General features: G+C 45.0%; 1 protein-coding gene across 5 annotated transcripts; it reads right to left on the bottom strand.

Moving 5' to 3' along the window:
- Positions 1 to 25,129: 25,129 nt before the first annotated feature.
- On the bottom strand, positions 25,130 to 100,253 carry LOC144819832 (maestro heat-like repeat-containing protein family member 2A). 5 transcript variants are annotated; one of them, XM_078677560.1, is made up of 16 exons: positions 99,782 to 100,253; positions 85,892 to 85,984; positions 83,808 to 84,416; positions 83,101 to 83,162; positions 80,595 to 80,714; positions 78,129 to 78,236; positions 76,180 to 76,300; positions 70,275 to 70,315; positions 69,819 to 69,960; positions 58,694 to 58,746; positions 57,477 to 57,584; positions 44,657 to 44,776; positions 43,651 to 43,749; positions 28,734 to 28,817; positions 28,008 to 28,074; positions 25,130 to 25,624 (listed from the first exon to the last, which is right to left on the bottom strand). In XM_078677560.1, exons 3-15 carry the CDS (start codon positions 84,025 to 84,027, stop codon positions 28,009 to 28,011), a joined length of 1,344 nt encoding a protein of 447 aa, XP_078533686.1. In that variant the 5' UTR covers positions 84,028 to 84,416; positions 85,892 to 85,984; positions 99,782 to 100,253; the 3' UTR covers positions 25,130 to 25,624; position 28,008. The 5 variants fall into 5 exon arrangements, with proteins under 5 accessions (XP_078533686.1, XP_078533684.1, XP_078533689.1 ...); XM_078677558.1 differs by having other exon boundaries at positions 28,003 to 28,074; XM_078677563.1 differs by lacking the exon at positions 28,734 to 28,817.
- Positions 100,254 to 144,179: the final 43,926 nt, after the last annotated feature.

Consider the following 144,179-nt stretch of genomic DNA (forward strand, 5'->3'; position numbering starts at 1 on the left):
AAGAGAGAAAGAAAGAGAGAAAGACACACAGAGAGGGAGAGAGAGAGAGGATGAGAGAGAGAAAGAGAGAGAGAAAGAGGGAGAGTGAGAGAGAAAGAAAGAGAGAGAAAGAGAGAGCGAGAAAGAGAGGATGTGAGTGAGAGAAAGGGAGAGAAAGAGAGGGAGAGAGAAGAGGAGAGAGGGAGAGAGAAAGAGAGAACGAGAGAGAAAGAAAGAAAGAGACAGAGAAAGAGCAAGACAGTAAAAGAGAGAGAGAAAGAGAGAGAGAGACATGGAAAGAGAGAGAGAAAGAGAGAAAGACACACAGAGAGGTAGAGAGAGAGAGAGGATGAGAGAGAGAAAGAGAAAGAGAGAGGGAAAGAGGGAGAGTGAGAGAGAAAGAAAGAGAGAGAAAGAGAGAGCGAGAAAGAGAGGATGTGAGAGAGAGAAAGAAAGAGAGGGAGATAGAGAGAAAGAGAGAGAGAACAACGGAGAAAGAAAGAGATAAGCAGAGAAAGAGGAAGAACTTGAAAGAGAGAGAGAAAGAGATAAATAGAGCAAGAAAGGAGAGGAAGAGAGAGATAGATAGAGAGAAAGAGAGAGAAAGAGAGGGAGAGAGAGAACGAGAGAAAGAAAGAGGCCGGATCTCTGAAGGGCCAGATTCCTGAGTTGCCCCTACAGAACATACAGCTTTTTATTTTTAGCAAAATGCATATGAAAATTGTGCTGTAAAGGTCTCTTTTAGTTTAACCCCTCCTGACAACTCAAAATGGGTGTATTTGCCATCCTCTCCCTTCTTCCTGTTATTTTATATCTGTAAATGCTTCCTGATGAGGTTTAATTCCTGGGACAGGTGCCTTGTTGCCTACTTGTAACTATTCTCTGACCCTGCTTCAAGGGTCAGAGCTAGGGTGACCAACTGGCATTGGTGCAAATTCAGGACAGTGAGTGTAAAAATTCAGGACAAAGGGTCAAAATTCAGGACACAAATTCAGGACAGGTCAAAATTCAGGACAAAACTTCAGGACAATTGGATAAGTTTTACAGACACATCAGAGGTCGCGCAATAGTAGATAAGTAAGCCCAGCCATATCCAAACATATTCAACCATTTGCAAACATATCCATCATGTATCCTTCCACCTATCCTTTCACTCATCCATCCCTTCATCCATCCTTTATCCATCCATCCACCCTTTCACCCTAGCCATCTGTACACTCATCCATCCACTCTTCTACCCATCCATCCATTCACTCATCCATCCAGCCATTTACCCTTTCACCCATCCAGCCATCCTATCTCTTACTCATCCGTCCACCCAGTCACTCATCCTTCCACCCATCCACCCTTTCAGTCATCCATCATCCTCCCTTTCTGTCTCCATCATCCCCTTTAACTTAGCAATCTTTCCTTCCATCCACCCACCCATCCATCTACTCATCCACTCATGAATCCATCCATTGACCCTATCACTCATCCATCCTTTCTCTCATCCATGTATCCTTTCACTCCTTCACTCATCTATTCATCCTTTAGTCCATCTACCCTCCCTTTCACTCACTCATCCATCCTTACATCCACTCTTTCACTCATCTGTCCATCCATTCACCCTTGCACTTATCAATTAATCAATCCATCCATCATTTCACTCATCCATCCACCCACCCACTCACTCATCCACCTTTTCACTCATCCATCCTTTCACTCATCCATCCACCCTTTTACCCATCCAGCTACCCTTCCACCCATACATCCAGCTATTTACCTTTTCTCCCTTCCATCCTTCCACCACTCACTCATCAATCCATCCATCCTATTTTATTATCCTTCTATTCAATCTTTCATTCATCCACTCACCCTTTCACTAATTCATCCAGCCATCCACCCATCCCTTCACTTACTCACTCGCCCACCTTTTCATATTCGTTTTGAGCTGAGCCTTTTTGAGCTGCAGGAGCTATTCCTGGACTGGGATAGAAGCCACCCAGGGCAGAGACAGTATCCACCACAGGTGGGGAGGCGGGAAGAGGGGGAGGGACAGGAGCCATCACTGGGGGGAGGGGGGGCAGGAGGGGGAACAGGATCCACCAGGGTGGGCACAGGGGTGGGCATGCGGTATTCTAGTATCATCTTGGTCTCTTCTAGGGAGGGGTAGGGCTCCTCACCCCCTCCTGGCAAGACAACGAGGTCAGTCTCTCTTTCCAAAATGTTAGTTTTGCCATCCCCCACTGTGATGTACAGTATTTACAGGAGATACTCCAAGAGAACTGATTTAACTGATTGTCCTCTATACTTTGTTAATCAGTGTGGGTGCGATTGTGCCATTTCTTTATTTTATTACATTAAAGACTTCATGTTTGAAGAATCGAGGTTTGTTTACAATTTAGTGATAGTTTATTTATTTATTTTATTTATTTTTATTTAATGCATTTTTATAAAGCGCGGACTTTACCCGAAGGTGTCAGAGAACTGTTGCAGGAATAGAACAAACAAAAATAACCTGAACAGAGTGTACAAGCAAAAGTAAGAATAAATATGACACATTTTACAATGACTATAGACAGTAATCAAGCTCTGTGCTGTGAAGAGAACCACGTGCTGCCTCGGTGTAATACTTTGGGTGTGCTTGGTTGGAAGGATGTTGAATTGCTGTGTGTTTGTGTTGGAAGTGTTTTTGGTGTTGTGCCTAATGACCAAAGTGATACACTTATCTTGTCACCTGTAGCATCGTCTGCATGGAAGGGTGAGTGGTAGCACACCTGAGCATCATATTTGAGTCCGATTAGATGGCTGTGGGAGTGTCAAGGGAGAGTTTTGCTGACGTGCGTGACAGTGCGTTGCACTTCTCTGTCTTGCTGGTGTGACTTATTAGCTGGGGGTCGTGCAATGAACAAGCAGTATTCATCTCTTTGCCACCCAATCCCACCCACGATAGCCAATGAATGCTGGACACTTTTTATGTTTGCAGCTTCTAGTCCGAACTGTAAAAAAATGTTTTTAAAAAAAATCTGTCCTATTTGACTTTTCTCCAAACTTTGTTATGTTGTGACACCCAGAGGATGTGTGGAAACTTCCTCCTCCTTCCTCCGGTTGTAGGATGTTTGGGGCCCTGGGAAGAAAGGGAATGTGCAGAGACATGGCGCATTCAGGGCTGTTTGCATCTGAATAGATGCCCCCTGCTCCTGAAGCTGCAGCCCCTCCCTCTCGGTCACCTTCAAGCACCTCTTAACAGCTCATCCAGGGCTGGAGGTGTGAGGGGTGGGGGCTGCAGCTTCAAGAGCAGGGGCATCCATTCAGATGCAAACAGCCCTTAATGTGTCCTGTCAAGTCAAGAAGGGAGGTGAGTGGAAGCTGTGCCGGCGTTAGGGTGGTGCGACAAGGGCCCGGTTAAAATTACGGACAAATGGCGTCCGTTAAAGAATCCTTCACGGACAACGGACAGACGGCCGAAATTACGGACTGTCCGTGAAATTTACAGACGGTTGGTCACCCTAGTCAGAGCAGGGTCAGAGAATAGTTGCAAGTAGGCAACGAGGCGCCGGGAAGCACTTAGCAGCAGGTGCCCAAGTTGAAGTTAATTTCTTTGTAACCCTTTTGTAAAAGGTTACAAAGAAATTAGGTTCAACCTTTGCACCTGCTGCTGTAACCCTTCGTTGGCTGAAAATTCGTCCTCGTTGATTCGCGGATTTTACCGCGATTTCGCGAGATTCGCGGATCGCGAAATTGCCCGCGAAACGGATTTTACGCCCACCCTTACCACAGTTACTTGAGAACGAATAGATGGACTTAAAAGAGTACAAATAAGAATTGTACCCACCACTTATTCAATAGGGCTAATGCCCTAACTTTCATTTTAGAACTATGTTATACTTTTCTCAGAGGAGCGGCATAGATCAGTTCCATGAGTCTCAGCACACAGCGATTATTGCTTTCACAACTTTGTATTATTTGTTTGCTCTCAATTGTATGAACTGTTTAGATTTCTATGTTAGAACTAGGACTTTTCATGTGCACACACTGCTACTTTACCAGCCACGGCACAAGGACCAGCACACCAACCAGCCCTACCCCGAACACATCACAGACACCACCTGTACAAAACACCAACTCGCATGTGCCCTTCTCAACCCACGCTTACTATGCAAGCATTCTTTTGAATTATGGGACCTCATCGCCACCCTCACACTGGGCATCCATTATCCACAACAAAACCATACAGTGTACTAGCACCACCGACAACACCACCACTCCCATGGAACATCTCAATTTCATGCTCCACATGGATGACAAGACAACTATCAGAGGTACCCTCACATTCTGACCCATGGCCCTGCCTCCAGTTTCTGCAGCACCATCTCCGACTACAATGAACCCCTCTTCTTCGGCGACCTAAATTTCCACGACTCCAATGACAAAAACACTGCACCCCCCCGAAATATGAGCAGCCTCAGATTGACCCAGATTGTCCACCACCCTACACACACTGCTGGACACACACTGGACCCAATTTTCACCTTCAGCAACCGTATCAAATACAGCCATGTCATAGAATTCACATGGACCGCTCACTCCATCATCCACTTCAGCATCTCTAGCCCCCGCATCATCACCCCCAAGATGACCAACACCACCCACTGGAGGTAAAACAAAATCTCTGAGTCCCGCTGTGCAAATGCCCTCAACTCCTCCAAGCTTACTACCGACACCAACCTCGCACAGTGAGTGAAAAACTTTAATGCATGGATCACAAATTCCACAGACAGAATCCTCCCTCTCAAGAGAAACATCCAGGGAAAATCCTCCAAAAAGGCCAGATGGTACATCCAAGATGTCAGGACAGTGAAATGAGACAGCAAACAGTTGGAGAGAAGATGGTTCAAGGACACCTCGGACAGGGCAGCCTTCAAGCCCTCCCTCAACCTCTACCACCACCTGCTGGGGGCAACAAAGGAGACAGCTCTTGCCGCACACATGGAAACCAGCATCAACAACACCAAGGAATCTTTCAACATTATTAAGGAATTCTCTTACCTGTCTGCCAGCAAAAACAACATCACACCATCACAGGAGCTGTGCAACAACCTCGACCACTTCTTCATTGACAAGATCACAACCTTATACAGGAACTGCAAACCCCAACCCACACCTACGGACTTCTTTGACAAATACAACACCACCGCAACTGACACAAAACACACACTGACCATCTGGAATATCCTCTCAACCCATGACGCCACCTCCACCATGAAATTCATCCACTCAGGAGCTCCTACAGACCCATGCCTGCACCAAACCTTCAACCTCATAAACCAAAGGTTTAGCCAGGAACACACCATCTTACTCAACACCTCTATCACTTCGGCAACATTTCCCGACACCTGGAAACACGCAGATGTCAGACCACTACTCAAAAAACCCTCCACTGACCCCAGCAAACTCAAAAACCTCTGGACAATCTCTCCCATCCCATTCCCAGTGAAGGTACTGGAAAGGATTATCAACAATCCACTCTTGACACACCTGCTACTCGACTCCTCCCAATCTGGCTTCCCCAGCAATCACAGCACATTTGCAAGCACTGATGACATACGGACCCTCCTCAACTATGGAGAAACAGCAGCTTTGATCCTCCGCGCCCTCTCAGCAGCCTTCTACACCGTATCCCACCACACTCTGATCGAAAGGATCTAACATAGCGGCATCTAAGGGGACGCGCTCAGATGGATCATCTCCTTCTTCACAAAAAGAACCCAGAGGATCCACCTCTCACCTTTCACCTATGAACAATGTTTGCACCCCATATGTTTTAAAGGAAAAAGCACCCTCGCAGAGGCTATTTGAGATAACCAAGCAGCCACATTAAGATAACAAACATTGTGTTTTATTGAAAAACAAAAATGTGTTTTTCACAAAATTGGTTCGGTTTATTCCTTGATGTGTTTATCCCAAATTTGTTTTGGTTTATTGCTTGATTTGCATTACTTCTTTGTTGGTGTAAACAGCATGATTTATTTTCATTTTATTTTCATTAGCAGATCTATTTTTTCTGAGTTAGTTTAAGAATGATTACTTAAGTCACATGGTTCTCACACATTAGGACAGTTGCATGGCAGGTTTGAAAAGGTTGCACGTGCGGTGTTCACAATGGGGCTTTGGGGGGGTGGTGTCCAGTAGGGAGGCTCACACCCTTAGTTTTTTTTTGCCATGGGTGCAGCCCGGGCCAAATTTTGCTCTCTTTGGGCTGCATTTGGGCTTCGGGCTTGGGTTTTAGGCCAGACATATTAGGGGCTGTGTTACCATTTTGTAAGCTGACACTGCAGCCAGCAGTTAGGGACAGTTTTCGATCACAGTTTCCAAACGTTGAGATCTACCGTTTAGTTTTATGGTAGTGAGGCAGAGTGAAATCAAGAGTTTCTGGTAAGGTTGTATGAGCGTATGGGTCAAAAGTAGGGGCCCCAGGCAAACAGGAGGGGTATTCTGCGGGAACGAGTAGAGGAGGTTTTAGGCAGACGGTTTGGGGGGGCGGGTGTGTGAGGGGGCACTGACAGTTACCTGAAGAGCAGTACAGGTCCAGGGGGTATTAGCAGTTGTGCCCGGCCCAATGGGAGACAGGGACGGATAGGGATACTAAACCCTGCCTGCCGGACCTTGCCATTTCATTGTAGAATCAACGGGTGGGAGAGGCACACACCTCGGGTGAGCCAGATGCTGTTCCGTAGTACCAAGTGGAAGCGATGGCAGGGTCTTGGAAGGCCAGCCGGACCACGGCCAGGGACTACGGACTCAGTGATAAGTGGAGGTTTGATATGGTCACGTTGGGGTGACAGCCCGGTTGGGCCGATGCGGCCTCTAGCTCCGCGGTGACATGGTCAATGCAGGGACAGCAAGAGGTGGCAGAACGGCAGCGAAAGCTCCCGCCACATGTGGAGTACAATTTGGAGGAATTTATTCAGCGTATGCGACAGTGTGCAGAGGCACATTTGGGGGAGCAAATAGAGCAAGATGGGGTCTATGGGAAGAAATACCATTGGATTATGAAGAAGATAGCATAGAGGAGGGGGAGATAGTAGATGAAGAAAGAAGGGGACAAGTAATTTTGTGCCTAGTATGTTGCAGGACACAGAGCAGGAAGCGGTTGTCCCGGCCAAGCCTCATGCAACTCAACCCTCTGCAGGACTGGTTAGGCAGCGGGATCCAGTGAGGATGACAACCTTGAAGCCTGTTAAGAAAGTGGGGAAAAGGCTGGGCAGTTAGTCCAAGATGGAAGGTGTCCACGGGAACTGATGCATGAGGGGAGGACGGGGAGATCAATCTGCGCAAAGGACAATGTGTGCAGGACACAGGGGTAGGTACAGAAGGGCGGAAGACAGAGGGGGAGACATGGTCTAGTGGAAACACAAGGAAGGTAGGCGGGAAAGCTCAGACAGCAGTGACAGAGATGGATGACACAGGAGATGGCAAAACAGATGGAGGAAAAAGCCAAGCGATGGGGGCCAAAGAGAGCAAAGAGGTCTGATTGCCTAAAATCAACTAAACCAATGAAACCAATTAAACGTTTGGGAGCATACATCATGTTAGCCACAAAAGAAAATATTTGGAAGGGAGAATATGTGGATATGTTGAAGCTCCTGCTTAGGGAATTGCGGCCCAAAGAGAGATCGAAAGAGGACCATAGAAAACTGGACAGCAGTTTTTCTGATTTTCGCTAGTGTATATTGCGAGAAATACCCAGACAGGTGTGTGTCCTTGTTTAAATACATGGACGTGGTTAGGAAGGCACAGTTGACATACGGGGTTTTGCATGGTCGCACTACTACAAAGAGTTCCGAGCCAGACTAGTTTGGGATCCTGAGGCAAATTGGGAAGGTATTGTATCACCAGATGATGGGGGCAGTCAACTTTGGGAAGACAACGTATACGGCCAGTGGGCTACATTTAGTTTACCGCCCTTTACAAAATTGCCCCACCAGGGGAGGGGTAGGATACACACCGAAGGAGGTGGGGGGGTCCGGGAGTATGTTGGGATTACAATAAAGGAACCTGTACGCGGGTATATTATAGATTTCGTCATGAATGCTCAAAATGCGCAGGAAGGCACCCATCGGTGCAATGCTTCGGGGCAGAATTTGCAGGAAGGGGACAGCAAGGGGGGAAAGGTTTCCAACATCAGAATGCTTATAGTGGACAGCAGGGACAACAGGGGGCTGAGAGGCAGGGGAGGAAGAGGGGCGCAGGGTTACATGGGCAAATGCTCATACATCCATTAAGAATGACTGCGTGGATGCCTGGCTGACATTCTACCCACGGGAGCAGGATGCATAGTTACTGAGTAAGGGTTTCGGGGAAGGTTTTAAATTGGGGTATGAGGCCCCTCGGACAGCAAGATGGGCAGAGAATCTGAAGTCAGTGGTGGCTCATACATCAGTGGTTTGGGGAAAATTGAAAAAGGAAGTTAAAGCAGGGCGCATGGAGGGCTCATTCGCTGTTAGCCCGATAACGGATTTGATTATTTCTCCGGTGGTAGTGGTGCCAAAGAAAGAACCAGACTAGTATTAGTTGATTCAGAAATTGTCATGGCCACAGGGAGGGTTAGTGAATGATTTCATATCGAGGACCTGACATTAGTTTCCTATTCATCAGGGGACAAATCGAGGGACCTAGTGGACAACGTTGGCAGGGGTGCCTAGAAGGCAAAATGTGACATTAAGGCAGCCTTCCATCTGATGCCAGTATACCCACAGGATTTTAAGCTGCTGGGCATCCAAGTGGATGGGAACATCTTTGTGGATAAGGAGGTTCTCATGTGCTGTTAAATATCATGTGACTTGTTCGAGAAGTTTAGTTCCTTCTGGCAATGGGTCTTCCCTTGGAAAACGGGCAAAGAGACGGTGACACACTACCTTGATGACTTCTTCCTGGTGGGATGGCCTGGTTCGTTGGACTGTCGGCACCAGAGAAGACGCAGGGTCCAAGCACGGTGTTGTCATTTCTAGGTATTGAGTTGGATTCGGTGGCCATGGAAGCGAGGTTGCCAGCGGATAAGAAAATGCATGTGAGATTGTTTATTGATGACATGTTGGCCAAGAAAAAAGGGATGTTGAGGATGGTACAGGTGCTGCTAGGGCATCTGAACTTTGCATGCAGGGTAGTTAGGTCAGGAAGGGCATTTTGCAGGAGATTGAGCAGGTCATTAGCGGGACTCATGTTGCAACACCATCACATGTGACTGTCCGCAGGGACGAAAGAGGATTTACACATGTGAGGCAAGTTCTTAGAAGAATTCAATGGGATTCCCATGTCCGCACCAGAGGAGTGTGAATGGGACGTGCAGATATTTTCTGACGCTGTAAGAGCATGCCGGTTTGGGATGTACTGGCAGGACAGGTGGTGCCCAGAGGTACGCCCGCAACAATGGAAGAATGGGGACAGGAGTATTGCTTTCTTGGAGATGTTTCCTTTAGGCATAGCGGTCACAGTGTGGATGCAGAGCCTAGCGCATAGAAAGGTTATTTTCGGGGGGGTTAACATGGCAGTGGTGCAGGTGGTCAACAAGCAGTCAGCAAGAGATGAGCAGGTCCTGAAGTTGATGAGAGTATTCATTCTAAGTTGTCTGAAGTGTGATATACAGTTGCGGCCGAAGCACATCCCGGGAGTGGACAATGACATTGCAGATGCTTTGTCTCGTTCGCAGTGAGGGAGGTTCCATGGACTGGCTACGGAGAGGGAGTTTCAGAAGACGCTGGTGCCTGCGGGGATGTGGTCCGTAGGAGACAAAGGATGCTGCAACTGGTGGTAGGGTCATTAGGAGTTTCTATGAGACGAGCATATGGCCAGGATCTGGCAGGCCTTTATAACAGGAGTGGCAAGGAGGAGGACAGGGACTTGGTCCGGAGAGGAGGATGTCATACAGTTCATTATGTCTCTGATAGGGGTTTGGTGAAGTTCACTGTTGCTGCCAAGCTAGCGGGGATAGCACTCATGGACAAGTTGTGGTGGGGATATGCCCCTTCGTCAGGTGAATTAGGAAAGTGTATGCCGGAAGATTTGGCCAGGCAAGCAGGGAAAGGACAGTGGCCAGGATGCCGGTGTCAAAAGTATTATTAGGCAGGATGATAGAGGAGCTACCAAGGACATGCATTAGCTTACAGGAAGCAGATTTATTTGCTGCCTTAATGTAATGGCTGTATTTCAGAGCATTCAGAGTATCAAAGTTGTTGGGGAGGAAATGGATTGCAGGCCTTTATTGAGGGAAGTACACGGAGTGAAGCGGTCATGATCCTCCTCACGCACTCAAAGACGGACCAAAGGGGTGTGTAGAAGACAGTATTACTAGGGGCCAATGAAGAGGCTTTGATATATCCCGGTCGATGGGGGTACGTATTACAAACATGGACATGTGTCTTTTCAGGTGCAGAAGCAGGGCCAGAGTCGGAGGCGCTAGCCATTTGCATAGTCGGGCATTCATTAGTCAAGTTGGCAGAGAGACACTAGCTTCAAAAAGGGAAAGGTGTTAACTTAGGATTGGAACTTGCCTTGTTTAAAATAAGTTGGCATGGGAAAGGGGGTTTTCGCTGGCACAAGCTCAATCCCAGGTTGAATAAATTGATGCCTGAATGTTCTAATAATTAATTTTGGGGAGAATGATTTAGTGGTTTGCAAGGGTTTGGCCCTACTAAAGCAAATGAAAAGGGACTAGAGGGAGATTAGGCAGCAGTGGTAGGGATGCTTTGTCGTTTGGACTGAATTCATCCCTGGAAGACAATGGAGGGTGCCGCCATTGATAAAGCCAGGAGGAAGATAAAGAGGAACATAAGGGACTTCTTGCAATGGGTATTCCCTTGGAAAACGGGCAAAGAGACGGTGACACACTACCTTGATGACTTCTTCCTGGTGGGATGGCCTGGTTCGTTGGACTGTCGGCAACAGCTGGCATATTTCCAAGAGCTCAATGGGGCACTAGGTGTGCTCCTGGCACCAGAGAAAACGCAGGGTCCAAGCACGGTGTTGTCATTTCTAGGTATTGGGTTGGATTCTTTGGCCATGGAAGGGAGGTTGCTGGCGGATAAGAAAATGCATGTGAGATTGTTTATTGATGACATGTTGGCCAAGACAAAAGGGATGGTGAGGATGGTACAGGTGGTGCTAGGGCATCTGAACTTTGCATGCAGGGTATTTAGGTCAGGAAGGGCATTTTGCAGGAGATTGAGCAGGTCATTAGCGGGACTCATGTTGCAACACCATCACAAGTGACTGTCCGCAGGGACGAAAGAGGATTTACACATGTGAGGCAAGTTCTTAGAAGAATTCAATGGGATTCCCATGTCCGCACCAGAGGAGTGCGAATGGGACGTGCAGATATTTTCTGACGCTGTAAAAGCATGCTGTTTTGGGATGTACTGGCAGGGCAGGTGGTGCCCAGAGGTACGCCCGCAACAATGGAAGAATGGGGGCAGGAGTATTGCTTTCTTGGAGATGTTTCCTTTAGTCATAACGGTCACAGTGTGGATGCAGAGCCTAGCGCATAGAAAGGTCATTTTCGGGGTGGTTAACATGGCAGTGGTGCAGGTGGTCAACAAGCAGTCAGCAAGAGATGAGCATGTCCTGAAGTTGATGAGAGTATTCATTCTAAGTTGCCTGACGTGTGATATACAGTTGCGGCGGAAGCACATCCCGGGAGTGGACAATGACATTGCAGATGCTTTGTCTCGTTTGCAGTGGGGGAGGCTCCATGGACTGGCCAGGGAGAGGGAGTTTCAGAAGACACTGGTGCCTGCGGGGATGTGGTCCGTAGGAGACAAAGGATGCTGCAACTGGTGGTAGGGTCATTAGGAGTTTCTATGAGACGGGCATATGGCCAGGATCTGGCAGGCCTTTATAACAGGAGGGGCAAGGAGGAAGACAGGGACTTTGGCCGGAGAGGAGGATGTCATACAGTTCATTATGTCTCTGATAGGGGTTTGGTGAAGTTCACTGTTGCTGCCAAGCCTGCGGGGATAGCACTCATGGACAAGTTGTGGTGGGGATATGCCCCTTCGGCAGGTGAATTAGGAAAGTGTATGCTGGAAGGTTGGGCCAGGCAAGCAGGGAAAGGACAGCGGCCAGGATGCCGGTGTCAAAAGCATTACTAGCCAGGATGATAGAGGAGCTACCCAGGATATGCATTAGCTTACAGGAAGCAGATTTATTTGCTGCCTTAATGTAATGGCTGTATTTCAGAGCATTGAGAGTATCAGAGTTGTTGGGGAGGAAATGGATTGCAGGCCTTCATTGAGGGAAGTACACGGAGTGAAGCGGTCATGATCATCCTCACGCACTCGAAGACGGACCAAAGGAGTGTGTAGAAGACAGTATTACCAGGGGCCAATGAAGAGGCTTTGATATGTCCCGTTCGATGGGGGTACGTATTACAAACATGGACGTGTGTCTTTTCAGGTGCAGTAGCAGGGCCAGAGTCGGAAGCGCTAGCCATTTGCATAGTCGGGCATTCATTCGTAAAGTTGGCAGAGAGACACTAGCTTCAAAAAGGGAAAGGTGTTAACTTAGGATTGGAACCTGCCTTGTTTAAAATAAGTTGGCATGGAAAAGGGGTTTGCGCTGGCACAAGCTCAATCCCAGTTTGAATAAATTGATGCCCGAATGTTCTAATAATTAATTTCGGGGAGAATGATTTAGTGGTTTGCAATGGTTTGGCCCTACTAAAGCAAATGAAAAGGGACTTGAGGGAGATTAGGCAGCAGTGGTCGGGATGCTTTGTCGTTTGGACTGAATTCATCCCTGGAAGACAATGGAGGGTGCCGACATTGATGAAGCCAGGAGGAAGATAAACAGGGACATGAGGGTCTTTTGTGGTGAGACAGGTTTCGGTAGAGTGGAACAACCAGAACCAAGATATGCTGCAGTGTACTTTTTCAGGGTTGATGGCGTTCATTTGTCTCACTACGGGATGGAGATTTACCTGATATACAAATAAAGGAAGTTTTAGACAAAGCACTATACATACGAAGATACCCAAGAATAGCCTAGGTGATGGGGGGAGGGGGGGAGGGGGGGGGGTTGGCAGGAAAGTTATAGTGACGGTTTCTGAGTGGCGTCTGGTAGCTGGTTATGTACAGTTTTCCTGTTCACTTTATAGTTGGGAACAGGTTACTCCAGGAGCAGATAATAAGGGTAGGATAGGAGATACTTAGCTAGGTAGATATTTAGACAGGTAGAGAAGATGTTACAGGATTTAAAGGGTCACCAGTTATTGACTGAGTTGGGGTTGTTAAATAGTTGCAAAGAAAGGAGAAGGGCGGGGAAACTTTAGCGGTGGGGGTGGAGGATATGTAGATGAAAGATTTATAGCGGGGTTTAGTCTTGTGAGGCATAGGACAAGGTTATGTTTTTTGTAAGATTCACCTGTTTTCAATAAAGTGTCCTTTTTCACACATCTTGAGATTTGAATGTGGTCCATTCTGGGCATGTGGCCCAAAGGGGCTTTGGGGAGGCTCGCACCCCCAGGGTTTTTGGGCCATTGGTGCAGCCTGCGACAAATTGGTCTCTCTATGGGCTGCACTTGGGCTATGTGCTTGGGTGTTTTAGCTGGAAATTTTAGAGGCTGTGTTACCATTTTGTAAGGTGACATGGCAGCCGGCAGTTAGGGACAGTTTCCGATCCCCTCCTACCGACCCTTTAGAAGGTAAGATGGGGGGGTTATTTTGGTTATTATGGAATGGATGGCCGAATTTGTTGGGTACAGGTGCATCGGGGGAGTAAAAATGCATTGTAATTGGTTGTCACTTGAAGCAGGTTCATGGCGTCTGGAAGCTAGTTCTGTTCAATTTTAAGTTCACTTTATAGTTGGAAAAAAGTTTCTCCAGGAGCAGGTAATAAGAGTAGGATAGGAGATACTTAGTTAGGTAGATCTTTAGACAGGTAGAGAAGAGGTTACAGGGTTTAAAGGGACAACCGTTATTGACTGAGTTGGGGTTGCTAAATAGTTGCAAAGACAGGAGAAGGGAGTGGTAACCTTAGGGGTAGTCGAGGGGGATACGTAGATGAAGCATGTATAGAGAGGTTTAGTTTTGGGAGGCAAAGGCCAAGGTTATGTTTTTTGTAAGATGCACCTGTTTTCAATAAAGCAGCCTTTTTCACACAGCTTGACAGTTGACTGTGGTCCGTTCTGCGCTTGTGGCCCAAAGGTTATTCTTTCAATGCGTTACAGGCATGTACTATTTAAAAAGCGGCTCCACTGAAGGTTGTAAGGCTGAGTCAGAGATGACTAAAAACAACGTTCATAGAATTCTTGAGCTGGGTGTTTGGGTTAGGTTTTTTATAAATAGTGTTTGATTTTAACACAGGGTTTATTCACTTTTTGTTTCATTCACTTTTTGGTGCTTTATTCATTTTGCGGTGTAAAGGTACATATGCATATATGAACAACATGGGTCATTTTTCACTAATTTTCAATTTTAAGTAAGAGTCTAACAATTTATACATGGTTCCTGATGGGTTGTTCTAAATTTCCAGTTACCCCTGACGAAGGGCCTGTAGCCCAAAATGCAATGGGTGGACTTTAAATCTGGTTACTCAAATTGAAATGTGATACACGGAGCTGTTGGACAAAGCCCAGACGGGCATTCTTGGAGCATTGAACGATTTTAAATCACATTCTCTCTGTCTGAACTTTAAATTGAACACAGATAAAAATAGATGAAAAGGATTACTCATAAGATTACTGGATTTTTTACTGAGACGATTGATTGTCTGTATGCAGTGCAGCTGTAAACTGGTGCATGCCGATGCCCCAGGTACTCTTTGTAATGGAATTTGTGACTCCTGAAAATCTCATTGTACCCTGTAACCGTTATAGTCAATGAATTAATCGGGGTAGGAGTAACAAGTGAAGTAGGCCTGCTGCAGTCTAGTCTTAGTTCATGAATACATATGGTCTCAGCTGTCAGTAAACATTTATAACCTCTTGTAGAATGTTCTTGCTGACCACTAATTACTGTTGGTCTCTTGCTAGGTGAGAGGTGTATTCCACTAAAGCTGGTCATTGCTGACTGCTAGCATTAATAGACTCACCCACCCTGGCTCCATGATATGTGGTAACCCTCCCTGGTATTACTTTGTGAGCTCTGAATATGCTAAGAGAAGCTCTTTGCATTAGTAAGGATGATTTTGAGCAGGTGTAATAGCAAGTGATTTTTTTCATCAGGTGTTACTGTCAGCTTAAGCTACAGCTACTCATTAATGATAGATTTAACGAGTGAAGATGTCCCTATAATGAATGAGATCTCTTCTTCTGTCAGCAGGTTCTCTATTCCCTGTCAAGTAGATAGTAACCACAGGATGCATTTTCTGTGGTTTACCTACTTTGTAGCCAAGCGGAAGGCATCAGCTCCACGCACCAGTCAAGCAGCGCATCAGTTTCCCAGCCTCCCGAGCCCACCTCTCGCCGCACCCGCTTCGCGGGTGCCGCTTCGCCGGTGGGTGCTGGTAGAGGCACCTTCGTGTAGGATTGAGGCGAGGATACCGGCAGCAAGACTCCAAGGCGGTAAGGGGCGCGAGGGACCAGCGGGGCTGCGAGCGTGCGGGGACTTCATTTCCCAGAAGTCCCTGCAAGACCAAGGAAGAGCTTCCGGTCCGCTCTCCCTGCTGGCCCGCCCCCCGCCCACCTGAGCCAGCTAAAAGCGTCTCTCTCTCTCCACCTCGTGGGACATTTACCTACTTTGTAGCCAAGCGGAAGGCATCAGCTCCACGCACCAGTCAAGCAGCGCATCAGTTTCCCAGCCTCCCGAGCCCACCTCTCGCCGCACCCGCTTCGCGGGTGCCGCTTCGCCGGTGGGTGCTGGTAGAGGCACCTTCGTGTAGGATTGAGGCGAGGATACCGGCAGCAAGACTCCAAGGCGGTAAGGGGCGCGAGGGACCAGCGGGGCTGCGAGCGTGCGGGGACTTCATTTCCCAGAAGTCCCTGCAAGACCAAGGAAGAGCTTCCGGTCCGCTCTCCCTGCTGGCCCGCCCCCCGCCCACCTGAGCCAGCTAAAAGCGTCTCTCTCTCTCCACCTCGTGGGACATTTACCTACTTTGTAGCCAAGCGGAAGGCATCAGCTCCACGCACCAGTCAAGCAGCGCATCAGTTTCCCAGCCTCCCGAGCCCACCTCTCGCCGCACCCGCTTCGCGGGTGCCGCTTCGCCGGTGGGTGCTGGTAGAGGCACCTTCGTGTAGGATTGAGGCGAGGATACCGGCAGCAAGACTCCAAGGCGGTAAGGGGCGCGAGGGACCAGCGGGGCTGCGAGCGTGCGGGGACTTCATTTCCCAGAAGTCCCTGCAAGACCAAGGAAGAGCTTCCGGTCCGCTCTCCCTGCTGGCCCGCCCCCCGCCCACCTGAGCCAGCTAAAAGCGTCTCTCTCTCTCCACCTCGTGGGACATTTACCTACTTTGTAGCCAAGCGGAAGGCATCAGCTCCACGCACCAGTCAAGCAGCGCATCAGTTTCCCAGCCTCCCGAGCCCACCTCTCGCCGCACCCGCTTCGCGGGTGCCGCTTCGCCGGTGGGTGCTGGTAGAGGCACCTTCGTGTAGGATTGAGGCGAGGATACCGGCAGCAAGACTCCAAGGCGGTAAGGGGCGCGAGGGACCAGCGGGGCTGCGAGCGTGCGGGGACTTCATTTCCCAGAAGTCCCTGCAAGACCAAGGAAGAGCTTCCGGTCCGCTCTCCCTGCTGGCCCGCCCCCCGCCCACCTGAGCCAGCTAAAAGCGTCTCTCTCTCTCCACCTCGTGGGACATTTACCTACTTTGTAGCCAAGCGGAAGGCATCAGCTCCACGCACCAGTCAAGCAGCGCATCAGTTTCCCAGCCTCCCGAGCCCACCTCTCGCCGCACCCGCTTCGCGGGTGCCGCTTCGCCGGTGGGTGCTGGTAGAGGCACCTTCGTGTAGGATTGAGGCGAGGATACCGGCAGCAAGACTCCAAGGCGGTAAGGGGCGCGAGGGACCAGCGGGGCTGCGAGCGTGCGGGGACTTCATTTCCCAGAAGTCCCTGCAAGACCAAGGAAGAGCTTCCGGTCCGCTCTCCCTGCTGGCCCGCCCCCCGCCCTTTTGCACCTCCTACAAAACAACACTTCCCTCCCGCAGCGCGGGACGCAGCTCGGGCGAAGACAGGGCAAAGACAGGGCCGTTTGAGGCCGTTCGAGGACGGCAGAGGACGGCCCGGGCCCTGTCACCCTGCACCCCACGACAACCCCTCTGGGCCCCCTTGAATTATTTAACGTACATTATTGGGGATCAGGATGCGTCCCAAAACAAGAAGCACGTCCAAGAAAGCAACACTGGTGACGCAAGTGACCGGCCCTATAGACCTGTTTATATCCAGGGTAAATGACACCATTGACAAAAGCATCATCTTACTGGAGAAAAGAGTCTCTTTAGACCTCATACAGGCAAAACGATCTTCGCTCGGCTCAATTGCTACCGCAAATTCTCCTGTCCATCAGGGGGCAAACAATAATAATTGCTCCTTACCCCTGCCACTAACCATCGTTCCAATGGTGACTGTTCCAAACTCAGTAGACTTATCCGTAACCCAATCGGACTCCGATCAATCATATGTTGATCTCGACGCAACTCCTGATCTAGAAGCTTGCCAATCACCGGATGAGAAATTAGTCCAAAGTCCCATTTGTAATTCCTTACCACCTGAGCCAGAAACGTATGTAGAACCAACAAAAACAAAGGAAATCATCACTACTTTCTCAAAGGAAATGCCAATCATCAAGGGAAAATCAAAAATAAAGAACCATAATTTAATTACTCCTACCCCAAATCCCTCGGCAGGTATCCCCTGTTGGGTGGAAAACATGGTTATGGATCTAAAATCTGACCTTGAAGCTAAAATTACAGCACAGATCAAACCACTCATATCAAAGCTGGACAGACTTACGTCATTAATTAACACTAAATGCAGTTGTAAATTAAGTAGAAACGGTCCTGCCCCAACACAGGGAGCAAAGGAAACACCTCAAAAATCACCTAGCACCAAACAAATAACAGGTAAAACAGTTAATCCCAATATTTCACAAATTAAAAAAGCGGCAGAAACACTTCCTTTAGCAAAAAAAGGGAGCAATTTGGAAGTCTCCCAAAATACTCCGGAGGTGGTAGTTCTTCCTTCTGCCACACAAACAGGTTTAGTAGGTCAATTAAAAACAAATAATAGACAAGCAAAAGGGAATCTCACTATCCCACCAGAGACCCCCTCTCAGGAAAATCCATCAGATCTGAAGACAAAGCAACCTCGGCCCAAAATTATTAACTTACCCCCGGAAGCCTCTCCCCTCGTGGTGGTGCTAACAGCGGTGCCCCCACTGAAGGAGGGTACGAGAGAAACTTTTGCAGAGCTGAGGAACAAATGTGCCCAATGGCTCCAACTCCACAGACCATTACCCGCACATATTAGGGGTGACATCTTCTCTGTACGTAGAGGAGACTGGGTTGGTAGAACCCCGAAGGCAATAGCGGGGGATGTCATCAGTATCAAATTCAGGGAGATCGGGGCGTCAAATTATATCTGTAACTCGCCCAATAGAGGTCCTGCTACAAAAATAAATCCCCTTCCCTTGTCTTATTTTTTATCTTCACCTTCAAGGCAGAATTTTCCCTTTTATGCATATCCACCAAACCCCGGCCCTGCAAATCCCCCTGAAAATAACATATATCATCCCCAACACTACTTAGATAGGCCTAATTTCCCACAAAACTTACAACATTCAGTTTTTCAGTGGCAATCACCGGCCTTATTTTCCCAATTCGCACACCATGCAACCCAACACCCCATCAACCTACCACAATATTCACATCACACCTCCCAACAAGGGTGGCAACCTCACCAACCTCAGCAAACAACGCATTTTAGTATCCATCCTTGGCAACAGCCGCGGCAAGGATGGCTTCCCCCATTCAACCCACTAGGCCCAAATCATCATGGCAGAAATAGGGACGAATGGAGAGGCCAGGACCACCGGACAAAGTGCAACGATTCCACACGTTGGGATAGCTGGAATGGCCCCCAATTAGAAAATAGATACAGCCCCCTGGAATGTGTTGATTGACTACCACAATCACAACCTCAGGAAGACTCCCAACCTCAAACAGAAAGCCCGTTAGTCTCCCCAGTCTCAGAGACTCTACCAGTTCCTGAGATCCGAAATGAATTAAAAAGCACAAAAAGCTCAAGGGATAGCGTAATAATCCTGAGCTTGATCTCGTGGAACACTGCGGGATTAAAGACAAAAATAGAGGATGGGACAATCCTGTATCATACGCTTAATCACCAAGTACTATGCTTACAGGAGACATGGTCCCTACAAGAATACCACCTGCAAGGATTTAAAACGTACTCGTCCCTTGCGCAGTCGGGACATACAGGTAGACCAAAGGGAGGTCTCTGTATTTTTATAGCCAACACTATCCAAAACGTTAAAATAAAGGTTATCGAATTGGCACAAAATTTGCAGATCCTTGGTCTTTACTTCCAGAAAAGAGAGTCGATGATTATTATCAATTTTTATAACAATCTGGATGAATTGGACTTCGAGAAAGTCTTGGCCCACCTTCACGAGAAACTAATTAATTTAAGAATGAAACAAAGAGAAGGAGCCCCGGTAAACATATTATGGGCAGGCGATTTCAACCTACACGCCTGTACCAAACCAAAAAGAAAATGTCCCGGCATGGTGACGGAAGAAGGCCTCTTACTCACTCATTTTTCCCATAATAAAATGGGAAGGCAAATGAATGATCTCCTATCCGATCTGGATCTCCAGATAGCAAACACCTCGGATTATGGGGAAAACTCACTTGCACCTACCTACATTGGAAGAGGCTACCAAACTACGGTAGACTTTATAATTATATCAGCGTCCTTACAACTAAGAGTAAAGAACTTTGAAGTAATACCAAATTCCCAAAGCGACCATGCAATTCTAACTCTGGAAGTCTCATTAATTAACCAGAAATGTTCTCCTGAAATAATAGCTAACGCACTGACTCAGGAAGATATTAACATGGATAAAGTAAATGGGTATTCTATAAAATGGGAGAGGACAAATCCAGAGGAACTCACTAAAGAGCTAATAAGATTAGTCCATCCCCAAATTGAAATTTGTTTGGATACAGCCACCAACGATACGGATCTTTTAACCAACTTCGCCCAAATCATGGGAAAAATTAAGGTGTTATTAACAAAAAAACAAAAACCTACCTCATCCAAGCCTAATGGCTGGTTCAATCAAGAGTGCACCAAGGCTCATACAAATCTAAAGCAAGCCCTAAATAAAAAAGAAAGGGATCCTAGAACAATAGCCACTCTCAGAAGCGAATATCTAAAAATAAGAAAAAGGAGGAAAGAGGAACTGAAGCGAGAGCTGTGGAACGAACTTCACACCAGTGCCCAGGAAAAAAACTCTAAAGCTTTCTGGAAAATTATAAGAACTCCTTTTTTGGCAGACGACATTTGCCCAAAAATCGAAGCTGCCATAGACGCTGTAACTTGGGTGTCACATTTCACCAGCATCTTCCGAAAACCAACCCACGATCAAGACCTGGAAGAAGAGGAAAAAATACCCTCACCATACCCAATAGATATAAGCTTTGATATTCCCGAAATTCTCGTGGCACTGAACTCCACCAAAAAAGGGAAAGCTCCAGGGCCGGACGGTGTCCCGGCAGATCTTTTCAAACATCAAATAGATCTCTGGGCACCAATTTTAACAAGAGTCTGCACCGCTACAGCAAAAATAGGAATCTTGGAGTCTTGGACCAGGTCCATTATGGTGCCGATTTTTAAAAAAGGTAATCGCATGGACCCCGCCTGCTATCGCCCAATCTCCTTGTTGGACTCATTGGGAAAAATAGCAGGACGAGTGATTTTAGAAAGACTTCAGGACTGGGCAGAAGAAAGAGGTATCTTATCCGACCTTCAATTCGGATTTAGAAAAGGATTAGGTACCGTGGAACAAGCCCTAAATTTATCATTAATTTTTGGAAAATATGTGCATGCAAAGAAAGCAAAACTTTACATGACCTACGTAGATTTGTCGGCGGCGTTCGACTGCGTCGCCCATACAAAATTGTGGTCCCTCTTGGCACAGATGGGGGTTGATCCTCCACTCCTGAATTTTCTAAGGGAACTCTATTCCTATCCATCTGCAAGAGTTCGTTATGGAACAAAGGGAGAACTGACGGAGTCCTTCGCAGTAGAGCGTGGGGTCAGACAAGGCTGTGTCCTGGCACCCTTCCTTTTCTCCCTCTATACCAACAACTTGGAGGTTGAGCTACTAAAGGGTGCCCGTGATCTCCCCTTGGCAAAACATCGCCCGATCCCCGCCCTGCTGTATGCGGATGACGCCGTCCTTCTCGCACAAACTCCCCGTGAACTCCAAAGGTCCCTTAATAGTTATTCCCAGTTTATGAGAACTCTTGACCTCCACATAAATGTGAAAAAAACTTTTGTAATGAATGCTGGGGTTGGGAAAAAACACCAAAACTCTATTTACCTTGATAGCCAAAAAATTGACTCAACCAAAGAATACTCTTATCTGGGGGTCATGATAGACAATAAACTCTCCTGGAAACCAGCAATAGAAGCCAGAAGCCATTGTTTCAAAAGAGCACTAGCCGCTTTGGTATCGTTCTCTCAAAAACTAGGAAAACGTCCACCTAGAGAACTGATAACTATATATAAAGCCAAATGCCAATCCACAGCTTTATATGGTGCAGGACTATGGGGACATATGGACGTCACGTCTCTGCAAACTGCAGAAAATAAATTCTTTAGATTTATCCTATCCGCCCCCAAAACTTCCTCCACTTACGCCTGCCACTTGGAACTAGGGGCACCATATATTGAAGACCTTGCCAAGTTACAACCAATTTTACTTTGGCGACGTATCTGGACATCGGACAAAAACGCCCTCACAAAAATGATAGTGGCGGACGCAATGTCCCTGGATTATGTTTTGAGAATTAAATGGCTGGCCTACATTCGGACCTTTCTTCGAGATCTTGGAATGGAAAAATATTATTTTAATCCCGAAAAAATTGGAGAACTCGCAAAGGAGAATTTAAAACAGCGAGCGTTGGACCATCTGATCAAACTAAGACTTCAGGTCGAGGCCGGGAAACAATCGACGCAGCACGCCATGTTGGTTCAATCTACTCTTTCGATGCAGCCTTATTTAAATCTTGACATTGGTACCTTTGAACGATTCCTCCTGATAAGATTCAGACTGAACTTATTTCACAAACTGGTGGTTTTCCCAACACCAAACGTGTGGGACCTAAATTCACCTCCATGCCCATGTGATGGGATATCAGGTCAATCCACGCTTCATACAGTTCTGTTCTGTAAATTTTATCAGGAACACCGCAAACTCTGGCTACTGACCCTTTTAAAATCGTGGGGTCTCAGACAATGTAGAGTGGCCATGTTGAGCCTGCAGCTCTTGGATACTGAAGCCACATGTTACCATGTCCTTAATTTTTTGAAATGTATATACAGACATAGGAAAAACCTTTAAGAAAATATATCTGTACTGTATACACTAATGAAATTTCTTTCTGCAATCATTTTAAGTAACTGATAACTAGATCTCTTTGAAGATTTTTTAAATTGTATTGCTTTTATGGATTGTAATAATCCGAATAAAGTTTATTATTATTTTCTGTGGAATATTTACTTCATCAGCCACAATTTAGTAACATTCAGGTACTGGTTCTTATCTCAGGTTTCTTTTGTATCTGTTACACTTAAAAAGCCCTAAGGGATAAGGGGACTTGATTCTATGGAAGATTTATAAGTACACATGGGTCTTCCAAACACATTAGTATGTCACTCAAATTTGAAATTTGTAGCAACCAGTGAACTGGCCAATATAGGGTACCACTGGTTCATATCACTCCTTTGTAATGGCACACCTGGCTAGGTTTTGCTAGTTCCCAGAGCTGTAGGAATATGTGTGCCTTACTGCAGGTAAGGGAAAGCACACAGTCATCTCATACCCGTCCCCGAGGACCATACACATTAGAAGAAAGCCCATTTGTGAGCACACCTAACAGAGTAGTTGGAGGAACCATGATGTGCCTACCCCAATTGTGTCTACTCAATTCATTATACAGGCAATAGATAATTAATATAATGGGTTTTATTAAATCCTATCCTCTAGTATTATCTAAGTATTACAACAGTCATCTCAACAAGATCAGTACTAACAATGTCACAATAAATTTGGGATAAAAGAATAAAAATACTAAATATCATATTTTGTTAGTGAATTCAAGCCTACCATTGTTGTCAGATCAGCAAAGCTATGTAAAACCACCTGCACTCCTTTTTACGACCCAAGAATGGCCTCTACCTCATCAGATGGAATGTCCTTTGAACAAGTACTGCTCCCAGTTATCTAGAAAGCCTTTCTCCCTCTCCTTAGGAGAGAAAGGGTTATATTGTACTTTCACCTGGTTATGGCTGTTTCCTATTTGAACGGCATGAAAACCCATTGTTTGGTGAGTGAGCCTGGTAACCTGTTGTTGGGTGAAGCACTTTCTTTTCAGTTTTATATAGGGCACACTTAACCCACAGGTATCAGAGCTCCTCACATGAACACTAGTTGCATTACAGAGGGACACATTCATTTTTTAAGGCACAGGGAGATTAAGTGAATAAAAGTAGCACTATCATATTGTTATGACAATTTTCACACAATCAAATCTCCTTAAGCCTTCAAGACTTGTACCCCAAGAGTCAGTTAGTAAAGGCCTTTAGTGAGGCACTATACCATATGACATGAGTTTTCATGTATCAAGTAAAGACGAAGTAATAAGGGGCATCATGAGGAAAGAAATCCCTCCAGAGATTGCAGTATTAAGCCTGCCATAAAAAGTACCAAACCCTCATCCTGCTTATCTGATCCCATCCCTCCCACTTTTGCTAAACAACAAGCAAATTCTCTCTCACAAAGGACATTTTGAGACACACAGTGGCAGGGGTTTGTTTTCTAATTATCTCGTCTCTGACCTGTGACAGAGAAGTCATGTGACCCTGAGGTATATATCTTCCTTCTTAGAATGAGTCAGGAGTAGAAAAAATAATTTGGGGTAAAGGTCTCATGCAAGTTAGGGGCTTGTGCACAGATCCACTTTTTTTAGTTTTGTCCTTTATTTATTTCTTTAAGAAAGATGTATGTTTAAACAGTAAGATTCTTTTTGTCCGTTGAACACCCCAAATTACGATGATCGTTGAGAATAGCCAAAGAAGATTCCTAAATGTGATCAACATGGAATTTATTTTTATAGTGGTTTGTGTAAATGCGGTTCCCTAGATTCTTAATGGCTGGCATAAGCGTTTTCGTAAACAAGGGTCAAGTAGGAGGCCCGGCCAGAGTTTGCGGAGTGACCAAAAAACTCTCCAAGGAGTTCCGCAAGCGATGGAGTGAGGTAAGTTGCACTGCTGATTTTTAGCTCAAAAGGGTGCATCCTTCTGCCACTTGAGATGTTCAACTAGAGTGGCAGCTTCCTCAATGCAAGTGGCAGGTTTCTCAACATGAGCAGTAATGACCTACTGCGACCCCTCGCAATGAGAAATCTCGCCGGGAGATAGTCTAGTATTGGATTTTCCTCGCTCGCTCTTGCTAACTCAATATTGGCGAGCCATGAGAGAGGAAAGAATCTGCTGCACACCAATATGCTGAGTTTTTAGAAGCTCTGCGGTCCATGCGGTGTGCAGAGTTAGAAAAAGTCCACAAACTCCTCAATGGTAGCAGAGTTTACCGCCCAGGCCTACAAATTAGTCTAATGAACAGAATTGTTTTTTTCATATTTCTTCCCTTGCACAGATCTGAGCCAAGCGAACTAATAGACAAAGACCAGTGGGTCTCTGTGTTTCAAACTTTTGAATGTGATTGAAGAAGCATGTTCCATCCAAATCCTAAATTCTGCATAGAAAAACATTGCTGAGAGTGATTTTTCAAGAGTGACGCATTGTGATGCAACATGCCCCACACCTACTTAGTTTTGAAACTCTGTCTTGAAGGATTATGCCAGTCATGTAGCCAAGAATATATGAGAGTCATCATTAAAGACAAGCGTGATTTAATAAATAATGTACAATGTTCACATTCTGAGAGTTTGCACAAGAGAATTTGCAATACAAACATGTTAAACAGTAAGATTTACATTACAAATTGTAAGCAATTTAAAATTCACCATGGCTGTACAGTGACTATTGAACAACTGCTTAATATTGCTCAGGTTATTATGAACTAAAATGTCATGGATGATATTGGTGAATGATTTGATGTAGGAGCACCAGACCAGTGGGAAGTAGTACTTCGTTATCATTCGAAGTGATCCTCAGCCATACTCCTGAGATGCGGTTGTCGTCCTTCGCCAAATCACAAAAGTCAAATCTTCATGTTTCTCTATGGCTGGTGTAGCTTTACTGTTCAATGATTTCTAATGGGTCTCTGGATGTCCTCTGGTGGGATATTGTGTTTCAGCAATGAATGTTTATGAGAAATGGAGATGGTTAGGGATCCTCAACACATTTTGTCAGTGGTATCAGTCGCAGTGGTCGAATCAAAGGCCAAAGAAATGGTAAGTAGGTTGACACCTGAAAGTTGAAAGAGTGCAAGGTCAGATAGGTCAAGTAGGCAATTGCCCATCCTCACAGTCCAGCAAGCAATGGAGGCACCAGGAGCTCATAAAATAAATTTTGCTCTGTGTTCAACTTTGGCTTGCAAAGAATTTGAATAACGTTCACCAAGGTGACGGGGGAGTCAGCACTGAAGAGATTGTGACTCTTCAAACACGAAAAGAGGTAAGGCAGTTTATAAAAATGTGCTGCCATACAATATTGTACTCCAGCAGGTGCCCCTTGTCTTCTCCAGTGTCACACCCTATTGTTTTGGAATCATACAGATTATTTTTACCAATGTGAAACAGGCCTGATAAATGTCAGTCCTAGGGGTCGATTACGATCTCGGTCGAAACGGAAGCTTTCCGACCGAGATGGTTGGTTTCACTATTGACCCCCTAAATACAATTTCAGTTGTCGGAAATGAAACTGGCCAGTCATTCCAGTTGGCTTCCAACAGGCTCAAGGAGCCCGTCGGCGTGTCGGAGTCTGGCCCGTAATTCATATGGATGCATTTTTATACCTTCCATATTATGATTAGGTTTCCCTGATTTCCGCTTTGTCTGATTTTTAGAGATAAACACAGACAGAAAACACTGTCTCCCCTGTCTTTATTTATTTTTGAAAGTGGAAAAATACAGATAATTTAGCTTCTTTTGAGTGATTCATCATGCTGAGATTAATCACTTTCAGGCCAGTAGCTGTACATAATGACAGCAAGGGGAGCTACAAAACTCAATGATATGTCCTTAAATTACTGCATATCTCAACATGTATGTGTGTTGTTACACTATTTCTTTAATGTGAGTTTATTATGTTTATATTTTTTACTGTGTAATGTGCTAAAACCTGACAGGCATTTAAGTATGAGTCCACATTTATCTGTTAAATAAATGCAGAAAAACACGAGTTATCACCTCATCTATTTAAACAACACAAATTACATATGGATAAATACCAATAAGCTGGCCAAAAAAGAAATATGGACAAATACAGACGGAAATGTTCAAATAATAAATACCATAAAAACGTGAGACCTAATTATGATGCACGGTTTCCGTGGCAGACTTTCCATGCCGGCTTCCGACATGGAAAGCCTGTTGGAAAGCGTGTTTGGGGGTGCCTGCCACATGGTGCAGGGAGGAACACAGCCTCCCATTTCTCTATGGGAGCTTGTGCTACAGCTGATTTATAGCCACAACACATGCTCCCATAGGGAAATGTAAGTATGTGACCGCACCATGTGTGGTTGCATCATAATTAGGCGGTCATGACTGCCAACTAGAGGTCAGTCGGTCCATGTTTCCATGACAGTGTTGGGCGGGCTCATGGGGGCAGATAACGATGCTTACTCATGGGCCCCCCTTTGCATCTGTACCACATTTGCAGAATTATTTTGCTCTTCTGTGCAATCACAAAGCATCCATAGAGGAATTACAGCTAAGCTCTTGGTGGCTCTATTCTCACATGATGAATCTCTGAATTGGTAAAGTAGTTCTCTTCTAAAAGGTTTTACACCCAATCTTCCCCAAAATAGAGGTGTTTCTTTTATGATGATGAGTGCTTTGGACAACCCTACCCCGAAATCTCTCCTCCTCCAGCACCAATGGGATGTGATCGCTCAGTCTCGCTAGTTCCATTGTTGGTTACATATTTCCCTAGGCTCTTGAAAATCTATGTATTTCGTTCCTTTTCAACCCTCATAACTGTAATGTAATTTAAAACAGTAACCAAAGTCCTTATATTATAAGTGGCTCTGGAATTATGAGACTAAGAAGGGCCGATTGTACTCTTGAACGTCTAGTACAAGAATATCGTGACACAGTAATACTGTGGACAAAATATCGAGGGACAAAATATTAAAGGGTAAATGCACAAAGGGACATATACATTTGCCATTCTTAACTCCAAATAAATAAAGATATATGTATATGTATTTTGGTACACATATGTTGAATTAGGTACAGAAAATGTTTACATACTTACCTTTTGATATTTTATCGCTTGATTTTTTAATCAATGATATTAGTGTCCCACAATATTGTTATTCATGAGACACATAGGAAGGCCAAATTATGGAACACAGTGCAAATTATACAGCATAATGTAGTACATTCTGTGACAATACTATTTTGCTGTTTTATCAAATATTAATGCTGTTCTCGCAAAATGTTTTGCCTCTCTAGTACCAGTATAGCACATGGTGACAAACAGCTCTCTACAAATCCACCCTACATTTACATTACATTCCAGTGACCCCCATCGATAAGTGATGGTTTGTTGTGTGATCCTTTTAGTCTGATAGTACTCACACTTTCACTCACATTGACAGGAAAAAAGCATCAAAATCTTACCTCACCCTACTTAGAAAGTATGAACTCGCACAACCGGAGAGTGCTTTTCATCATTTTGATCATGTCGTCAAGCTGGTAGATAGAGAGAATGGAAACAAGAAGGCTATTTAGACATGACAACATGTATAACAGTTGACTTATTTTTCTCAAAAAACGCAAATTGTGGGCATTGCCAGTAAATGGTTGACCCCAAGGAATAGGAGCTTTTTTCTCCATTGATTAAAGCCAAGGCTAGCCAAATTCTTTGTCTAGTCTAGAAGTGAGGATAGAAAAAGCTACATTTGCTCCTATTGTGAAAGGGAATTTTTAGCCCATAGATCCTTGCTCGCCCACAAATTGGATCAACCCCAGTGTATTTTGTTTCGCAGAAGAGGTAAGTCTAGTAGTCAGAAGGGTAATTGTTTTAAATAATCTCTTTTTACTTCAGGAGATAAATTCCACCTCTGTACATTTACACTGTGCACTAAAACCAGCTTTGAAGTTAAGAAATCAGCTCTAGCTCTCTAAGGGTACCAGTGGATGAGAGACGGATTGAGTTGCTACACCATTCAATCCTTGTTAATAACGTAAAGAATTCCTTGTGTTTCTGAGAATGGAGTATAGTTTCCATGGGAAGTTATTTGTGTGATATCATGTGGATGTACTTTGTTTGTGAGGATGGTATGGAAGAAACAGAATTTGAGAGAGAAGGCACATGAACATGATGGTATTGTATTTTAAAGAAAACTCACTTGTTTCTCAGGTGAAAAGTTGGGGATGTGGAAGTCATCCCTGTATTCTGTTGGCGGTACTTCTTCAAGCAGATTGTCTGGATCCTGAAAATATAATAAAAAAGATCAGCATTACCAAGACCGTTGTAAACCAATGTAGACTGTCATGAGTCTTGAAGATGAAAGTCATGAAAGGCTGCACACCTCAAGCAAATAAAAAACATATGTACAAGAAACAGCATACTATGTTCACTCCTGTTTTGGCATTTCACATCCCAAGCACTTTGTACTCATCACCTAAAAGCAGAACATATGTGTGAGTGAAATATTGCTTTTGTGAGTAATGGATCAAAGATGCAGTAACAGTGAATAATAGTGATTTGGCAGTGTATACGTGTGCTGCTACCATAAGTGCTCACTCTGCTCTTTAACTAATAAATCTTGTATGGCTCTTTCTAAACAATACAGTTTCTACCTTATCTGATAAATACCATCCTGGCTCCCAAAGGGCTTGCCATACCATTGACAGATCACTCACCTCCACTACATTGTAAAGAAATCAAGAAAGAAATTACTGGGGGGCGTGGCCAAGCAGCCGAAGACGGTAGCTGCATTTTGAGCGAGCTACATGCCAGCTCCTAGAACCTTGCTGAATCCGAAACTTTGGGTGGAGGAGTTGGCCTAATGGCTAAGGCGCTCGACCTCGGACCTGGGGATCTGGGTTCGAGTCTCGGTACCGATGCCAAAACCTCCTGTGATTCTGGGCAAATCACTTAATCTCCCCGTGCCTAAAATGAATGTGTGTCCGTCCTCATGTAACGTAACTGGTGCTATGTAAAGCGCTCTGATACCTGATTCGGTTCGGGTCTAGTTTGCGCTATATAAAACTCTACAAAAAAAAAAAAGTGACCTATTTTCAGTTGCAGGCACCAGTGCAGTGGCCCTATAATCACCCCCTTTGGCCCACCCAAACCTATCCAGGGAGCCCTGGATGAGAGAGCCAATTTCTGCAATCGACGGCCTGGGTGTGCATACGGCCTACCTGTAGATGGGCCTGCCAGAGGCAAACACCACCTGGAGCTGTGAACCCACAGTGGCAAACCCTCTCTGCATCGACTCCTGGATCATGAGAGGGAGAGAAGACAGGCGAGTGGCTGAGGTGTGGCACATTGCTGCTTTCACTTCCAGGTGGTGGCCCGTAACAATGTAACGGGCACCTTAGAGTGGAGGAGATGGACTGGTCACCACACGTGGCTAGGACTGAAACTGCAGCCTGGTTAAGCCAACTATGGGGCAACCTTTTCTTGGATGCAAACATCCATGTGGTGCCCGCTACACTTGTCCCCTTTGGCCAACCTAAGCCCATGTAGGGAGTCGGGGAGGAGAGAAACTTATTAGGCAAACAACGACCTGCCGGGAGATGGACATGCCGCCAACAGACACAACCTGGAGCTGAAACCTCAATGCAGCGACTTACCTCTACCTCTGCATTGACTCTTGACTCGCAAGGGAGAGGATACAGCCACATGGGAGGGGAGTGGTAGGGACCACCTTTCATTTTAAGCACCCCCATGGGCTTGTGACAGCCCAGCTGATTTGGTGGCCCAGAGTAGAAAAGAGGGGGTGGGCAACAGGAGAGAAATTCCCCACAGAATACTTCAGAACCTGCATCATGGGTTGTGAGCTATCCTCCTACTTCATTCTGGAAAGGGCGCACAGGGCACTGGCCCTAAGGCCACAGCCAGGGAGACCGCCTAGAGGCATTACCATCAGTATACTGTACCTTATGGACAGACTATATCCTGCGGCAGGCACAACAACGTCCATTGCACCAACTCTATGGTTACGCTCTCCCCCGATTACGCAGGTAAAGTGCAGCCCCTTCGTACATCTTTCTTAGAGGTCAAGTGAAAAGTTCGGGCTAAGGACATTCAATATATGCTGATGTACCCTGCCAAACTGAAAGTAATGTATCAGTGGAGAACCATTTTGTTTAAGAGTCCGGAAGAGCTCTGGGACTGAGCGGCGGAGAGGAAATAACTGCCCATATCAACTAAGGAGCCAATGACAATTTGGGAGGCCGAAGGGGTCAACCATCCCACTCTAGGAGGAAACTCAGCAGACTGATAGGAGGCCAACTGTGGTCACAACTGGAGTACAGACATAGGGCATCCTCCTCAGAGAGCTCTGGTGATCATGGGGGAGGGGACGCTACCAGTGGATGATGAGATGTTATTCAGTGGTATAGAGTTGGGTCCCTTTCCTTCCTTACTTCCATGTAGGGCTACAAGTTTATTCTCATTCGCTGACAAAGAGGAGACACATTGCACCTGTAAAGAGGGGCTGTCTTGAGGCAAATCACTCCCTGCTACACAAGACTATGGTGATTACTTTATTTTGATAGAGTACTATGTTGTATTGTATGTTGTTCCTATTCAGGTTGCTTGTTTTTGGGGCGACAGATGCTTCCTCTTTAGAAGTGTTGATTAGAGGGTTGTTGGGGGAAAAGTTGGGTACTTTAGGGTTGAGTTAGGTCACAATACTACGTCTCATGCAAGACACATTGCACAGGCCCTAGTCAAACGGGCTCTTTTTAGGCTCTATTTATTTACAGCACTATTAGAAAGTAGACATTGCACTTACTGCTTTTTGTGCGTGACAGCCCGTCTCTAATATACGTCTGGGGTGGGTGACAGCTACACTTTGTGCATTCAAGCAAGACCGCCACAACACATAAAGGATAGATGGATCTGAGTACCCATCTAAATATATCTGCATTCTGATGGCCTTGCTTGGGCGAGGTGGAAGGGAGGGTCTAACACGTCACTTGAATAGGCAGTGTCCTGTCCTCACAAAAAGGACAGATTATCCCTGATGGACAGGACTGAGTTGAAAGGAGAACCTATGCACTTCAGAGGGCTGCTTTGAAGTCACACCCTCACATCAAAGGCACTTTTGGGTATAAGTACTGGGTCTTTGACCCCCACCCCGAAAATCAGACACTTCTAGATCTTGAACTGAATCTATCAGAAGGACTGTTGTGGTGCTCAAATGACAAATTTTTAGACTGCAAGCTTGAAAGGCCTGCTTCTATTTTGCGTTGCCCTGCTGTCTGCTGCTCTCGGACTCGGCTGAAGGAGAGCTTGACTCTGCCTTACCGCCAAGTGATCTCCAGGTGCTTGTGGCTTGCCTCCTGTTGCTTGAGACTCAGGGATATCAAAGCCCTTACCCCTGCTCCTGTGCCTGAACTTTCTGGAAGTGGTCCGGTTAGAGGCTACACACAGGTATCGAACGGGTGCCAGACGTTGCGGGCGGTGTGCCATTTTCGCCTCCACCCCCCTTCCGAAACCTATGGGGAGGGGATCTTTTATTTTTCAAACTATACAGGTTCCTCTGATTATGAGGTAATTTTCCCACAACTTGTTGGTTTGTTCATTTTGCACCTTTTTTTACATTGATTTTTAACTTTCACGTCGTCTGGTCAGGGTGGGCCTTAGCGTGCCCATACCGCCGAGGTACACTCCCCATGGTCCTGACGAATGCCCAGTAAATCACACATCAATGGCAGAAACATGTTGACCCCACTTTAAGTGGAAATAGCCAAACAATTAACTTGGTAGTTTCCTAAACACATTGCTTTTAATATGGCAGATTGGCCACAGAATAAAGTTTTTATGTGAGACACAATCTGGACATTTTTAAACCCTTTTCACATTTAAATAATCTTCACAACGGATGTATGACATTACAATGCATGCTTTTACCACGCATGCCTTTACAACGCAGTTTTTACAACGAAAACCTTTACAACGCATAGCGCTTTGGGGTGCTGAATAGTGAATAGTTTAATTTACTATTCCAACTCCAGTCCCCGTGGACACTAGGGAAGGTGTTGGATAGTAAATTAAACTTATTCCCTATCCTAGAGCGCCCCCCAGCGCAATGTGTTGTAATGGTTTGCGTTGTAAAATTTGCGTCGTAAAGGCACTGCGTGGTAAAAGTTGCATTGTAAAGGATGTTTCCCCTTCACAACTAACCAGCTCCGCAGTAATCCTGGCATTGTAGCACACCGGGGAGGTATTCGGCTTCTCCCGGTGGGCCCGATGATGAAGCATGTCACCAACCAGGGTGGTGAGTGAGGGCTTCCTATAGAAATCTAATAAGACTTGCATACTCATCTTCTCTCCTTTTGTGCTTCTATACATTTATTGATTTACACTCTTTCGTTGTTTGAAGCTTACTGGAAGTGGCCCAGATACTTGCAACATGGAATTTGGCGCATCTCCTGTCTGTTTGTAATAGAACCGGCGATCAACACTGTTGCTGGAGTTTAATTGCCACATCACATTTGAACCAGCACTTTGCCTCTAGAGATTAATGCATTGGACAGCGCATCTCCGCCACTGCAGCTTGGTGAAATCGAGGCATCCCCTCGACTGTGTGGCAGAATCTGGTGAGGCACATCCCTCAACACCTCTCGACTCAACCACCCATCTTCCGAACTGACACATCGCCATCACTACGTGGAACAGATCGACCCATCTCACTGTTTGTGACCAGGAAAGGTACTTTGATCACTTGGTCCTGCATGGGTCCTGTAGCTGGCCTGCCCTTCCATGCGGTCAGCCTGAACGTTGACTTTGACCCGGTCCAGCACAATGTAAAGTAACTTTTTTAATGCTACGTGCTTCTAAGCGCTTCACTGCATGTATTCCTTTAACATTTAATATCTCAACTTCTATAAATTGAATTTTTGTCATTTTGGTCTTGTTTTGTTTATAATAGTGTTAGTATTTCTAAACCTGTATGGAGTCTTTTTGTGGGGTATTCTTTCTGTTGCTGTGTGTTTGTGTGTTGCACAAACACTTTACACGTTGCCTCTTTATATAAGCCTCACTGCTCTGTGCCAAGCTACCAGAGGGTGAACACAGGTTATCTTTTAGTGTACCCTGACTAGGGTTACCGCTTCTGCTTGGACAGGCTGCATTCTTTTGCCAACCAGAAACCCAATTTCTAACACATGAGACCCATAGGAAAGCTGGGACAGGAATATGAGCCCGTTGACATGCAAAATTAAGGGAAATATGGTGTGATAGATCTCCCGCCGATCATGATGGAGTATAGAGCCAGTCAAGTCAAGAATAACTTTATTTCAGCTCAGAGAACCATGAAAAGATTTACAAATTAATATGATTAAAATACAATACATACACAATTCATCATAAAAAGGTAAAATCTCTGTACAGATTTTACTCCTAAGGCTATCTGATCGCAATGGAGTCTCTTACGCAATTAGCTACTGCAATACAGATTTCAGCCGTAGCCAAAGCCAAAGACGGTAATAGTTAAAACCATCAATACGAGCAAGAGTGAATATTTCTTAGTAATGGGAGCAGAAATCTAGTTCTCTCTGATTTATACAATGTGCAAAATAATACAAAGTCCATAGTTCTTTAAACTGACATTATCACATGGGCAGAGCATAACCTTGTTTGACCACCCTCCTTGGCGAGGAAATGCCGGCAACAATGTGCACAGTGCATAAACAGAACCTGGTTAGATAAAATCAGAACTGGAACTTAGTAGAAATAAATAGATACCATTGTGCAGGGGCAGGAAGCAAACAGGGGACTCCAATATTGTCATGTTGGTAACTAATAAGCCTATTACCCCTGGAACAGTATGCCTCCTTAAAAACTCCTTTGGCATTTAGGGGAATTCCTTCAGGGTTTTCAATAAAGTATTCCAGACCAATCTCATGGTAAATCCTCTCTAAATATTAAAACCATGGAACCTTTAAAACATTGTCTGATTTTTGGGAATCTTTAATAACATCACATGAAAATATTAAATCCTCAGAGGTCCCTATCTTGGCCTATAGAAGAAAAGGGGCACTGTCTATACGGTCTTCCATAAATTCTAGTTACGTTCTGTATGGCAAAAGAGGTAGGAACACTTTTTGGGAGCATCAGTAATCTTTTCATGAATTTATTTTCGATTCCTACAAACTGTTGGTTTTTAGCGTAGCCCCAAACCCCAGCTCCATACCTGGCAATAGAGAGACATTTGGCTATAAAGGATAATTAGTTTCTTCACAGGCTTGTGCCCCAATGTATGGTTTAAATCTTTTATTAATTTTCAAACAGGAAAAAGGACAAGACCCCCAGCTCCCTAGGGACAATGCAATAAAGACAAAAAGTTGTCCCCAATTTAGAAGCAAAACGGAATAGTGCATCCATCACCCTACTTGTCTGCTGTGCTCTTATGGTTAAAAGAGGTTCCCATCTCAACAGTTTGCTAAAAATATTGCCCAAGTATGAGAAGTTACTGACCTTTTCTGTGTAATGTGCTAAAACCTGACAGGCATTTAAGTATGTGTTTTTTCCCCTTTACTGCCATATCTTACTATGGCTGTGGTACCGGAGTGACGACTGGGGAGTAGGGTTACTAACGCTTTTTCCACACCCATACCTTCCAACATAGCCCATAATTTATCTCGGTTGACAGTGTCAAAAGCACCAGATAGGTCCATGAAGGCCAGATGGATAAAACTCTTCAAGGACCTTCTGTGCTTATTAATGATTAAAGATGAATTAAGATATTGTTCAGTTGTACCCCGCCCTCTCCTAAAACCATAATGAGTATTGGACTGAATCCAATTTTCTGATGCCCAATCTTTCAAGCGTGCAAGGAGGACTCTGCCCAAAACCTTATCTGTGGTATCTATCGACTAAATGGGCCTTTGGCATGCCAGGTCACGTTTTGCACCTTTCTTTAAAGATTGAGACCACTGTTGCTTCCTTCCATGATGAGGTTGTATAGCCCTCTTCAAAATGGTGGCATTACGACAGCTGTTGCATGTTTTGCCACACTACCTCCAGAAAATCCTTACCCATTGGTTTACAACCCTACAGTTCAACATCAATAGCTACAAGTAGGGAGGACCGGTGCCATGAATCTCTCATAAGGAGTGCATTCAATCCTTTGTGATGGCGGACTAGGGGCAGTAGACATCAGACTATAATACTGGGCAGCTCAGCTGCTGGCGGTTAATGACTGGATCTTTGGGGACCTGGGGGACCCAGCCACGAAACTTAAGCAGACTCCCTTTACCGGGTAAGCACCAGGGTTTTGGCTGTATGGGGAGTTTCTCCTGCCCACTATTCCAGCCATTTTAGCCGTTCCAGCCATTCCATTGATTAACTGGAGGTTGCCTACTAGGAAGAAGCTGTTGCGCATGGGTACATGCCCAACAGAAACGGTAGGGCAGCAGGGCACTGAGATAAGTTTGGGATCTGTAAATAGGGAGACATCTGGCAGACATACCATATGATGTTCTACGACCAACTTGAAGCTAAAGAGGATTTACAGAGATCCCAGTTGTTTATTTACCTACTGTGCGGACATGCACTGGTAAGGCACAGGGGCCACATAACAGCACTCACAAGAGTACAGTCCATTAGAAATCTGATTCATGATGTTAGCCATTGGTAGAAAAGGCAGATCTTGCTTATACAGAATTCTGGTGCTAAATGTCCCTGACCGGCTAAACAAATTGCAGGAAAGATATGAGTCAGACCTGCAGCCCTTGGATGATGACAAATGGATTAAGGTAAACAATGGCAGCCGAAAACGGGTAATATTGCCTCACCTGAGATTAGACCAGGTTAAAGAATATATTAAACCCCTGAAAGGCTATGAAGGATGGGGAGGGACAGCTGTCCTGAATATTTTCGTTATGGACAGGCCAGAAGCTCCTTCATGCATGTGGTGTGGAAATGCCAGGTGATTCAGGTGTACTGGATCCTGCTATACCCTAACCTACAAAGGGTATGCCGATTTCTGATAGAACACAATCCCATGTTGGCTATCATGGAAGTATTTCTGGGATGGGATGGGTAAGGGGACAAAAACTGATGATTGGGACCGGTTGTATTTTTGCTAAACGTCACAAAGCAGGCCATTGGAGATGCAGGCCCCCCACAATCTCAAAGTAGCCAAGAGGGATGGTATAACTGCTCTTTAGCTGCGGAAGCAGTGTACAGATCCAGAGGGCAACCAGAAAAGTATGATAGAATCTGGGGACAGTGGAAAGTACAGCACAAAACACCCAGAGCTGGCCACCATAGGAAGTTCTTGGTGGAAAGTGCACAGTTGTCCGTGGCACATATCCATCTATAGTGAACCGGATTGATAGCAGCAGACTTAACTGACGTCTACTTCATGGTATTCCAGAACTAAATGGGATGTTGTGCAAGGGAGGTATGGGATGGAGTGCTATGCAGTGATACAGTAGTGTGATCTTAAATGTGTTGAAAACTCAATAAAAAGAATTTTCAAAAAATAAAGAAATTACTATCCAGCTACAGGAAAACTCAACAAGAATTTCCTCTTGCGCAATAACTGCTCTTGAACCAGGGTGAAATTGCAGCAATGAAACTCATCCAATCTGTTCACTTCGCTGTCAAAGCTGACCCTGCAGTTGTGCCAGCTGGACTTTTCCCCAACTTTTAATATTATTGACTGAAGTCCTACAACCTATCATGAGATTTTCAGGCTGTCAGAAATCCCTCAATACGGTGAGCTGTATGGCTACCAGGTCAGTGGAGTACATGCTTCCACTGCCCTGCCCACATGGAGTTCATTATTTGATGGGCTGGCCCATCTATAAACACTCCAATATTTCTGAAGTTCAGATTATAGAAATATCTATGCATACATACATGCAATACCAGTGTAAAGTGTTAGAGTAACTAGCTAGAGCTGGGACTGCTGTTGTGACTGACATATTCTAAGACAGCTTTCTTCCCCCTTTTTTGGTGCTGTTGCATTTCTCTAAACTATTCATCTAATCTGAGCCTTTCATTGTCTTCCTTTTGTTAGCCACTAATCATCTTAATCACCATTGTCATGCCCCCAGCCAATGAGCAGAGACCTTCACATATATTAGCTTGCATGATTTTACAATAGGTCTCGAATTTGCACGGGTCAGAGCTATAGACGTAAATGACAATGTCTTTTACTTATGTTTTTTGGTTTGGAGTTTAGTGGATCTATGTGGTGTCCAGTGGAATTATGTCAGTTGTATTCAAGTTGTTAGTTTTGAAATTGTGTGGGGTGGAAGTGTGTGGTGTATTTGTGTAGTGGAATTGCGGTGCATTGTGAATAGACAGGGGTGAGAGCTGCACAAAATAGATAGAAATGGATGATAGAGAGGGATAGGTAGTTTGTGCAGGAAATGGTGGTTGAATTTGAGATAGAAGAGCAGAAAGAGTATGTGAGAAAGAAGGGGAGAGCAGGCCACAGATGCATAAAAGGGAGCACATGTGTATGCGGAAAACACCTGAAGAATAAGAGGAGAGTGTGGGTTTGAGGGACAGAAATTTGAGATAGAGGAGCAGAAAGTGTATGTGAGAAAGAAGGGGAGAGGAGGCCATAGATGCATAAAGTGGGGGCACATATGTATGTAGGAAAGTAAAACACTTAAAGAATAAGAGGAGAGTGTGGGTTTGAGGGACAGAAATTTGTGAAAAGGCATGGTATGGAAACTGTGCTTGAGAACTCAAGTGAACCGTATGAGAGAGGCAGGAAGAGTGCATGAGAGAGCGAGAGAGAGCAGTGAGAGAGAGTAAGAGAGAGAGAGATGGAGGTACAAGTGGAAGGGGCACCAATAATAGGGGGGAGGCGGGAGGTGGACCAGGGAAGAGCGTGAGGAGGTACAGGAAGGTAGCGGATGTGAGCAGGCAGTATAGAGAGAAGACAGGGAGCGTGAGGGAGGGATGGGAGAGATCAACGGTATTGTAAGATGAGAGGGGTACTGGGAGTCTGAGGGAGAGATGAGAGAGGCAGTGGGTGTGTAGGGAAGTGATGACAGGGTTGATGATAGTGCAAGGGAGTGAGTGATGTGTTAGATTGGAATTGTATGTTGTGGAATTGTATGGCATGGTGTGAAGCTGTGTAGAGGAAATATGTGGCATGGTGTGCTCTGGAATATGTGGATATAACTGAAGAGTGATGATGGTGGCAGCAAATGGGAAGCCCATGGGCAGGCTAAAGCCCATCCAGTAGATGCAGCATGTCTCGGTTTGAGACAGCCCATATGCTCCGTCTAGAGCTGAGGCCTAAAAAACATGACTTTATCCAGCTGCGTGGTTTACCATCAGAGAGATACCAATTAGCGCTGCAATGCTTTGCCTGTACACGCGCATATGTGTTCTCTTCCGTGTTCTCAGAGTGAGACAGAGAGCAAGATTGAATGAGCAAGCAGACATTGTAGTTTATGAATTGGTGGTAGCAGCATTCCTGACAAACAAAATGGCTGTGTGTGTTTTGACCACGGTGTGGGGGCAGTTGACAGATTTGTACATGCAGAAAATATGGGTGTCACTAAATGTTCAATATGTCATCCTGCCCTTGGAAGAATGCCCACGAAGGTAATCCTAGAATAATCACATGTACATGCAATTAAGGTATAATCAATATAATAACAGAAACATATGTAAGAGGTTTCATTAGATCAGATAATGAGTGTAAAATGACTTTGACACTTACCAAAATGTTTATTGTGTAGTACCTTACTGTTTGCCACTCATTTCCATACACATACTAACCGTTTGACCTACATTTACTTTCTGAGAAAAATAGGCAATGCTCATGTTTTATTGACCAGACAGTGCACGGAGTGGGAGGCCACTTCAGTGCGGGCCACACTTTGCAGGAAAAGGCCCTACCTGCAGAGCCCAGGTGGGCGGTGGAAAGGGACAATTAAATGCTCACACTTTCAATTCCACTGCAGTGTGAGGGGCGCAAGGCCACAGGAGTTATAATCATAGAATAATGACCAAGACTAGCCTCAAAAGAATTGAAACAAAGATTCCAAAAATTTGCGGGAGCCCTGGCTGCCAGGGTGTGTTATACAAATTTCCAACATGATACGACTAATGCTGAATTACCATAAACATAAAAGTCTACCAAGTTGGCAGCTCATCATGCTCAGAAAGAAAAAAAATTAAATGTAGCAAGTTACTGTTTGTAGCATGCTTCATTAAATGCAGGGTTTCAAGTGGTATGAAAAACCTGGTGGGTCCCTCAAAGGGGCGTGGCAAGAAGATTACGGATGTGGCTTAAAACATGTAAGCTAAAAATATTTGCTTCTGTAAAGTCTGCCTCCCCACGAGTATTTTGGAGCTGCTGTCATTGCACCCAGATATATATTACAGCAAGTTACATGGCTGATACAACAAGCCCAGGTTGTCAGCTTTGTCAATGGTGTGTATTTACATTGGCAATATCTGAGGGTGAACATTTCCATGCCCTTTTCAAATAATTTGTTTCCTTTTAAGTCTTTTCTCTCTCAATGGGGGCTGGTTATCAAAGGGAGGATTTGAAAAGGTTAGTTTAAATAGGCCATCTTCTGTTTTTCCTGAGTTTAACGCAGGATATCCAAGTAAAGCCCTTGACTTTCTCTCAAAACTTTTTTTCCTGCACAACCTATTTTTAACAACCTTGGTGTTTAACAAAATATATGCTTCAATACCTCGATTACACACTCAAAGCATTTCTTCCTGCAGAACAGTTGTCATGTAAAAATATATGGTTTACATGTAAAGCCCTTTAGTGCCCTAGGGCCAAGTTTACACTATATAAATTGCCAGAAAAAAAAAGAAAGAAAAAGCATAACGTGACCTTGTGGCCTGGCTAGTCATATGTCCTTTTGTGCAACAACAGCATGTAAGCATAATCGTTGCCTTAATTGCAGAAGTATACAAGCACATGAAGGGCAGAAACCTTACCTAGTAGAGGACAATGACAGTTAATGTCATTTGTAGTGAACACTGTAATAATGTACTCTGCATTATATTGCTGTTCTGCAGAGTATGTTGCAATGGTAAAAGACCCATGCTTCCCTGTAGCAAGGAACTTCCCTTAAGCAGCGGTGTCAGAGCAGTCATTCCAGCAAAAAAGAGGAATCAGACAAAACGGAGGTTTCTGTCTGGAGGGTGCGGGCAAAAATGGAGACCCCGTTAAGGACCCGTCCCAGCACTTTCTTTTTAGAACTGCTGGTGCACCAGCAAGACCCAGCCCACTTAAAGCCCTCGGCCTATGTGATATCTATTTGTGCCTGGGTTGTTAAAAACATTATCTGCAAGACGTGCGGCAATGCTATGAAACTACAAAAAATGCAGTTACATGAGCTATAAATGAAAATGAAATGAAAACATACATTATTTTTATTACGGTGTTCAGGCTGTTAAACATGAACATGTGCACAGAGTCAGAAGGAGGAGAGCAGAAAGAAAGTATACGAGTAAACAGAATGTTTCTGCTGGGTGAGAACGAAACCTGCAGAGAAGACTGCAGCCCTATGCAGCGTGTACCCCATGTTTTCACATCTTGCTTGGTTCCATCTATGATCTTACTGCCAGGTCCTAAAGGCAGGCTTGCTTCCAATGTGATCTGACTGAGCACTCCTATTTGATTTTCACAACTTAGAAGCGATGTTTTAGCCAACACAGCATTGGGCATTGTCAGAATTATGCTCTCACTACAGAAAAACAGCTTTTTACACGACAGGCATTGTGCTGTTGAAATTCCAATTTCTTTGCGATACCCCTTAGATCAATGAAGCAGCGGCCATAAAGGGGCACCTGCTGAACAACGGAAACACCACAAACGTAAAACAAACCTGAGCCAATAATGTGTTGAGATAAAAGCACAAGATAACAAAAAAAAAACAAGCATTTCCAAGATCAACGAGAGAGTGCGCCTGTAACCACTGTGCACAGTAGTTCTAACCAATGGAAAAAGTATTCCCAAAATGAGTACCTGGTTCTTTCAGGGGGGGTTCAATACAGGAAGAGGCATGATGTATTCATGCCACGGACGAATGGAGTGACGATTGGGGCAGCTAAAGGGAAGCCTATGGGCAGGCTGGTTAGAGCAGCACACACGCGCTGTCTAGAGCAAAGACCTATGAAGTAACCACTTTTGTAAGTTAGGAGCTTTGCCAGAAAGCGGATCTTTAACCTGTTGGAAAAAGTAATTTCATCCATCTAGTGACGACTTCATGCATCTTCTGGGCACTGCTAAACTTCAAACGAAAACCTAAATTTCAGATATCGATCCATCACACTAAATATCATTTATAAACTTATACAGCTTATTTTTATTTCATTTAAAGGGTGCAGATCATAGGTTTCATGCCTTAGCAAACACATTTTTTGTCATAGCTATTGGCGCATTTATTGGAGTGCAGCTTCCACTTGCCCTGGTACGCAATGTACTGTGAAATAAGTGAGGGATGTGTATTGGCTGTTGTTTATGATAAAGTTTAAACACAATTCTTTTTCTGTGCTAGACAATTGTGGTGGCGCAGGCAAAATACATTATTCACTCAAAGTTGAATTATGGTGTCAAAGAATTTTTGGGCAGCACTACCTCATGCACCTGTCTGCTCAAAAGACACTTGTCCCCTGCCAGTGGTATTTAGGTTAAAATTTAGAAATTAAATATTTAGGAAAAAAATACAAAAAGAAAAGTGAGAAACTGATATTTCAAATGTTAATGCTGTATAAGTATCTGAAAATGATTTTATAGGATTTTATTCTTGTTGTAAGGTACACAAATCCAAAATCCTATGCCTAACCATAATGCTATCACTATGACTTGCCCATTACTATTATGTACTATAACCGAAACCCAAACCCCCTAACACTAGCAGGATAATATACCCACCACTTTTCATAGACCTGAACCTAGTTCATTCCAGCAAAGTATGCTGAACAAAATTCTTTACCCTAACCCTGTATCATGCCCATACTTCATCTCTAGCCATAAAGTTATCCCTAAGACTAACATTAAACAAGAACTGTTCTGTAACTGGCACAATATACGCAACCTGAAGTCAATCTCTATCCTTTATGCTTACATTAACTCTACATCTAACTTTAATGTGTACCATTACCCTTACCCTAACTCTTATTCACACACACACACACACACACACAACCTCAAAGGCGGCAGGAATGCCAAGAAGAAAATGCCCTGCAAAACCAATGATACAGTGAATATTGCCTTACCCGGCTGCCTAAATCAACCCTGGCCTCAGTGTCACCCAGCCCCCAAATACAATGATCCTCCCTGGCCTTGTCCTAGGCATAGGGGATATGTGTGGTTCTCTGCCCCTACAACGCAATCACACTGCCTTACCCATGCGTCAGGGTGGGTTGTTCACGTTGGCCTCATGAAGGCTCATCCTCAGACAGGAGAGGTAGTCCTGTAACACAACACACAAGTGCTGGTGCCGGTTGCCTCCTGGCCCGGGCCAGTCACCATTTCAGTAGGAATTTAGAACACAGTGATGCTGTGTGCTATAGAATATGGACTCAGCCGTATACCTTTCCTCAATGTAACTGTATTCTGTAGATACAGAGCCCAGCCTTTACCCAGGCCTGTTGTTTGATATCGCGTACCACTCCCCCCTTGAGTCCAGGGCCTGGTCTTAGACCCGGTCTTGTATTGAACACCCACATTCCTAAATGTAAGTTGTCTTGGAGGGTGGCATTTCCGTTGGTGCTCTATTACTTCTGAAGTCATGTGTAAATCAACGGAGAAAGTAAAGGTTGAATGACTTGTTTTTATGGTAAATTTAAGAGATTGTTGCATTTGGTATCATAATCCCCTTCAAAATTAATTTTCTAAACAAATTTCTAAATTTCTTCAACAAATGTTATATACACATGAGGAATGGAAGCTTCACTGGCCATTTATTTGATACAGTTTTGTTTTCGGAATTGTAGACTGCCTACGTCTTTAGACATATTTTAGCTTTTCTTTCTCGTAAACTTTTATCGAATTGTAAAATGCATTTAATACATGTGAACCGCCACTGCTGAGGAAAGTTTAAAATATGAGACAGAAAGAGATGCATGGTTCTTACCAGCTCAATATCAGAAAGACAACCCTTGTACGCTTCAAGTACCTGCCGGCATGCGAAAGGATGAACCTTGGCACATGTTTGGAAACCAATTACTATGCCCTGCAAATAGGGAAAGACAACTCACAGCCTTAGGGAGACAATAGACATTAACCAAACACAGACATTTAGTACAAGAGATTTCATATTAGAAAGAAAGGATAAAGCTGGTTCTTGATTTCACATTCAGTGTTTACAGCTGGTATTGGTGAATGATTGTCAACTAGTAAAGCAAATATATTCAGTGGCCTGAAAGCATGATTTAAGGATACCTTCATACAGCTATGCTGGAGGGCCTTTACCATGCTAGTTAAAAAGCATCTTTGGACAATAAGATGAGAGTTTTGTCACTATTTGTTTTTTGTCACTTTGTTCTCTCTGGTGTTTCACATAAAGGAACTGCAAGGACAGTTCAATACGCAAGCCTTCTTTACGACAAAGGAGTGCGATTTTTTTAGAAGGGGTGCTTATCCTTTCTTCCTCATGTCTACTGTTGTCTAATTTGAAGGCCTTTCTGAGAGAGTCATTTCAAAGCCTTCACATAGCTTTATGTCTTTCACCGCTTTATCACTGGCTTCTATCAAGAGAGATCACCTAAAGAGGCTCCTAACTATCCCTGATGAAATGCATTATTAGTCACTTGAAAAAGGAGCTCTACATTTAGATTCTGCTAACTTAGTCCTCATCTATTCTGTAGAGAGGTTTCACTCTAATATAATTTGGCTATGCACGGAGTACAAAATCACACTTTTGGGTGAGAGGAAGTACTGAGTGAGGAATGTTTTACCGGTCAACAATAATTTACCATCAAGCTCTATGAATGAAGTTACAAACCTACACAATGCACATCCGTATGCTTCACAGTCCCATATGACTACTTTCTCAACTTGTTTTTGTTGTGGTCGTACAGGGTGAAATACCCTAGGGAAATAAATCTATGATAATTGTAAGAAATGCACTTGATACTTACTGCATGGTGAGGAGTAGCGATGAACCTAGTAGATTCGAACATGCTTCGAAGGAAGGGTAAGATCAGTGCAGTATCATCACAGCTGGCCATGCACTTACCAAGGCACTGGAAAATAAAACCCTAATATGGGAGTGAATTAAAGACAGTCTGAGTTAAGAATAAACAGCATCTCCTGCTCACTCTATGAAAGTCTTACTTATATTGGAGTATTCATCTTTGATTCACTCTACACACATATTTGTCTCCCACTTTCAAATAGCACTTAATAAGTTGAGTGAAATGTTTGTTATCTTATGTATAGTATAGCTATATTTTCTGGACATTGTAGAGATTTGTATATGGCCCTGAATATGACTCAAAACAAGGAAGTGAGGGGTAATGTGAGCCAATGAAGATCCTGTACCTAGGCTCTGAAAGTGCTAATGCAGAAACCAGTGGAAATACTGCTCCTTTTAGAAAGCAAAGTAGAAAGAAAGGTGGACAAAGAAAGGGGAATCCTAAGGATTTTTTCTTGGTGCCTTCACAAATCCATGAGCATGTAATGTCTCATCATCAAGAGTGTTCTTCATAGGGCTGGCAATGCAATGCCCTATGGGCCCCACGAAGGGTCGCTTTAGCAGAGATCTTTTTATTTTTGCCATCTGATGAAAGTGCCAGTGTGAGGACGTTTTGAATGTGTGAGGTTGAGTGAATATGTATAGTGAAATGAAGAGAGAGTAAAAAGAGGTATTCAACTGGACTTTAAACTGATGGTTTCCTTGGCAGGTTTAAAAAAAAAACATAATTTGGTGCGGGCGACTACAGGGAGGTAATGTATCCAAGAGGCCTAAATCTGTGAATGTGGTCAGGTCAACGTGTTTCTTGCCTGTTGGCCCAAAAAGTATCTGTACCACTTCTTCGGGACCTAAAAAAGGGAGAGCTAACCCTACCGCACATCAAAGATGTGATATAAAGTGTAGGTAATCCCCTAAAAGAAAATACCTTTGTTCAAAAAGTTTAAAATTGATTGTCCAACTTAGAAAAAAATGAGAAAATGAAGAAAACACACAGTAAACAAATGTTTTGCATGTATGGGCCAATGTGTCTCCAGGATCGCTTTTCCGGGACACTGTATGTGCATGCTATTGTTATGGCTGATCAGTCGCCACAATGTGAAGGAAGTAACAAACACACTAGTACATGCAATATAACAGAACAGGCAAGAGGACATACAGGTATCAGGCAACATAAAACCAATCCTTGTTGATGTTACACAGTGTATCACAAGTTGTCCTCAGGAGTGAGTGAAGGGTCTTACCCTTTGGATCAGTGACCCATAGGTCAAAAGCAGAGTGTAGCACTCAGCTGCTAACTGTGGAAAGAACAATGATAGTCAACATAAAGAAACAGCAAGTCAAGGGGACACAAATTGCCTTGGGGTGAGAAAAAAAGGAAAAAAGAGAGTTTTCAAGGGATGCAACCATATTCATGTGGTTTCTGTGCAGAGAACGCAGGAGACCTACCATCATCTGTTCATCTGGATTGAGACTGAGCAGGGGAGAAGACCCGTCTTTTAAGGTGCAGGTAATTGTAGTGATTGTCCTTGGGTGGGGTGCATGTCCTAGGGTGGGGTGCATGCGACCGTGGGAAGGAGTGATGATGCACTGGGCCCCTTGAGATTGCAGAGCCATGATTCGCTTTTAAGTGTACCCAGAAACTGAAGGACCTCCTGGCAAACACCAGACCTCATATTCAACAGTCCCACATGCAGAACACCTTGTAGGCCTTACCACCTGTCACAGGGCACTATCCCTGTGGGTCCTAAGGGGTATGCCCACTGACTAAACATTCCTAAGAGGTCAGGTTGGGTCCCCAATTCGCCTGGAAACAGAAAATTCACAGTAACTGCAGTACAAAAAACTGTGTTTACCCGACCATCTGCCTTTGTGGCCTTCATTACGCGGGAATGACCACGAGCGCTATCGAACCAAGAATAATGGAGCACTGGAGCAACATATGCTGCAGACACAGTACTACAAAAATGTGCCATCACTTTTCCAACTCCAACCACTCTCCAGATGACCTCCGGCAGATAATTTTGGAAGCTATTAATTCATGGAGCCCTTTAAACCTTTTCAGAATGGAGCAAGGGTGGATTTTATGCCTCTCCACCAACAGGAAAGATGAAATCCTCTAGTGCGAGGTGTAATTCAGTCCCCTGTGAAATCAGATACTCTCTTACTATGGCTGGATTGACATTTTCTTCATACATAGGACCTGATATACCATATCACCATTGACATCATGTCACACATGGAATGCCCGGCCATGGAGTCCCAGACACCACACTAAGCAGTGCTTATGATAAGCATTTTGCAACTTAGCATTGGTCTCTTCTTCAGTAACACAAATGATTCTGTTGATACCAATGAGGTGGTACCCTCCAATAAGAAACCATTTAACTGTCTTAGTCTACTGTTTGAGATGAACAAGTTACTTACCTTCAGTAACGCTTTTTCTGGTGGATACAGTATATCCCTGTGGATTCCTCACCTTGTGAATATCCCCCTGCGTCAGCAACGTTCGGAAAATTCTTTGTAGCTCGCCGGCGTGGACGACGTCACAGGAACACACGACATCGCGCGCGGCTCCGCTGACGTCACCGACTCCGTAATCGGCCTACGCCAGCGTGAAGACATCAGTTCCGCCATTTTTTCCGTGCCTTCGAGGCACACGGATGGACCAACAACAATAGATATATACACAATATACACAGTACAAACTAGTCAAGTTAACACACATAGTGTGAATATAACATAGTAAATCATGTACAAGAACACACTTCCTTTGAGGATAACATGTATACATTAAAAAACATTACCAGAAATTCAGGTATAGAAGAGTGGACAACGGGGAGGCGGGTGGGCATGTGAGGAATCCATAGGCAGATACTGTATCCACCAGAAAAAGCGTTACCGAAGGTAAGTAACTTGTTCTTCTGATGGATACATCTGCCAGTGGATTCCTCACCTTGTGAATAGATTCCCACAGCAGTCCCCACTCCCGGAGGAGGGTGTCCACTACTCTATACCAGAAAGTCCTAAAGGACAGAACGCGCAAAGTGGCCGTCCCTCCTCACTTCGGTATCCAAGCAGTAATGCTTCGCGAAAGTGTGGAGGGAGGCCCAAGTTGCCTCTCTACAAATGTTCTCTACAGGAACACCCCTAGACAAAGCAGACGTTGATGACTTTGCTCTAGTAGAGTGAGCTCTTATACCCTCTGGAGGTTCCTTACCAGCCAGGGCATAGCAGATCTTGATGCATAGAATAATCCATCTCGAAAGTATGCGCTTGTGCACAGCTCTTCCTTTTCTACAGCCAGCAAATCCAACAAACAACTGGCCATCCACTCGATAGTCCTTTGTCTTATCAAGATAAAAGCTCACCGCCCTCTTAGGGTCCAGACGGTGAATCCGTTCATCCTCCTTGGAAGGGTGAGGGGGAGGATAGAAGGTAGGAAGGGTAATTGACTGTCCTAGATGCAAGGGAGTTACCGCCTTAGGCAGAAAAGCAACCCTGATCCTAAGAACCATTCGTTCAGCGTGAATGGTCAAGAATGGGGGCTTCGAACTAAAAGCTTGAAGCTCACTTACCCTCCTTGCCGAGGTAATAGCAACCAGGAAGACCGTCTTAAAAGACAAAAGTTTCAAGGGACACTTGTGCAAAGGTTCGAAAGGAGAACCCAGTAAGCACCAGATTCAAGTCCCATTGAGGTACAATAAAGGGAGTAGGAGGAAATGTATTCGTAAGGCCCTTTAGAAATCTTAAAACGACAGGAGACTTAAATAAGGACGGCTGATCCGGCAGGCAGAGAAATGCCGACAAAGCCGAAAGATAACCTTTGACTGTAGCAACAGCAAACCCTTGCTGCGCTAAAGAAAGAGCAAATTGAAGTATAGCTGATAAACGAGCCCTCAAAGGATCAATGGATTTCTCCCCACACCAGGAAACAAATCGAGACCACCTATAAGAATAGATAGACTTGGTGGAGTCACGTCTGGCCGATAGAATGACATCCACCACATCATGTGGACGAGAAAAGGAATTCAGGTTGCCCCGTTCAATCTCCAGGCATGAAGGTGTAAGGTCTGGAGGTGGGGGTGTAGAACCTGCCCCTCCGTCTGAGAGAGGAGATCTGCCCTGAGAGGGAGACGGAGCGGCGGGCACGAGGAGAGGTGGAGAAGATCTGTGTACCACACCCTTCTTGGCCAATCCAGGGCGATCAATATGACTTGGGCCCGGTCTTGGCGAATCTTTCTCAGAACCCAAGGAATCAAGGGTTTGGGAGGAAACGCGTAAAGGAGTTGTGAGCCCCAACACAACTGAAACGCGTCCCCCCAAGCTCCCTGCATCGGATACTAGAGACTGCAGAATGACGGGCAGTGAGCATTCTCGTGAGTGGCGAACAGGTCCACCTGAGGAGTTCCCCTCGTCCGAAAGACGTGACAAACTACCTCTGGATGAAGCCTCCACTCGTGGTCGGCCAAGAACTGCCGACTGAGACTGTCTGCACGCATGTTCAGAACTCTGGCCAGATGGTTTGCCATCAGACAAATCTGATAATCCTGAACCCAGGACCAGAGACGCAGAGCCTCTCTGCAGAGACACTGCGACCCCACTCCTCCCTGTTTGTTGACATACCACATCGCGGTGGTGTTGTCCATCAGGACTTGAACCGACCACCCGCGAAGGGAAGGGAGAAAGGCCTTGAGTGCTAGACGTATCGCCCGCAACTCAAGAAGGTTGATATGAAGCAACCTTTCCTGTGGAGACCAAAGACCCTTGATCTCCAGATCCCCCAGATGAGCACCCCATCGTAGAGTGGATGCATCCGTTATCACCGTGGCAACCGATGGAGGTAGAAGGAAAGGCTTTCCTTGAGACAGATTGCCTTCCACGCTCCACCAAGATACATCCGCTCCAGCTTCTCTGGAGATCCTCACAGACTCCCTGAGATCTCCATTGTGTTGATACCACTACCTGCGGAGACACCACTGGAGTGCCCTCATGTGCCAGCGTGCATGGTTGACCAACAGAATGCAGGAAGGCATCAGACCGAGCAGGCGAAGGACCTTCAACTGGAACGACCGCTCGATTGTGAAATAAAGGAATCGTTCCCTGTATGTCGAGAATCCTTTGAGGTGGAGGGAATGCTCGACATACAGTTGTGTCCAGTACCGCACCTATGAACAGGTTACGCTGGGAGGGCACCAGGTGAGATTTGGGTACATTTATTGAAAAACCCAACCTGTACAACAACTGAGTTGTGACTTGCAGATGATGGAGCACTGTCTCTGGAGATTCTGCTTTGAGCAACCAATCGTCCAGATACGGGAATACAGGTATCCCCGGCCTTCTGAGATGTGCTGCCACCACAGCCATCACCTTGGTGAAAACTCGAGGTGCAGTAGTAAGACCAAACAGAAGGACCGCAAACTGGTAATGTTGCGATCCCACCGTGAAACAGAGATACTTTCTGTGCGACTTCAGGATAGGAATATGGAAATAAGCATCCTGCAAGTCGATCGACACCATTCAGTCCTCTTCCAGCAGCGCCTGAAGAACCGGAACAAGGGTGAGCATCTTGAACTTCTCCTGTTTCAGGTAAAGGTTCAAGATCCTAAGATCCAAGATTGGACGAAGTCTGCCACCATGCTTGGGAATCAGGAAATACCGGGAGTAGCATCCCTGACCCCTTTCCTGCTCCGGAACCACCTCTATCGCACCCTTTCGTAACAGTGACAGGACTTCCTCCTGCAGGAGAAGTAGGTGGTCCTCAGAGCAAAATCCTTGGCAAGGAGGGTAATCTGGAGGAAATTCCCGAAAGGGAAGAGCATACCCATTCTCTACAAGATTGAGAACCCAAAGATCTGATGTAACCGATTCCGAATCCCATAGAAAATGGGTAAGCAGACCCCCTACAAGACCCGCATGATCCGGAATGCCGGATCTAGGGCTGCTTTGCTGATGGTGAAGGGGGTTGGGAAGAAGAGGAGGAGGTTTGACGTCCTCGAGGACGAGCTCTTTGTTTGCCCCTGTGGGATTTATATAGTGGATTTTGCTTTTGCTGCTGCTGTTGAGTTTGACGGTAGGGACGAAAGGACGAACGTCCAAAACCTCTATACCTCTTAGTCGCAGAGCCTCTGGACTGCAGCCCCAAAGATCTGGCAGTAGCCCTACTGTCCTTAAATCTTTCCAAAGCTGCATCAGATTTTTTGCCAAATAGTCCAGCACCATCAAAAGGCAAATCCAACAAGGCTGCCTGAATGTCCGCAGAAAAGTCAGATGACTTCAGCCAGGCAGCCCTTCTAGTGGCAACAGAAGTTCCCATAATGCGAGCAACTGAATCAGCAGTGTCAAGACCACTTTGAATCACTTGACGTGCAGCCGCCTGTGTATCGGCCAACACCTCATTAAAATCCTTCCTGCTGTCCTCAGGAATATTAGGAGCCAACTGCCGTACAGAGTCCATCAGGGCATGTATATATCTCCCCAAGAGACATGTGGCATTGGTCGATTTTAGAGCCATACTTGCCGAAGAGAAAATCTTCTTCGCAGTCTGATCCTGTTTCTTGGACTCCTTATCCCCAGGCACTTGAGGGAAAGTACCAACAGTCTTCTTCGAACAGGATGCCTGTATAACCAGACTTTCAGGCAAAGGATGTGAGGATAGAAACTCAGGATCACCAGGTGCTACCCTATACCTCCTTGCAACACCCTTAGCCACTGCAGGAGCTGTAAGAGGCCTGTTCCAAACCTCCAATATAGGCTCAGTCAAAGCCTCATTAAAAGGAAGCAATGGTTCCACAACTGAAGATGGGGAATGGAGGACCTAAGTCAAAAGATTAGACTTGTATTCAGCTGCAAAGTCAAATTTAAAAGATCCGCAGCTTTTTTGATGACCACATGGTATGGTGCAACGTCCTTTGAAGGGGCATCAGATACAGAGGACAGCTCCCATTCAGGGGAAACCTCCAAACCACTAGCATCCATCAAATCATCAAAATAGTCCTCCTGAAGCTCACCTTCTTCCACCTCAGCATCAGCCGCTCTAAATCTTTGCTCCTCTATAAGGCGCTGAGCTTCTCGCCTCGATTACTCCTTCAAGAGTCGCGCCGTCGGATCCGTGACCGACTCCGATGGAGCCGGTGCCGGCGTCGAGATCGGATCCGGAAGCCCAGGTCGCTGCTCACGAGGTCGAGTCAGAGCCGTCGACGATGGAATCGGCGTCGACGACCTCGGAGGCGCCGAGAAATGCCAAGGCGGAGCCGGCGCCGGCATAAATGGCATAAAAGGAGCTGGAAAAAACACAGTAGATGGACCGAATGTAGAACAATGTCATACATTCACCCCAGTACAAGGATCTGGGCCTAAATCCATCGTTTTTTTGCACTCCACACCACCCTGGGTTAGACACTGGCTATATGCAAATCAGCTCTGACCCTGTGCCTCATGGGAACAGTCCAGTCCGAACTACCAAGCCATGTCTTTCCCAGACCGGAATCAAGCATCCAAGGACCGGTTTCTGGCTATCAGCCTTCATTCAGCCTGGATAGCTTGACTCCAGTGGTGTGGAGAGCCTGGGACTCACGTCTGAGCGTACCCAGCCCACTCGGGGTGAAAATTGCAAAAAACACAGTAGATGGACCGAATGTAGAACAATGTCATACATTCACCCCAGTACAAGGATCTGGGCCTAAATCCATCGTTTTTTTGCACTCCACACCACCCTGGGTTAGACACTGGCTATATGCAAATCAGCTCTGACCCTGTGCCTCATGGGAACAGTCCAGTCCGAACTACCAAGCCATGTCTTTCCCAGACCGGAATCAAGCATCCAAGGACTGGTTTCTGGCTATCAGCCTTCATTCAGCCTGGATAGCTTGACTCCAGTGGTGTGGAGAGCCTGGGACTCACGTCTGAGCGTACCCAGCCCACTCGGGGTGAAAATTGCAAAAAACACAGCAGATGAACCGAATGTAGAACAATGTCATACATTCACCCCAGTACAAGGATCTGGGCCTAAATCCATCGTTTTTTTGCACTCCACACCACCCTGGGTTAGACACTGGCTATATGCAAATCAGCTCTGACCCTGTGCCTCATGGGAACAGTCCAGTCCGAACTACCAAGCCATGTCTTTCCCAGACCGGAATCAAGCATCCAAGGACCGGTTTCTGGCTATCAGCCTTCATTCAGCCTGGATAGCTTGACTCCAGTGGTGTGGAGAGCCTGGGACTCACGTCTGAGCGTACCCAGCCCACTCGGGGTGAAAATTGCAAAAAACACAGTAGATGGACCGAATGTAGAACAATGTCATACATTCAACCCAGTACAAGGATCTGGGCCTAAATCCATCGTTTTTTTGCACTCCACACCACCCTGGGTTAGACACTGGCTATATGCAAATCAGCTCTGACCCTGTGCCTCATGGGAACAGTCCAGTCCGAACTACCAAGCCATGTCTTTCCCAGACCGGAATCAAGCATCCAAGGACCGGTTTCTGGCTATCAGCCTTCATTCAGCCTGGATAGCTTGACTCCAGTGGTGTGGAGAGCCTGGGACTCACGTCTGAGCGTACCCAGCCCACTCGGGGTGAAAATTGCAAAAAACACAGTAGATGGACCGAATGTAGAACAATGTCATACATTCACCCCAGTACAAGGATCTGGGCCTAAATCCATCGTTTTTTTGCACTCCACACCACCCTGGGTTAGACACTGGCTATATGCAAATCAGCTCTGACCCTGTGCCTCATGGGAACAGTCCAGTCCGAACTACCAAGCCATGTCTTTCCCAGACCGGAATCAAGCATCCAAGGACCGGTTTCTGGCTATCAGCCTTCATTCAGCCTGGATAGCTTGACTCCAGTGGTGTGGAGAGCCTGGGACTCACGTCTGAGCGTACCCAGCCCACTCGGGGTGAAAATCGCAAAAAACACAGTAGATGGACCGAATGTAGAACAATGTCATACATTCACCCCAGTACAAGGATCTGGGCCTAAATCCATCGTTTTTTTGCACTCCACACCACCCTGGGTTAGACACTGGCTATATGCAAATCAGCTCTGACCCTGTGCCTCATGGGAACAGTCCAGTCCGAACTACCAAGCCATGTCTTTCCCAGACCGGAATCAAGCATCCAAGGACCGGTTTCTGGCTATCAGCCTTCATTCAGCCTGGATAGCTTGACTCCAGTGATGTGGAGAGCCTGGGACTCACGTCTGAGCGTACCCAGCCCACTCGGGGTGAAAATTGCAAAAAACACAGTAGAGGAGTCAAGCTAGCCGGGCTGATGAGAGGTGTTACCTCGAAACCGGTCCGGTCCTCGGATGCTTGATTCCGTTCTGGGAAGGACATGGCTTTTGTAGTTCGGACTGGACTGTTCCCATGGGGCACAGGGTCAGCGCTGATTTGCATATCGCCATTGTCTAACCCAGGGTGGTGTGGAGTGGAAAAACGATGGATTTGGGCCCAGATCTTTGGACTGGGGTGAATGTGTGACATTGATCCACATTCTTTCCATCACTGTTGTGTTTGCAATAAAAGGAGCTGGAGCATAGGAGTGGGGAACTACTAAATTATATGCCAATGGACCCATGGGACCCGAAGGTGCACCAGAGGGGTACAAAGCTCTCGAGTAGACTCCATACATTGCGTTTAAAAACAAAGTAGGGTCTTGACCTGGAGCTGGGAAGGGCTGGTAAGGACCCACAGGATGCTCTCTCGGAGGTTCCAGATTCGCCTCCTCTTCCACAGGCGGATGGACTGGAGTCATCGAGCCCTCAGGTAATGGAGCCTCTTCTTCCTCTCGAGCCGGGGACGGCGCGGAAAGGGATCCGATACCGGAGCCGGAGAACACACTGGCGACTCCAAGGGCGAAGCCTCACCTTCTGGAACACCAGGTGAAGGAGACACCCCATCTTTTCTATGCCTCCTCTTAGGCGACTTCGGTCTCGACTCCGAGTCCTTACCGGAGTGATGTCGATATCCATGCCTTTGCTTCTTATGCTTCTTCTTCGTTGACCTCGAAGCATGACCAGATGACGACCTCGAAGGCGACGCCGTGCGGGACCTCGACCTCGCCCTACTCGAACGCGATCTCAAAGTCTTCTTCTCCTTTCTACCTTTAAACTTCGCCACCAGAAGTTTTGCTTCCCTCTCTCGAAGAGCCTTCGGGTTCAACTTCTTACACGAAGAACAGCCTTTGACATCGTGGTCCGAACTCAGGCACCAGATACAATTCTCGCACGGGTCCGTAATCGACATCATATTGCTGCACTCCCCACATGGCTTGAACCCGGTCTTCTTAGACGACATCTTCAGTGAGAAACAAAGAAGCAAGAAGACACCAAACAGAGAAAAACAGTAACAAAGTTACTAACAGCTACAGAGGTTCCCCGAAACCGTTAGCATCGACGACGTGGAAAAAAGGGAACTGATGTCATCACGCCGGCGTAGGCCTATTATGGAGTCGGTGACGTCAGCGGAGCCGCGCGCGATGTTGTGCGATCCTGTAACGTCGTCCACGCCGGCGAGCTACAAAGAATTTTCCGAACGTTGGTGACGCAGGGGGATATTCACAAGGTGAGAAATCCACTGGCAGTTGTATCCATCAGAAGCCGCCTTACTAATACCATTGACAACTTTGGTCGGCCTGCATTTGACCGCTACACACTCCAAGATGTCCACCACGGAGGGATGATACTTTTGCTACACAAGCACATGAGGGGCTTGCTCCTATTGGCTCCAGACTACCTCTTCTCTTTCCTCTTCTCCTCATTTGACATTTCCCAATAGTGCTCACCAAGCATCCTAATCCATTGGGAATAGACCACTTGGCCGCCTCGTGTTAATTATTACATGAGGAGCCTAGATTTCCAACATGAACAAAGATGCCAATATGCCTAGATTCCACCATGAGGGATCGCTAGGAGTTATGTGCACCTGATTTGCTCTCCATCACTGTATATGCAAGAGTACTTAGGTTTACTATACTTTTCTCCTACCATTACCCTTGATTAACAAAACATTCAACTGTCTTAGTTTACTACTTAGAGGCCACTTACAAAAACCATGGATGACTTTGGGATGCCCAGCTTTTAACCACTGCACACTCTGAGATACCTGTGTTACATCAGCACATGAGAAGCTCAATCCTTTTGGCTCAAGCTCACCCCTCCCCTCTTCTCCTCTCCTCATTGTCCACTAGGTCATCACTCCTTCCAGCTGCTGCCCACACCACACCTGAGGACAATTGCTCCAATTGGCCGTACCTTCAATGACAGGTCTTCTCCTCTGCTCAGTCTCGAGCCAGGCGAGCAGAGGAGGGTAGGTCTCTTGTGCTCTCCGTGAAGAAACCATGTGAGTATAGTTGCTTCTCTTGAAAACTTTTTCTTTTTCTTTTAACACTAAGTCATTTGGGTCCCCTTGATTTACTGTTTCTTTTTACTGACAATCATAGCTCTTTCCACTGTCAGCAGCGGAGCCCTACCCTCTGCTTTTGACCTATAGGGCATAATTAATTGATCCAAAGGGTAAGACCCGTCACTCACAATGGAGGACAACCAATCACTTATGATACGCTGAGTAACACGAACACAGATTGGTTTATTTTGTCTGTTCCATGTATGTTCACTTGCTTATTCTGTTATATTATATGTACTTGTGTGTTTTTCACTTCTTTTTCACTTTGTGGTGACTGGTCAGCGCCAAAAATAGCATGCGCATGTCTACCTTTAGAGACACTATGATACAGTGAGTTGGAAAATCGATTCTGTTGACACATTGAACCAAACATACAAAACATTTGTTTACTGAGTGTTTTCTTTATTTTTTCATTTATTTTCTAGGTTAGATGATCAGTACTAACCATTTTGAAACAGTTATTTTCTTCTAAAGGAATACCTTAGCAGCATATCATGTCTTAGGTGTGGGGTCGGACTATCCCCCATATTTTTGGTCCTGACGAATCATTGTGGAACCTTTTTAGGCCATCAAAACCTGACCACACTCACAGATTTAGTCTACTTGGGTACATCACGCCCCTGTCTTAGCCCCAACCAAATTATATATTTTTAATCCTACCAAGGGAACCATCACATTACAGTTCAGTTCGGTATCTCTTAGATAGTTTTAGTCTCCGTTTACTTCACTGTACACATTTACATCACCCCTCACATACAAAATGCCCTTACACAAGCACTTCTCACCAGACATCAAAAATAAAAAGATCTCCCCTAAAGTGACCCTTCTTGGGGCCCGTAGGGCATTATAGCGCTGGACCTATGAGAAGCAAGCCCACTATGAAGCATTACATCCTCAGTGATGTGTGAGGGCACCAAGAAATAATCCTTAAGATTTCCCCCTCTTTGCCCGCCTTCCTTTCTTCTTTGCTTTTTGATAGGAACAATACTTCCACTGCTTTTTGCATGAATATGGCCTCACATCCCCTGAATGGGGATTGGCTCTAACATGAAGACTACCTATTGGCTAAAGGAGATCCATTAGGGAAATGAGTATAGCCCTGAAATATTGTGGCTTTTATTGATTCAAGTGGAGAGGATTACCTCAGGGAGTTCATCTCCATCTGCTTCTTAGTAGGTCAGTCCTTCCAGGGAGTGGGAGAACCATACCTGATTTTCCCAACAGGCTAAGCCAAATGCTGTGTACCCATATTATAAAAATTACCTTTACTAATTGAATATACAGTTCTACCCTTCTCCGACTTTGTGTTAAATTGACTTCCCCAATGGTTCAATACTGACCCTTGAGAGCACTAACCTCCTCATTCACATGATGGGCAAAACTGTCAATCTGTTCAGTGAGTTCTTCCATAAAAGAGACATGCCATTCTCTGTATGGGGCTTGTTCTAGGATAGTCCCCAGGAACTGCAAGGAAAACAGTGAGAGACTTTAATGCAGTAATAGAAACGTAAATGCAGTATCCACGGCTGACGTCTGCAGTGATTTTGAGAAGATAAGGGTAAACAAACTTCAGCTAACAACCTGTGAAATGACAAAATTATATTTGGACAGAAGAACCAGAGAACACATACAGCAATGCTTAAATAGTGCGGTGTGATATCAGTGCTCAGAAGAAACAGGAGGCCTTGACAGTGGCCAAATTATTGTGAAAAGAGCAACAGTGCAGCCATCCAGACAGAAAATAAATTGGGACTATGCAACAATATCACATACTTAGAAGCAGAATGCTAAAACATTTTGGGTATCCAGCAAAGGGGCAGAATGTAAATTTCGTGTTAACAAGGGTGAAGACTGAACACAAGGAACATAACATTGCATCTCAGGAGCACAATAGAAGCTCAGTGGAGTGTGATGGCCTGGCAAAACATACAGTGACAGAGTGACAATTCAAATGAAGATAGGGAGCATGGATCATGTGCCTATCCGATTGCAGAATATGAACTTACTGATAATGTGGAATGCAGTGGGAAGAGTGATAGTGTGACAATCTAGGGAAAGAAGAACGTTCTGCTAGTGTGACTATCCTGGGGGATAAAAAATATTCGGAGGAAACAATTACCAGTAAGGGGCTACATTTGTAGCCCTGTGCAACAACAGTCAGATTTATGAGTAATGCAATGATCACTGTAGAGCCTGTAATTTCCCTGGGTAAAATAGGCAGATAAACTCTGATACATGTAGGACTAGGTGTTGTACGCATGCAATTTCCAGTTTTATGAATGTCAACTTGGGCCAATAAGGTTTTTAATGCTTCTGGTAAATATTGCATATTAGGGAAATGTTATGTACCGAGTACAGCTGCTCCCCCTCTGTGCCCAATCATAATCAACATCATATTAACAATCATAATCCATAGAAATAATAGGGATATGGTGAGAATATTGCAACCTCATAGAAGAACAGCACTGTGATGGGGTGAATTTAATATCTGCATATATTCACGCTGAATGAGTGGCTATGGAAAACAAAGAGACAAGCGTCATGTGTGACATTCATTAGCAATTCATCCTTACTGAAACAAGCGTGCATTTCCACTTTGCCAAGTCAAAGGTTCTTTCCGTGGAAGCTGAAATAGTAGTTGGTAAAAAAGAAATATATGTAAGTAAAAAGGAATAGCAAGCATCATTTCAAAGGCAATGTGCTTACATACCAAGCACTAGCAGAAGTAGATTCACACAATTCAAAGTGTGCAAAATGTGTTTGTTGGCTCAGCCATTCCTGGGAATTGAGTTCAAGGTCATTAGTTGTTCATGTGCCCTTGATGTCACTCTTAGCTCCTTATACCTGGTTGTAATTTTAGGTTTATATATTCTGGTTTCCTTTCTTATATAACAGAAAGGTCACCACACCACTTGTTTGCAGAAAATCAGTTTATTAGAGAGCTACTGCCAATAAGCATTTCAGCTGTCAGATGAACAGTGGCGGCTGGTGGATTTTGAAAGTGGGGGGGCTATAAATGCTGTACACTAATGTAACAAGCGAGCGAGCGAAGTGAGCGAGCCCGAACCCCAAAAGGAGGGTGCGGGGGGATTCTCCCCCCGCAAGAAAATTTTGAAAAAAATGGATTAAAATGGTGGATTTTACACCACATATTTACTGCAAATTGTTGAAAAAAGGGGGATCCAAGTATAGCATTTTGGAGCTAAAGAATATGGTAAACAGTGAAATATTTGTTTGAAGAGCATTGTTTTTAAGGGTTTCCTAAACCGAATACAATTACCTATGTTGTATAAGTGATCTGGGAGAGAGTTCCATAGGACAGAAACTTGTACCGAGAAGTTACAGCCTCCTTTACTTTTCTTTACCAATCTGATTAGGGATGTATTTCTTGACTTTCCTATCCACAAAGCAAGCAGCCATGCCATTCAAGACCTTAGTGCGAAAACAGCAGGTCTTAAACTGGATCCTGTGTCTGGCTGGTGGCAAATGCAGGGCCATCAATAAGGCAGTGACATCTGTGATCAGTGAGTTTACATATCAGACATACACTTATACACAACATAGTCACAAAGTCCTGATTTACATGCGAAAGCTCAGCTTTACAGCTTCTTAAGCTTCACACTAGTTATAGTTTTCTGCTAGAAATTTCGAGGTTGCAAGAAGAAATGTTTGGCAATTCTCAAATCTATACAAAAAATCACTAGACACCATGTAGCACAACAAGACAGAACATAGCACTCAACAAAGCATATGAACACATCACAGCTCAATACAATATCGCAATTCAAGGCACACTACTTCATTGCATCATTGCTCACTGCAACCCATCACAACATCAGAGCTCAAGGCAACTTGTAACATCATAAGACACATCACACCACCACAGAGCAGCTCGTCACAGTATCAGGATGTACTGTTTCATGCTCCATTATGTTTTTATAAGATTCACAATCATAGTAAGTACTGTACAACAAAACTCACTAGTAAATCAACATGTCGAGGTAATGCAAAGCAAAACTCAGAATCTATAGTAACATCAAAATATTATTATTCGTTATTATTTAGTGCACAAAAGTATATACTTGGAACGCTTCCACACTACTAAAAACGTAGCGAAACAGCTCGTCACACTTGAAAGCCATTCACACAAAGGTTGACTGGTCACCCTTCAGCTGATTATTGCTCTATTTATGTGTAATCTGGAACTAATGTGGTCAAACCTCTGCCCAGTGTTAACATGTTGAAAAAATGACAACAGTATGAACTAATACCATCAGACAATGTGCCACATAATTTGCCTTTTCTTGGCAGATAGTTTAGTCAACCCAGCCGCATTATTTAGCCCTCCCCTGTTACATAATTCCAGTGCCCTTGAATATAGCTGATTAAGGTGGGAATACCCTGCTCTATGTAAAAAAAAAACAGCAGCATTTGGCATCAAACCCCCTAGCTCCTCGGGCAATAACCCAACAAGGGATCAAACAGAAAAGTAGCATCAGAAATCTTTCTCATAATCTCATTGACATAACCCTGATGTATAGTTTGATATTGCATCGGATTCTTGTCCTGCAGAGACAGCCTTGCAGGTGTCAGGTTTTCTTCTGATTTATTTTATGTCTTGATGGATGGCCACATGCCGTTGTGGACTAAGAGGTTATTGCTGATGAAACTGCGTTCATGAGGCTGTCACATTTGATTGAGACTTGAAACAAATCCATTTGAATGTGGGCCACACCAGGGCTTAAAAGTGGGTGGCAGCCTCCTTAGTACCATTTTGGGCAACAACACCTATGTGTGTTTCAAATGAATCACTGTTTTTTGCTCTTCTAGGTCTCAGTAAGAAAACAAAAGTGAGATTACGGAAATTTCCCACATGAAGGAGATCAGTGGTGCGTGCAGTGTGCAGTGACTGCCGGAAGCAAACAACATGCTCATTACTTTATACACCTTCACACCACATGTCAGGGAAACAAACTTTCAGAGCCTGGTTGTGGGCACATAATGAACAACATGGGTGTTCAATTGAGCTGATAATGCGATGCAGCTTCCTTGATGTGACAGGCGCACAAACCACCAGCTGTTGTTTTACTCCAGGAGAATGCCTAAATTATGAATAAGTTCCGAAATGTTTCCTCCAAGAGACATTTCTAACTATTTACCTAGCAATGCCGCGCTGTTCCATAGCTCTGAGCAGTTATAAGGGCAACTAAATGGTACCAGGGCGAGAGAGCTGGAGTTTCCCACTGAATCGGACTATAATGACCTGCCAAAGGGCCTGACCACTGTAATTGTAGGAGAAAAGGTGTATGGGGAAATAAGTAATGGAACGTCTCACCTGTGTATTGAACTGGCAGTAACAGCCCCTGGCAAACTGACCTGCACTAGAGCATTCTGGGACAAGCAAAGAAGGAACTGAGGTTTCAGAAGCAGGTCAATTTTGATCTGTGCCTGGATTTTGAAAACAAATTTATGCACAGCGAAGGCACCAACTTTATGCCGTTATGGGTTTCACTTTTCATCCATGTTTAAAACATAAGCAGCGTAATAACATTTTAAACATTTGCTTTTTTATTAGGGGGTGTGAATCTGAGTTACTACGAATTTAATGTGGATTAATAACAACCAAACACTTTTAATTTCTTGCAAAATAGCACAAAATGTGTTTTACATGTGCAATTTAGTGATGGCTTTGGGGCGCTTTTAATTTCCTGAACACACTACACTTTGCTGCCACTGTGCGCTCTCTGTGTTGACAGGATTTGATATAACGGCAAGAAGGGACCAGCAATCAAAAATATGGCCTAACGAAAAATAGATGCGGATCGGATTCATTCATTGATACTTTTTTTTATCAAGCAGAGCTGCTTCGCCCGTGCAGATAACGTGTCTGCGCCACCACTTCAATGTTATTCGTTCAGCCAGCCCACATAAACCATAGTTATAATTTAGCCTAAATGTCCTAATCATAAAACTCATTCCTCTTCCGAGGGACAAGGCAAATCAGTCTTGAGCGAACTTCTATTTGGAAGCCAGCGATGAAAAAAAATAAATAAACATGCCTTCATTTGTCAGAGGATTTCTATTAGAAAATCGTAGTGACAATCAATGCAGTTTTAGCACCAGGAACAGAATAGTCGCACATTCTATGCCACTGTAGAGGGTCCATTACAACCCAGTCCCTTTTCTAAATACTGAAAAAAACTATCTATGTTAATGCTTTTGAAAAAAGTTCCTGTTAAAGCCCTAGTGGAAAATCCAATTGACAAGTTACAAATGGGTTCTCCTGACCCACCTGTGGCATATGGGTTTAATAACGTTTCACTGCATGTGCCCATTGTAAAAAAAAAAAAAAACAGTATGGAAATTCTACTTGTTAATAATAAAAAGCTGAAACCAATAGGCACCTTTAGACATCAACTAATTAGACAAATATTGACATTACAAATCATCTCTAATCTGCAACCTCTATCAGCTGGGATTTCCACCAAGGGTGCTCTGTACATACAACCATATTATCAGCGCTTTAAATGGGACGGTACTCACCGGTATGGAGTACCGGCACTTCTCCGTGTTCTCCCATTGAGTACCGGGACTTCTCCTTGTGTTAAGAGAGTACCGGTACTCCCAGTGGCATGCTGTGGTCAGCCTCTGGGTTATGGGCGCGTGGCGGTTAATGACGTGTATCCCGGCGCTAGGTTGCGACTGCAGCCATACACTCAGAGCCGGCATTTGTTAAGATAGCGCCTTAGGCGGAGAGAAATTTGGCGCCCTTGCTGATAGAGACTGAAATCAGGCAGCAGGGGATCCAAACGCCTCGGGACCTCCACCGCTCACCTAAATCACAGACAGCTTAACTGCCTCACGGCGATGGGTCTGTTGGTGCAGGGGTGAGACGGTGAAAGGAGAGCGAAGAAAGGGGCAATGAGGTGTTAAAACATTGCCCAAAAGTCTAATCATAAAGGATTAAAAGAACTCTAATCTGGCAAGTCAGACAGAGGCAGGGACATGAACAAGGCGGTTGCAAGATGACAGGGGTTCTGCTGCTGGTATTGCCTTAATGCGCACAGCTCCGTGTGTCCCTTGGAATACTGGCGCCATGGGCCTGTGCCCAGCTCGCCCACGCTACAGGCCGGCCCTGCTCACACCCTGACAGCGCGACAGGACAGGAAGACACGTGTGGCTTGACAGCTAGAGCTCTCCACATTGGAACTGTCGCGCTTTCCGTTATAGGGAAAGGTTGCAGGCTGGAATACACTCGCCATTGTCTGTCAGAGCGCCTAACGCCCTTCGGCCAAGTTCGGCTTGTGTATGCAGGGTACATTGGTCTATTTATGCAGTTATATATAGCGCAAACTTGGCAGGAGGGCATAAAAGTGCTTTACATGAGAAGCACAAGTTCTACATGAACGCATACTTTGTTTTTTTGGCACAGGTGAAATCCCAGGGTTGACTCAACATCCTGTGATCCAGGGCAAATCACTTAAATCTCCATGTGCCATAAAAAAAAGTCTGCTTTTGCGAAACTTCTGCTTCTCACATTAATGCCCTCGGGCTAAGTTCACGCTGTATTTAATTACAACAAACACCAATTGCACCTTGCAGCTATGAGCACAACTTGGCCAGGGGCACTTTACATTGAAGAAGAAATTGCTGATAGTGTACAAGGCTGCCTTGAAGCCACGACCCACAGATACACCCCTCCCAAGCACCCTAATCAATTTGGTGAGTACTGGCACTTCTCTTTTTCCATTTAAAGCACTGCATATTAAGAAGTGGATCTTAAAGACAAATGATGTCTGTTTATATATTTGGGGGCAGATTTATGAAGGCCTTGCGCCGCCGGTGCGCCACTTTTTTCCATGTTAAAAATGACGCACCGGCGGCGCAAGGCCTTCATAAATCTGCCCCTTGGAGTCTTACCTCTGGGGTCTGCATAGGCGACAGATAGAACTAACAGAAACACACGTGTTCATTTCATTGTGCACTAAGTCCTGCGAAATGCTGTGATTTCCTTCTCAAAAGGGCTGCGTGGGGTGCCTTAGAACGGTTATTTATTTTGTCTATTTAAATCACACTTTCCAGAACTTTTAATAAATGATTGTCAGAGGCACAGGAGCACGGGGCACTCATCCTTGACCCATGGGAGTGCTAAAGAAACGAAACAGACAGGCTCTGTGAAATAAATACTGCAGTAATTTGCCGGCGCTTAAGTTTTAAACTGCAGGAAATTATGATTTGCGGCCCAAATTATCTCGAGGGCAGCAGGTAAAAGAAAAATGGGGGTGGGGAGGCTCAAAACTCTATTTGCACACACAGCCTGGGCGATCTAGTTGCCGGCCAGTGCTCAACACAGGGACCACCCGGAGCTCCAATAATGGCATTACCTCACACTCCTGCCATCAACAACAGCGCCGCAGGAAGCAGAAAACTCGAGTCTGCAGTGGTCTTCAGAAGTACTGATGACTGCGCAGACTCGATGTCTCTGCTTCCCCCTGTGACGAATTGGGAAAGGGTGGGGTGACCCCTCCCTCCACTCCCTGACTGACGTGCAGCTCCGGAGTTACAGGGCTTAAGAATAAACGCCCAGGGCTAATTTTGCACGCACGTTTTCAGGGGGTGGAGACTGGTCTTTTAGGCAATGTATTTGCCGAGCTGATGACCTCACAACCCTCAGGGCTGTGGGATCCTCCGACCGGCAAATACATTAGGTTGTAGCTCTGCCCACAGGCACAGGCAGCGCCAGCACATTCAGGAAGTAGCTTTCACTGACTGGCAAGCTGCAAGCAGTGTGTGCACAATGTTTTTTTAAAAGCAAACTCGAAGAGAATGGATCGTGGTTGACCGGGGTGAAAGTAAAGGGGGCGGAGCCCCGACGCCTTTAGCCAGAAACCGCCACTGCAGATGAAGCCTTGATCACATAGGGGATCGCCGTTGTGGTTCAGAGTAAAACAGTGCATATGTGCTCTAAAATTACATAAACATAGAAAAATACTCCTTTATTATATCAAAGACCAAAATATTTTGTAACACTTCTTAATTTTCTATAATACCCAATGTACCCCAATATAGTCCTAGGTAGACGCACAAGTGTTTACCGACATTTGTCCTACCTTGCTCTACATAACAGTTCTGGCCCTGACCTTTTACCTAGTTAGGTACTGCATAAATGTTGTGTAGTTTTCTCAAAAAACTAGCCTAATTTATTATGCATGAGGATTCTTAGTATCACAGCAGGATTACAATCTTGTGCATAATAACTCTGTACAAGGGTCACCACTATCGTCATCCTTGGCTAACATGCCCACAGTACCATGACACATCTAGGTAGAACCCCTGATGGTACCTTTCAGGTATATAGGCAGAACATCTTTGCTGGGCAAGCCGGAGGAGAAAAAGATTCTATGCTGACATGCTGACACGAGACGCTGAAGTCCCTGCATGCAGACACTCCAGTTAGCAGTCGTCTGACATTACTTGTGGGTTGTCCACTCGAGATCAAGATGGGGTCCTTTGCTTTCTCACATCAGGTATTGGGGTTTGCTCTTTCCTAGGAGGTTCTTGGCTATACATCAACATACATGCTAGGTACACTTAGGTACATCTAGTTAGGGTTTGCATCGTAGGAGTACGCACTATTAACTTCATGTATTTATATGTCTGCATATATTCACTATTTTAGCGCCATGGTAGAAGAACAAGTTACTTACCTTCGGTAACGCTTTTTCTGGTAGATACAGTATCTGCCTGTGGATTCCTCACCTTGTGAATATCCCCCTGCGTCAGCAGCTTCCGGAAATTCTTTTTGTAGCTTCGCGCCGACGTGGACCGACGTCACAGAGGCACGGCATCGCGCGCGACTCCGCTGACGTCACCGACCCCATATCAGGCCCACGCCGGTGTGATGACATCAGTTCCTCCCCTTTTTTCCGTGCCTTCGAGGCACACGGACAGACCAATGGCAGTAGAACAATACAAAGTATACATAGTACACAATATCCAGATTACACACATAGTGCGAAAACAATAAGGGAAAGCAAAATGTAATAAACCTTTCCTTTGACAATAAATATATATAAATATATACAATAAACATGGTATACACGAGTGGACAACGGGGAGGCGGGCGGGTCAGTGAGGAATCCACAGGCAGATACTGTATCTACCAGAAAAAGCGTTACCGAAGGTAAGTAACTTGTTCTTCTGATAGATACATCTGCCTTGTGGATTCCTCACCTTGTGAATATAGTCCCACAGCAGTCCCCACTCCCGTAGGAGGGTGTCCACTCTCCTATACCAAGAAATCCTGGAGGACAGAGCGCGCAAAGTGGCCGTCCCTCCTCACCTCGGTATCCAAGCAGTAATGCTTCGCGAAAGTGTGGAGGAAAGCCCAAGTTGCCGCTCTGCAAATGTCCTCTACAGGCACACCTCTAGAAAGAGCAGATGTTGCAGACTTAGCTCTAGTTGAATGAGCCCTTATACCCTCTGGAGGTTCCTTACCCGCCAGGGAGTAGCAGATCTTGATGCACAAAATTATCCATCTTGAAAGCGTGCGCTTGTGCACCGATCTTCCTTTCCTGCAGCCAGCAAATCCAACAAACAGCTGGTCATCCAACCTGAACTCTCTTGTCCTGTCCAGGTAGAAGCTCACCGCCATCTTAGGGTCCAAGCGATGAAGCCTCTCCTCCTCCTTGGAAGGGTGAGGGGCAAGGATAGAAGGTAGGAAGGGTAACGGATTGCCCCAGGTGGAAAGGAGTTACCACCTTCGGCAGAAAAGCAGCCCTGGTCCTAAGAACCATTCGATCAGCATGAATGGATAAAAACGGGGGCCTTGAACTAAGAGCTTGAAGCTCACTTACCCTCCTTGTCGAGGTAATTGCTACAAGGAAGACCGTCTTGAAAGACAAAAGCCTCAAGGTACATGAGTGTAAAGGCTCAAAAGGCGAACCCATCAAAAATGTAAGAACAAGGTTCAAGTCCCATTGAGGTACAATAAAAGGAGTGGGAGGAAATGTATTGATAAGGCCCTTGATGAACCGTAAAACAATAGGTGACTTAAACAAAGAGGGCTGGTCAGGCAAACAAAGGAAAGCCGATAAGGCCGACAAATAACCCTTAATGTTTGCCACCGCAAAACCCTGCTGGGCCAAGAAAAGAGCAAATTGAAGAATATTGGACAAACTAGCCCTTAAAGGGTCAATGGACTTCTCCCCACACCAAGCAACGAACTTTGACCATCTATAGGAATAAATGGACTTAGTAGAGTCACGCCTGGCTGACAAAATGACATCCACCACATCGTGTGGGAGAGAAAAGGAACTCAGGTTGCCCCGTTCAATCTCCGGGCACGAAGGTGTAAGGTCTGGAGATGGGGGTGTAGAACCTGCCCCTCCATCTGGGAGAGGAGATCTGCCCTGTGAGGGAGACGGAGCGGCGGGTGAGAGGAGAGGTGGAGAAGGTCTGAGTACCACACCCTTCTTGGCCAATCCAGGGCGATCAATATAACTTGGGCCCGGTCTTGGTGAATTTTCCTCAGAACCCGAGGAATCAAGGGTATGGGAGGAAACGCGTAAAGGATTTGCGAGCCCCAACTCAACTGAAACGCGTCTCCCAAGGCTCCCTGCATCGGAAACTGGAGGCTGCAGAATGACGGGCAGTGAGCATTCTCTTGAGTGGCGAACAGGTCCTCCCGTGGAGTTCCCCACGTCCGAAAGACGCGACGAACTACCTCTGGATGAAGCCTCCACTAGTGGTCGGCAGAGAACTAACGACTGAGACTGTCTGCACGAATGTTCTGAATTCCGGCCAGATGATTTGCCATCAGACAAATCTGATGATCCTGAACCCAGGACCAGAGACGCAGAGCCTCTCTGCAGAGACACTGCGACCCCAATCCTCCCTGCTTGTTGACATACCACATCGCGGTCGTGTTGTCCGTCAGGACCTGAACTGACCGCCCGCGAAGGGAAGGGAGGAAGGCCTTGAGTGCCAGACGTATCACCCGTAATTCCAGCAGGTTGATGTGAAGCAACCTTTCCTCTGGAGACCAAAGACCCTTGACCACCAGGTCCCCCATATGAGCACCCCACCCTAGAGTGGATGCAGCCGTTATTACCGTGGCCACCGATGGAGGAAGTTGAAAAGGCTTTCCTTGCGACAGATTGCCTTCCACGCTCCACTAAGACAGATCCGCTGCAGTTTCTCTGGAGATCCTCACGTACTCCCTGAGATCTCCGTTGTGCTGATACCACTGCCTGCGGAGGTACCACTGGAGTGCCCTCATGTGCCAGCGTGCATGGTTGACCAACAGAATGCAAGAAGCCATCAGACCGAGCAGACGTAAGACCTTCAGGACTGGAACAACCGCTCCATTGAGGAATAAAGGAATAATTTCCTGTATGTCACAATCCTTTGAGGAGGAGGGAATGCACGACATACAGTAGTGTCCAGTACCGCACCTATGAACAGGTTGCACTGGGAGGGCACCAGGTGAGACTTGGGTACATTTATCGAAAAACCCAATCTGTGCAACAACTGAGTTGTCTCTTGCAGATGAAGGAGCACCTTCTCTGGCGACTCCGCTTTGATCAGCCAGTCGTCCAGATACGGGAATACAGGAATCCCCGACCTCCTGAGATGTGCTGCCACCACTGCCATCACCTTGGTGAAGACTAATTAATTGCTGTGAAATACCCTGTTCATCCTTAGTCATCACACAAACAATGTTATGCCCGAGTAGACTAATCTAACCTACCATGTACCCTGACTAATACCTACATCTAATACAAACGCAGAGAGTGTGTTTGGTGTTTATAAATGTGTGTGCAAAATCTCTTCTGTATTGAGGCCACCAGGGGTCTTTGTTTCAAGTTTAGTCATTAGAAGAGTTGGTGCTACTGAGTTGTTACAATAAGTCACAATTGAAATAAAAGAAAAGGTGCCAAAACAGGTAGTGCTCTAAAATAATGTTGACCTTGGATGTACTGAAGAAATATTCTTTTCTATGTTTATGGAATTTTTTGCCACATATGTACTTTAAAACACTGAATCAAGATGCCGCATTCTTATGTGACCAAGGCTGCGTCTGACAGATGAAGCGCTTCATGGCAGAAGCTTTGTAATAAACTGATTTTTTCGGCAAACCAATGTGTCAACTGCCTTTCTATTATATGCGTAAGTTACCCAGAACTTGCAAGAAGATACCTGACGCCGTTTCTGTTATTGCCTCATTCGAATTTGGAGTATGGCATCGGCCAGCTACAAAGAAAGACTGTGACTTTTTCTTTTTTTGCTTACTTATGCAAGCCTTCAGCCAGACCTCCTCATCTGCTGGTCTAACGTGTCCTATCATTCACATTCTCTTATGTCCTCCACAGCATACATCACGGGCCAATTCTGCCGTTGGCTAACTTCACTGTGAATAATGGCGTTCTGCTTTTTCACAAGGAGCACATCCACACACAAATTATTTTCATTTAGTTCCAGGGACAACAATAAGAATGTGACCTTTTGAGACCAAAACAGTATTTTTTATCTTGGTATGTACCTGGCATCACCTCCCATAATACAAGTTTATAAAAACCGTGAAAAAAACATGAGTGGACAAGGTCTAAAAGCTTTGTCATTGCTCAATGGTTGTTTGAAATGCCATTAATACTTGTTTAAATTGTGTGCTCACTGAATCATGCTTTGGGGTCTCACCTTCTAAATATGTTATCAGCGGGGGGATCTTCATTCTGAGGAGTTTTGCTAGAAATGGATAATTAGCAGGAATCAGGCTCTCGAGAAGAGCCAAGACTGAAGTTCCCCTTTCGACATCCCAGCGAGGATATGAAGAAATTACCTGAAAACCCACAACAAAGAATTCAGAAAGTGATTCTTTCATGAGTTCCAATTCTCTAGCCTTTAAAACTTCTGGAAATGCTACCTTGTTCTCTACGCAGTACTTAGTACCAACCACATTTTGGCTGTTTCTGTACAATGTAAGTAGCATGTCGTACTGATAACCAATTTACTGGAAATAAAACCATCAAATTCAAAAGGATAAAAGCTGAGTTGAATTTAAGATCTCTATTAGCAGGTTGCATAGAAATGGCAGCAAACAACTTGGGAAGAGGGATCTGGCGGAATATGATGGGGGTGGAATGTGATACTCACCAGCAATCTTATGAAGAGTCTGTGTATTGGAATTTCTTTAGCTGTTTAGGTACAAAAGAACGAAGACATGTCATACTCAATCCATAAATTACTGAGCAATACTTGCCAAAGGAAGACATATGGCTGACACACACACTTAAGACACCCAGTAGTACCTGTAAAGAAGATGATGGGTGATGGGTGGCATTTCAATGAGCCTCAAGCGGTCATGAGGATGCTTTGAAATTCCTGCAAATACTGGCAAAGGCACCCCTACCACTAAGGAGCGCCCAGGATTGTACAGTAGAGATAATTCAACCAGTGCACATCCCTACTAGTTACTTTTCTCCAATTGGATTACAATTCAATCACTTCAGTAGTTCAATTTGCTTCAAGTCCACACAAATATTCAGGTAGTACACAGTCCATTAGTTCTTAAAGTTCTTATTTATTGATTATTTTCTCGCCACATCGTCACAGCCGACGCGCGTTTCGCCCTCCGCGGGCTTTTTCAAGGCTGCAAATCAGTATACAAATGCATACAATCAGTAAAGAATCATACATTGAAGGCCACCTTTGCCCATCCATGATTAACCAAACGCTCCAACTCCTATTCTACCAAGTCCCAGTTTAAAGTATATGTCAAACATCATTAATATTTTTCTAGTATGGTACTTAGATTCTAAGTCGCTGCACAGTTACTTAAACAAATGGCAAGCATAATGTACATTTATTTAAAAAAGTCGATTACACACGTTATTTGGTGGTCACCCTACTTCACATAGTTGCCTTATGTTAGCTGTTGAGATACTCTCTTTCAAGTTATACATGCGGATCCTTTCGCTCAAGATGACCACCACTTGTGCCTCAGTGTCTTTTGTTAGAAAGCATTTCAGTGTGCCCATAATCACCACAATCTATCAATATTCAAATGTTGTTATTATTTTAGTTGCACAATTAGAGTCTGAGTGCATATACATTGCTAACTAGTATTTAAAAGAATCCACTTACCAAAGGAAAATAGTATGGTGAGTGGCGTGTTTTCGTATAAATCAATAAAAGACGTAAAATTCTTGCTCATTGGTCCTGTAAAACCAAACAACACCGGTATTTAGACAATTTTCTCTCAATAATATGTCGCATCACGCTTATCAATTCATCCGGGACCATTCCCATATAGAACGGCTTACCTTAAAGCCTTAAATAGTGAATATGACAATTGTGCCTCATAGTATTAGTGCTTCTAAATCCATTCGTCACTCAGTTGTCTGTGAATTAATCGAGGATTAAAGGAGCCATGATAAGTTCCATCTGAAAAGAGAAGTTCATCCCCATTTCAGTCGTTTTTAGAGTGAAAAGATTTGATATATTGTTTATACACCTATAATGTTTCCAATTGCGTATTTCATTATATTATCCCAAATTTACATCAAGGCTGTAGCACAAAGCCTTTCCAAATACCGGTCCAACACTACTGTAAAAAGACCAATGTTGCTATCGAGTCAATCCTCTAATGGACACATGTCACAACAGTTTTATGCTGTCCCTCGTCATAAGCGGACTCCCCTTACGCCAGACGTGTGCCCCCAGCATCTGTTTACGCTGCCCATCGCCACATATGGACTTCCATGTACCCGTCCACATGTCACACATTTCGTAAAAAAAATTCAATACGATTGTAGCTCATGTTTGCGTTGACATAGATGCATGTTCCTAATTTCCCTAATTATTTAAAAACAGAGAACGACAGAAGTAGAAAATACTAAACGCATCTCCCAATCGAGTCTTCAGGGTTTTACAGCCCCGGTCTATTTAACGCGTTAAAGACTCTTCGTCTCAGTCGTTTTACAAACTATCCATACATGGAAGTCCATATGTGGCGATGGGCAGCGTAAACAGATGCTGGGGGCACACGTCTGGCGTAAGGGTAGTCCGCTTATGACGAGGGACAGCATAAAACTGTTGTGACATGTGTCCATTAGAGGATTGACTCGATAGCAACATTGGTCTTTTTACAGTAGTGTTGGACCGGTATTTGGAAAGGCTTTGTGCTACAGCCTTGATGTAAATTTGGGATAATATAATGAAATACGCAATTGGAAACATTATAGGTGTATAAACAATATATCAAATCTTTTCACTCTAAAAACGACTGAAATGGGGATGAACTTCTCTTTTCAGATGGAACTTATCATGGCTCCTTTAATCCTCGATTAATTCACAGACAACTGAGTGACGAATGGATTTAGAAGCACTAGTACTATGAGGCAAATTGTCATATTCACTATTTAAGGCTTTAAGGTAAGCTGTTCTATATGGGAATGGTCCCGGATGAATTGATAAGCGTGATGCGACATATTATTGAGAGAACATTGTCTAAATACCGGTGCTGTTTGGTTTTACAGGACCAATGAGCAAGAATTTTACGTCTTTTATTGATTTATACGAAAACACGCCACTCACCATACTATTTTCCTTTGGTAAGTGGATTCTTTTAAATACTAGTTAGCAATGTATATGCACTCAGACTCTAATTGTGCAACTAAAATAATAACAACATTTGAATATTGATAGATTGTGGTGATTATGGGCACACTGAAATGCTTTCTAACAAAAGACACTGAGGCACAAGTGGTGGTCATCTTGAGCGAAAGGATCCGCATGTATAACTTGAAAGAGAGTATCTCAACAGCTAACATAAGGCAACTATGTGAAGTAGGGTGACCACCAAATAACGTGTGTAATCGACTTTTTTAAATAAATGTACATTATGCTTGCCATTTGTTTAAGTAACTGTGCAGCGACTTAGAATCTAAGTACCATACTAGAAAAATATTAATGATGTTTGACATATACTTTAAACTGGGACTTGGTAGAATAGGAGTTGGAGCGTTTGGTTAATCATGGATGGGCAAAGGTGGCCTTCAATGTATGATTCTTTACTGATTGTATGCATTTGTATACTGATTTGCAGCCTTGAAAAAGCCCGCGGAGGGCGAAACGCGCGTCGGCTGTGACGATGTGGCAAGAAAATAATCAATAAATAAGAACTTTAAGAACTAATGGACTGTGTACTACCTGAATATTTGTGTGGAATTGAAGCAAATTGAACTACTGAAGTGATTGAATTGTAATCCAATTGGAGAAAAGTAACTAGTAGGGATGTGCACTGGTTGAATTATCTCTATTTATGGTTCATGAAACTCTACTACACCTTCTGTGGGTAGATTATCGTGACGGAAATTGCTTAAGGGTGAATAAGCATCCTATCAGTTGGGCACTCCCAAATTGAGTATTTTTGTGTTACTGGACAAATGACCACTACGGGAAAAATGCAATAGTGATGTGCTGATCATAATAGCAAGTTCACCCTGTCTTTTTGTTGATGCAGGATTGTACAGTACCTTGACAGCCTATGCTGCAATTCTCTTCCTCCCTCCCTTAGCGGTTGCTGTCAAGGAATGAAAGCTGGAGGAGGAGCTACCTAAGCTGCCATGCACAGGTTCCTGCTACAGCTTTCATTGAGGGATAGAAGACTCCAGAGGAATAAGAGAGGATGCGTCATGAGCCGTGGACGTGCTTTACATCCTGAAGGACCATGGAAAAATGGGAGCCATTTTCTGACAGAGGATACCCCAGAAGAAAAGAGGACTCCAGAACATGTTCTGCATATCTATTTTCTAATAAGGTTAACGACCTGGGGCAAGCAAGAACGAGCACATATTTTGCCTGTTCGATTCTGCTCAGGACTCCTAACATGAGTGACAAATAAATAGACTATGATACCATCTGCCCAGGTCACTTGCACTTTATCAACACATCCACTGGAAAGTTGAGCGGGTAGAGCTAATTGGAACAATGGAATTATAGCAATTACAGGTATTCACCACCAGATGCGAATCTCCTTCGTAACCTCAGTCAGTCAAAATATTTATTTTCCCTTACCATCATTGAGCATGCATCCCTGCTTACAAGTGAGGGCTAATAACTAGCATTTTAGTATGGAGCTGAAGTCCAAAATGTTGAACCAGAAACATTGCAGAGACAAATATCATAACTAAAAGTAACTCCATGGAGAAATGAAATACATCCCTGTTGCGGTCGGCAAAGTAACAACACATAAATAGGTACCATACCCAGCAGGGCATGATCAACATACTAGACAGAAGTAACATCATGGAGAGCAAGAATACTCCAAGGTTTGAAGAGGAGCATTAGAGCCCTGAGTAGCCTCATGGTGTGTGGAAACCTGGGACAGTTAGTACATTGCATTCAGGGGGGAGGAGCATTACCTAGACTTAGGGGTCGATTAGGATCGCGGACGGACTTGAGTCCGTCCGCGACCCCTGAGGAGGAGGGAACGTCCGCATGGGCTGCGACATTCCCTCCGATCAGATTAGGATGTGACCGCCAGGGTGGCGGTCACATCCTCTATCTCTAACATTGCGGCGGGTGCAGCTTCAAGCTGCACCCGTCGCAATGTAAAAAATGCATGCACAGCATTTGCGTGCACAAAGCGGCAGGCACAGCGCGGTGCCTGCTGCATTGTGCACGCAAATGCAGGGGGGTACCATAGGTACCCCCCATGTGCACCCCCCACCCCACCTTCACCCAGGGGGCCCGCAACGGGCCCCCGAAGTGAAGGTCCGTATGCTTTTTCACGGCGGAAAAGCCGCCGCGGAAAAGCATAGATTTACAGACATCCTAATATGCCTGGCGGTGTCTGATAGACACCGCCAGACATGTTAGTGCTTTTCCGCCGCGGTCGCCTTCCGACCGCGGCGGAAAAGCTGCGGACAGATTATCAGACCCACCAGCCATCCTAATTTGGCGGTGGGTCTGTGGAGGCTCCACTGCGGTTTTCCCGCATCCTCCGGGCCGGCGGTGGCTTCCGCCGGCCCGGAGGATGCGGGAATTCCGCAATCATAATGACCCCCTAAGAGCTGAAACAAACAGGAAAGTAACTTTACGTCTGACAAACTACAAAAAGTATATAGGGATTATTTACAAGCCCCTTGTGCCACATGTGCATCACTTTTTGAGACACACCAGCAGTGCAACCTGCTGCTCCATATTTACAAGGACAGGTAAAGCCACCCTGCGTGGCTTTTAATGCCCTTGTAAATATGGCCCCTTTACATGCAACACTTTGTGTGGAACAGTTGTGCCATGGGTTTTGCTGTGAGATTTCCCGCGCAACACCCAAGGCTTCTGCCGCATTTCCAGATTTACAAGAAATAGTACACTTGGAAATGTGTCAGAATGCTACACCTCCCCAGGGGGAGGTATAGGGAGGTGCAACAAGAACAAATATTTTTGTTTCTCCTCGTTGTTTACCTCTTTCTATGCATACTGCATACTGCAGCACATTTAGGAAGAGGAAATTACCTATTGTGATTGTTTTTGTGCACAAAGGTATGTCTAACTGCATGAAAACAAAGATATGCCTTACTGCACAAAAATAATCATCCCTGTGACGCAGCCAGCCACCCTTGCACCATGGTACAAGGGTGCCTTCATAGGTGCATGGCAGCTAATTATGCACCACCACTGGGAGAGCAAAGGGATCCATTATATCATTGTAGATATGAAGCATCCCTGTGATTCGGAATTAACGCAGCGTGGCACAGCCAAATGGCTTGATGCACAGCAATTAGTTAATGCCTTGTGAATAAGGCTCACAGCGAGCAGCAACATCAGCACAGACACATATATCTCTAAAAGGAGAGCAATAAATGTTATTTGAAATATTGACACCCACATTCTATAGTAACTTAACCATAACATCCTGAGCTAATGGACTGGTTCTTCAACTCATGCCTGATCATGACAAAGTAAGAAGGGATCTGGGGAGTGGAGGAGGAAGCATTAACCACCTTCAATGGTAGATCCCACTGTGTCAATGAGTAGGATGCTTAAGACTCACCACATTCATGAAAGCTGATGCTTGCTTTCTTATCTACAACAAGTAGCATCTGGCACAGTGCTGGCACAGATGAAGTATAGTCATCTTCCAGCATGTAGCTCAAAATCTCTTTCCAAAATCCCTGCAAGAAAGAGCAGCAAATGTGTTATTAGTATCATTAGCATTTAATAAGGCTCCATTCCCACAGATAAACAGTCATAGCCGGTGGGAGGGTTTCTGGTGGGTCTTCTGGAGATGGGGCTACATTTTATTTATCCCCTTCCTGATACCATTCCTTGCTGATGGGGTCCAAGACAGATTGCTGGTATTACACTGATGTAGCACCAACCCTATTCAATGCTACAATCCGTGATTCTATAGCCGAGCAATTATTTGCAGAGAATGAGTGCAACATTTATTCTCCAAAAACCCTGTGAGTGAGCTGCTTTGTAAATTATCTCATTATCTGCTGTTATCCTCATAACAATCACAAAACAGAACTATCTTTATAAATGTGCCAGAGTGTGCAAAGCTATGGCTGGGAATGAACGACCCTGTTGATATGAAATATTGGTGCTTGATGTATCATCGGGCAAGTAGCAAATAGGAGATGCAGATTGAGTAGCTATGTTTTGCAATGTGACTGATGTGCCATTCAATCTCGTTTCAAAGTGGCTATTTAGAATAATTTGGAAAACCTCCTGCCTCATTAAAAAAATGAGGTAGGATTCGACAATCTTCTATGAATGCCGGAAATGCTGGGAATGAGGACTGCATGGGACAGTAGACCTCTATCCCTGCAGCAGAGGAAACAGACTTTACATCGCGTCTCAAATAACGCTGTGCCTTAACAACTTGGTCAAAACCACTAATAATAATAATAATAATGAGATTTGTAAAGCACATAGCTGCGTCAGCTGCGTGTCCCAGCACTGGGGTATCTGTCCTATTATACAGAGTAAGAATATGAATTCCTCTAATCTAAGTTAGCGTGAAAAAACATGTTTTTAAATTCTTGCGATATCGTATTTCAGATTTTTCCTGCCTAAGCCAAAGTGGTAGGGAGTTCCACATCTTGCCTGCCGAGTAGTTGAAGGAATGGCCTCCAATGTGAGCACTTTTGATTCTGGGGATAGATGCAAGAGAGGCATCAGCTGATCTCAGATTTCTTTTAGGAAGATAAGGTGTGATCAGAGGTGAAGATATTTAGGGCCTTTATGACTGAGAATCTTGTGACAATAGCACATGGCTTTGAAATATACCCAATGCCTTAACGGAAGCCAGAGCAGCATTGGTAGAGCTGGGGCTGATGGTGAGTGTCTAGGCAGATGAAATAGCAGCCAAGCTGCCATATTTTACACCCACTGTTGTCTTCTTCATCATGTCTGTGACACTCCGAGATACAGAACAATGCAGTAATACAGTCTCACCATGATTAAAGACTGGACCACTGTCTTTCTGGCAGCTTCTGGCAGAAGACAAGATGTTTTTAAGGTATTTAAGATCCCAACACATTGCCCTGCAAGACTCGTAATTGCTGTACGTGCCCTAATGTGTCTTTTCAATGCATTCCTTTATCAAGCAAGCCAATACAACCACTTCCCTGAAGGAAAGCGTTGTTGGAATAATGTTGTACTATAAGTCCAACTCTTTCCCTACAGTTGCACAGACTGGAGTTGGAATAGTAAATACTACTCCAAAGTCCAGTGCTTTCCTGAAGGCAAATCATGGTAATGACTTGGGTGGAAAAGGAATGCATTTTAAACATGCATTCATGGTTCAGATCACTATGTGCATATTTCCCACATACAAACCTGCAGCAGAGAGAGCTTTACTAAAACATGCTATTATGTGAGTTAGAGGATAATGAAGATAACCTGGGAATTGAGGAGTCTTTGGACATTCTGCAATTTATATTTTGTACACTTCTAGTTTATTGACCCACCTTATTTCACATCCTTCTCACTTACCTCGTCAGTATTTTTATGGCGTAATGCAATTTTATTGAGGAGCTGAGAGATTTGTATGTGGATGGTTTCTTCTTCAACATCAGATTCAGGATTCATGTGACTAGTGCCCTGTGAAAATGTGGAAAAGCAAGAGAAGTAAAGTAACATATGTTTTCACATCATTTTCACTGTGTTTTCTCTCCTCATGGAGGTTCAAGAGATTTGAGTGAAAACATCACACTTTTCAAATCAAGATTGTAAGCACAGAGAGAACCTCTTGTCTTAAATTCCAATGTGAAATTAAAACCACTAGCCTCAAACATGTAAATAAAAATGTTTAAATGAGGTTATGCACCCATGCTCCGCTCTACAGAGAATAAAAGTATATGGTAATTTGGCGGAGAAGTGTATAGCATTCATATACAGTCATAATACCGGTGGACTCACTTATAATATTGAAGGTTCTGATGCACTGGGCACTACATCTGAGACATTGCACTTCTGGCACCACAAGGTAGTCTCTCTTGATCACTACAAAGATTGTGATGCCCCATGAGCCCTCCCCTTGCTGCTTGATGGGGAAGTATGTGCGACATTATGGTACTTCTTACACTCAATAAGACAAAACCGGAAACTGCATTTTTGGGAGGCAGTGTTGATATAAAATACTGATTTGAAGTATGTTTGTGCTACTTTGTGTAGGATTTGGTAGTTTGCCCTGTTAGGCATTTCAACGATAAAGCGGGGTATGTAACAGAAAGGAGCCGACTAGATAATGTATTATCAGTGAAAAACACAGCTTATCAGTGCATTCGCTGAATGCCTATGTGCCTTGCCCAGTCACCCAAGAAATGTTCCAGTTAGCCCCGGCAAAGTCTAAGGGCCAGTTGTCTCACATAGGCTGGATTGTGTGGTAGGCCTATGTACGGCATGGGAGCACTGCTGTTGAGACGTGTATGGAGCGAGTCCCATTCTCACAGTGTCTGAGCATCTTATTTCTTTGCACTCATGCCAGTCAACATGTGCATCTGGTTACTAAGATGGGATCTAGGTATTCAAGCACCATTGTTACAATGCGATGCAACATAAGGACAGGTATATGAATTGTTCCTGGCATGATGCCTCTGGCCTGTGGTAAAAAAAACTATGGACAGTGTCTGGCTCATCTATTAGTTGAGCTTAATGGGAACCCAAGAGTAAGACTAAGTATGGACTGCAGACACTCTAGATTATGGTCAGGCCCCAAGGAGATGGATACCAGACGTCATCAGTGGTGCCCAATCCCCACACATATTACGGAGCATGGACTTGAGTTGTGCATCTTGGTACAACTACTCTGTAACATGGATGCATTGGCCAAGCTTGAGGAAGTCCTACCTGGTTCACAGTGATCAAGAAGGTCATGGCACCTCTGCTGTTATGGAGGAATTGGTGAGACCATAAACCACTGTGGCCTACTCTCCCAGAGACACTGACAAAGCCAAGAATACTGCAGTTTTCAGACACCATGCCACCTGCCATTGCCCATGCTGCCACATATCACCTGCAGCCCCACAAGCACCAGTGAAGAGCACTGATCCAACACCCATTCCTGGCCCCTAGTCAGATGACAGGTGTTTCCTCCAGCTACTAGAGATGGGATCAAAGTGTAAGTGCCCAAAGGACTTGAGATGGTCCAAGAAAAGAGAAGAAACAGAAGAAGTGCCCAATACAAAATCATACATGAGGCCTGTGGAAGAGGAGGGCAATGAAGGAGAAAGAGAATAACTAAAGGATATTATCAGACCACTTTCTGAAACTCGTTGTTCACAACAGTGGACGATTTTGCACAACATAAGAGCAGGATAAAAGTTATAAAATTGCCAGAAGTGCCACAGTACGAATCAAATCAGCTGCAATAGTTGAACTTCGGGACAACGACTCCACTTGCATTTGACATCACTAACTCAGACCCCATAATAGTAAGGGTACACTAGGTTAAACTTTTCACAATAATGGAAAAACCATAGATTGGGTGTACTGGAAGAATGACTCTTGAAGTGAAAGCTATAAGTAAATTCACTTGAGTGGTTTGGTTCACATCATGGGCACCCTGGAATAACAAGACATGAAGAAAAGGCATGTACAGTGTTGGCACTGATGGGCAGCTGCTGAATTTCAGGTCCAAATGTAAACAGACAAATGGATAAAGGACATCCATAAAAGTGACGGAGGGAGAAAGACGCACTGGAGTGGAAGTAGGGAACATCAAGCTCAAATGAAGAACATAGAATGTCACGGTGAGACTATGGGAACTAACAAGAGGGACATGAGGTCTATATTCCACCACCAGGGGCAAATATGTGACACTGCCGATGTATATTATATGGCAAAGTAACTACATTGGGGCACAAGGGGGATAAAAGGTCCACTTATTTCTTGTGTGCTGACTACTGTTGCTGTTCCCCAACACATTCACCTACCCAAATATGTACATCTGTCACTTACCTTCTCTTTGATAAGGAGGCTGGTTTTTTTAAGCACATAATCCATCACAGCTCTTCCGTTCACATCATAAAAACCTTTGGCTGTTAAACTGGACATTAAACTTAAAGTGGCAAGAATAACCTGTAATTGAGAAAAAAGGTAAGCATGGTTAGTGAGAAACCCTTTTGGTGTATGAATAGGAGAAAATCACACATTCCAGTGAGAAAGTAGCAAGGGAGTGTGAGAAAACCATGCATTCTCTCCTTCCTTTTGTCCACAGAGTAGACAGATATACATTTTTATGTGTGGAAAGCCAGTACCTGGATACACCCTTTTAAAGTATGTTGCAAAAAGGGCTACTATGACACTCTGAGAATGAAACTAGAGTCAATTTAATTAAACTGCTTTTACAGAGTGTCTGACTGAAGTGTGATTGAGGGAATATTCAAATATTCCAGGTGGGCTACACCTTCTATAGGTGCCTGAGATTTGATAAAAGATTTTAAAAAAACATTGCAAAATATGCCTAGGTAGGTTACAACCAACAAAAAAGCTCTCAGGACCTGATATTGATTACAAAAATGCAAATGAGAATTCAATAGGCTATGGATTCCACTGCTGAGGGAATTAAAAAAAAACTAGAGTCGTCTGTGGGAAGAATGATGGCCGCTGTCTAACTCCACCTGTAAGATTGAGCAGACATCCCAACACGGACAGCAGATACCAAATGGGTTGCAGTACTTAGAGTTCATTGTCCCACACCTTGTTGTTTGGTTGATCCATATCACTTTCAAGAAGTCGTTTTGGCTCAAGACCGTAAATAGTCACAGTCTCCTGTATCCAGTATTGAGTTAAAATTCACATCCCTAACATGGTTCTGTACGCTGTATATTTGCACAATCTGGCCACAATGGCTTCAACTGCCAAAGAATACATCCATGCTTGATTTCTGTGATTCTAACATTCCTAACAGAGTCCTGTCTCTGATGTTCCTGGATTAATCTGAAAAATATCTAAGGATAACTTGGTTTATATCGTGCCGTGAGGTTAAAAATGACAAACCCAAAACACCTCTCAAAGAGAATCCAATAGAGACAAAGTTATCGCAATACAGCCTTTTGTTTGTTATCAAAAGAAAGCAGCTTTGTTTATTTTCCTTTGTGCCTATGTCCTGTACTAAACAAGAAAGGTAACAATTATACAGAAGCGCTCAGCGTGTGTAAGCAAGTCTTAATACAAGTCAAGCCGGTGCTCAAGGTGGGCAAGAGTTTGTTACCAAGACTTCATAAATAGCCAAAGGCTAAATAATCCTCAATACCACCAAGCACTCAATGTCACTCAAAGTCCACAAAATAAATTTGATATCCTTGAATCTTCTTTTCTTTATTCCTTTGTCCAAATGTCACAGTAGTTCACAAAACCACAGCCAACACGTGTTTCGTCTTGTCAGTCTATGACAATAAGACTCCTTCAGGGCACTAAATCTTCCGTTCCTTTCTAAGATCCTCAGTATAATAGATTTCAAATCACCTAGAGATAGAGTAGATCGCGTAACATGAATCGAGGTTTCCTTCCGCCAAAGTAAAGCGTATAGCTTATATAAATATTCATACGCAAATGCGTGTAACAAGGCAGTTCAAAGTTTCGTTCAGCAAATTGCTGTCAGTTTAATCTCCCATTAATCAGGTTAAGATTAGTGTTGAAAAGAGCGGTCCATAACGCTCATCAGCATGGACTTGTCATCTGCCTATGTCCTGTGCTTGCTAACATGCTGAACATGGTGATTCCGAGTCTGAGTTTCTTGCTTTCTCCATGGCACTGAAGTCAGGCACCTTGTGGACATACATGGCATCAAGAAAGTCACATATATTCCAATTTCTACATAAAATACATCTTTTATATCACAATCAGACTTTTCAAACGTGCACATTGAATATTATCCTGTATTATCGATCCACGTTTGGTGAGATTTCGCTGAGACATAGCCCAAATATTATTCTTGGTGGAGACATTTGAAATACCTTACACCACGGTTGTTAAAGATTTGAGGAGAAATTAATATTCTGAACTTCAAAACCCCTTATTTGATCATCAACATTCTCCTCCTCAGTGAGGGGTATTACAGATCAACTCAATGTGAAATACAGACCAAATATGTTAACAGCATACACAAACTTTCTTTTAACACACATTTATTAAACAATTAGGGATCAGCAACCTCTGGGATTGGGTCTGAAAATAATGCATTGACACAGACTAGGGCAGGAAAACTGGGATATGTCCACTTGGACAGGGAGACAATGGAACACAAGACACACTGAACTGACAGAAATGGCTGGAGGTTGCATGACCCAACACCTCCACTGAAGACTTGCCTTGGAGAAAGTAAACAGATTGTGGTGTGCAAACCACAGCTCTGAGTCCATGTAAGTAGGACTACTGCACTATGCAAAATCTGCATAACTTAATTAGATTGAGTTGCTAATTATGAAAGTGCTTTAACACACGTATAATAGCTTGATGGTACCTTGCGATTGTCATCCTCAAGCACGTGACGGACAGCATCCAGATAAAAGGCACCTTCTGAATCTATTAAATAAAGCCATACACCAAATGTTCATAACACATAGATATTGACTTTGTCTATTAAGATCAAGATTAATACATAAGTAGTGAAGTTTCCACTATCAACTGTGATTACCACCCTGAGGGTCCTGTCTTTCAGTTTTGGTTTGTGAGTCTGTGACTGTGAGCCCCATGGGGCTATCAATGCCTTCCTGTTTCGCGGTGCATGTCTGTGTCATCATGTACCACTGAGCGTATCTGTGTCTACCTGCTGCATATATTATTTCCCTTTTTGTTCCTGTCCAGTGTCTATGTCAGGATCGGTTTACACAGTGTCCCTGTCCCATTAATGGCTCACAATGGGAACAATTAACCGAAAAGAAAACAGTGGCACTCCTTTATTTCTTCACCATGATTCACATAATTGAAGTTGATGTAAGCAAGACTTTATTCGTAAATTGCAGTGCTCTACCAGGAAAAGTTGGCAGTTAATGTAGCTGAAGAATATAAAATTGAAGTATTTTGCTTATAGCTGCACCATGTTGGACAAGTAAGGGAGTACGTTGGGAATACAACTTAGGGCTCCGGATTCTATGACAAGCATTATATCCCTTTAACTATTTTCCCTGCCTAAATCACACACTGCCACCCATCCACTGACAGTCTTACCAGTTTCCGAAAGGAGCTTGCAGAGCAGCTGTAATGTTGTGGCACGGGACTCTGCACCTATCTGCATCAAGCTACTTTCAAAATATTTATGGACCTCACTAGAGTGAGAATGGGCTGCAAGAGTAAAGTGAAAAGAAAAAATAGACATAATTGAAAAATAACCCAACATAAAATTATGCAAGAAGGAACTCAACGCCGGGGAGCAGCCCATCAAGGCCATTCTTCAACGCATGTCCAGGAGGTATGTTATCAATGGTCTGCAACATTTAATGATGATCTTACGAGCACATGGTACTCATGTGACTACTATAGCTGTATATAGTAAACTGGGCACCATATTCCAGTAGCAAGCCAACCAATGTACTGGGGGGGAGATAAATACTGAAGCAATAGTAGCTTTTAAGACGATCAAGTTACTTGCAGGACAGTGTACAGAAATTAATGTTACAGAGGACCTGATCCCTAGTAAAGGCCAATATATACTTGCAGTATCACAAATATATACATTCATACATTTATGACCAACTCACCCAGTGACAGGATAATAGCCGTGGACAACTTGAGTGGCTCTTCTGTTTCATCGGAAACCCCACTTGAGGGTATGCAGATCTGCCAATAACAAAGCCATAATAAATAATAATGGAAGCTAGGCTATCTGAAAGCTAATCCCATACATCCAGACAGCAAATAACTTCCAGTGGGGGAATGACAGCATAGGAGTTTGTCAGGACTTGTGGGGCCATGATCCATACCACGCTACAGTAAAATTAATTGTGTGGAATACAGCATATTAAGGTTGCCCCATATTGGTGGAAGTGCAAATTCTCAGTTACCACTCTAAGATGGATGCCTTAGTTTCCTATGGTTTTTGGATAGTTTGTAGACTCAGAAGTCTGGCGAGATTTCAGAAGGTAGTGGTACTTAATGCTTTTAACAAAGCTGGCACTAGTGGCGGCTATTCAACGTAATCAAGACGAAGGCTGTTGTTACACTTCATCTTGGTTTATCTCTGGGAACGGTAAAGCTGTTCCCCCTTTGCGTCCTACGGTGTCTGGCCAGCATAGTGGTTTGCATGCTTTTCAGAGCAGGCCTTTTTTTGCTTCACTTTTTGCCCATTTTGCGTCCCAGGTCTCTAGTCAGCAGAATGGGGAGCGAGTGTTTCTGTCGGTGGCTTCATTAGGGCCTTTTTCTGTTCTCACCGCCACATGCTGTTTCTGCTGTACCACTTCATTTTTTTTTCTTTACCGGCATTCAGTTCTCGCACTTTGGTCCTCATCAGAGATGCTTGTCTTTTGTTTCCCATTCATTCCAGATTCCACGTGCCAGCATTGCTATTTGGAATTTCATGCTTATGGCCGTCAAGTTGTGCACCTGTTTTCAGAGGGCCTTCTTATATGTGGACTGGGAGAAATGTTGTGTATTTGGATTATTTGAACTAAATTGTGGGGTAGTTTCTGCACATATTGACTTTAGGAACCTTAGTGGGATAAATACTGAATTTCCTTTGATTGATGGCATTAATCAAATGTATATGATATAGCCTTATTATTATTAAATATATAGATTTAAGATTGGGTGTACTGTTGTTGGGAATGTCACGAAGAGTCCAGTATATGTTATATAGTAAAGTCTAACTGGACAATTGAACCTCCAAGATAAGCTTTGTCAGTATGATGTAAACCATTGTTATTGGGTACAGCTTTTTTCTTTCAGGTCTCCATCCTTGGTGTTCCCCTGGGTCCCTTCCCTTTCCCTGTCACTCTGTTCCTCTGTTATCTATTATCAGAGCCAGAGCTGCCGGGAGGCAGACTTATGGGTGGTTCTTGCAGAGGAGCTCTCAACACTGGCAGATTTATATCCATTGTCTTCTTTCTTTGCATCCTAGAAGCAAATTGGTTCATATAGGATTTTTATGGATAATAATTTAATATTTTATGCAAGAGAGTTCCCAAATGTTGCCCTTTAAAAACACTCCTACTATAAATTGGATTAAGGTAGAAACGTTATTTGTTACAATATGTTACACAGGAAACGTCTGTCGCCTTCCACTGATATACTTTGTTTGTCCTCATGTATATACTTACCAGGTGATGCAGGACGGCAAGCACGGTTGGCACAGTTCCATTCAGCGCTCTGCAACTCTTAGTTACAGCTGCCTTGATGCATAACTCAAGGGTCTGCAAGGAGATAAGAAAATTGAGATGAGGCCAAAAGGCAGTTTGTGCAAATGATGATGGTCAGTGGTGAATTACAAACTTCAAAGTGTAAATTCTGTCTGAATGAAAGAGTGAGTTGGTGTGCGAATGAGCTCTCCTGTGTACTAATTCTAAATACATATGACCACAAGTAGATTTTGACAGATGACCGTGCTTATGTCCATTTTTTTCTTTCCTGGTTGCTCTGTTTTCTTGACTCACAGTGCCTTAAGATCTCTCAGATCCACAAAGTGATTTCTCTAGAGGTTATCTGTTGGAGTCAGATGTTGGATTTTAGTCCATCAAGGAACCAGAAGAGAACATGTTCAGCATTTAACAGGGGCATGCCCTAACACATGTAGCCTAGACTCACTTGTCATCGTAGGCCCTGTATTCTTAGCCACTGTTGATGATGGCCCTTGCCTTGGTTCTCCTAGTTCTCTTGGTGGTTCTAGTTCTCTTGGTTGTCTGCTACTCCTTCTTCTTATGGTACTGTCTAGATCCTCTTGGCCATCTTAGTCCCTTCCTTCCTGGCCTTGGTCTTCCTGCTCCTGGTCTTCCTGCTGGTCTTGGTCTTAATGGTACCTATCAGTTTTGTTGATCTCTCTTTCCTTTTCATGTCATCATTCTGCCTTTGCTTTTACTGTCCCTAGTTCTCCTGATGCGTGTCCCGTTGTGATTCCCTTGATGGTTGTGTCCTCTTGGTGGACCTGGTAATCCTAGTGCTCCTGGACTTCCTGGTTGCCCTAGTCCCTCTACTCCTCTTGGTCATTCTCCTCTTCCTGGTCTTCCACCTATAGGTTTTCCTCTTCATGCTCCTGATTTACCAGGTCTTCCTTTTCATAGTTCTCCTAATCTTCGTATTGATTTTCATGTTCTCCTTTTTCTAGGTCTCTTCCTCCTTATCATCCTCTTATTCTTCTTTCCCTTCTGTCAACTCATATTTTCCTCAAAATCATCCTCCTGGAGTTCATCTACATATTCTTGGTCCTGGTCTTCTAGGTATTGGTCATTGGTCATAAGTAGCCCTTATTCTCCTGAGATCCTACTTCTGTTAAAAAGATTATCTTTACCATGGTGCTTATTGCTGTGTCCCTCCTAGTTGTTCTTCTGGTGCTCTTGCCCTGGTGTTCTTCAATCTTTTCATTCTTCTGGTCCCAGTACTAATGGCCCTCATGATCTTCATTGTCCTTATGTTCATAGTCCAGCTAATCTTGGTCATCCTCTTCCTGGTTCCTCTGGATCCTCAGGTGCTGTTACTCCTAGCAATCCTGGTGTTGGCCTTCAGGTTTTTCATGGTGGTCATGGTGGTGGCTGCTGTTCTGGACCTCCTAGCCTCCGCTTTCTCTTCATGGTCTTCTTTCTCTTACTGGTCTCCCTCCTCCTGGTTTTCCTCCTTATTTTCCTAGTCCTCTTAGAAATTCTTTTCCTATTCTTCCTGGTCTTGATCCTCTTGGTTTTCCTAGTTCTTGGACATGATATTGGTCCCCTGCTGGTTCAAGTTTTCCAAATCCTTCTGGTGGTCCTGGAGTTTCTAAACTTCTTGGCTGTCCTGGACCCTCACCTCCCCTTCTACTCATCCTCATGGCCATCTTCTTCCTCCTCATTCTGTGTAGGGTCTTCACATTGGTGTAGGTTCTCCGTGTTGACCTGCCCATCTTCTTCCTTCTTGTTCTGGTGGTACTGGTCCTCCTGATGACCCTCCCTTTCCACTTTCACATCATTCTTCTCCATTCCATTCCATTCCAAAGTAGCTTTCTTTGAGGTATACTCATAAAAACACAAAACAAACAACATTTGGATATAGTTAAAAATGCCTTGGCTGGATAGTTAAAAATGTTTGATAAAACTTAGATCTCAGAGCAAATGGACGAGATAAAAGTTACACCCAGTTAAAATAATCAATCACATTCAGTGGCCAGGCTAGGGAAGTTCAAATTAATGCTCACCAAAGAATTACCCAGATTTAGGTTTCAGCCTTATAGCCCACGCCCATCCTAGGTATTTGGCTACCGCTATTGTGATAAATGGTAAAGTTCTGGTGCGCATAAGCCTTTCTGCTTTGGCGCTCCTAAATGTTCAAAGTAGTTTGCACACTGGAGCCAGCCAAACTCATAGGTGGGACAGGCAAAAAGCAGGTGGGCAACTGTTTCGCTAAGACTCCCACAGGCAGGACAGATGTTATCACCTGTTGGAGTCCACCTGGACATAAGGGACTTTAAAGGTAAGGAGCCTGCCCTGAGTTGGAAGTAAAGCTTCCTATCTCTCAGCCTGGTGATATTATCCCAATAAGATTCTAATCTGGGTGTGAGTTTTGTTTCTAAGAAGATTCCCACCATAGAAGATGAGCCAGAGTTACTCCAAGCATTAAAAGCAGCCCACTCCCAATACTTCTCTTTTAGGATGTTTTTAGAGGGAAAAGAAGCCTCTAATGGGTTCTCCCATAGCATTCTCATTACCAGGCCAATCAGGCTATTCCTAACACCTCTTAACCAACCGATTTTGGGGAAGGCATCAGATTTTATTACATCCAGAAAACCTGAGGCATATGATGAGAGTTCAGGTGTCGTTCACAACCTGCGCCAATCTAAAATCGGATGCAACTTGGTGACATCAATAATAGCTTTTCTACCCAAATCATATCTAACTGGCTTAAGAGGGGTGCTTTGTGGGAGGTTGGTAATGCTACGGAGGAACTTATTTTCAGAAAGAGTTAAAGGAGCTGCTTTCTAAAACCCGCATATTTCGGTGCCATAAAGCGCGGAGCTAACAGCTTTAGATTCATAAACTTGGAGGACTGGTCTAAATGGTTTTGTTAGAGACCTTTTATGCTCCAGACTTAAAGCTCCCGTAACTTGTCGATGTTTCAGGGCTGCTAAATCTATTTGGCAGTCCCACTTAAGGTTCTTCTCTAACGGTATACCCAAATAGGTAAAAGCCCTGACCAGTTCAAGTGGTTGTTTATTCATAAAAACCCTCCCCTTAAAACATCGATGCAGATTAAAAGCCATTAATTTCATTTTTGACACATTAACTTCCAGGCCTCGAGCAGCACAAAAATCTTCAAAAATTGATAGAGCTCACTGGAGGCCATTAGGAGTCTTGGAAATAATTAATGTGTCATCTGCAAACATTAAAATCGGAATTTTTACACCTGCTAGAGAAGGGGCATCTGTATTCACTGGCAACAAACGGTCCACTATTCCATTAATATACAAAGAGAATAACGTTGGTGCCAGGGCACAGCCTTGCCGTATCCCTCATTCAACCGGAAACTGGGTGGTGATCCTACCCTGCCCTCCCCAGTGGATTCTAGCATGATTGCCCTCGTGTAGCCTCATTACGAAGGTTAGGATGTCGTCCGAAAGGCCTAATTCCCTCAACGTCACCCATAACCGGGAACGGGGGACAAGGTCAAAAGCTGTACGTAGATCAACAAAGGCAGCATAAAGGCTGCCCTTGCCCAATGTCACGGTCTTCCACTATAAAAGAATAAAATGAATGACTTGATCAATGGTGCTAGTGTATTTACGGAAACCCTCTTGGAAAGGGGACAATATACTATTCTCTTCAATCCAGTCTAAGATATTGTTCAGGATCAACCTCCCAACTACATTCTGAATCGTATCTATCAAGCTGATAGGTCTGTAATTCCCCGGTTGAGTTTTATCTCCTTTTTTATATACTGGAATTATCACGCCCCCTTTCTAGGAAACCGAGATCGGGCACCCTGGGCTGTTGCATTTGCCATCAACAAGATGTATCTACCCCATCGTATTTTGTTGTAGAGGAACACATCCGCAGGGACACCATCGGGTCCTGGTGCTCTACCTCCAGCAACTGCACTAAGAGCTGCTAAAACTTCTTTGTCATTAAAAGCCTCATCAGTAAAAAAAACATAACTAACTTCTTCCATTTGATCATCTAAAGGGTTACGTGCATATTGGGGCCTAAAGTAATTAACCCATCCTTCATGAGAGACATGACTTAGGGGCTTATCAGGTTGACCCCTTCTGCCTCACTTAATGATATTCCAGAATAATTTGGTATTATTCTGCAAACTAGCTTCTTTTAGGTCCTGCCATCTAAGCTCATCCCATAGGCACTTGGCTTTATGGATAGCTTTTTTGTATTCATATCTTGCAGTACGGACAGTACCCATTTCCCCAACCCTGATAGCATTGCCAAGGGCAATTCTTGCTTGCATACATTCATTGTTATACCACCGAAAGGGTTTGGAGTCAGCTAGTTTCTGGCTTCTATGGCGCTTAATAAAGTGGCTACTTGTACTTCCTCTCCTCTTTGGCCTCCTGGTTCTGGTCCTTCTGGTTTACTTCATTCTACTTATTCTCCTGGTTTTACTTACCCTCCTCTTTGTCTTGGGCATGCTGGGCCTAATATCTTTGGGGTCTCAGTCATCCTGGTCGACTGTGGTTTTTGGCTGCCTGATCCTCCAGGTTTTTCCCATGGTTCTCCTGCTATTGCTTTCTCTTCATTATCTTGGAAATCCAGTTCCGTGTGTTCCTAATCCTGCTAGTGATCTTGGTCCTCCTCCTCCTCCTGCTCCATTCAGTTGTACTGAACTTTTTGGAGAGTCTTGTTCCCTTGTCCTCCTCCTCTGTTTGACCTCCCTTTCACCCTCCTGTTTCTCCCTGTTCATCCTACAGGTCCTCTAGTTATCTGCCTGCTTCTCCAAGTGATCCACACTCCACTAATGTAGTCTCATCCAAAGTCAGCAAAATAAACCCTCAAGCCAAAGGGCACACTTAGATGTAGCATGGGTGGATGAACACTATTGGAAATACATTTTCCCTTTTTTTCCTGTTAGATAGTAAAATACAGACATAATTGGGGTGCTCCTCTAAAACCTGGATCCATGTATGCGCCGCTACATCTGTTTCACTATTAACAGTTGTGGACCAGGATTGCTCAATGTCCCTCTTACACCCCTGCACACTGTGAACCATGGAGCACAGAGGAGCCTAAAAGGATAGTGTTTGCTTATGAGAATCAAAGGCAACGTGGAGGCAGGAACTGCAACACGGAAGATGGGTGACGACTAAAAGCAGTTTTAGGCACACATGTAGCTACACAGATGCTAATGAGGAGAATGATCACCTGCAATGAAGGCTTGTAAGACTCATTGGGGGAACAACCTCAAATTATGTATGTTATGTTATGTTATGTTATGTTATAATGAACAAGTTACTTACCTTCGGTAACGCTTTTTCTGGTAGATACAATATCTGCCTGTGGATTCCTCACCTTGTGAATATCCCCCTTGCGTCAGCAACGTTCGGAAATTTTCTTCGTAGCACACCGACGTGGACGACGTCACAGGAGTACGACCTTGCGCGTGACTCCGCCTGACGTCACCGACTCCTTATTAGGCCCACGCCGGCGTGATGACATCAGTTCCGCCCTTTTTTCCGTGCCTTCGAGGCACACGGACGGACCAACGATAGCAAATATGCAAATATACAATGTACACAGTACATATAAAACAAAATCAAAGCAATAGCATAATCCATATACACAGAAAGACCAGGTATAGCAGAGTGGACAACGGGGAGGCGGGTGGGCATGTGAGGAATCCACAGGCAGATATTGTATCTACCAGAAAAAGCGTTACCAAAGGTAAGTAACTTGTTCTTCTGATAGATACATCTGCCGTGTGGATTCCTCACCTTGTGAATAGAGTCCCACAGCAGTCCCCACTCCCGGAGGAGGGTGTCCACTCCGCTACACCAGGAAATCTTGGAGAACAGAGCGCGCGAAGTGGCCGTCCCTCCTCACCTCGGTATCCAAGCAGTAGTGCTTCGCGAAAGTGTGGAGGGAGGCCCAAGTCGCGGCTCTGCAAATGTCCTCAACAGGTACACCTCCAGACAAAGCAGATGTTGCAGACTTTGCTCTAGTTGAATGTGCTCTAATACCCTCAGGAGGGTCCTTACCCGCAAGGGAGTAGCAGATCTTGATGCACAGGATTATCCACCTGGAAAGTGTGCGCTTATGCACCGCTCTGCCCTTCCGACAGCCAGCAAAACCAACAAACAGCTGGTCGTCCACCCGGAAGTCTTTAGTCCTGTACAGATACAAAGACACCGCCCTCTTAGGGTCCAGACGGTGCAGTCTCTCTTCCTCCTTAGAAGGGTGAGGGGGAGGATAGAAGGTAGGAAGGGTAATGGACTGTCCAAGATGGAAGGGAGTAACCACCTTAGGCAGAAAAGCAGCCCTGGTCCTGAGAACCATCCTTTCAGCATGAATGGTCAGGAATGGGGGCTTGGAACTAAGAGCCTGAAGCTCACTTACTCTCCTTGCCGAGGTGATTGCAACGAGGAAGATCGTTTTAAAAGAAAGAAGCCTCAACGGACACTTGTGCAAGGGTTCGAAGGGAGAACCCATTAATAAAGTCAGCACAAGATTCAAATCCCAATGAGGAACAACAAAAGGAGTAGGAGGGAACATATTCGTTAGACCCCTCAAGAACCTTAAAACCACCGGAGATTTAAAAAGAGAGGGCTGATCCGGTAAACAGAGAAACGCCGATAAGGCCGAAAGATACCCCTTGACCGTGGCCACAGCAAAACCTTGCCGCGCCAGAGAAAGAGCAAATTGTAAAATATCAGATAAATGAGCCTTCAAAGGGTCAACATCCCTCTCCCTGCACCAAGAAACAAATTTAGGCCACCTATAGGAATAAATGGACTTAGTGGAGTCGCGCCTGGCAGAAAGAATGACATCCACCACATCGTGAGGGAGAGAAAAAGAACTCAAGTTGCCCCGTTCAATCTCCAGGCATGAAGGTGTAATGTCTGGAGGTGGGGGTGTAGAACCTGCCCCTCCATCTGAGAGAGGAGGTCTGCCCTGTGAGGGAGACGGAACGGCGGGTGAGAGGAGAGGTGGAGAAGGTCTGTGTACCACACCCTTCTTGGCCAATCCGGGGCGATCAGAATGACTTGGGCCCGGTCTTGGCGAATCTTCCTCAGAACCCGAGGAATCAAGGGTATGGGAGGAAACGCGTAAAGGAGTTGATTTCCCCAACTCAACTGAAACGCGTCCCCCAAGGCTCCTTGCAACGGATACTGGAGACTGCAGAATGACGGGCAGTGAGCATTCTCGCGAGTGGCAAACAGGTTCACCCGAGGAGCCCCCCACATCTGAAAGATGTCGTGAACCACCTCCGGGTGAAGCCTCCACTCGTGGTCGGCAGAGAGCTGCTGACTGAGACTGTCCGCACATACGTTCAGAACCCCGGCCAGGTGATTTGCCATCAGACAAATCTGACGGTCCTGAACCCAGGACCAGAGACGCAGAGCCTCTCTGCAGAGACACTGTGACCCTACTCCTCCCTGCTTGTTGATGTACCACATCGCGGTCGTGTTGTCCGTCAGGACTTGAAACGACCGACCGCGAAGGGAAGGGAGGAAGGCCTTGAGCGCCAAACATATCGCCCGCAATTCTAGAAGGTTGATGTGAAGCAACCTTTCTTCTGGAGACCAAAAGCCCTTGACCTCCAGGTCCCCCAGATGAGCACCCCACCGAGAGTGGATGCATCCGTTATCACTGTGGCCGCTGATGGAGGCAGTTGAAAAGGCTTTCCTTGAGACAGATTGCCTTCCACGCCCCACCAAGACAGATCCGCTGCAGCTTCTCTGGAGATCCTTACTGACTCCCTGAGATCTCCATTGTGTTGATACCACTGCCTGCGGAGGCACCACTGGAGTGCCCTCATGTGCCAGCGTGCATGACTGACCAACAGAATGCAAGAAGCCATCAGACCGAGCAGACAAAGGACCTTCAGGACTGGAACAACCGCTCCATTGAAAAATAAAGGAATCATTTCCTGTATGTCGCGAATCCTTTGAGGTGGAGGGAATGCACGACATACAGTAGTGTCCAGTACCGCACCTATGAACAGGTTGCGCTGGGAGGGCACCAGGTGAGACTTGGGTACATTTATCGAAAAACCCAACCTGTACAACAACTGGGTTGTCTCTTGCAGATGATGGAGCACTCTCTCTGATGACTCTGCTTTGATCAGCCAGTCGTCCAGATAGGGGAACACAGGTATCCCCGATCTCCTGAGATGCGCAGCCACCACTGCCATCACCTTGGTGAAAACTCGAGGCGCAGTAGTAAGTCCAAACGGAAGGACCGCAAACTGGTAGTGCTGCGATCCCACCGTAAAACGGAGATACTTCCTGTGCGACTTCAGAATGGGGATGTGAAAATACGCATCCTGCAAGTCGATCGACACCATCCAGTCTTCTTCCATCAGCGCTTGAAGAACCTGAGCAAGGGTGAGCATTTTGAACTTCTCCTGCTTGAGAAAGAGGTTCAAAATCCTGAGATCCAGGATTGGCCAAAGCCTGCCATCCTTCTTGGGAATCAAGAAATACCGGGAGTAGCACCCTTGACCCCTCTCCTGCTCTGGAACCACCTCTATTGCAGCCTTTCGGAACAGAGCCAGGACTTCTTCCTGCAGGAGCAGCAGGTGGTCCTCTGAACAACAACCTTGGCAAGGAGGGTAATTGGGAGGGAACTCCTGAAAAGGAAGTGCATACCCATTCTCTACGAGATTGAGAACCCAAAGATCTGATGTAACCGATTCCCAATCTCGTAGAAAATGAGTAAGCCGACCCCCTACTGGCCCCACATGATCCAGAATGGTGGATCTAGGGCTGCTTTGCTGATGCGGGTGGGGGTTGGGTATTATTGGAGGAAGTGGAGGAAGAGGAGACTTGACGCCCACGTCCACGACCCTTCTGTCTACCTCTATAGGACTTATATAGAGGGTTCTGCTGTTGCTGCTGTTGTTGTTGACCTTGTCTGAAGGGACGAAAAGAGGATCTACCAAAGCCTCTAAACTTTCTAGTTGTCGACCCTCTCATCTGGAGACCCAAAGATCTTGCAGTAGCACGGCTATCTTTAAACCTTTCCAAGGCGACATCTGCCTTTTTACCAAAAAGGCCAGTCCCTTCAAAAGGTAAGTCCAGCAACGTAGATTGCACATCCGCAGAGAAATCAGAGGATTTTAACCACACGGCCCTCCTGGTCGCAATAGAAGAGCCCATAATCCTGGCAACAGAATCAACTGTGTCCATGCCACTCTGAATAACCATGCGTGCAGCAGCCTGAGTGTCTGAGATCACCTCATTAAAGTTCTTTCTATCCTCCTCAGGAAGCTTAGGTGATAACTGCTTCACAGAATCCATCAATGCATGGACATACCTTCCTAAAAGGCAAGTAGCATTAGCTGATTTAAGAGCCATGCTCCCTGAAGAGAAAGTCTTCTTTGCAGACTGATCCAACTTTTTTGATTCTTTGTCCGCTGGTACTTGAGGGAAAGAACCTGCAGCCCTGTTAGAACATGCCGCCTGCACCACAAGACTTTCTGGAGAGGGGTGCGAAGAGAGGAACGCAGGGTCATCAGGAGCCACCCTATAGCGTCTTGCAATAGATCTCGAAACTGCAGGAGCAGACAACGGTCTCTTCCAAATCTCTTTTATTGGATCCGTTACGGCATCAGTGAACGGCAGTGTAGGTTCAACAATAGAAGAGGGAGAGTGCAAAACTTCAGTAAGGATGTTGGGCTTGTACTCAACCGTGGGTAGTTTCAAGTTGAGAAGATCTGCAGACTTCCTAATAACGACGTGATATGGCGCCACGTCCCTAGAAGGAGCATCAGAAGCTGAAGGTAAACCCCACTCAGGAGAGAGCTCCAGACCACTAGCATCACGTAGGTCTTCAAAGTCATCATCATGATCAAGAAGCTCACCCTCTTCCACATCTGAATCTTCATCTCCCTTTTCTTCCAGAAGACGCTGAGCCCTTTGTCTCGACCACTCTATTCGAATCGAAGTCGACGGATTCGGTAACGACTCCGACGGAGCCGGATTCGACGTCGAGCGAGGAGCTGGGGCAGCAGGAGGACGAGACTCACGGACAGGTGTGGAACCTCGATCTAAACTACGAGGTCGATCCGGAGTCGGCGAAGCCGCATGCGGAGTCGAAGACCTCGGCGGTGCCGTACCGAGCCAAGGTGTAAGAGGCGCCGGCATAAAAGGCATAAATGGAGCTGGGGCGTACGACTGAGGAATGCCCAAATTGTACGATAATGGACCCATGGGACCAACAGGTGCTCCAGCGGGGTACATCGCCCTGGAATATACTCCAAACATCGCATTGAGAAAATGCGAGGGGTCCTGACCAGGACCAGGAAAGGGAGGATACGAACCTACCGGATGCTCTAAAGGAGGTCGTTCCGATACAGGTTCATTCTGACCTTCCGGGTCCACAGGAGTCTCCATCGGAGCCGGAGTCTGAGGAATCACCTCTTCTTCCTCCTCATGTTCTGAAGAATGCAAAGATACCGGATCCGGTTCCGGTTCCGGAGTCGGTGAACCTCCGACTGACTGAGCAGGAGAAGGAGAAACGAAGTCCTTATGGTGTTTGCGAGACTTCTTCTTCGAATCAGAAGATTCCTTCCCTGAATGATGTCTCGAGCTGTGCTTCCTCCTCTTGTGCTTTTTCCTCGAGGAGCTCGAAGCGTGACCCGAAGCCGACTTGGATCCAGATCTAGATCTCTCTCTGGACCTCGACCTCGCTCTGGATCTCGACCCCGCTCTGGACCTCGACGCCGACCTCGACTTGGATCGAGACATTTGCCTCGACTTTGAGCGTCTCGGCGTCGACCTCGAAGATCTACCAGCATCTCTTCCCTTTACCTTCGCGAGAAGAAGTTTTGTTTCACGCTCTCGAAGCACCTTTGGGTTCATCTTAAAACAAGATCGACAGTTCTTAACGTCGTGGTCTGAACCCAGACACCACAAACAATCGCTATGTGGGTCGGTGATTGACATCATGCGGGCACAAGATTCGCATTGTTTAAATCCTGTCTTCCTCGACGACATCCTTGATGAAGAAACAAGTCGCAAAGGAGAAACAGTAATGATTAAATAATAGACAGATACTAAGTATCACAGAAGATCCCGAAAACCGTTAGCGTCGAAGACGCGGAAAAAAGGGAACTGACGTCATCACGCCGGCGTGGGCCTAATAAGGAGTCGGTGACGTCAGGCGGAGTCACGCGCGAGGTCGTACTCCTGTGACGTCGTCCACGTCGGCGTGCTACGAAGAAAATTTCCGAACGTTGCTGACGCAAGGGGGATATTCACAAGGTGAGGAATCCACACGGCAGATGTATCTATCAGAAGTGTTTTATATAGCACTCAGCTACTCCGAGGAGTGTCCCGGCACTTCAAACCCAGTGCAGACCAAAAGCAGGCTAAAGATGCAACACACTACTGAACAAAAAGCCAGGACTTGAGATCTTTTCTAAAGGCTAACAGGTTGACAATATTTCTCAGAGAGACCGGTAAAGCATTCCACAACTGAGGCGCCAAGCATCTAAAAGAGCGGCCTCCAATGCGGGTGCGCCTTATACCAGGAACAGAAGCCAAGGCCTGCGAAGCTGACCTAAGCGATCTCGATGGCTGGTAGAAAGCCAGCCATTTTCTGATATATTTGGCGCCAGTGTCATGGAGAGCCTTAAAGGCCAAGGTGAGCGCCTTGAAAACAATACGTTTTCGAATTGGAAGCCAGTGAAGAGTTCTCAAAAGGGCTCTTGCAGTGGCTCTCCGATGAAAGCCAAAAATGGCTAGCGTGTCCGAATTTTGGACTATTTGCAAACATGGTAGAAGATACTCAGGGAGTCCGAGATAGAGCACATTGGCATAGTCCAGACGAGAGCCAATTAATGCCTGCACGGTGACTTTCCTATGGGCCTGAGAAAGCAGAGGAAGAAATGTTCTTAACATTTTGAGGAGGCCGAAGCATTTACCAACTAGGCCTAGAATCTAGGGCTTCAAAGTAAGGCTGTTGTCGATCTTCACTCCCAAATTCTTGACCGTGTCCGAAGCAGCGGAGGGAGGAAACATAGCCGCAGGCCACCAAGACTGCCACCTGGGGTCAGAAGGACAGCCAAAAAAGAGCGCCTCTGATTTGTCCGAGTTGCACTTAAGGCTGTTCTGCTGGAACCATTCAAACACAGCCCCAAGGCAACCTCTAATACTCTCACCATTGAAGTCTGAGCCCTTCTCGCATGAGAAGAGGAGCTGGGTGTCGTCAGCATACAAGACAATCTGGGCACCGTGAGACTCCGCCAGTGCCGCCAAAGGGGCCATATAGATGTTAAAAAGAGTAGGGCTCAAAATTGAGCCCTGAGGAACTCCTACCTCCAATGGCGGCACCGCGGCGGAGAACGGGGGTGCCCAGATCGTTTGACGGCGGTCCGCTAGAAAGGCCTCAAACCAGCTGAACACCGCCCCCCGCAGGCTGATCTCACTGAGTCTAGAGAGGAGACCGCGATGGGGGACGGTGTCAAAGGCCGCCATGTATATGGTCAATATGCCATACAACAAAATTCTGTCATGTTTTTATGTTTGTAGCTGGTATTCAAATTTTTATTACAAGTGGAGACTGTCAAAAGAAGGACTTGTAAGGAAATTTGAACATCCTGTCCTTTTAACTGTAAGAGCTCAGACCTAGCAGAAACTGTTCCACTTAGATCCTCAACATTAATCTACAATTCTCAAGCCTCAAAAACAATAGTTCTGTGGAAATGTAAATTGGTAGATTGGAGACGTAATGATTCTCATAGTGTGTCCACCAAGGTCTACGTCACTCTTGCTTTTTCAGCTAATACAGTTTGCACGTCTCTAACTACAGACTCTTTCCTTTGATAATATTTGTTTTTATAGCAACTAAAAGTAGTATTCTATAATTCCAACACATTATTGATTACCAACATGATACATTTCCAGTGCTCCTCTTAAGACTTCACTGTTTTACCTGTATGTTCGGTCACCAGGAGTGCAATGTAAAGTCATGGGGCTCCTTAGTGAAGGTCATTTGTAAATTTACTTGTATTTCACAGGGTGTAAGCAGCCTCTCAGACTAGAGAAAATGCAATGGCACACTGTTTGTTATAAGAGGTCACTAGGGCTTTAGTAAGCCCAATTACTGCTTGGGACCTATGTCAGGGCTCTAGTGACTGAAGATCTGCTGTTTTGCTATGATTAACGCATCAAGATGGAGCGTCAGTATGCTCAATTTCACTTCCATAACCTATTTTACTTACCCAGTATCACAACAACAGGTGAAGTACATTTCAGCACTGTTGATGTTTATTTAAATTCTAGCACAATTGCTTTGGTACACATTTCTCCTTTATTAATCCCGATTTCATATGTGACAAATACAAATGTGCATTTTGCTTCTCTGGCTGCCTTAATGGATTGTGGAATTAATGTTGTAAAACTATATTCCCTGTAATCCCTTCATCTCCCAAAACAATACACCAGCTCAAAACTGAAATAATTACCAGGCGTGAATGTGTCAAATAGTGGGGAATTACTGTCCGAATTGGTGTGGTGGTTCTATTTCTCAGGGGTACCTAAGGGGCAAACTTGGAATCATACATTTTTCGTACATCCCAAAATTTCTGATACCTACAACATTGGTACTGTCGGGAGCGGAATGCCAATATGTTAGCCCAATGTACACATGATGAAGGCCTGAACCATCTCACAACTCCACCTGTGGTGTAACTAACTCACCAATGGAATCCTGTAGTTTTGTATTCAACCCTCATTTCTCAATACTGTAGTGTTTCATTGCAGCTAATCTCTCATTATGGGATACAGTGTTCATTATGAGTGGATCATTTGGGATTGGTTGAAGTGGCAAGCATGGACAGCAAATAAAGGTCACACTCACCGTGAGCAAACGAAATGCCATATCAGCAGGCAGCTGGGGCTGGAGCCTTTCAACTTCATTGACCAACCAAGGAAGCTCCTTATCTAGTTGCTCCTCTGGCAGAACGGAGGCCAAATGTCCCAGAGTGGTGATGACCTGCCCCCAGACCTGTTAAGATAAATTACACCAGGATTTCAGTTCCACACACTAGGCATTAACTACTAAGAAAAGATGAGCCACATGTGGAAGTAGAGGGTTCCCTGGAGAGGCAGCTGCACTTGACATCTGTTCACTAGGAAGTGATTCTGTCATGCAAAGGCAGTGGTTTGTTTCACTGGCAGAATATTCCAATAGACAAAACTGATTCTCTAAAATAGAAATGTTATCCATGAATTTGTTTCGCTCTTGTCTTATTTGGATGAGGGTTCCCCACCCACTCTCTCTATTTTCTCCCTCTCCCTAGCTCTTTTTAAAAAATATATTTCCTCTGCCTCCTATTCATGAACAGGTTGTGGTAGACATAGAAAATACACTACTGCAGCCGCGATTTTATTAAATTGCCCTAGAATCTAATTCTGTCACTTTCTTTTTCAAAAATACTTATTACACTTACTGTTCCCTAATACTTAAGTATTATAGCATGGTTTAGCTTTGATTTTGTGTTATATATCTGACCTGATAGGAATTTGATACTTGGTCGGGTACAATAAAGGTTTTTACACATTTTATTCAGCTACATAAATAGAGATCACAAGTCTGAGTCAAGAGAATTAATTTCATATTTTTTTGTATTTCATCAAATAAAGTATGTATGCAAAGGCAGAGGAAGGGGCAGTCAATGTGTATGCATGAGTTATCTCACAAAACGTAACAGCTCTAAACCTTCATCCACTGCACTCTGTTCTTTCCCCACTTTACCAACTCACCTCCTGGAGACTGGGGATGGTTTCAAGAAGAAATACCTTACAGGTTGAGTAGGCTTCAAAGAAAAGTGTGACTAGTGGAGTGTCTACACTGGAAGCAAACTGGCCTGATAACATCTCAATGACTGCACAAAAATAAAAGAATTACAGTTAAGTTCAAAGGCTTAAGTTTTGCATTAATCTACACATGTACCACCTTGTCTGGTAGTGCATAGGACATACTGAGCAAAAACAGTGCAATGCGTCTGCTGATAGGAAATGATTTTTAGCAGGTATTAGACTCAATTCACATAGGTATTCTCTGACTCTCATAGATACTGTAATGGTATCCATTTCGATCATGCATCCTATTGCACTTTTGAAGCATTCTAGACAATATATGGTAATAATTCCACATTACTGCAACTCATTGTATTGAACTAAAATGAAGGAAAGGCAGAATATTTGTCACCAGAGTACTTTTTACATTCAATTAGCAACAAAGCAATTTAGTTTGTACAGTTTTGTGGTTTATGAAATAAGAGTGGAGAAATCAGATTTTGCACGAGTTATTACTGTATGACGATATTTGCCCTCTTGGCAAAATAAAAAAAAGTATGTAAAAATATAAAAGATGATGCATCCGAGCATTCCTTATCAGTAATTTTGTGAATCATTTTATGTGGTTAACAAAGAAGTGCTGGTTCAGATATCACCAGAGTAAAAAAGTGGTGTAATGATTTTGCACTATTCTGCTAATCAGGCAGGAAGACACTACACTGGTTTTAATCTCACATCTAAATAAAGACTGATTCATTCAATTTCCTATATTAAGCATAGCAAAACGTGTGAAATCACATTGCCCCTTTTCCTGTCCTAATATTGAAAATGTTTAGTTGGGAGCAAATCTTGCTTCCTGCATTCTCTATTTTTCAAGAGGCAAAAATGGTAAAAATATATTTACTCCATGATTTGCACCAGTCTAAATCTTTACTTAACACGTGACTAGTTTGCAATTGTGTGAGCTCTAGGTTGCAACAAGATGTCTGTGCCATTGAAGTGAACAATTACCTCTGGGAAATGATGTACAATTTCTACAGGTTTTAATGCTCCACTTCCTAGGGAGGTAAGTTCACAACATAAGGCCTGATTCAGGCTGTGGCAGATGGGTATCCCGTCATAAACGTGATGGGATAGCCCGTCCCTCTTATTACACATACAATACGATACAACTTGTCCACCAAACTCTAAATCGAGCCCTTAGTTTTTTATTACTGAAAAGAATAGGGTGTTTCCCGGAGGTGCACTATACAGACTAGAGATGTGTTCCAGTCATTACATGGCAAACTTGACACAGCAGCTCAGCATGCCAGTTCAATTGGCAAATGTACTAGAAAGTAGTGGAGTTACACATTATGCAGACCAATGTTGCAGTTGAGTTCTGATTTGTGCCGCAAATGAAAGTTTAATGCAGATAAGTAATCAGTTGTTGAAAACAATGGGATGAATAGGGACTGTTATTCTCTGCACCAATCAGACATAGGAAATTGCATCTCTTTGCATGAAGGGTGCTCTCAGGAAATGTTACAAAAGTGAACTTAATAAAGGTGTTCTCTCCCCACACTCTCCCAACCATCAAACTGAACCCGACCGCTCCACCAGCGCAGGTGCACACCAAGGCTAAACCAATATTTCTGGTTGATTGTAGAAGCAGTCTTCATTATAGGAAAGAACGTTCTGAGAATCAGATCTAGATATGGTTCAATTTCTGGTCCTGTAAGAGAAAATAGGATAAACAATATTAATTAAACTAAAGACTAATACCAACTTAAGATGATGAGTGTGCTGCAAAGGTGGTGTTGGTCATGAAACATATTGTAAAAAAATCTTGATGCATGGCTTTGTATATTTTCCACCCAGCAGAACATAAAACGTAATGCAATAAGCGTTAAAGAACGTTTGACATTGTCTTTTCCCAGGATTCACTCGCACCTTTTTATGACGTGATGAAGGAGTTCGGCATTATAGCAGAGTTGCTGCATTTACAGAAATTCAAAATCCTTGTACAAATAAAGGCTTAATAGTTAAGTGGCTGGTTGGTGTAGAGCTGTTTCAGTTTTTAACAGTTTTTCCTCAAGAGACATAATGAAACAAAACCTGTAAGGGACATCTGGTGCTGGTATGTGGTGCTAAAAAGTGAATCTACAATGTGAAATTACTAAATTTCAACAAATCTAAAACAATATGTTTCATTTGAACATAATAACCAAAATAGCAGCAATACATTTGCATCTTTCAAAAGTGGCTGTCAGTGGACCTGTATTTAAGATGCAACCATTCACTTCTAAGGCCTCTTGTTGGAGTTCCATATTTTGAAGCCTTCTGATGGCATAAGCACGGAGATGCTTGTTTCTTTAATTAGCACTGTACAGAAAGTAATCATTTTAGAGCTTATTTGAATTACCATTATGACATGGGGTTGCAACACATAGTGGTGCTGTTGTATTTCCTTCCAATTAATTGTCAGTTCCTTAAAAAATTTATTGTTTTAACTATGCTGCCTGAAATGGCAAAAGCATGGGCATGGGACTCTATTCTGAATGCCACAATCAGTTTGAAATATATGTAGAAAATAACTTAAATATACTGTGTGGCTTCTTTCCACTTTCAATTTGCATTGTATATGCAATGCTAGTGATTGATCCATTCTCAATCACCACTGTAAAATGCATAAATTCACCATACTGTTATGGGTTTTGTACAAAATGTAGAAATACTTTAAACAAGCAATGAAGTAAGGGAACTGAAAGAACAATGGAGTAAGGGAACTGAAAGAACATGTTGCCGCATGCTTCAGAGCCCACTCTGTGTATTTGAGTGTTGTGATGACATGAACCATGGACAGATAAAACTATTTGCAGACAGACCTAAAATGAATGTAGAATCCCGTAGACTGCCACAGAGCACAGTGTTTGACAACAACATAGCATTTTTTCAAATTACCGTATTGAATTGTCATTTGATGAATAGCCCAAAACACAATCTCCTCTGGAATAGAAGGCACCGTAAACAGATTTACAATCTTAGAAGATATTGACTGTGGTATCCACTTGGTAAGATTAATTTGACACATTAAAGCCATCCTTTCAAGTTCAGGCGCATTCTCCTAAATATGCAGAAATAGGAAATATTGGTAATTTGAAACATTTGTGACGAACAAGAGGAGAAAAACAAATCCAAAATAAGTATTAAGTACCATGGATCAGGTATAGAGGGAATATTGTGAAACAGGAGATGCCTGAACAAATCAATAACGGCTTGATTATGAGTTTGGCGGATGGGATACGCCGTCACAAACGTGACGGATATCCCGTCCGCCATATTACATGTTCCATCCATAGGATATAATGGAATTGTAATACGGAGGTCGGGATATCCCTCACGTTTGTTATGGAGTAAACCTGTCCTCCAAACTCCCAATCAGGCCCTAAGACTCAATTATCAGTAAGATAGAAGCGGAGCAAATAACAACAATGTAATCCCTCCTTGAAATAGACCAAGTAGAACCAGCAGTTGCCAAAACAGATTGAAAATAAGGCTGTAGCCTGAGATTTCTTGACCCCTAGCAGCAAGAAAGTTTACAGGATAAAAATGGGTCATAATACAATTATAAATATATTGGTACCCCCAATGAATGAATAAATAAGTCCATCAAAATATCAGAAATTCTTGTCTTTTCTTAATTTCACATCAAAAAGGCTTTTATTTTTTTTATAAATGAATGTCTTTCTGCACTGCAGAGGTATCCAAAAGTGACTGATACCATTTAGGATGTGCACCAAATGTATTGCTTGGTACAGGCTGAGAGGTGCGTGCTATTCGACCTAGTCGCTTTCTGTATTGGCATGGGGCATATATCATCAGACATAATTAATTCTATTTGGCTATTCTCTAGACCCAGATTACCTTAGTGTTTTCTACTTATAAAATATCTGTACTAGGGGTATGAGTTTGTGAAATATTTAACCTCTTTTCAACACAATACTGGCCTTAGAGACTGTAATATCTTTTTGAGCGGAACAAAAGGTAAACTGGCTTTAAAAACACTGAATGATTATATTTACAAATATTTTACCTATTTTAAGACTAACACAAATGTATTTTAAACACTCTAATTAGGAAGGACTGTCTTAGATAAAAATACATGGAAATACATGATAAAGCACAATGTCAATAAATCAACAGTACTGTAATGGTATAATACATGAACTACATGCTAATAACAATGTGGTGTGTTACGAAATAGGTCTACAGTTGTTTCATCTCCTTGTATATCTTGATAAAAACATGACCTTGCTAGTGAAGTCCTGAAGTCTCAGAGGCCAGAGAGGGTGCAACAGTGAAAGATGTGTGGCACTTCGAAGCTGCTGTTCTGTTTTGTACTGCCAGCATATCGGAACACATTTGGAGGTGGGTATATTACTTAACTTCATCTTCATGGGGATGACTGGGTTTCTGAGACTCTCCGTAGCGGGAAACAACCTTTACAACGCAACTTTTACAACGCACTACCATTACAACGAAACTTTTACAACGCAACATCCATAACAACGCATGTCTTTACAACGCAGTCATTACAACGCATTACACTACAACGCACACCACTACAACGCATGCCATTACAACGCAGTCATTACAACGCATACCATTACAACGCATAACTTACCATCCAACACTTACCCTACTGTTGCACCCCCTGGAGTTAGAATAGTAATTTTTACCCCTACACTATCCAACACTTACCCTACTGTTGCACCCCCTGGAGTTAGAATAGTAATTTTTACCCCTACACTATCCAACACTTACCCTACTGTTGCACCCCCTTGAGTTAGAATAGTAATTTGTACCCCTACACTTTCCAACACTTACCTTACATGCAATGTAATGTAATGCGTTGTAATGGTATGCGTTGTAAATGTAGTATGCGTTGTAGTGGAATGCGTTGTAAAGGTAGTTTCAAAGAATTCGTTGTAATGGCATGCGTTGTAATGGTGTGCGTTGTAATGGATGTTGCGATGTAAAAAATGTGTTGTAAAGGTAGGCATTGTAAAAGTATGCGTTGTAACGTCATACATCCCTCCGTAGCACCTCCCAAAGTGTGCCTCGGTAGGCCTGCTACCTTTGCACCGCTTCCCTTAGAGTTAGACATGTTCTGCGATCCAGGTTGCCTTTGCCAGTGCTTAGTAATTTGACAGAAACACCTGGACAAAAGTCTTCCCTCATTTGTATGGGCCCTAGCCTCCTAGCAAATGGTGTAATGCATCTTGACACAGTGTGGGGGTGAAATGGGTGCAAGTACAATGCTTGTTACAAAAGGCCCAGCACATGCCTTGGCAGAATCTGCTGCAAAACAAACACCACCTACCTCCTGTGGTTTTTGCCAATCTAGTCCATGATTTTAAATGAGTGCAGCCCCGAACTCTCATCCCCTTTCTTACTCTCTCTTCTCTCAGTTTCTCACAGACATAAACAACCACACACACAAACCAGTACAGACTTGCACACACATTTCTGTGTGCAAATCTGGTACTAAAATAGGCAATTCATTCTACAAAATACAAATCAAGATCTATGAGAGAGCTTTACCTTTGAATCTATTAGTTTGTTATATACAGATTGACTCTATTTTGTGTTCTCAGCCCTTGCCTACCTGTGGAATGTAAAGAAGAATCCGATTCTCAGTGTTACAATATTGCTACCTTTGTTAAGATATTTCAGAAGTTCTTTAGGAGTGAAAATATGGAATTTGGGGCCTGATTTTGTATTTGACAGGCAAAGCAGTGTCCTCCAGGGTGTCAGAGGACATTGCGTCCGCCACCCCAATGGTATTTGAGTTGTTATGTTTCAAGCTGACCTCTTGCCCAGCGATCATCTCTGTACTTTGAAAGGAACCACTGTCACAGTGGTTTCCATCAAGGTACAAAAGGTTTGGTGGATGCCCATCCTCGGTTTGACAGCCGTTCACCAACTATTTAACTTTTTTTTTCAGAAACCCAGGAAGCGGCAGTTTCTGAAAAACAAGAGATTCATGACTTCCACACTCTGGGAGTTTTCTCCCAAGGTGTGGAGATCATTATTGTTTTTTCCTGTCCCTCACAGGCAAGTTTTTTTGCAGTGATTGGCAAAAGAAAATGATTCTAGGCTTTGGTCGACTGAGCCATCAAGAAATCCACTGATTGAAAAGTTGTAGTCTGCCCACCTGTAAATAAGGCAGGTGGACAAAAGCTTGGAGGGCAGGGTACTCCGTCATATTTGCAACGGTATAACCTGTATGCCAACCTCTAAATCAGGGGCCTAATGTTTGTTATAGTATTATTAAAGGCTCTGCAAAATATATAAAGAGGTGAAACAATCATAGACCTGCGTTGAAATCCACCGGTTTCTCTCCTAGATATATATTGAGCATCATATTGTTACAAAGAAATATTTACTTTGATGAATGCTCATTTACTTTTTAATTGATCTATGTATTTACAGCTTTCTTTTGTCGTTAGTTGTGAAATAAACCTCTCTTTCTTTTACTGTCAATGTGCAGAAAAAATAGAGTGGATAACATTTGAGATGTTATGACTTTTTCCATTTGACCAGATTAATGTTTTTTATTGTATAAGGTGTGTAGATGTATTCATAATTCAAAACCTCTGAACACAATATGCAAAAAATGTATTTAATAGTTACAAAAATCACAACCAAGTATACCATTATTTTGCAATAGAATCAGAGATAAAGCAGAACAGTTTTATTGTTGCATTTTTTATGGGTATCGGTGTGGGATGGTGTGTTTATGTTTGAGATAAGCTGTATAGAGTAAAGTTTGTGAGACTTATGATTTGGCGGGTATTGAGAGTGACAGTGGTGGTGCAGGAGTTGTAGGTCAGTATGTAGGTATAAATTATAGGATGTCTGGTCTGGGGGTTAGAATTTACAACGAGGCAGTTGATTTATTTGAGGGTAACATAGGAAGGGCTCTGCGCTCAACCAGGAGTAACCTTGACTTCTGGGCCTCCATGCCTTTGTCGGGTTCCGGGGCGTGTGGCATTATTAAAAATGATAACCCTCCCCGTTTACTTTATTACTTTGTTACCCTGCCGATTTGGATACCTGGAAAGTGCTTTGCCCAATTCAACTCCATGGTTTCTAGCTTCCTGTGGGGAATGGAACGAAGAAGAGTGTCTCTGCCGACCATGATGCCCCTGCGTCGGGAGGGAGGCTTTGCAGTGCCGGATTTGAGGCTTACTACAATGCAGCCCAGTTCCAATGGCTCACACAACGGCTGGCAGGGAAGCTGGAAATGGAGACAAACCAGAGAAGAAGGGACCTAGAACTTCGTCACTTGAGTCGGATTTTGATACCGTTCCCGATGCGGGAACGTGAGGTATCCAGGGATCTATGGGTCCTGAGGCAATGTTGGTATAGGGCTATATGACGTAATAAAGGGAGCCCGGCATATGCCCCTGAGATCCTGGTGTGGTTCTGTGAGGAGCTCACCCATGGAGGAGATTGACAGCGGCTACATGACAGGGAGGAATCGGGGATCTCCTCCATTGGAGATCTGTATGAAGATGGTGCACTTTTACCATTTCAAGACCTCATGCAGAGGCACGAACTTCCTGCTCAGGACTTTCTCTTGCACGCGGGATTAACAGCTGCTGTGTGCAAGCACTGGAAAAAAGGGTTAGAGAAACCACGGGTCTTCCTTCCCTGCCAGTATGTGGTCACCTCTGTAGGTAGGATCAAGGCGGTGACGTGCTCGTATCGGAGGTTGACGCAGGGCTTGAGGACACCTCTGGAGGGACTGCGTATTAAGTGGGAAACTGACCTGGGAACACCTATAGAGGAGAAACCTTGGGAATTGTTAATGGAACGGGCCTGGAAATATTCCCGAAACACGAGATTTCAACTTATTCAATTTTATGTGTTTCATCGGGCATATCTTACGCCTCACAAAATGAATGAGTTTTTTGGCTCCCACGCTACCTGCCCACGATGCAGACTGGAGGGTGCGGTATGCATACACATGTTCTGGGATTGTCCGCTGCTTCGGGGATTCTGGGGAGAGGTACTGACCAAACTGACGGAGGAGACGGAGAGGGACCTGCAGAATACTCCAGGGGTGTGCCTGTTGCACTGGTTTCCCCACACTTCCCACAACAAAACCACCAGTAAGTTCCTAGACCTGGGGTTAGTTCTAGCCAAGCGTGAAATCACTAGCCATTGGAAGGCGGCCACGGCCCCTAGCGTTGCGCGCTGGCTAAGTGACTTTACTAAGTGGGCGGATTGCGAGGGGACGCTCCGCCTCCAATTAGCTCGGAGGACTGACAACGACAAATTCTGGGAGTCGGCGAGAGCCTGGGTGACGTTGGTGGATTTGCTCAAGAATCCAACTGAGGATGATGACTGACCTCGCCAGCTATGGGTGCCCTCTTTATTTTATGAGACTGCAACAACAGGTAGTGAGTTGAGAGAATGGGAGGAGCGAGCGTGAAGTGGGAGTGTCCCTCCAGCGGAGATGTGGGCTACTGACATAGGACTAGGGTGGAGTATGCAGAACACATCATGAGCATTACATGCGCGGCTAGGGAAAGCGACATGTCTGAGGGGAGGTAGGTGGTAGAGTTCGGGGGTAGAGGGCGGAGAGTTTGAGTTGAAGGGGGGGGATTTTGTTTGTTTTTATCCATGCTGAAACATAGAGGCTGACAGTGCCTGAATAGGCTAAAAGCAACACAATTTAGCCCTGTAGAACTGTGTCTCGGGTTCACTGGGATATAACTATTGCTATTAGAAAGGCCTCACTCTATATGTGGAAGAAATGGATGGACTAACACAGACTTGGCGGGGCGAGGCAAAATCTAGATGGGGATACAATTATTGGTCAAGTGTTGCGAGACTAAGGTAATGAAGTTGCATGTATCGGTGAATTGTTTGTGCATTGCATGAAAACCTAATAAAATATGTTTTAAAAAAAATAAAAAACTTATAGGATGTCTGGTGCAGGTGTTAATGTAGGGCACCGAAGGAGGAGGAATGTAGGTACAGAAGTAAGAGAGACTTAAAGAGTAGGAAGTGGCGTGTTTCCTATTGGTGGATTAAAAGCAATGGTCTCCAACTAATCAATCACATGTTACTAGTAGCTCGCACTCTGCCATTGAGTAGCTCACATATGATAATTGCCTGTCAACAAGCTTGAGAATATACAGGTGCCCACCTGATAACACAGCTATTTAAAACACAGCTCCCGTTCCTATGATTTACTGAAACGCTGACAGTGCTTGAGGATGAAGACTACCCTTTTCTGAAAATAATTTCTTCTTTTTCTACTTCTTTCTAGCCTCTTTTTACATGTATTTCTGTTTTCCTTGCTTTTATGTCTCTCTTTCATTTCTCAATGTATTTTATTCTCTCTTTCTTGCTGTCCTCTTTCTCTATTTTTCCCTCTTTCCCGCTTCCCCCCTATTTGTTTACACTATCTCTTTCCTTCCCTCCCTTGTTGTGCATTCTTTTTCAGTTCTCTTTCTTTTTTCTTATTGGCTTGATATTCTAATTGATATTTTTCTTTCTTTTTTTCTCATTTCACCTTTTTTTTCAATTTTTTCTCCGTTTTCCAGTTATTTGTATCTTTCTTACTATTTCTTTCTTCTCTTTTTCAATATTGTGTCTCTCAGTAATTCTTTCCTTTCTTCTTTCATTTTTTCTTTTTTCTCCAATTTCTGTTTTTCTCTTTTCTTCGTTTATTATTCTTTCTTCTACTCTTACTTAATTTTCCTCCTTTTCTCCTTCTTTTCTTTTGTCCTATCTCCATCTTTCTCAATGTTTTTCTTTCTCTGGTTGTTTCCTTCTCTCCCTTCTTTTTATCAGTCTTATCTGTTTTCTCTGCCTTCATCTTCCCTCCTCTGTTATTCTTTTTCTATATTTCTCCTTTTGGTGTTATTACTTATTGTTCTGTTTCTTTCTTTTTCTCCTTTCTTCATCCACAAGGATCTTTTCTTAATTCCACCCCTGACCTGATCTTCTCCCTTCTTTTTTCTTCTACTTTTTTCTCTTATTTTTTTTCTTTCTTTCCTTCCATTGTTTTCTCGCTGTCTTTTTCTTACTCTCACCTTCTTCCTTTATTCTTTCTCTGTTGTGCTCTTCATTCTTCCGCGTACTTCTTTTTTACCATGCCTTCTTTCTTCCTGTATTTTCATTCATTCTTTTCCTAGTTTGTTTCTTCGTCTTTCATGTCTTCTTAATTGCTTTCTTCCTTCATTTCCTGCATTTGACTCTTTTCTCTGGGTATTTTGTCCTCGTTGTTTTTTTCCTTTATTTTGTTATTTCTTTTCCTATATTTCTCTTTCTTTCTTTCTTTCTTTCTTTCTTTCTTTCTTTCTTTCTTTCTTTCTTTCTTTCTTTCTTTCTTCCTTTCTTTCGGTTTTTCTTTCCTGATTTCTTTCTTTATTTTGTCATTCTTTCTTTTTGTTTTATTTATCTTCCTCTCTTATACTCATCTCTCTTTCTCTCTATTTAGGTGTTTCAAGAGCAGAGGGACAACACTGATCCTCAGGGACCCCAATTGTAAACCTTTGCGTTACAGCTCCTGTTCTATTAATACTTTATGCTCCCTGTATCTGGAATGAAGAACTTAAGGATACTCTAGATACTTAAGTTATTTGGTCTCTGTGTGCATTTATAAAATTCCTATATTAGACAGTAGCTCAGGGAAGGTTTGAGACTCCTGATTTAAAGAGTGTAATTGAACTCTAGGCTGAATGTGATGGGGAAAGAAGTATATGCTAGCTAGTTGTAACAGATGTCTTTTGTGATGCAGGAGTGTAGAACAGCAAACATTGGGATGTAGGTTTCATGTACGATGTAGGTAGTGAAGGTGTGGTATGGAAGTGCAGTGTAGATTCAGGTTATTGTTTAGCTGGTGGTGTCAGATTTCCCTACAAAAGTATGAGTGTCATGCTTACCCTAATGTGCATTGCATAATGATGTTCAGTACACTAATTTTCTACAGGCAGACCATTTAAGGCACACTGTTTCTTTCTTCCTCATGACACACCCTAATATCAATATAATAATTTTTCACTATCAACACTAAAGTACTACTACACCAAACTAAAGGACCTGGAATGATAAAAAACATAACATTCAAACACTAGATAACAAAAAATAACTGTTGTCTTTTGAGTGCTAACAGCAGAGAAACTCCTTACTAAAACTTTTAAAAGGGAATAATTGAATATTGCACCCACAATATAAATGTAAATGTAAATGTCATGGTACTTATAGAGCGCACTGTCACCAGACGGTCACCTTGCGGTGTCGCCTATGCGGCTTCCTGGCGCTGATACTCATACTGCTGTGGAACCCCTCCTGGCTTTCCCTGTGAAGTGTCCACTCCTAGGCACCCCAGGGTGAAGCCAAGCATCCTTAGCGCTGGTGGGGCGGCTAAGCAAGTTATTGCCCAGAGTTGCAGCGTGGGGCCCGTGATTAGAATAGGCACCGAGGCGAGAATTAACAGGTCCGAGGAAATTGAGCCCGAGACCCCGCCGAGGCGGGAATCGAACCCTGGTCCCTGGCCAGAATTCTGCATCAGGGTCTGCCGCTCTAACCATTGAGCCACACTCCTCCACACAATAGTATCAGAGATGGTAGTTAAAAAGATCAGCACATTGCATTTTACTCCTTCCTAAAGAATTCTTAATGGAAATACATGAGAAACCAGTGTGTACATAACAAAACTGTTTGGAACATGCCATATTTTATAGTTAATTACCTTTTTTATCTGTGCAATGGTTTTAATTAACTATGCACTTTACAAATAAAACGGACTTACTTAAACTTACTTAGTTAATAAGGCCATTGTAAAAATAATGTGTATGGATACAGTGTTACGTTAAGTGTTTGCAGTTTAATTGAAATAGAAATACTATGGCTGAATTTCAAACTCTGTGAAATCAAATATAACTTCGTGCTGCAGACACAGCTGAACTAGCACCTAATCTATCATATAGGTCCATCTGACATAATGTTATGACGCAGTTGCAGCTGGTGTCAATGCATTACTGCACATAGAGTTTTTCTGCTCTGCCTTCAATGAACGGCCCCAAGTGCAAGGTCAACATGTGGCCATACATACTGTATTTTCATACGGTACATCAGCCTGTCTGAGCGCTACTGATTTTCCTGCTAACAGCCCTTATTTTATTAAATCTGTCAACCTTTGTCAAATTCTATTGAAGGTGTTGTACCTGAATAGCATGGTCAGGATATTGACTGACATAATACTCTGTACTAAACATTGTTCATAAACATTATTGCTACATTTAGGACATGATTTTTATGTCAAATGATCGACTATTTTTTAATTTTATTAGAATTCCATAGCAGCAAAGTAAATAATACATAACTGAACACATACATCAAGACTTCCATCATTGCCCATTTTAAGCCCCAATCCTAACCAATGCCCTCGACATCAAGTTAACATGAGGTACAAACTATATGATACATAATAGACTTAATTACCCCGTCATATACTCCCTCACGGATGTACGTGTTACGACGCGTGGTATTACCACGCGTACCGTTACAACGCGTATTTTACAACGCAAGTCGTTACCACGACTTGCGCTGTCCACGACTTGCGCTGTAGGGGTGCGGACTTAGGAATAGTTTAATTTACTATTCCAACACCAGCCTATGTACAGTAGGGAAGGTGTTGGAATAGTAAATCTACTATTCCTTGTCCTTTAGCGCCCTCCAGCACAAGTCGTGGTTACGACTTGCGCTCTAAAATACGCGTTGTAACGGTACTGCGGGGTAACATCCGCGTAGTAAAGGATGTTCCCCCTCCCTCACCACCCCCCAAATCATTAACCCTAATCTCCTTTTTCTATATCCTTTAACAGGATATAAACTGTATTCCATGTGGTACTCATTGAGAAACTTGGCCCGCCACATCTCAAAGGTCGGAGCCTCTTGCTGTAGCTAAAGTGAGGCAATTGCCAACTGAGCAACCACCGTGGCCATAAAAATAGGATAACGGTGTTCATATAGTAGCTGCCCCTGGCGGAAATCTTCCCCAATACCAAGCAACATCATAGACTGAGAAATTTTAACACAGTCCCTGGTTATTTCTGACAAAAACCTCTCTATAGATTCTATCAGAGTGTCCAATACCGCACATGCAAAAAACACGTGCACAACGCGGAGTGTCTATTAATTTGCAAAAATTCCTTTATCCACACCGTCATGTGTTCAATAAATTTTTAATCCATCAAATGCTTCCTGTCAAATGTAAACGTTCTCGGGGCTACACACCGAGCAAGTGCCGGGATTTCAACTATCACACGTGCATGGTCCAAGGTCACCCTTGGGTATACACAGATTTTCAGCCCAGTAAACACTGATGTAGGTACAAAACAATAATCAAGATGTACAAGCCTGTTGTGGGGCTGTGAATAAAATGTATATCCTGGGTCTTGCCTATGCAAGCTGTTCCACACATCCAATAGCCCATGATCAGTTAGTAATTGAAATAGAGCCTTGATGATCTAGGGTTTCCTACCTTTATAGTTTCGCCTCCAATTTTGAAAAGCTTCAGAGGTCAAATTTATATTAAGATCCCCACACAAGAATAACAGAATGGGCCATGTAGCAAGCTCCCCATTCAAATATTCCAATATTGGGGCTTCATCAAGGTTTGAGCCGTATATTGTACAGAGGGTAAATATAACCCCCCCTGTCCTACATTCCACAATGGCCCAAAATCAGCCCGATGTGGATACACCACATCGGGCTAAATCACCCGAAGCTCTCTGGAGACCCTCTGCCTTTTATTATAATTATTTAACCCGCACACATTCAGTGTGCATATTCGAAGGCCTAAATTTGCCATAAATTCAAGGTTGCCATACCTACAGGCCTATACGCAAATCTTTTTAACCCTCTGTACTTTTCTTTGCTGCTATGAATCTTCCTTTTTCTTTTACTTTTGCCCTCCTCCTTACCCTCTCCACCACCCTCCCCCCAACACCACCCCAACAGCACAGCCCCACTACCTCGACTTTAGGACTGTTAGTCCTAGCGGTGACATGCTCCCTACACCTAAAAGTCCCTCCCACACCCGTGAAGTCCCCCAACAATTGAACCTAACAAAAAAAACATTAACCTACAGATCAATAGGCCACAGACAGTATGCATACTCATTCTCTTCCCCCATGACATAACCTGTTGCAACAGCTGGGGGGTATACAACTTCATAAACAAGAGTTATGCAAATAATTAGGCATAAGAGCACAAAAGGAAGCTGCAAATTTGATAATAATTCTATAAGCCTAATCCCTCCTTATCCTTCTTTGAGGGTTTGAAGAAACTCTTTCGCCAAAGTTTCAGAGGTGAAAAACCTAGTATTCCCTTTATGGATGATTTTAAGTTTGGCTGGCTGTAGTAAGAAAGCTTGGGCACCCTTAGTTCATTGAGTTCATTCTGGAAACGCCTCAGTAAACAATTCAATAATAAATTTACGAGGGTCCTGTCCTTCAACCCCCTCAGGAATTTGAAAGACTCGCAGATTGTTCCGCCGAGCTCTGTTCTCCAAATCAATAAGTTTCCATAGCATATCATCCTTCACTGCACGTAAAGTCTCATTCATCGTCTTTTGTGAAGCTAGTTTATCCTCCAAATACGAAATACAGGCTTCTGCCTCGGTAATTCTTGCAGTAAACTCTGAGCAAGTCTTGGCGATACGCCGTACTGAATTTTGTAATTTACGACAGACATTCTGTGTCCTTTGGCTTTCTAATCGCGTTTCCTCCCTGTGAGTAATCACTGTTCGATATATAAGACTCAAGGATACCTCTTCTGATGGCTCTAGTGTTCTTCGCACCACGGAGGGGTCAGATTTATCCGGGGTTCTAACCATTGACTTCTGCACTGGTAAAGAGGAGCAAAGTAGCAAGACTCCTCTGTCAAAGCCCTTTTATTCCGCATTGTCTGGGGGCTCCCCTCCGATGAATCCCTTTCCGTATCCTCAGGGGGTGTAGTACTATGCTCACTCAGTTCATCCCAATGTTGAGCCATATGCGTTTTCCCATTTCTCATCATCTCCTCACTGGATATATCCGAATGATCTGATAATGACAAGAACTTATCCACAAGATCCACCAACTCCGCCTCCCTCGTTAGTGAATCTAGACTGAGTGACTCTGTCCCATTAAGAGCCCCAGCCAAGCCAACTGAGCCATTTTCGCTTCTAACCACAATGTTATTATCATTACAAAGCTTCTGTGGTACAACTGGTTCAGTATCTTGGCAACCCAGTTCCAGGGGTTCACCCCACTGTTGTTCACTCCTGCAGGATTGCGCCCATCCTTTTTACCAGCGCTGTTAGCCAGATCCATATTGCTGCCAGATATTAAATTGTCCACGGCAACAGCGTCATACAGAGAAATCTGCTGAGCACCTGAACTCTCCTTCATGATGACCGGGGGAACCAACAACAGCTTCAACACCCAATGTTCCTAGGAACTTGTCTGTTTGGGGATTCGGAAAACCCTGGATCCCCGTTTTCCCACTCTTCCCACCTTTGCCTTGTGAGAACATTTGCGGGATAGTGCATTTTGCGGGACTGACCATGCCCGTAGAGTTACCACAGGCACAGCTCTCGCCTTTATTTGTTTTACCATTGAGATTAGAGGCTTTCTTACGGCTCAGCGGCTCCACGGTTTTTCCTACCGTTCCGGAGACAGTTCCAATGGCTGCCACTGTAGCAGCAGCGGTAGCACCATCAGCCAGGGCCTGGGCTTTCCCTCTAGCTCCTTTAGGCGGCATTATCGGTGTTCTGCGATATCCTGTTCTCGACTCTCCAGTAGTTTTGCGTGCAACAGTTGCTGCTTCTCGGCTCTGCGTCTACGCCCGACCCCTTGCGGCTACAATGTATCCAAATCAGATTTTGCTGAGATAACCTGAACATGCCAATAGTACCAGGACTGAGCTTCGCACACCTCGGTAAGTGCTCAGACCCACTTTCACCCTCCCGTCCTCTCACTATCCACAGTACATCTTCTTCACTGGTGTAGGAGGACAGGAGCTACCAGCTCACACGACTGAGCTGGCGGCCGCCATCTTGCCTCTGTCAAATGATATTCTATATGTAATATTCTGATATATAGTTCTGTTGATTTCTACATTCCCACCCACTGTAAAACTAAGACAGTGTTCTCATTATAAGAGCTGCTATATTTCTTGTAACTCCCATGATATCCCCAATCCAACAAAATCCCTTCTATTTCCTTTGGGTAACTGATTAGACTTTTTCATGTCAGTAATATCTCGTTTTTTTTGTGCCCCATTGCGTCTCCCATGCACTACTTCTGCCAGGCTCTCTACTCACATCCATTGTGGCGACAAGTTAATCATCCTGTGCAAAAATGTTCAGATACTTTGAGAGAGCCATCTGCATAACCCTGTTAACCATTCAATCGCAACACTGCTAGTTTCCATACCAGCTGCAGACCATGATGGAACTATCTGGAATACCAAAGTTCTGACTGAATGATCAGAAGTAATTCTGCTTTGCCCTGAAGGTTCTGAGGTTTTCCAAGACTGAATGAATGATCACCATCTGTCGGTGAGAACCTGTTGCTTACCGAGTCCGTCAAGATGCTATCCAGAGTGTCAGCAGTCACCAACATGTTGCTCATTGTCACCTCCCTTTGAGTGATGGTAGTATACATACAATGTACAATGGCTAGTTCCTGCTGGAGTGTTAACTGGAAGAAAAAGTACATTTCATACATGTGATTAACAGAGTCAATCAGGAACTTATTCACAAACTGCAACATACTGAAAAATGCTTATCCCAAAACCTTTGTCTGAAGACCTCTGCCTCCACCTCTCTTATCTTTACTACGAGATCTTTGCCCTACACATACAACTATAATTTTGTACTACCCGTGGGAGGGATGGGAGTGAGTGGCTGGAAAACAGGTAATAGTTATTACTAAATGGGAGAGCTTTAGATAAAGGTAGATTGGGTATATATATTCATTAAAAACCAAAGGTTATATGGAGTTTACAGTTAGGTTCAGATTTTCCACACTCAAAACCATAGAAATTCAGCAGTTATAGCTAGAGTTATCTCAAGTAACTATAACTTGTGCCTAAGGTAATTATAACTCAACCCCGCCATGAACTGTTATCTCATCAACAATTTGACAGCAAAAGTTGCACTGATATTATCAATAATATCAGAGAAGATGTCACGAGTGAAGTAAAATGTGAGGTGCATGGTGACCTTGCGAGTTATAGTTGCCTTAGGGCACAAGGTATAGTTGCTCCCCATTAGTAACAGTGCCGGGCCATTGGAAACGGGGTCCCTAGGGCTTGAATCAGCCCGGGAAGGGGGTCTGCGTGCCCCCTCGCCCTTCTTACCTTTATCTGTACCCCAGAAGATGGAGTCCGAGGCTGAAAACGATAAGGGGCCTATGTGCTGCCCTCTCAATATTTTATAAAGCTGGGCCCCGGGAAATGGGGACATCAGGGTTGGCTCATCCTTGGGAAGTGGGCCACGTACACCTCTGACCTATATGCATATACAAAAATTAATGTGCCCTCAAGTAATACAACTGGTGCTATGTAAAGTGCTTTGATACCCGATTCGGGTCAAGTTCACGCTATATAAAAATCTGTAAAAAAAAAAACATGGGAACAAACCCGCCCAGGGAATTAAAGAAAACAAGCACAGGAGACTGTACTTGTTTTTTTTTTTTTTTTGATTTGGCCACAGATGCTCTGAGGCATCCGTCTGCACGATGAATTCTTTCTGGAAGTCAGGAGTGGCCAGCACCGGAGCTGTGCACATCGCGCGCTTCAGTGTTTCGAATGCCTCCTGGCAAGCAGCCGTCCAGATCACCTTGCGGGGCTGCTTCTTGGACTTTAGCTCAGTCAAGGGGGCTACGATGGTACCATATCCCTTGACGAACCTGCGGTAGTATCCCGTGAGGCCGAGGAAAGCTCGGACCTCAGTTTGGGTTTTGGGGGGCTCCCAGGCCATGATGGTCTCAATTTTGGCCTGGAGGGGTTGCACCTTACCCCCGCCCACCAGGTGTCCCAGGTACACGACAGATCCCTGTCCAATCTGGCACTTGCTAGCCTTGATGGTGAGGCCAGCGCGTTTCAGAGCCTGCAGCACCTCCTGGAGATGCTGCAGATGGTCTTCCCAGGTGCTACTGAAGACAGCTATGTCATCCAGGTACGCCGCTGAGAAGGACTCCAGGCCAGACACCACCTGGTTCACCAACCGCTGGAAGGTGGCCGGAGCATTCTTGAGCCCGAAGGGCATCACTCTGAATTGGAAGTGGCCCTCGGGGGTGGAGAACGCTGTCTTCTCCTTTGCTCCATCGGCCATGGCAATCTGCCAGTACCCTGATGTCAAGTCGATGGTGCTAAGGTACTTGGCTGCTCCCAGCCGGTCAATCAGCTCATCCGCCCGTGGGATCGGGTGAGCATCTGTCTTGGTGACAGAGTTCAATCCCCGATAGTCCACACAGAACCGAAGTTCTGGTGTGGTGCCCGGTGGGGCCGCTTTTGGCACCAACACGACCGGACTAGCCCACGGGCTGCTGGAGGGTTTGATCACCCCCAGCTCCAGTAGTAGGTGTCAGAGGCAACTCTAATCCTGGGCCAATAAAAATGTGGGACTAGCCTCGCAAAGGTCTTGTCCTGGCCCAGGTGTCCAGCTAAAGGAATCTCATGTGCCAATTCCAATAAGAAGGCTCGGTAGCATTGGGGGACCACTAAGGCCCTAGAGGATCCATGCACCGGAACCTTAGGCTCACTGTAAAGGAGGCCATTCTCCCAGTACACGTGAAAACTGCCGGTCTCCTGATGAATCGCTTGGGCTTCGGCCTGTCGCCGCATGCCTTCAAGCGTGGGGCACTCCTTTTGCGCCTGACAGAATTCCTCCCGGGTAGGCCCTCCTTCCACATGCCACTCGGCAAGGGTCGGCAAGTCCCCCACGGGAACAACATCCACCTCCACGGACTCTGGGGGTACCTCCACAGGCTCCCCATCCATCACACGGGGTGTGTTCTCCACTCCATTCTCCCCTTCAGGACCAGCATTGGGTTGGGCCATTGTCTCAGGCTCCAACCCGAGTTGAGTTTCTTGACGGGCAGCCATGGTTCGCGTGACCACGCAAGTCCACCCTGGTAACCCCAGCATCTCAGTGTGGGCCTTAAACTCCACTTCCTTCCAGGCGGTATGTTCCAGGTCGTTTCCTAGCAGACAGTCCACAGGCAAGGCAGGGCTTATCGCAACTGTCAACGGGCCTTGAACTCCTCCCCACTCAAAGGGAACCTGAGCCACGGGATAGTAGCTCAGACTGCCGTCAGCCAACACGGCCGGATGGAACACATCAGGTACTAATTGCTCAGGGGACACCAGCCGCCTCACTACGGTGGTCATACCTGTGTCCCTCAGAGCGTCCACCTCCTCCCCATTGACCTTCACCCTCTGCTGGTACTTAGCAGTATTCCATGGTAAGGGCGTCACTGGGACCATCTCTCTATCCCCAAGTGAAACCAGGGTCAGGCATGTCTACTCCCCCTCCCTATCTAGGGGCAGCTCCATCCCAAGCGCTACACTAGCCACCCCAGGACTCTTGCCACCTGTGGGGGCTGGGGGTCGTTTGCGACACTGGGCATCTCCCTTGTAGTGTCCAACCTCCCCGCATTCATAGCACCGGACAACTTTTGGCTGCTGACTCTTGTCAAGGTAAGTGGGCTTTGGGGAACTGGACTGAGGTGGGGTACGTACTCCTCTCCCAAACTGTCTAGTTTGTGGGCCTCGTGAGAACTCCTTCTTTTTATCTCCCCCCTCTTTCTTCTGGGGGCCGCCCTGTCCGCCTTTCGGGCCATCTCCTCCGGGGGCCTTGTGTGACACCCGGGTGCTGACCCAAGTATCCGCCTCCTCCGCAAGCTCCGGGGATCAGTCAGCTTGCGGTCCACCAGATGTTGGCGCAGCTCCGGAAAACATTTATGCAAGAGGTGCTCTCTCAAAAAAAGATTGTACAGGCCCTCATAATCATGCACCTCGCTGCCACGCACCCAACCATCCAGAGCCTTACGGGCATAGTCAAAGAAATCCACCCAATTCTGAGTGGACAGCTTATGGCTGCCACAGAACTTTTGGCGATACCTTTCAGGGTTGAGGCCAAAGTTTTTAATGAGCGCCTCCTTCATGGGGAAATACCTGAACTGGTCTGCCTTATCCAAGTACAGGAGGGTGTCCCTGATGTTGGGAGGTATATAAAGATACAGGCCACCTCCCCAGTGTTTCTCAGGCACCCCATGGGCGGTCAAGGCCACTTCATACGCCTCCAACCACCTGGCAATGTCATCCCCCTGTGTGTAGCTCGCGATCACCTCATTGGATAACCAAAATCTGGGCTCCTGTTGAACCCCTTGTACGCTTCCACCATTGGGACTTCCTGGCACACCCAATTGCAATGCTCGCAGCTCCATTTCTTTAAGCTGGAGCTCGTGCGCCAACTTCCTTTCTTCCATAGCTAACTTTTTTTCCTCCAAAGCAAGCTTCTTATCTTCCCTTTCTCTTTCCCTCTCGTGCTCTAGTTTGGCAAGCTCCCACTTCAATTGCCTCTCCTCCCTCCTGTCCTCATACTCCTGCGATGACGCACTCGCCCCAGATACACTACTCCCTGCCCCGGAACGTCTTCCTGGCAACACATTGTCGGACATATCAATGTTGAGCAGGCCTGGGTCTTCTGGAGGGCCCGCCTCCCCTTGCGTGACCTGTCCTTCCTGTTCCCCATCCCCTCTCTCCTCTGGGTGGGCCCTTACCCATGCCCTCAAGGCGGTACGGAGTTCTTCCTTTGCGGCTCTCCGCCCAACCGGCACCCCCATCCCCTGACAAAATTTCCTAAGCTGCACCACTGTGTACTCCTCCAGATCGGCTAGCTGGACCTCCATTTTGCCAGGTGAGGACCCAGATAAAATCAAGGAAAGATATTAGGACGTGGGTACAATACTGGGTCAACACAGGTCTCTACACACTCTACAGGCTAGACAGTGGGGGGGTTAATTGAGAAAGGTTGTAGGCACGATAGGTGTCCAGTCTAATTGCAGCGCACTCTGTCCCACTGGAGGGTGCTGTATAGTCACAGGTCCTGGATCCCACCGCTCGCCACCAAATATAGGAACTGAGGTCACCAGCTCCCCGGGGGTAGCCTGGCATGAACAGGTAGGCACCTGAAAGCTCAGGTGTTAAGACTACACAGCACACGCATCCACTGAGACAATAAGTGCACGCAAGGACATAGACCACACCAGTTAAGTTTGATTCAAATTAATAAGCTTTTATATAAGATTAGAATCAGGGCAATCAAAAATTCACAGTAGTAATAACTTATTAGTTTCCCTTAAAAGCACATGTGTCTCATCACTCGGCAATAAATACTTAAATGAATAAATATTAAATATTAGATAACCGTGGGCTTGGCAACAACCTTGCGCCTAATCAGCACCTGCAAGGCAATCTTTATAAAGACATTCAAATAACATTGCATCAAGCATCAATAACCATTTCTTCATGTAAGCAACCATCTCATTTAGTGACTAAAAGCATCCAGGAAACTTTGCCTTGGACAACAGTAAACCGTCCATTAAGTAGGAGTAAAACATTTCATTCTGTATTAATGGACATCACAGTGAAGATTGGGCATCAGCTCATTAGGCGAGAGAACTGGGCATTCATTAAGGCACAGATACCCCTGTATTCAGCAAAAGCACTTCCTTATACCACCATTACCCAAGCATCAGGGCCTACACCAGCTGGCATTCGTCTGGACCCCAGGCAGGGGTTAACCAATGTCTTGGCCCAGTTCAGAGGCCTGGCAGTCTCGCAGGAACTTCTCCCCCACCCAGAGTCATCTAAGGCCAACAGGGCCCAACCACGATGTTCCCCGGGGGAGGGGCGAATTCTGGGCCTTCTCCGGCCTTCCACCCTCCTCCCCTGGGGGTTACCTTCTATCTTCGGCCCTCCGGGGCCCTTGCGGCGGGTCAACTGGTGTAGGAGGGCTCGGGCTCCTTCGGGAGCTCTCCGGTGGTCTGGCACTGTGGGGGGCAGTTGCGAGGTGCAGTCGGCCTTCACGAGGCCCCACGGGTGCAGCAAGCAGGAGGGGATCTCTCGCTCTCGTAGAGCGCTGCTGCGGGATCTGCCCCGGGTCCCAGGCCTACCGAGTCTCAATGGGCCCAGGACCAATTGTAGGAGACAGGGAGGAGGCGCACCCGCAGCTGCCGGTTGCAGAGCAGCCTGCGGGGGAGTGTAGGCCTCACGCTCGACAGCAGGAAGTGGTGGAGGGGGCGCGGCTGGTGACGTGGCAGGCGTCCCCTTACCATGTGACGGGTCACGCTGCCAGTATTGTATCTGCCCCCTGATCTCAGTATTGTGCCTGTGATTGTATTTTTATCGTTTACTGCGTCAACTGTTGTGCCCCAGCTCTCGCTCCCAGTGATCTCAGTATTGTGCCTGTGATTGTATTTTCATCGTTTGCATCGTCCACTGTTGTGCCCCTGATTGTTTCTCTGCCTCCACCGCCGTTTCTGCCACCCCGCTCCCCGCTCCCTGCCGCTGCTCCCCCACGGCCCCACCCCCATTCCCTCCAGCATCACCGTTCCCCTCCCCACTCGCCACCCCGCTCCCGCCTCCCAGCTGCTCCTCCCTCGCCCGCCCCCCCAACTCTCCATTTATGGCAGAGTGCATGCGTACGCCCAGCGTTGACGCGCCAATGGTGCGCAGAAGGTGCGCCAAAGGCAAGCCCGTGTGCGCCCGTCCGCGCCTGGACTGCGCCCAGCGCCAGAACCTCTGGCCCCCACAGATGCCAGCCCACCCGCCGGACCTACGACGCAGCCACCCTCAACGCACTCAACACCGGCCGGATCCCGAGCTGCCACCGAGCCACCCCAGAACGCACCCACGGACCCTTCACCTGCCAATGCTGCAAGTTCTCCTGCCTCCAGACCTGCACCGCACCCGCCAAGCCGAGCACCAGCAGCAACCACCTGAAGTGCATCCTGCTCAACACCCGCTCCGTCCACAGACACGCCGTCGAACTCTGGAACCTCCTCGACTCCACAGCCCCAGACGTCGCCTTCCTCACGGAAACATGGATGAACGCCTCCTCAGCGCCCGACATCGCCATCGCCATCCCAGACGGATACAAGATCACCCGGAGGGACCGCGTCAACCAGACCGGAGGAGGCATTGCCATCGTCCACAAGAACACCATCCGCATCACGACCGACTCCGACGGCACCCTCACAACCACCGAACACCTGCACTTCCAGATACACACCGACCCCAAGACCACCCTCAGAGGCACCCTCATCTACAGACCCCTGGGACCTCGCAAACAATTCAGCGAAGACATCGCCGACTTCATCAGCCTGCACGCCCTCCCCTCCGCTGACTACATCCTCCTAGGGGACCTCAACTTCCACCTAGAGAACAACAACGACAGCAACACCACCACCCTGCTGGACAACCTCGCCAACCTCGGACTCAAGCAACTGGTGACCACCCCCACCCACTACGCCGGCCACACGCTTGACCCCGTCTTCTCCTCCAGCAAGGACATCTCCTTCAGCCACACCACCGGACTCCACTGGACAGACCACAGCTGCGTCCACTTCAGCTTCAGAAGGACCACCACCCACCACCACCCGCTACAGGTTCCCTGCAGAAGCTGGGACAAGATCACCACCGACCAGCTCACCACATCCCTGAGCCCGAACCCTCCCGCCAGCTCAGCGAACCCCAACCAAGCTGCCAACAACCTCACACGGTGGATCACCAACTGCGCAGATGACCTCGCTCCACTGAAGACCCCCCCATCAGACCCGGCAGCAAGAAAGCATCCTGGTTCACCAACGAACTCAAGAGCTCCAAGAAGAACTGCCTGGCCCTCGAGAAAGCATGGCGCAGAAACCCGACTACAGACAACAACGGGGAAACAGCGGCCCTCATCCTCCTGGACCTCTCCACAGCGTTCGACACGGTCTGCCACCGCACCCTAGTGCAGCGCCTCAACAACATCGGAATCCAGGAGAAGGCACTGAAGTGGATCATCTCCTTCATCGCCGGAAGAACACAGAGAGTCCGCCTCCCCCGTTCAGATCCGAGGCCACCGAAGTCATCTGCGGTGTACCACAAGGATCATCGCTCAGCCCCACGCTGTTCAACATCTACATGAGCCCCCTCACGGCCATCGCACACCAACACAACCTCAACATCATCTCCTGCGCCGACGACACCCAGTTGATCCTCTCCCTCACCCACGACCCCGGCACCGCCAGAACCAACCTACACGAAGGGATGAAAGACGTAGCCGAGTGGATGATGAACAGCCGCCTAAAACTGAACTCAGATAAGACGGAAGTCCTCATCCTGGGATCATCACCCTCCGCCTGGGACGACTCCTGGCGGCCCCCTGCCCTGGGCAACGCACCCAAACCAACGGACCACGCACGCAACCTGGGCTTCATCCTGGACTCCTCCCTCTCAATGACCAGACAAGTCAACGCCGTCTCCTCGTCATGCTTCAACATCCTTCGCATGCTACGTAAGATCTTCCGGTGGATCCCCACCGAAACCAGGAAGACGGTCACCCAGGCCCTTGTCACCAGCCGACTGAACTACGGTAACTCCCTCTACGCCGGAACCACAGCCAAACCTCAGAAAAGACTCCAGCGCATTCAGAACTCATCAGCAAGACTCATCCTGGACATCCCCCGACACAGCCACATCTCCGGACACCTGAGAGACCTGCACTGGCTCCCCGTCAGCAAGAGAACCACGCCCTTGCCACCGTTCCCCGCATCCGAAGAACCACCACGGGAGGAAGATCCTTCTCCTACCTGGCTGCCAAGACGTGGAACTCCCTCCCCATCCAACTCCACCTGACCCAAGACCACCTCTCCTTCAGGAAGCAACTCAAGACCTGGCTGTTCGAGCAGTAGCGGACCCCCTTCCCCAAGCGCCTTGAGACCCTCCGGGTGAGTAGCACACTATACAAATGCTTGATTGATTGATTGATTGATGTGACAGGGGAGGCAACGGCCTCGGGCCCGGAGCGTCCTTGTGGAATGTGGCGGCGGCCCTCTCCTGGTCCCAGGGGCCACCGAGGGGGTGATGAAGGCAGCACCGGCCCAGGGAGTGCCAGGCTGAGACGGTGAGTTCCGCAGTGCGCTCAGTCTTTCCAGCGCTGAGGGGGCAGTCTCAACTCTAGCGCTTCGTGACAGAAAGGGGCTCTGGCCTCACAGCGCTTTGTGAAATAAAGGGGCTCTGGCCTCACAGCGCTTCGTGACAGACAGGGGCTCTGGCCTCACAGTGCTTCCCAGTGGGGGCCCAGTTGACGAGCGCTGGATAGATAATGCAGGCAAAATAGCCATCGCAGCTATCAGGCAGGTCAGCGTTCTGGCGCTGAGGGGGGGGGGGGAGAGCGCTTCTCAGGTGGCCCAAGTCACTTCAGGTTTAGGCTCGCAGTTCAGTCGGGGGGGGGTTGGCGCAGAGAGGGGAGAGCGCTTGGCAGGCAGATCAGTACCTTGTTGATCCCCAAGATTCCTGATTAGCGCGGGAAAGCTTCTTCTTGGGGCGTGTTGGTTCTGACGCCCTTTGTTTGTAGTTCCTTGGTTTCTTGATGGAGGGGTTAGAGTTGAAGGCTTGACAGCAGGTCACTTCAGGTGGTCCCTGGGTTCCCCTCCCGCCGGGCCAGATCAGTGGGCTAGTTCAGGGTTCCTCACTCTACTTGGAAGGCAGCACCTAAGCCCTGTCACTCCCACGGGTGAGGAAGGCGGGGCAGAGCCAGGAACATTCAGGGAGGCGAGCGGTTAGCGCTCTAGCTCTCCCCTACTCGAGGGCTATAAAGGTAGCGAGGAGGCACCCAACTGTGCGGTAAGGGGGACGGTGGCAGCTTCTTCCCGACTCCGCTTGGCGCCATTCTCAGAGCACAATTGCTCATCATTGTTTTAAATTGTTGAAACCGGCTCCGTGAGCTCTAGAATAATTTTATGCAGAAACCTGAAAGTTGTGTCTTAATAAGGGGATAGAAACTGTTAGTGCTCAGAACTGATTACTAGTTGCACTCTGTGAAAAAAAGACCGTATACCCACACGCATTGAGGGACCAGCTCCTACAGTAGCTCGACCTGTGCCTGCACGCCCGGTCCGACCCTCCAGCCAATCACGGGTGCGGAAGGCGGGGCAGAGCCAGGAACATTCAGGGAGGCGAGCGGTTAGCGCTCTAGCTCTCCCCTACTCGAGGGCTATAAAGCAACTCGTCGGCTCAACGTGCAGTGTTGACGCCTACTCCTGCGCCTAAGACGAGCCAAAGACCAGCCCGTCTGCGCCCGTCCGCGACAGGACGGGGCTAGGGGCAGGGGGCTATGGCGGACAGCATTAAGTGCTTGGAGAAATCCAATTGCAACATTCTTACATACACCAGCCAGACCCTAATGGATATGGGCAGGTACGTTACCACACTGTGCACCCATAGGGTAGGAAATAGCCTGGAAGGGCCGTTTTCTTGCAGGGGATGTCAAACGCAATTTACCATCAGCGCTGAAACCGCACTGCATTCGTCAAGGCCTAGACTGTCAATCCCTATTAAACATCCTGCGGAGTTGACTGTCACCCCTCTTAAGGACCCGTTTTTAAACTGTAAGAGCCTTCTGTGCAATGTCCGCTCCTTAGTTACACACGCAACTCAGATTTGGGATCTCATAACATCTGAGAGCCCACATCTCTGTTTTCTAACTGAGACTTGGCTGAAGCCCCATACTGTTCCGGCCATAACACTGGGGGTGCCGCTAGGGTACAAAATAGTGAGGATGGACCGCCCTATCAAAACTGGAGGAGGGATAGCCATTGTATTTAAACAGGAGATGGAGATTGCAGTTACCGAGACAGTGTGTACCCCCCAGATGGAGCTCCTGATCTTCACAATTAACCCTAGTTCCAGGGAAACCAGGAAGGGAGCGTTAGTTTATCGACCCCCAGGCCCATGTGGGAATTTTTCCATTCAACTTGTTGAAGCTCTGGCACACCATGTGCAGGTGAATTCAGATTTCATTTTGGTAGGGGACTTTAACGTCCATAGCGAAATTGCCACCTGTGTGGAGGCACAGACCCTTTTAACCGATCTGGGCACACTTGAACTTAATAAAATAAATCAGGGGCCCACACACTTAGCAGGCCACACATTGGACCTAGTGTTGTGTAACTCTACTGCTATAAAATGCTTGCCTCCCATCCAAGTGGATTGGACTGACCATTCCATTATTGAATTTTATACTCGGTCCAATTATAAACCCAAGGGCATTCAGAGGACCATGGCAGATGTTAGGAGGCTCTGGAATAAATTAACATCAGAGGTTTTTAGGGGGAAATACACTGAACCCAATTGGGACGAATGTGGGGACAATGCTACCACTGCACTATGTAAACTCAATGAAGCTGTGACAGCAACTATAAATCACGTTGTACCTCTTAGAACATACAAACCCCGGCCTGCTCCAAAACAGGAAGTTTGGTTCACTGACGACCTCAGACAACTAAAGCTAACTGCGAGGAAGCTAGAAAAACGATGGAGGGACACACGTAAGGCTGAGGATAAAGAGAACCATAGGATCTCTCTAAAAAGCTATCACAAAGCTATTCGGACTGCTCGGAAACAGCATATAGCAGCCCAATTATCAGCAGCTGGTAAAAACGTGAAAGTTCTCTATCAAATCCTACAAACCTTTATCAAGCCTACTGCTTGTGAGACTGAGGGGATTGAATCCCAGGAACTTTGTGATAATATCTCCCTATTCTTTATTAGAAAAATTGAGGGCATTTATGTTAAGATACTAGCCTCTAAAACCATCTCCAACAATATGGGCACAGTCGACCACATGGCTCTGTCACCCATTAGTATAGCAGAGAACAAGGTTAGTAAGCTTGTAGAATTCCCTCCCATATCAATGGAGGAGACAATTGCTCTAATCACCCAAATAAAGAGCGGGTGTCCCTCAGATATTATCCCGGCACGCATCATGCCACTACTTATTGACAATCTGGGTGCTGGAATTCAGCAGGTAGCTAATCTGTCTCTGAGTACAGGGGTAGTCCCCCCGGACTGGAAGCGTGCTCTGGTAAGGCCACTGCGTAAAAACAACACTATCCCTTGGACCGAATTGACAAACTTAAGACCGATCTCTCTCCTCCCTTTTTTAGGGAAGCTCACTGAGAAGTTTGTCAACCGGCACCTGTCAAAATACATCGAAAGTGCTGGGGGGCTGGACCCCTCCCAATCTGGGTTTAGGCATAGGCACAGCACGGAGACCGCCTTGCTGTCCGTCGCTGACGATCTTCATATGCTACAGGATAAAGGATACTCCGTTATCTTGGTGCTTTTAGATCTGTCAGCGGCGTTTGACACTGTGTCACATGACATCATGACCTCCAGACTAGTTGACATCGGTCTGGGAGGCAAGGCGCTGGCCTGGCTAAGGAGTTTTTTCACCAAACGTACTCAAAGAGTCATTCTGGGCTCATATCAGTCAGAGGAGGTGGAGATCTCTAAGGGGGTGCCACAGGGCTCTTGTTTGAGCCCAACGTTATTTAACATCTATGTGGCGCCCCTAGCTAACATCATGAGATCCCACGGGTTCATCCCCGTATCGTATGCGGACGATACTCAACTCCTCTTTCCATTTAAAACGATGACTCCTGAAGTACGTAACTCCTTTGCCCGGGGGATGAAAGAAGTGGCCCACTGGATGGCAGCAAACATTTTGCAGTGTAACGTCTCCAAGACTGAGGTGATGCTCTTTGGGGAAGCCAAACGACTGTGGACTCCTGACTGGTGGCCCCAAGATCTAGGCCCAGTCCCTGAGCCCAAATTGGTTGTGAAAGATCTAGGAGTTAAACTGGATCAGGAGCTCGCCCTTAAACAACATGCCAATCAAGTGGTCGGCTCCTGTTTCCATGTCATTGGGCTTCTTCGGAAGGTATTCCCCCAGTTACCTGATACCACCAGAAGAACACTGGTTCAGTCGCTCGTACTGAGTAGGCTGGATTATTGCAATGGTCTGCTCCTAGCCGCCAATGAGGGGATTATCGCAAGGTTACAGGTTGTGCAAAACACTGCTGCACGCCTTGTTCTCAATGCCCCGGCTCGCACTCCTTCTAAACCCCTATTAGTCAAGCTTCACTGGCTCTCAGTGAAACAGAGGGTGATGTTCAAAACTTGCTGCATTATCCACAAGTGCCTCACTGGTAAAGGTCCAGATTATCTGACCAAAAAATGTTATCCATATGTTCCCTCCAGATCTTTGAGATCAGGAGATCAAGAACTGTTATGTGTCCCCAGGTTCAGGAAGACAAGACAAGGGGGAAGGGCTCTATCAGTGGCTGGCCCGAAGCTATGGAATGAACTCCCTATTGGAATTAGACTATGCAAAGAGCATTTTCCCTTTAGGAAAAAATTAAAAACTTTCCTTTTCAATCACTAAGTAATCTGGCTAGGGAATTAGGATATATAACTGGGCCTTTTCTTCTTTTTTGCTCTCAGATGTTGCCAAAGGCGCGGAGATACTCCTTAGGGAGTCGATTCCTAGCGCGATACAAGCTTGCAAATAAATAAATAAATAAATAAATAAATAAAGTGCTAAATCTCCTGCGTGGATCCCCCAGGTCAGTGATACCCCAACTCTCTACTCTGCTCTGACTGGAAAGTTTCCCTCCCTTTCCTTATATAGCGACAGTTGGCAGTGGCAGTTGGTGTCACCTACCCTGTTCTAGAAGGTTCCAGGAGCTTCCCTCATTCTAGCTATGGGCAGGCTGGAAGGCTGGCATTGCTACATTGTTTAAGGGTTCCAGTCAGCTCCTGGCTACTAGAGTGCACCTAAAAAGACCACGCTGCAGTAGCAGGGGTGAGTGGCAGCCATCTTAGGGGAAGAGAGCACATGCACCTTAACATTGGGAATCAATGGGAAGGTGCCCAGAGACCTAAGGCCAACAAAAAGTAGGTGGGAAAAATGAGGCCTAGGCGAAAAAAATAGGGAAGACCACCCTAGGCCTGACAGGTCTAACATTAACCTTGAATCGTACCAACAGAAATCTATCCCTTTCATTAGATAGGAGTGAAAGGAAAGCTCCATACCCTGAACAGTTTTTAAAAATAAATGCCCCTATACAATGGGTTTCACAAGCTCTATGTGTTCATGCTGTAATAAGGGACTTTTGAGAAACAGGTCTCTCCCTCTTTTGAGTTCCAGGGGGTACGGGGACTAATAACTGCAGTATATGTTCACCCAATCTATGCCTTCATATAAGCAATCCAAGGGATTTGATGCATGTTGTCAAGGGTTCGACAATCAGACAAAATCAGTCTATTTATTTGGCATACCTCCCCAGTCTATATCTTGATCCAGCACAGCAAGGGTCTGAGAGCAACAAGGTCACCAATGTATCTAAAACAAAGTTCCTGACGAACAAAAAAAGCTGGGGTACTTTGTGGACCCGCAGAATACACCTTAAAATGTATTTTCTGTGAGTTCAATTTTATCGACTGTCATGTAACCCCATACATCACTGTCATATAGCTCCTTGGAGATGCACTTGGACTTAAAATACTTAACTAGAGGCTCCAGTCACCATGAGCCCAACCTCTGTGCAACGCTAGCTACCGTCCCCGTGGTCTTGACCACATCACAAGTCTTACCCTCAACTAGGGGTTTAAAACTCATATTAGCATCAAATAGCACCAGCAGGTAAGAGAAAGCTGGGACCTTACCCAGGGTATGACACCCCACCTTGAAGATTTTGAAACTGGTGGAAATTCAGCGATGTTAAGAACTCTCTCCGCAAGTTGGGCTTTAAATATGATATGCTCCACCCTGCCTGTCTATGAGTTGAGGTCAATAGGAAGCCTCGCTCCTTTGACAACCCAGAAGAGGCAAACGACTTTTGCAAACACTTTGCTTTCAAGTCCTCCTCTTCTAGACAGAACACGCTACAAAGTACTGGATCACCGACTCCTGCTCCTTAGTCCCCTTAGAGCTGATATGGCCTGCAGTATTTGGATTCTCCCTCAAAATAGGGACTACGTCTGCATAACACCTGTGGACTGCCTCAAACAGTATGCTTTGCTCATCATTGCCTTCTTATTACTTTTCCATACAAATGCTGTTTATATGTGGTTGATTCTTCCTTTCTGTTTCAGCTATTCCTCTAGGAACGGGCCACACCAAGCAAACACGTCAACTCTCCCCCATGGACAACACTGCAGTAGCCTCATTGGGAGTGTTTAGTTCTTTGTTTCTCCTTTTCGGGGCTTTATTGGATGTTTTCCTATATAGTGGGGGTGGGGGGGATAGGTGTGGGGCCTTTCTGCTTTCTCTTCAGTTTTGTATTTGTTTGTTACCCTTTGCACAACAGGTACACTATATGCCAGCTTATGACATGGCGCTGTTCTTTTCACACCTGTTTACTCTATGCCATCTCAGAAAGGGCTTGGAGAGGTGATAGACATTACTTCCCTTACATGAAAGATACGTGGCATCAATAATCCACGTAAAGGCAAACAAGTCCTCTCATATCTGTCGCGACATAGGCTTCCTTCAGGAAACATGTCTCCTACCCAATGGCGCCCAATCATAGGCGAATACTTGGGCCCCCCCCCGCTATTTCTCCTGTCACTGCTCCTATTCCTGTGGATTCTGCCCCCTCATGTATAAAAGCAGCCCCTATTCCCTCCATAAATGTCACTCGGACCCAAATGGATGCTATTTAATCCTACAAGGCAGCCTCACTGACAAACGAGTTCTATTAGTCAACATATACGCCCGCACACTGAGTATCCACAATTCTTTCAGGAGTTTTATGCCCATATGGGACATACAAATGCCAACTTTGCTCTTCTGGGTGGGGATTTCAACATGGTACATACTCTAGCATTGACTCTAGTACCCAGCTGAGTGGTTATCCCCAATCATGGGAAGCACTCCACCTTATATTGCAGACGCTTATGCTCTACAGGATATCTGATGTGCTCAACAGCCATCCACACCTGGTTATACCTTTTACTCTGCCCCACATGATATTTTGACATGGGTAAATTATTGGTTCTTGTCTGCTAATGTTTCACTCTGGACTACAAAGGTAAAACTTCTACCGCAAACTCTATCAGATCAAAGCCCTGTTCTCTTAACCCTACAGGTCCCCTATGGATGTAGGTCAGAGCGCACCTTGAGTATCCATCACTAGGCTCTACATGATCCTGTCTTCTGTAGCGAACTCCTTCATTCCATCGTCCACTACTTCGCAATGAACTCGGGCATGGTCTGCACACAGGCAACTCTCTGGAAGGCCTTCAAAGCATATATCCGTGGGGTGTGCATATCCAAGCATCTGAGTATCCTATGAGATATCCACTCTCAACCGCAATGCTTTTAAACCTCCAAGGTATAGACTTAAGTGCCTCCTAAGGCGGCGGCCTCCAACTCCATTGACGTTTAGTATTGTTGACTGAATTTCGCGATCTGGCTGATAGGGAAATCGCATATCTAGGGAAACACACTAGTGCTCCGTGCTATGGTGAGGGGGCGCACCCGACGGCACTCTTGTGCGGATAATCCACCCTAATCGCCTAGGTAGTTATGTCGATGTATTGCGCACCGTCTCTGAGTCCTCTGTTTTTGTTGGCGAAGATGTTCTGGCAGAGTCCCAATGCTATTATGAACTCCTTTATTCATCCTGCATGCCTGACAATGCATCAGAGATCCCATCATACTTGATGGAGATCGCCATAGGTCTGGCCCACTGATGGCCAATGACAATTTTTTAGCAAGATGATTTTTTGCGAGGAGGTCACCCAGGTGATCGACTCTTTAGACAGGTCCAATGGCCCTGGCCTTGATGGCCTTATGAGAGCTTTCTATAAAGCTTTCAAACAACAAGTCACCCACATCTCTTTGCAGTAGTCAACAGGATCTCCTGCCAAACACCTGCTTTAGTTACCCTATTGGATGCCGAAAAGACGTTTGACCCCTTGGAGTGGCCATTCTTGAAAGAATCTCTGATTAAACTGGGAATCCCCACCGCGCTCATCTCCTTGGTCATGCTCTTATATCCTAATCCTGTGGCACGCATGGGAGTCAATGGCTCCCTCATGGATTTCTTCCCTATATTGAGGGGGACTAGGCAAGGCTGCCCTTTATCTCCTCTCCTCTACATTCCCTTAATGGACCCTTTGGTCTGCCACCTTCTGGAGCGCCACATACATGAGGCTCCCGTGCTTCATTTTAAAAAATATTTTCGTCCGGAGTCACGCTGGGTGTGAAAATCCAGCCCCCCAAAAAATGCTCTTTTGGCCCTGTGGGACCCTCTGATCAGGCCTATGCGGTCAGGGTGATTTTACCCTGCCACCTTTTCTTCTTTTTTAATCGTTTTTATTTCTCCTCATACCAAGTGACAAGATGGCTGTCAACACTTCCTGGTTACAAGTGTTGTCAGCCAATCAGAGGCAAGCTCCACTGTGGCATTAACTGGATGTACCGAGTGGGCTAGTTGGACCCCACACTGAAAAAAACATAGGTTTCAGGGACGTTATAGTTAGTTGGAGATTTCACTCGTACAAAACCATAGAAATAATCAGTAGACCTAACTTTAACTCGTGCCCATGCAATGCACTGCTGATGACGTCACATTTTACATCACTCATGACATGCTCAGTGACATCACTGATGACATCTCAAACTTTCCATTGGGCATACAAGTCACACGGTCCTTAAAATAACAAACGGAGATGTCGGTTCACCATCTGCCTACTGGCTCAACTACTGTCTCCCGATTGGATAGAAAATAGTCAACTGTGACATTAAATTGCTTACATTTTCATGGTTCTGCCTATGTTGAACATTTACTTTAGCCACACTGATGAAGGCTGATTGCTGAAACGCGTATGTGGCCAATAAAGTTATGTTGAAAGCCCCGGGAGTGTTCCAGTTGCTTTTTTGGTTGTTGAATGAAATGGGTCACATTTCCGCTAATTGGAGGCACCAGTTGTGAGATCGGAGGAACTGGTGGGAAACGTGTATGGATATAGATTTAGATGAAACGCGTTGGTTGTACTTTGAAATGCTGGAGTATCGACAATGAAATAAAGGATTGGGGAAGAAGCCTTTTTTGTGAGTGCGGATTTATTTCCCTTGAAAAAGGGAGTTGTGGAATATATATATATATATATATATATATATATATATATATATATATATATATATATATATATATATATATAAATGAATTACAGTTATTATAATTTAAATACATTTAACAACAAACAATTAGTAATTTTTCATTCAGATTAAATAAAAATATAAATTTTACTTTCTGGTTGATTTTTTAAATAAATATTTAAATAAATAATTTCGTATTAGCTTATTATATTTACAGGAAATACTTTAACATACTTTCAAGATAGTATTGCTATAGAATTTATTTTCAATTACTTTTAGGTTTAAAAAATATATAAAATACATTAAAATATTTTCATTAACTTATTTTAAAGATTAAAAATCCCCAATACTACACCATAGGGAGAACTCTGCCCTGGTGAAATAAGTGTGAAACGTTACCAGAGGCAACTAGTCACTTATAAATTTGCCTCCACCCTCAAGTTTCAGGGATCGAGGATATGCACTTTTCCACTGTGTTGTAACTTTACATGTGAAAACGGTGAATAGCCAAAAGCAGTAAAGTTACTACAAAGTCTAAGAGTAAATGTGCACGTTTGCAGGTATTTCTACTTTTGTGAATAGGGATGATAGTCTTTTTTGAACTGTAATTATTGACCTTTTCCTTGTGCCACATTTTTCTCAATTATCCCTATCCAGAGTAGAAACTAGCCATGCATTCTTACGTCTCACAAACGGCTCCTTTAGATGACACTCAACATAATATTGTAAGGACAAAAGTAGCTGACATGAGAGCTTTCCATTCACAGATTTGCTGTAATCAGGATCAGGGTATTTCACAATAAGTCCCTCAAAGCAAGATTCTGGTTACATTTCTGGATTAACCAGAGTGGTTAAATGATCTTCATTTCGATGAGGTTATGTACATTTGTTTTACAGGGATATCTTGAGTACCTGGCATGATCCAGTCTTTCTGGTTCTAGGTTGTAGACCCCAAGATCTGAAGTATTTGTATTTTTACAGCAAACTAGCAGTGTAACTGTTCTTTCTTCACTCCAAGAAACAATTTGCCATGACATGTTTCGGTGAGAGGTTAGTGTCTGCCATTTTCTCCCACAGTCTCTGACCGAACAGAGTTGAAATGTTCAAACAGAGGTCACAATACTGTTTTGTCTAATGACTCATCCATGAAGTACGATATCAATATGTATACTTAATGGATGCTTTAGATGAAAATCTGTCACTCCAGGCACTTGCAACACGACACAGCGATGTAATGCATTACAATACATCTCTGCATCATACTACAACATAACACCACAAAACACACATAGCTGCACTACAGCACAGCATGACACTGACAAACTACACAAGACTATAGTATACTGCACAAAAATATGATATAACACTGCAACACCACACTGACTTACTTATTCTGTACACTATAGCAACGCATTGGACTACAAGCCAAGACAACCTAACCCTTTACAACTCTACTTCACACCACATAGTCCTTTGCAGTACCCTAGGGCCCAAAAACCTCACACTACAAACCTACACTGTCAGGAAATGGGCTTTTTGCATGTTCCCGCCCCAGTTCTTGTCCCTATTTGAGTACTAGTTGCTGTTTTTTTGACTCAGTGCACTTAGGCCTGTTAACCTGACCCCCGTGCCAGTGTACTGACCCATTATAAAAGATTTCTTGAATTGGATGACCCCAATTTGCAAGCACAAACTTACTTGTGAGTCCCTAGTATATGGTGTAGAGTGTGACAAAAGACAAGAAGGCTACCAGGCTCCCACTGCAGACTAGAAGGGTAGTGTTCACAATGCTAGTTTGACTATGGTATTGCCATTAATGGCAAAGCCACCCGTTCCCTTAATGATATATGTAATTCACCCCTAAGGAAGCCATATAGACCCCTATGGCAGGGAGCTGTATATTGTTGAGCAAGACATATATACGTTTATATAACCTTAGCAGCAAAACCCTTAAAGTTGTTGTTTTGATGAGGAAAGTTAGTCCGGCTAACTTCTGAATGGGACTACCTTACATCAAATTCAACTTGATGCCCAAATCGAAATTAGTGTCACTGTTAAAGTTAGGCAGCTTTTAAAAAGTTGACACTCTGTGCCCTAGTTAGTCCAGTGGCTCTGTGCAGGCCCGGGCCAACAGACAGCTTTCTGCCCACCTGGGGAGACATGCGAACAACTCCAAGGATTAAGCACAAAGGCAGTTGCCGCAGAGTGAGGTGTCACCTCCTCTCCCAGAAAGGCCAACTGAGGTGTTAGCCCAAAAGGCAAGCTCAAAGGAAATGCCCCCTTCAAAGGGTGACAACACACCCGAGCAGGATGACTTTTGTTCCTGCAGACAAGTTGGAGGCAGGGACGGAGAGGAAAACACTGTCCTCAAACCTGTTTTCCTGTGGGCTTGACAGTAGCAAGAATATTGCACACTGGGATTGCGAAAAGCCACACATAACTTGAACTTTGTCGCAAAAAAGGAGTGGGCCTACTAGCCCATTGGATAGTGACCACGTTGTCCCCCCAGGCACTTTCCCAGGATACAATAGGCACCCCTGGCATGCTAAACCTCAGTACACATTGGATTTAGAAAAATAACCCAACAAAGACTGTCCTCCTGCCCTTGGAATAGCACAAAGAGAGGATTCACTGTTGGAAGCACTACACCTGCTGCACTTTGGACTAGTAAAATTTGGACTGTGTCTGCGGCTCCCGGCTTGGGAAAACATTGATCCCAGATCCAGATTGAAGCAGTGACTCCAAGGGTTAGTTGGTTGGCCCCCTGGAACAGCACCATGGATACCAAAGTTGAGAAAGCCGAAACCGGCAAAGCAGTATCCTCTTCAGAGAATTCACCACTGACTGCTGTTGGGTGCTCCTAGAGACATCTCCGATGTAACCAAAAGTTGCACTCGAGTCTGATGGACCCAGGACTGCTATCAAAGGATTTCTTGCCTTAGAAGGACACTAGCCTCTACCAAGGATATTAGCATTGATTGCTGTGTCGGGAGCACAGTAGCCCAGCCGCTGCTTGCCTTCGACTGTCACAAAGAGAATGCCATGGGACCTCACATGCAGTGGCCAAAGTTTCCCCACCTGACCCATGCACCAAGGTATCACCCACAGCTCACCCTTGTCGGCTGCACAGCTCCAGGATGATATTTGAGCATCTTTTTTGCCTGCATCCCCAGCTTAGGAACCACTTCATTGTTCTCTATGGTGGTTGTTTTCTAAAGGCTGGAACTGAACTGAAAAAGGGTCTGGTTGCCAGGTCACTGCCCAAAGTGACCTTAAGTCAGGCTGAAGTTGACAAACTAACTGTTTTAAACATTAACATTTTTTACAAACTTTTGTTGACCAGTGCTGTTTTGTGGTTGTATTGAAAGTTTTTTTTATTGTTTTCAAAATACATATCTCTGGAACCTCCAATGAATTTTGATGAACATGGATTCTAAAAATGTATAAAAATATGTTCTCTTTTCATAAAGAATTGTTGTATCTCTTGTGTGACTTTATTATTCCATTGTTTGGTGCTCTTACATGATTTACACTAAGTTCCTTTGTGAAGCTTTGCTGCTCGAAGCCCCAGATACCCAGGGTTGAACAAAGGTGATACAAACAAGCTTCACTGGACCCAAGACAGTTTTTGTGACTGTATTCCATGATAAGGCTTCTACTGCCATATCATATAATACTCTGAAATTCTCACATACATAATATATCATACCATGAGACAACCACATGTTTAAATGAAGCACATTGCCTCTTATTCCCTAGAATGCCCGGTAAAGCAATGGAGAAGCACAGTTACCTTTTTTCGATGTTCCAGGATTTTACAACATAACAAGATGTTCTCATTTGAGTTTGCAGAAGCAGATGTTTGCAAAAAAGCCATAAGGATGTTTATGTTCATACGCCGGACAAATTCCATCAGTCGAACTGTAATGACAACCCAGAGAAACAGACACATGTACAAATAATGCCCAAACAGAGGTTACTTGACATTTTTTAGAAGATTAGAAAAAAGTGTTACAAGATATTTTTAACTTGCAGCAAAATTTGCATGAAATATTAAAGAAAGGACACTTGTCCAAGATGCATTGGTGCTTGTGCAAATTATGTTTCATGTTATTTTCTTACAGAATGATTATATCTGGAATTCAGCGGTAGGTCTTGCCACATTGAGATTGACACTTTGTGTTCATTTTAGACTTTTACTCCAACTGTTAGGATCATAATTGATTTTTGTACCTCATTCACAAAACTTACAGGAACTTCATTTTAGCTTGCTAATCAGGGTGACAGCTGTTGTGATCTTCCGTCCCCGCCCCATTCCACCGCGGCTTGTGCCATTTGTTGCGGAGGGCTAAAGGACCAGACATACCTGACTAGCACTTGCGGGTTGAGAACAGCTGATGTGTGCGCGAGACGCCCGACTCACTGCTCTTTAAGCAGCATGCCGGCGCGGACGCAAGAACACCAGCGGTAGGTCTTGTCACCTATCATGTTGCCCTGCTGCTATTTTTCAAAAGCGCATTGAGATTGACTTTTTGTGTTCATTTTAGACTTTTACTCCACCTGCTAGGATCGTAATTAGTTTTTGTACCTCATTCCACATGCTTACCGGATCTTCGTTTTAGCTTACTAATCAGGGTTGCAGCTGTTGTGATCTCCCCTCCCCGCCCGTTCTGCTGTGGCTTGTGCCGTTTGTTGCGGAGGGCTGAGGGACCGGATATGCCTGACTAGTACTTCCAGGTTGGAAACAACTGATGTGTGCGCGAAACGCCTGACTCACTGCTTTTTAAGCAGCATGCCAGAGCGGATGCGCAGAGGACGCGCCGCTGGCACGCCAAAGGCAAGCTCGTCTGCGCCCATCCGCGCCTGGATCGGGCCCAGGGCCACCCCCCCTGTCCGTTCCTTACTGATCTTGGGCCCAAGTTTAAAATATACAAGAGATACTCTTGTATATCTTAACCCCCAGATGAAGGATTCCTGTCCGCAACTCGATCCTTTGAAAGAGCCTAAGGTGTGCCCTCTGTGTGACATGAAGTTCCTCTTCACCAAAACAAAATGCAGCTTTATTTCGCATCAAGTCCTTTACCCGCAAACCGTTTTGCAAAAGTCCCTCCAGGGCCTACTCCTGAATACATGCTCTTTAATTAAACACAACATTGAATTTGCCGAGCTGCTGGAAGCTCACAATATAGATATGGCATTTGTCACGGAGACGTGGGCACATGGAACATCTGATCCGGAGCTCTCATTAGCCATTCCCCAAGGATACTTATTAATCATGATTTGCAGACAGGATAAGCGGGGAGGGGAAATAGTGATTATTATCAAGGACACCTTGTCAAGGAAAAGCTCTACTTTAGGAAGCGGTCCTGATTGTGAACTTCTTTCATTTAGAATCACCTTCAGTTAAAACTATATATTTAACAGCATACTGCTGTATAGACCACAAGGGGCTAAGAACAAGTTTGTAGAGACATTAGGTCATATCATCGAGTCTAGTGTTGACTTTCAGGAATTTTCTATCTTAGGTGACTTCAACTACCATTTAGAAAATATAAATGACCAATATAAAATCTCGCTTCTAGAGCTGATGGCCAGTGTCTTGATAGAACAACTGATCAAGCATCCTACCCACGAGGATGGACACACCTTAGATGGAATATTCATATCTAATCCTCAATTGAAAGTGCAGGAGAGGTTGCCAATCCCATGGTCTGATCATAAGGCCATTCGTTGGTACTTAACTCGTCCCATCATCTTACTCGTCCTCATTCTGCTCTTATGACTTATAAAGGGAGAAATTGGAAGGAAATCAGCCCACAGCAGCTGCAATTAACATTAGCTGCCTCTAAACCGACACTAATGCCCGAAGTAAATACATCCACCAATATTTTTACTAATTGGATAGCATCCGCAGTAAATATTCTAGCTCCAGAAAAAATATTTACTAGAAAATGGTTGAAGAAATCAGAACTGTGGTCTGTGACTCACTGCGCATCCAGAAGCAACTATGCAGACAAGCTGAAAGGCACTGGAGAAAAACGTATACGTAAGCCAAAAAAACGGTTTATACACAGTCACTGACCGAATATAAAAAGATGATTCTGGAGAAAAAAAGCAGATATTTCTTTGATAAATTGAGCAGGTGGGCAACTCAAGTAAATTACTTTTCTCAACTTTAAAGGAATTAGTGACACTTCCCACCCCACTAGCACTGAATAACAATGTTACTTTCTGCAATCAACTCGCAGATTCCTTTAGGGACAAGGTGCTTTCTATCTATGATTTCTTCAGTGGAAAAGGCAATGAGCCTCAAGTGAATCAACCCTCTTCACCTACGCGACATCCTGGCCATGGCTTGAATGCTTTTATCCCCCCAAATGTAGAACAGATTTCGCAGATAGTCAGATTGGTGAAAGCAGGGGCTCCATCCGACCCCTGCCCCCCTAAAATATTCCAACAGACAGCTGATGAGATCAGCGAGCAACTCTGTCTGATTTTCAACGAGATCCTTAAGTCCAGCATTTTCTCAGAGGCTTGGAAGAAGGTCTCCATCCTCCCCCTGCTGAAAAAACCTAGACACCAGCGAACACAATAATTATTGACCCATAGCAAGGATTCCGTTCCCAGCTAAAGTTTTGGAAAAAATAATAAATCTCCAACTTACGGCATTTGTTTCCTCAGAAAATCTGCTGGACTCTTCAAAATACGGCTTCCGGCAAGGGCATGGTACGGAGACGGCCTTGGTCATGGCAGCAGAGGAGCTTCGCTCTATGCTGGTTTCCGGTGCAAAGGCCGCCTTGATCCTTTTGGATCTTTCAGCGGGCTTTGACACCGTGAACCATGACATCCTCGTTCTAAGGATTCAGAAGTTGGGAGTGTCAAGCTTAGCACTAAGCTTAATCAAATCCTACCTTAACAATAGGCAACAGTAGGTTCAGATTGATGATTCTTGTTCAAAAAATTTTTCACTTCCTTGTGGGGTACCGCAGGGCTCATCTTTAAGCCCTAAGCTGTTCAATCAGTATGTAACCCCCCTAGCTTACGTCATCAGGCAGTTTCGCTTCTCACTAGTGTCCTACGCCGATGATACCCAGATTGTATTATCCATCTCAGGCAATCTGGAAGAAACGGCGGCCAGCTTTAATCAGTGCATGTCCTGCATGGATCACTGGATGCGGGCAAAGTGCCTAAAGCTTAGTGGAAGTAAAACAGAGGTGCTTCTGCTGGGCTCAGACTCCACCATTTGGTCTCAGAAATGGTGGCCCCCAGCTATGGGGATACTTCCCACCCCAGTGCGTAAAGCTAAAAATCTAGGCTTCATCTTCGATGACAGTCTCACCTTCCAACATCAAACCAAGGTCTCCTCTCAGGTACATTTAACTCTAAAACTAATTCAGAAGGTGAAACCTTATATTCCCCCACCTGCAGTAAAAACATTAGTAACAACTTCGGCATTGGCCAGACTGGACCATGGAAACGCCCTTTATCTGGGCCTTCAGAAACAGCACTTGCTTAAACTGCAGCGTCAAGTCAAAATTGTCAGAACAGAAGTTAAGTAGTGTAAGGGGTAACAGATGCTGAAAACAAGAGCAGTGAGATAAAGCAGCATTAGACAATGTGCAGGTTGGTGTGGCTCCCCGAGGGCCCTGTATATCCAGGTTGACAAATGACAAGAATTTCATTAAGAAGAAAGCAACGATTAGGTCAGGTGGTGGGACAGTGGGTCCTGTCTAAGAAGTGAACACCAGGTCACTTGACAAAATATATCCGCTTAACCTGACCCACCACCAGTAGGTACCAAAAAAATGGGGCGAGGCCTAAAAGGTGAAAACATATATGTGGAAATGGGACCAAATGATATAGCAAAATAATGGTGGAATTATTTGCTCACTTCTAATAAAGGTTGATGATCAACTCCAAGGATCTACTTAAAAGCTTCCCATCATACATTTCATATATCAACCTTTTCTAAACTCAAAACCTAAATTGAGATACAGAGCTAAATGTTTGGTATTTTGCATCATTGCTCTATAGGTTGTCCCATATTTCATATTTATTCAAATGTATCAGCGACAGCTTAGTTGATATGCATGTTAAACTATATTTCGAGCATTTGCATAGTGCACATTTTGCCTTTGGCTTTGTCCTATGGTGCTGTCCGCAATCTGGTGGCTTTCCACGTGATGCAAGTGTTAACAAAGCAGACCAGCCTCTGCTTTGCTTTATGGAGTTAAGATGTGTTATTGGTATTGTGGGCTGGTCATACTTTGGGTGAACTGGATAGTTAACGGTTAAGGCTGTATGTGTTCACCAACAGCACATACATTGTCCAAATAGCTAAGTATAGGTGTGCATGTGCTTCTGTGTATGTGCTGTGTGTGTAGTGTTTGTAATGTTGGTGCTTTTGGTTGTATAGTGTATCTGAATCTGTGTTCAATGTATGCTAATGTTTTCTGTTGGAGGATAGCCATCATACTGCATGCCTGCAGTGTGTGGCATGCTGAATATGTGGGTGGTGTTCTATTTAATATGTTGTGGAACTCTGTGAGTTTCGTAATCAGTAGGGCTACTGTAACTCACATGCTGGCCAGCTAAATTACATATCTTGTCTGTGTTGAGTTTGTGAAACATGTTCCGTCTTATGTGTTCTGTTGGAGTTGTGTGGCGTTTCCTAAGTGCAGTTGAGACCCCATGATAACTGATCATAGATTCATCTTGAATGTGTTGAATTTATGTGATAGAGTGCTTGATTTTATTTCGGAGCATTCTGTGGGAGAAAGGCAGACTGTCTTGCTCAGGTTTGGTTATTTCCTGTATCCTACTTCTATGTAAATCTAACTGCTTGAACTACATCTTGCACGTGAGGAAGCCTACGGAGGGAAATGTAAAGAGAATTAGCACTCCCAACAAAGCTTCCATAACTATGCAGACATAATAAAAGTGCCTCTCATGATAAATTCTAGAGCTGTTACTCTCCTTTTTATAATGAGACTCCTCAAATGTTATGCTGTGTTAAAGCCCCCGGCATACAAGACAGCATATCCAGGAGCTCTCTAACCTATCCAAAAGGACACCAATGGCATTTTCTAATCACAAAGAGCCTTTGGTCAGAAATTAGGGTTGGTTTGAGGGCACAAGTATCTCTAGATTGAATGTCAATTTCGATTACAGAGTC

The sequence above is a fragment of the Lissotriton helveticus genome, chromosome 2_1 (assembly GCF_964261635.1).
Source record: "Lissotriton helveticus chromosome 2_1, aLisHel1.1, whole genome shotgun sequence".
In the NCBI taxonomy this organism is placed as follows: Eukaryota; Metazoa; Chordata; class Amphibia; order Caudata; family Salamandridae; genus Lissotriton; species Lissotriton helveticus.

Excerpts from the sequence above, each read along its gene's own strand:
- LOC144819832 (XM_078677560.1), bottom strand. The coding sequence starts at position 84,027 with ATGGCCTTGATGGGCTGCTCCCCGGCGTTGAGTTCCTTCTTGCATAAT. Across the intron at positions 70,316-76,179 it reads CATCAGCTTTCATGAATGTG|CTAAAGAAATTCCAATACAC; the intron begins GTGAGTCTTAAG and ends GTACCTAAACAG. Across the intron at positions 28,075-28,733 it reads ACTTTTCACCTGAGAAACAA|CTTGACGACATGATCAAAAT; the intron begins GTGAGTTTTCTT and ends TCTATCTACCAG.